This window comes from Neolamprologus multifasciatus, chromosome 9 (assembly GCF_963576455.1).
Source record: "Neolamprologus multifasciatus chromosome 9, fNeoMul1.2, whole genome shotgun sequence".
NCBI lineage: Eukaryota > Metazoa > Chordata > Actinopteri > Cichliformes > Cichlidae > Neolamprologus > Neolamprologus multifasciatus.
Window position 1 is genome coordinate 27,241,024 of NC_140447.1, and position 121,896 is coordinate 27,362,919.

The window sequence follows — 121,896 nt, forward strand, 5'->3', positions numbered from 1 at the left end:
ATTTATTTAAAATAACTTCTCATCCTGCTTACAAAATTTAAATGAAACCACACAGTCAAGTTGTGTGCACTAGAGGTTCTCTTACTGTACTAACGACTGTAAAGCAGCAGCTATGCAAACTATGTGTGTTTAAATTCAACCCACTCAATAAACAGGTCACCATGAATAAAAGATGGTTTTGCAAAATCCCAGATTACATCCACTCCAGTAGTTATTTACTGTATTTATCTGTGAATAAAGTACACAATATACAGCTACAGTGAAACTACATGGTCACAGTCAGGCCCCAAACAACAATATGTGCCTTAAAATCTCTCGCACAAAAGTTTGAACATTTCTTCTCCTTGTGTGAATTTAGACGTGTAAATGAAAGTTATGCAAACAGCACTGATTAATGGACCATTGTGGCTGGAAAATGCTTAACTGCAAATGAGACACAAGTGTCATGGTCCGTGAGTGTCTTTGGTTTGATTTATTTTTCCACCATGACTCCTGTGTCTTGGTCCCACCTTTCATGTGACAGTGTGTAGTTGACGTGGGTTACATAGGATTTCTGAGGCCTCAAAACATCTCACCATGCTGGAAATCACAGGCCTCCTTGACCTGGGAAGAGCAGGTCAAGGAGGCCAACAAGTGGAAACGTGCAAAGTACCAGGAAGTAGTGCAGGGGAAGGGGCTGGAAGACTTTCTATAAGCCCATAGGAGTGGGTTGTAGGGGCTTTGCAGGGTGATCACTCTGCTGCAAAGCCCTGGGTTGGCTGGGTGTGGCTGGGGCAGCCAAGAAGAGGGCCATCCAGCGAAGCGGAAGAGAAAGCAACAAGGTGGCTGTGGATTAAGAGGGCTGATCCGTAGGTAGCTACTTGTACGCAAGTCGGGGCCTGATCACCCCCGGCTGGGTCGCCTGGGCGAGGGTGTATGATGTTGCGAGACCCAAAACACCTGATGACTCCAGGATACATCCCTGAAGAAGTTTCTTGCATAGAAATTTCTTAAGAAAATTGTTACTTATGTTAATTACTTTAAAAAAATTACCTTTACTTTGCAGAATTATGAATTGCTAAAGGGAAATAATTTCACAAGGTTTGAAATGTTTTGCTCTATTTTATACTTGAGACATTTTCCATTGATCCAAGCCCAGTTTCATGAAAATGTTGCCATCTGAAAAATGGCATTTGACATTTGAGTAATATTTGTCAAAATTCAGGGGTCAAAAATGATTTTACTCATTTCTGAATTTGATTCAGAACATTTGGTCTTAAAACTATCCTGGTAGCATATGAATAAAATTAGAGCCAACCGAGATTTTTTTTAGCACTATCATCTCCAGTTATTAAACTTGGACTTTTAAATTTTTTTAAACATTTTTTGGCTTCATAAAACTGTACACCAATTTTACAAAGTTAAATGCAGTTAGGTGTGACCAAATCATGTCTAGATTTGAAAGCCTCTTCCAGAGATTTTAACAATTCTTTTAAAAAGCAAAGGCTTTACTGGTAAACCATGTTTATTAAATACATGGATGTGTAAATAACCATAATGAAGACACAAGCTGCAATGAGTTAACACATTGAATATTCTGTAGGGCATTTGGCAGCCATAATTTTGGAAACAACATTTCCTGTTACCTCTAGAAGTTACAAAAAAAGCTTTTTGGTGTCCAGATGTAATAAAAGTAGTGTATCTTGGCAATGTTATCATGCCTCAAAAATAATAAAAAGTAAAAAGCAATTACTGTTCCTGAATGGTTCTTACCATTTTTGGCTTAGAACCCCTGGAAACCAAAGGTCACTAGAGGAAAATGCTCATTCCTTAAGCTATTGGCACATAGTTGCTGCCAGTCATTAGGTGAAATTTGTTGCAAAGAGGTGCACAGTGACACACTGAAAAAATCATTGCTATTGCTATTGCTTTGGTTGCAAGGAGTCAGCTGTGATCGCCCTGTGGTTGCATGGTAAACAGTTGTCTGCAAATAGTCTGCAACTGGTTACAAAGCAGTAGTGAAAATGTAAAAATATGAGGCCTTTTTCTAGCGTTGTCTAGACAGTCTTCTGAACTATATATGTGTCTTCCACACATCTCTTTTTACATTAGACCAAGTAAAATTGCAGAACATGGTGAGAGCGATGGAGCTGTGTAGCTGCTTTGAAAAAAAAAAAAACTAAGGCTATGTCCACACGTACCTGGGTACTTTTGAAAACGCAGATTTTTCTATGCGTTTGCACCTTTCGTCCACACGTAAACGGCGTTTTCGGTCACTGAAAACAGAGATTTCTAAAAACGCCTGCCAGGGTGGATAATTTCGAAAACTTTCAAAAAGTTTTTGCCTTTACGTGTGGACGAGAAAAACGGAGAAAACGCAGCATCAAAGGTGTGCGCCTTTTTTGACGTCACACTGTGCGCCACGTTATTGTTTCGGTGAAATGAATTTCTACAATTCTGTTACTGTTAATTGTTCTGTCTGCAGTGTTTAAATGCTTACATATACACACACAGTTACTGTCCCTCCACACATACGACTCGGTTCTGCTTCTATGCCCCAGCTTTGTTTACTATTTCCCACCGAGGCTTCTAGACTTCTGATTGGCCAACATTTCTGCAAGGTTAGGAATATAGCACCACCTGCTGCTTTGGCCTAGCAGCGTTTTCCTTCATTTCTGCCTTTACGTGTGGACGGGATTATTTTTTAAAACGAAAACAGAAAATCTCCGTTTTCAAAAATACCCGTGTACGTGTGGACATAGCCTAAGAAGCAAATATTTTTTCACCCCATTGAGCATGTGGACATTTCAGTCACTTCTGAGTGCTTTGGATGTTATGGCACTATGTGAAGTTAGTAACTAAAAAAATGTTTAAATTCTAAAACATCTGCAATATTTTTACATTTTAGAGCCAATGTGGCATGTTCCAGCGCCTAAGAAGACAGTCTTACCCTGCCGTTTTGGCATGCTGTCTAAAGGTCACTATTGCACTGGCACTTTATGTTGACATTATACCGCATGCCCCCCACATAATCACCCACTGTGATCTCATATTTCTTGGAGGACTATGGTTGTTTGTGTCAGAAAGCAGCAGTAAGGAGAAAATTGCTACAGATATTATAGAAGAAAACTTTCAAGTGCTATTTGATTAAACGATACTTTACTGTAGTAAAAGACAGGAAGACAAAAGAGGAGGAATGGTTTGACTGTACTGTTCAAGCATGTGCAATTAGACTGAAGATGATGCCTTTTTCTACCCGTATCCTAATGACAGACTGTGGAAAACATAGAATAACTGCAAAGGACCCAGAAAATGGCAGAGAAGAGAAAAAAGACAGCACCGGAGAAAATCTGAGAGGCTTGTTGAGAAAAGAGGCTTGAAGACAACATTTTGAGGCACTGACATTGGCACTTTGAAGCAGAGGAGGGAAGGATTGATATAAACTCGATGTGCTGTGGCAGAGAAGATCGAAAATATCAGGGCAAAGAAATCGAAGGGAGAAATTAGAATAGGTTATTGTGAGATTATATGTAATCAAGTTAACATTTGGGCTCAATGAAAACAAATAGATAATTGGTGTAGAAATGTTTTCAGCAATATACCCCTGCTTTCAGTGTAGCCTTTATAATGCTGCAAGGACAGGCCAGGCCAGTCAGTTCCAGTGGCATTCATGCAAATGAAAACTGCTGCAGCTTATTCAATTTCAAGGCCTTGTTTTGCCCTACATTCTCAAATGTTGCAGTCAATCTGAAGCCTGAGAGAAATTTTAAACTTGTATCAGAAAACTCTTGGGTAGTCTGTGGTGAAATATATTTCTATATGTAGCAGAAGACTCTCTGGTAAACAGTGTGGGTTTATGCGGGCAGCGCTCTGGGTTTATCATGATCTATTAATCAATATTCTGCGCCGCCGTGAACAAAAAACGTCAGATTTTCATTGTACAGAGATGACACACTCAATAGGAACGGTGCTTTATAAATGTAAAGTGGAATATATCTATTTCAGTGCTGTGTTTTAGGCAGGATAATGAATCAAGTGACATAGCATCCCTTACCCGCCACCTGTCAGCGATTTATTGCCAAACCAAACCAATGGTTTCTGTCATCTCTTTTATTATCTTGTCTGCCAGCGAAGTCGCTGCATTGTTAAAATATATTCTAATCTTCGTGCAGTGTGGCTTATTGTCGAAGTAAAGGTTCCCCAGCGAGGATGACAGCGACGGCATCAACTCTGAGCGCTGACCCTGCTCCAATTTCCTCTTCATCTAATTTCTACATGGCTGCACTCAACCACAGAGAGGAGGAGGAGAAGAAGAAGAGGGGAGTCATCCTCAGAATGGAAATAGCCACTTTGAAAGAGGCCCTAGAAAATGGGCCGCCCCCCAGTGCAGTTTCACTGGAGACAGGGGCATCAAAAGTGCTACAGCAATGGATGCTAATGATCCCATGACACTTGGAAAGGGGGTGCCAGAGCGTTAACCTCGCTCTAGACGACCCATCCTATGTAGGTCAAAATGAATAGGTTCTGCATCAACACCCCGCTACCTGAAAATGACAGATTCTGTCCTCCTTTTTTTCCCTCTGCTTTACCTCAAAATGACAAAGAAGGGCCTTTTGTGACACATCTCTGCTGCAGCTGATGCCACATTGCAAAAGCCTTTCCATCTGAAAGCATTATATTTTTTTGCTTTGATTTAATACAGACATCTTCAAATTAGCTAATCAAGCAATTTGACTTGCTTCAAGATAATTTGGCAATTTTCACATGCAATTTCAAATCCAAAAACAAAATTAAAATTAGATTTGTTGGTGCTGCTGAAGAATTATGTTCATATACAAGTAATTCTGTCCTGAAGGAAGTGAAACACTACTATGGTTAACAGAATTCAAAGGTGAAAAGATAGCAGCAATTCTTCATGCTCATCAACTTGGCAAGGGTTATAAGGCCATTACTCTACAGTGATAAAGGTTGTGGGAAACATTCAAGACAGTTGCCAAGCTTCCTAGGAGTTGATGTCCCAGCAAATTCATCCCAAGGTCAGAGAAACTTCAAAAAACCCAGATCTACATCTCAGACTCTACAGGCCTTAATTAGCATGTTAAAAGACTATTTTGGTATTGATATTTGGGCATAATACACAGCGCCACATTTAATAAAAACCACAGCATATCAGAACAAAGACCTGATGACAGCTGAGATAGGCTCCAGGCCCCCCCATCAAGCATGGTGGAAGAGGTGTGATGATTTGGGCTTGTTTTCCAGCCCTAGAATGTGGGCACCTTGTAGTCACTGAGTTGACTCTTCTGTATATCAAACAATTCTTGAGTCAAATGTGAGGTCATCTGCCCAACAGCTAAAGCTTGGCCTAACTTGGGTCATACAACCGGACAATGATGTTGGAACCTTATAAGAGCTATGTCTAAATTAATGTTCGCAAAGCACGATCTGATATCGTCGTGTTGGTGTTGTTCCAAGAGCATCATACTAAATGTTGTTCCAGGATCAACATTGCAAGTGACCAATCAGAATGTTGTGACGTCATTCTTTGGCGACTTCGGGAAAAACCGCCATAAAACAAAAAACTGTACTTAAGCTGCGAGAAACCGCCTCTATCCGCCGATCAACGGACCCTGACCCTAACCCTTTAATAAACGGTAAGCAGAACTGATATTGTCCTTGCAACATTGGAATTTCATAAATGCACGAATGGCTTGGCGTGCAAAAGAATAACGTCACAACAGTGCGATTGGTCACATGCAATGTTGAACTTGGAACAACATTTTCATGATGATCTGGGAACAACACCAACACGACGATATCAGATCATCCTTCGCAAACCTCAATTAACTGAAGCAACGTTGTTAAGAAGAATGGTTCTAACCTCTTATATCTGCACTTTCACTCTGGACTACAGTCGTGGAAATGTCAGCCTCTATGTCAAAATGACCTAACCTCGTGTCAAGAATTATCACTGGTGATGACAGCTGGGTCTCACAGCCCCCGGAAACCAAACAGTAGTCCTCAGTGGTAGAACCCACAGTGCCCAAGCATGAGAGCAGCACACATGAGGTCATCAGCGCAACCTTGAACATGCTTTTTCAGTCACAGGGTTTTGCACACTAAATTCATCCCCCAGGATTCAACTTTTAATGAGGAGTTTGACTGTAGCGTTCTAAGGCACAAAAGACCTCAGCTGTGATGCCAGGCAGCATGCTAATACGCTCAAACTCACCACTGAAAAGCTTTTTGGCCACCAACACAATCTTTGCTTAATACCTGCAGTGCTCGCATTTTATTTAGCTGCAACTTCCTTGGCTTAAATGAAATTCAAGTTGACGGATGGAAGAGACGACTCACACGCATGCAATAGAAGTCAAAGTAGGGCGTTCGCTAACAATTGCAGCAGTGCTGAAATTGGACCTTGGATCGTAAAGGAAAAACTGGGAATGGGAAAAGGCTTGGATCATCCAACTGCACTCAAATAGCCTTCATAATTGCCAGATCTCAATCCAAAAGAGCATCTTGAAATGTGGTAGAACCGGAGATTTGTATCATGATGTGCAGTCAATAATTCTGCAGCAACTTGTGATGTTAAAATGCAAAATGTCTGAAGAATGTTTTCAGCACCTTGTTGAATCTAATTAAGGTAGTGAAAATGGGTACTCAAACCAAGGTGTACCTAATAAAGTTAGCAGTGAGGATAAATTTGTTAGTTTTTTTAGGAGATTAGTAATATTAGTAGTAATTAGCAGTACAAAAAAGCCTGTATTTAATGGTCATCAGTTAAACAAAACTCAAATGAGAAGTGCAACTGATGACTGAACCAAAAAACAAATCATAAGAAATAATTAAACCTTTAACGCAAGGCAAAATGACTCATTAACATTTCTTGTTAGTGGATCATGTTTTATTCATTTGACATACATTTCAAGGCCTTGTGTGCCACGACGATTTCGTGTGAATAGCAACACATAATGCAAGCATGGATGTGCTATTGATTCAGTCACACATGTTCCCGTGCAACAGCAGAATAAAAGACATTTGTGATAATTAATGAACTGATTGGATTATGATGCAGTGTAAATTCCCTCATTCAGTTCCCTTATGAGGTAATAATGACAGAATTTATTCATACAGACATGTTGCCAGATTAATTTTCCACCAATTTTGAACAATTATGATTATTGGGGTGGTGGTGGAGAGGGGTGGGTATTCAGGATAAATGAGGTGAAGAAAAGTTTTGTTGGCCTCAGTCCTGATGAATACACAGAAACAGCTTCCATATTAAGCACCACTTCTAATTCAAAAAGCTCTCTCATTCATCATTCATAAACATTTGTTTTGCGATGCTATTCTATTTGAGGTTTTTGTTGTTTTGTTTTAGCTTTGCTTTCTCGAGCCCATGGCTTCTTTTCACGCAGCAAGACTGGAGAGCTGCGTCTCTCCCTTTAGACTCTTTAAGGGTGTTTAAAATGCATTTGAAACGTACGTGAACGTACGCACTCGTGCTAATGCCCCTGGATGTACTACGCACTCAGAAGGAATCAGACTCCTCATCTCTCTTTATGCTGTATACACATTTACATAATGCACACATGACCACGCGTTCAGCCCTATGCGACAAGAACCCAATTTAATTTGTCAAAGAATTATCCCGTCCATGCTGATATTTCCCATTAAGCATGGCTTCTGCTGCTTTATCGGTTGCCATGCTAACTCTCGTGTTAACTAGGAAGCTAATTAGCAGTGTGTCTTGTTTCCTACTAGCTGTTATTCTCGTGAGTTTCACATAAATTGGTACACTGCCTGTCAAAGGTTCTTAGTTTTGCCTTGTTTTTTCCTTTTTGCATTCTTATGTGAATTCTCTGTGTTGTTGCTAATTTTGAACATAGAGTATGAATAAGGAGTAATTTGATTATTTCAGCAAACGGGGTAAACATAAGAAGAAATTGTACATTGGATTCAAAATGATAAATCAGTCCACAATAACCTTCTCCGCCCTTCAGCAGTCCACTGTTTATATATCGTAGCCCAACGGAGGCTCTTAACCCTGTTTTGATGGCTTAATAAAGGTTTCTGAGCTGTGACGTGACCCAGCAGCCCTGCCTCTTAAGTCTTCGCAGCCCCGTTGATTTTCTCGCGCTGACTCTCATTGAGCTGTGCCTTGATGTCGGCTGCAGCCGGCTTTGTGTTACGCCAGCTAGGGCAACTTATGAACTCGTTTGATTTTGTTGTCGATCTAGGTCTTCCAGCCCTTTTCATTTATTTATTTATTTTTTTATCATAGTCCTTCATTTCTTGATGCTTCTGAAATCAAAGAAAGACACATCGCTCAGAGATACTTTAAGATTTTCGTGGGGCTATGTCTCTTCAAGACAGTCTTTCATTCCTCAGAGTAATAACAGCTTGCCTTTCCTGCCGTGAGCTGTCATTTTGCTCCCATGATGACTGCTGAGTGCCTCAGAGTGTTCTACCAGAGACGTCAATCGTTGTATTTAAGAACCTACTAATTGGCAACCTCTCAGATCCTAATGGATCTCTAAAAGTCATATTTTTCTATTCACGTTTACTTATTTCGAGTGTTTACTACACTTCTTGAAATTTAACTAAGAGAGTAAAATATGGGGCTTTTAAAATTAGATGCGCAAACTACAATGTGCCGTTCTCTGTGCACGGGAAAAAGATATAAAATTAGATATAGTGTCCAAGTATCTTGTGTACCCAACAGAACTGTTGTGTATCTTGTGCATCTTGTTCTCTGTTGCGTACAGCCCAATAGCAGTGTCTGTGATTGTATCTCTGTGCTGTATGCAGGAATTCCTATACGCTGCTCCAGAAGCAATTCTGTGATGCACCAGGCTATAGAGTGAAGAGATGTCTGCACTCCAACTCCTTTTCTACTGCACTACAAGACGTTTCCTATCAGTGCAGATAATTCCCAGCCAGGCCTATAGCTTTCATGTAAATGTCAGTGGCAAAGGCGTGCCAGAGAGATAAAAGCTCAGATAGTAGACCCTCGTCAAGACACATTCAACAATGCAGGGGTAGAGAATTGTATACGTGTCAGTGGAAGGTATTGACGGATGCTGTGCAATGAGGCTCCAGCCTCTCTTTGTTCGATTGCTAGTTTATCTGAAAACAGTGGTCTTCAGATTTAAAAGTACGGGAAAGTTTTGATGACTTCCTCGTCATCAATGAATGAAAACCTGCTATCATGATGCACCTTAGTCTCATCCCCGTGAGCATTACAGTATGGCTAATGAAGAAGGAATCGTGGTAACTAGGTAACTGTCCTACAGAGTCCAAACCAATACAGTTTAAACAAGCTCGCTTTGGGAAGTGAAAAACGCTTATTTGTGTTTTCCTCTGCGGCACGCACCTCCCACTTGATCAAATTAAAGCCACATGCTGCGTCAATGCCACAGGCGCCTGAGAGCTCCCCCAAGTATTCCAGTTTTGTTTGACCCAGACAATCCTTTTACCAGTGATGCACATGATGCGGTCCACAGTGGGGGCGCCACACTGGCAAGTTTCCCTTTCACTCTGAACTCGGGGATGGGGTCGTAACCTCGCTCTCCAGGGGGGTCAGGACCACAGATGGGGCCTGGCGTCCACTGCTGTGTTTGATTTCAGCGCTGCAGTCCCAGGGAGGCAGGCGTGCGGCCGAATCGGAATCTTTAAAAACGGGTCTGTGTTTACATTAACTCACAATGATTGGTTTCACTGAGTGCCAAGGATAATTACCAAGGGTTTTCCTTTATTGAATGGTAATTACAAAAGACAAATAGACTTCAAGCAACTGACTTCCTGAGTAAAACAGCTCTCTCCCAGTGCAGCTGTGGGTGGTGATGCCGCCAAGAGTCAGCGTGTTTGTTGGTGTTGCTAACCACTCAGAACAGTGAAATAAATAGACAAAGGTAGCTGATTAAAAAAATGAATGTATGAGTGAATAATTATACACTTTGCGGTGTTATTTGACTAGCTTTCTTTATTTTTACAGATTGCTCTCAGCTTAAGTGAGGGTAATAAATCAAAAACCTTTAGCGCTGAGTGTTCTTGCCTTTTGCTGTACTCTACAGTCTCATAATGTGACCAGAGAATCCACTCTTGCACACTTGATTTCAAACTTTTTCTTCAGCCTGACCTTCATGTTATTATTATAACGACCTTTGACAATCTGCCATTTCAAAATTCAGCCTATTCAAAAGGTATACAGCCAGATATGAAGATAGCACATCATCACTGTAATTGACTTCTGTCCAGGTCTTGACTTGAAGGTCACGCAGGCAGCCAGACAGATGAGTAATTAAAATCTCTTCTGCTCTTTAAGACACTCATTGAAGTCCACCCTTCATTTGGAACATCATTAGTCATGCTACAACTGACTCAAGCTTTATATCATGGAACTTCTTGGCACGCATTTGCATTCGCACACAATGTATAATCATTAGGAATATCCCAAGTAATTGAAGGTGGCACTTGGGAAATGGTTACCTGACACTGACAAGTGGAGGATGGAGGGTGCTGTCAAGGAGGTGCCAGACTTGTTACCTTTTGCGGTTCATCAGTCAGAATCTGTCAAAGTGTGATGAACTGGAGGTTAAACTGTTCCTTTCAACTTGGACTGGACTCTTGTTTCTATGCTCCGAAAAAGGATTCGAATAAACTCATAGCACAAAATGTAAATATCTAATCATCCTCAGTTAAACAGAATGGGGCTGTGCAAACTCAGCTCAGCGTGCTTGCTGTAGGTGAGCCCACAGTTAATAAAATTAGTTTAGTGCTTTGATTGGTTTGAAAAAAAGAAAAGTTTCTGTCTGCCTTTTCTACACGATAAGAGGACGAATATCTCCAGTCCTCCGTTGGAATATAAGCCATGGAAAAGTCAACAGTTTAACAACGGGAAGAGCTTAGATCTGAGCTCTAATAATAATCAGAGTTTACAAAGGATCACAAACTGCTAAACGAGTACACGAGAAGAGATATAAATTAATTGATGCCTATTTATCCCTAAATATGTCAGATGAGTTATAGGGGTGCCCAATATGTAATTTTTTTATACATATTTTACCTGACCGTGTCCACTTTTATACATATTTTACCTGACCGTGTCCACTTTTATACATATTTTACCTGACCGTGTCCACTTTTATACAGATTTTATACATGCTTTCTCAGTAAATATGTATCATGTAGAAAGCAGATGTCTAACTGGATTTAATATACCATCCATCCATCCTTTGCCACTTATTCAGGTCCGTAACATGGACCTGACAACAAGCAGCGCTCTCCGAAGAGATGCCCGGACTGTCCTTTACCTAAACACCTTCTCTGGCTCTTTCAAGAGCACACTCAGGGGTTCTCAATCCAGCTGTGAGATGCGATGTCTCCAGTGTGTCCTGGCTCTGCCCTGAGGCCTCTTTTCAGTTGGACATGCACAAAATACCTCACCTAGAGGCACTTAAGAAGCATGCTGGTCAGATGCCTGAATCATCTTAACTGGCTCCTTTCATTGTAGAGGAGTAGCAACTTAACTCTTAGTCCACCTCCTTAGCTTATCTCTAAGGAAGAGCCTAGACACCTTTAGGAGGAAATTCATTCCTCTGTTTGTATTCGTGATCTTATTTTTTCAGTCACTAACTAGAGCTCATAACCATAGGTGAGGGTAGGGATGTAGACCGAATAGGAAACTGACATCTTCACCTTTACACTTTTCTCTATTTTCACCACAGCAAATAGATGCAGCATTCATATCCCTGCTACTCCCCACCAGTCCATCTGTCTTTCTCCCACTCCGCTCTCCCCAAAAATTGAGATGGTAAAATTCCTCCAGTTGGTGCAGTAACTCATTCCCAACTTGAAGTGGGCAATCCACCCTTTTCCAGGGTGGAAAAGGGTGGATTGTGCCTTAGAACCCTTTTCCAGCAAACATGGCTTCCAACTAATTCTCATTCCAGTTGATTCACACTTGGCTGCAAACCACCCTGCGAGGTAGAGGTTACCATCTGATGAAGCCAAAAGAACCACACAATCCAAATAAGCAGAGAGATGATCCTGAGGCACCAAAGTGGAAATCCCCACCACCACTTGGCTACTTAGAAATTTTATGCATTGTTTTCTTTTTTCTTTCTCAACAGGTGATCCAGGTGATCGATATATGTATTTTTTTTTTCTGCTTATTCTGTTGGTTTTTGTTTTTTGCCCTTCTCCCCCGTCCCTCTTCTCAACTGTTTTTCTTTCCCTCTTTCTTTCTCCCTTTTCTTTCCCCCAGTCAAGTCTGTCCCGTATTCAGCAAGTGAAAATAAAATAAAGAATAAAAGGTGAATCAAATGGACCATTACGGCAAAGCTGGGATGGTCAATTTGGTAAAGAAAATCCGTTGGGCATCTTTCTTCGCCTTTAGACAATAATTCTGATGGCAAAAGAGCCAAACGGGACAGGCAAAAAAAAAAAAAAAAAAGAAATTTTATGCATAAAAGCTGTGAACAGAATCGGTGACAAAGGGAAGGCCTGGTGGAGTTTGACCTACTAATAACTTACTTGTAATGATCATATAAAAATACTGATTCAATATAGGGATTCCAACAGCATCAAACCTGCAGTGGTATATTTAGATTCCTCACTGTTTTGGGGAGCCTTGAAAAACTTCAGGCCCAGTGGAGCACACTGGCCTGTCTTGACTGTCTTCTGTTTGTCGCAGTTTGTTTTGCCTCGATGAAAGGCCTCAAGGACAGCCTAGCTCTTAGTGTAGAAGCTTGCTGTGTTCTCTTATCCCCACGAGGGTCTAGGAAAACACTCTAAGGAAGAATATACTTCAAAACACATCTGCTCATTTCTCTTTTCCTTAATATCAAGTATTTCCCAGGCGGCAACCTCTGGGGCCAACGCAGAAGTGGCAAAAAATTGCAGTTCCTCAAGTGGTCACTTGAGGCTAGTTCCAAAACCAAGTCAGTCCCCACAGACTCCCATAATAAAATACACAACTTTACAGCATTATCATGCATGATATGAAAAATGTTTGATTATGTTTTTGTATGTTTTGGGTGATTTTATTTTATATATTTTATTTCATTATGTTGATGCTTAAAGTTATGGCTGGACATCGCGCTCTGCTGGACATCGCGCTGTTACCTTGAGTCACTGACCCAGACCCCATATCTATATTTGTGGTGCTTTGCTTTTTTGAGCTTTTTTAATTTAATTATGTAACACATAACATGGCTACTCTAAGGTACAGATCATCATAAAATGTGCCAAAGAGTTGCTGTGTGAAGTTCTAGTATTTGATTAGTCTGTTACTGAGTGTGTGGTTGTGCGTGGCTTCCATACAGCTGATGAATGCAGCTTGCTAGCATTACGTTGACAGCTTGATGCTCTAACCTCCAATCGAGATATGCTTACTCCTGGTTCCAAAACTCTTACATTGAGGGTTTTAATGCAGACTTCAGTACACAGTGAGTGGTTTATATATGGTTATGATATTTGCATAATATATTTTATACTTTATATCCGTGTCTCCTGAAACATTGCTGCTGCATGAAGCTAAATCTGATCTCATCATAAATTCTATAATAAAAACAGTACCAGGTAAATCAATTATCATTCAGCTAATTCTGGGAATAATTCAGTTATTTAAGGTTCAGATTAAGGTACAGATTCAGTTATTCTCCTTTCTTTAAGCAAACTGTTCCACAGTCCAGGAGCTTTTGTTGTGACTAATTGTCAGGCCTTTCTATTATCTTGTTCAAGCCCCGAATGTGAATGTGCAAGCATTTGTAAACAGAAACTGTATGCAGACAGTTGTACACAAACGTAGGCTGAAATAACCCTGAACGTCTACCAACAGAAACACACATGCACACACACGCACGCACACGCACACACAGTGATGAACGCTCACGCAACCAGCTGCTGTGTCCCTGTGATCTCGTTTCCAGTGTTAGCTGTCGACGCGGTTCTGCAACAGCAAAGCCAAGACAAACTTCTACCTTTATTGTACTTGGCAAATAAAGTGATTGTGGTTCTGATTTTGAAACAACACACCCATAACTGGGAAAGAGACAACAAAACACAGCCTCCCATACACGCAATCACAGAGACAGCTTTGGTCTAGTCGGCCGTGGTGAGTGATGGGAGAATGGACACATCACAGCAGCCTGCGGTGCTGATGGAGCCTGGCCCATCCGTGGCCTTGCCAATCTGTCATCCACTGTGTGTCCTGCAGGGCACAGACACATGCGCACACACATAGGCGCACATGTCCACACTCAGCCTGCTAGGCAAGGCAACCCACGAATCAGTCATCTCTTGCTCTTCCACGACCGCCACTCACCACCGTTCGTTGCCTGACTGACAAAAGCAGCAGGCCGGCGTGCCACAGCTCGGCTCCCCCCTCCTCTCCACAGGAACCTGTTTCGAAAAGCCACTCTTTGCTTCCTGTGTGACCTACAGGTGCGTTTCAGGCTTCAGGTCTGTGGCAGAGTCACCGCCAGGTCTAACCAGTTGCAGGAGGACTTTTTTAGTTGCATTCTCACTTAGTTTACTTGAGCAGGTGTGCACAAGGTTTTTTAAACCTGGGTGGCATGAAATAACTGCCCTGGAAAATGCAGGTTGCAGTCTCCTTTTAGAGGAACAGTGGCGGGGCTTTTGGGGAGAAAAATGATATCCAGGCAGCAAAACAACCTCAAACACAAGACTGTCACTAAAAAGAGGTAGATTTTTGCATCTGTTGGAAAGCTAAGGGTGAAATCCACATTAAGCTCCTTCTTTATGTGACGTTAGCCGGTATTAACACCCAAACAGGCGAAACGCTTAACAACACATTCAGTAAAGAATTTAATAATGATCAGCGACAGGGGTTCCGCGTGGAGTCAAATCAGAGTTATTTACCCGACCACCCGCCTCTACCCCCCGCTGCACCCACCAAATCTCAAACCTGGCAGAATGACAGGTTACCAAAACTTTGTCCAATTAACCAGCCACATGTGAGTCCATGTGACTTTTGTTTACAAGCCCTGGTTGGCTTATAATTGGGCTTTGCCGACTTAAATGAGCCAAATGCAAAAATGCACCACGGTAAACTACTGCTGCGGTTGACAGAGAAGGAAAACAAACTGCCGCGCACCGTTGCTTAAAATACTGACGGAGCATTCGATTAAATACTGCACGGCAAATCTGCAGCCATTTGTGAAACTTTGATCAACAATGTAAAATGGATAAACAGGAAGAAAGGGGGTGTGATTCAGAAGGGACTGATTACGAGCGAGTATTTTATCCAAAAGTTTCCAAATTGACCGTGATGACAGAGCGAATGTTTGTGCAGAGGCGGTAGCAGTAAATTTAACCATCCTCCCTTGTTTTATACCTGAAATGATGCCAGTTGCTGTGGTGTAACAGTTGCTACTCACTCTGTATTATGTTGTCTGACAGGCTTGTTTTGCCAGCAAATCAGAAGCAGAGGTAAGCAGCATCCAAACCCCATCCGATGAATAAAACATTTCCAAAAGACAATCAAACTCGCTTTGACATATACAGTCAAATCACACGGCTGGCTCTCTGATGGCTGTCGGCTAGAAATCGCCGGCCCTGTCTTTGTTGAGAGTGTCAGGGGGGAAGTGAGGGAGAAGGAGGGAGAGAAGCTCCAAGTCCATTATCTGTTCTCTCTCACTTAAACAACGTGGCTTCCCCTCGTTCTCCCCACCATCACCTATGGACTTTCTCCCATGGTTCAGCAGCAGGGAAGTCTGATAATTGGTTAGACTGCTGCACAGTCAGAGAAACACTGTTCTTTTTTACCTCATTAGAGACACCCATACAGCTGCATTGAAATTTCAATAAGCTGTTTGATTCGAGCCGCGTTGACATTTGCAGATATCTTATTGACTGAATACATTCTATTTTACACTCAGGGACATGACAGTATTTCTATTTGATTTGCATGGCTCCTATGACAATGAGCAAATACACACACGCACACCTGAAAGCAAAGATCAAGCATGTCGAGAATCTTTAGTTGATATAAATCCACACGCCTGCATGAAAGACATTCCGATAATGTCAGATCTGAACGTTATTTTTAATCTTTTCTTTCTTTATTTTCTTTATTTGGAGACTTTGATTGTGTTAACCGTATTGGACTGAGTGCTTTTATCAACCTACGCCTTGTTTTCGCCAGCCAGTCTTGATCGAAACTGCTGTTAATAGGTCCGTAAGGCATTATATCCTCCATACTTTCTTTGCACTTTAACAGTTGTTTCTTGCTACAGAAAGTCACAGTGCTTTTCACACAAAGCCTGACAATGCGGCAGCTAAATGTTATGTTTGTTTAAAGGCTGAAGAGATTTGCATCCTACTGTTTTAATGAAAGCGGAGCTCCATTATCTTCGCAGGATTATCGCGGCAGAAGAGTGTAGCAAAAATTAAAACAGTGACAAAATGCAAGCTTGATTGTCCAACGGGAAGGTGGAGGAAGTGTTATTGTCTTTTATGTGAAGCAAATAAAATCAATGTTTAATGAGAGTGTTTCAAATGATGATGTGAAAAGAATACAAGAGGTGTAGCTGGTGGAGATAAATTCGCAGAAAACTTACACTTCAATCTGCAGCTTAACTCAGCTTTACAGGGCTGTATAATTAATTCCAAACCTCTCTTTTATTTTTTATTGTTGTTATCTGTGAAGGGAAATTCCAACAGTATATTGGTACCATTTTAATTATAGATTGTTCTCATTGATTCCTGAACAATTTTCTGTGTAGAGGGAACAAAGTAAGCCTTCCTTGGCTCATCATTTCCCTTCTTGGTGCCACAAGCGTGAAACGGTTTTGCAGGCTGGGAGATGATGAGCTACCTGTAGCAACACTATGTCTGAATTAGATGGAAGTTAAACAATATGAGCACGGTGTTCATTTTCATTTAGGTTGCTTTAGTCAAATCAAAACTCAGCTCACCCTTACTCCTGTGTAGCACTATTGTTGTTAGGACGTTGGACATTTACTGGTTTTTTTGCAGTATAAGGCGCACTTAAAATCCTTTAATTTTCACAAAAATTGACAGCGCGCCTTATGTATGAATTCTGGTTGTGCTTAATGACCTCGAACCAATTTTGTGGTACATGGTGCGCAAAAATCTGTCAAAAAAATGTTTTAGTATGACTTTAAGCCGCACTGCTTGATGGATTGTCAGCGACTTACGCCTACCCAGTGTTGCCAACTTAGCGACTTTGTCGCTATATTTAGCGAGTTTTCAGACCCCCTAGCGAGTTTTTTTCTAAAAAAAGTCACTAAAAAAAGACGTGAAAGACATTACAAAAAACAATAATTGCTAAAAGAAATTTAATTTGTAGTTCTAAATAAATTCTAAATGCATTTAGGACGTTTTTTTGCTCACTTTATGTCTCATCCACGATGTTATTTCTCTCTCCAGCAGCGTAGGTTACAATTACATTAGCATGACCAATTATGCAAATTAGGTGATGCGACTAGCGACTTTTAGGACAACCAATAGCGATTTTCCTTACTGAGGAGTTGGCAACACTGCGCCTACCGTAGTCAGGAGCCTCGCGGAATAATCTGGGTCCAAAACTCCGTCCGCTTCAGGTCCCAAAGTCAAACACTGCGGCATCACTGAGAGTTAAAAACCATCTAAATTCTTTCATCTTTAATAAAATAATCAGCGTTGCTGCTTTACCAGGTGTAACTATTAAGTTTAACATCCAGGCATCTTTGAAAACAGAATTTATTAAAATTAACAGAGTTAGAAGTTAGCAGGAAGTTAGCTTGCTAGTTTCCACCTAAACATAATATAGCATGTCCTGACTGAGAGATTTCTGAAATAGTTAAAACGTACATCTCTGCTATTACTTCCAACATAAATGAAGAGAGAAAAATAAACAGCAGTGACGTTTGTAGGGTTACTGAAGTTTAGCTAGCTGGTATATAATGATGTGCTACGTGATCGCTAGCAACACAGCTATGTTAGCATAACATAAACATAGAGAAGCTGAAGGATGGACGCTAACTTTTTTTCACTCGATAAAAGTTAGCGTGAGGGTTTCTGATGGTTTGGGACAAATGCAATTGCATGGCAGGATGCTGTAAACGGACCAAACTTCAGTCAGGGGAACAACTGAGATAATCCATCCACAATACGAGGTTAGTCATTAATATACTGCAACAACATGGGAATAGAGCAGTTGTGAGAGAATTCAACATCAGTGAATTAATGGTACGGAGGTGGAGGAAGCAAGAAGAATGAGAAGAGTAAAGTTTGACTTATCTGACTGTTTTGTTTTGCTTGATGCACCTTATAATCCGCTGTGCCTTATGGTCCGAAAAATACAGTACCTTCTGTAGTGAATGTGCTGCAGCTGCACCTGTGCACAGAGTGTCAAATCCATGGCATTCATGTTCAATATATTGCTGTTTTCTCCACCTTTATTTGAAATTGTGTTCTTGCAGTCATTACAACAGCCAATGGCGTCATCTTTCTTTCAGCCTTACTGCACCATGACTCCTTGTTGTTGTAAGTTTCCATCAGCGTAGAGGCACGAGTTTGACATCAAGCTCCAGACCAAATTCTTTTATTTTTTCCTTATGCAGCCCACAACCTTATTTGGATTCCCCTCGTTGCTCTTTAAGTATTGTTTTTAGTCCCCCTCCCCTCAAAAAAGATAAGAAATTTAAAAACCTCATGTAGAAAGCAGGCAACAAACAAGCTGGTGAACACAATGAAGCAGATAGCCACTGAAGAGCTAAACATTTCCTCCAGTAGCTGGTAAGAGACCCAAAACAGCTTAAAGAGAAGGGAATATTGGTCTTTCATTGCCAGGTTGCCAGAAGCACAGCTCCCAATGAATAATAATGTTGCTCTGCAGCTAGTGGATGTGCACTAAATGAGCAATCTGCTAAGAAGTTAGCCATATTGACTTTTGAGGCAAAGATATGTCAGTGCTGTGCTCACCATTTTACAGCTCCCCTCAAATAGCAAAAAATAATCGTATTAGTTAACTGCATTAAATCTTTAATCTCTAGACTTTAAACTTGATCTTGCTTTGCAGAAAGTGACTGATACTATCCAATCAGTGCCAGGAAAGTAACAAATAGGGATTGCACCCCTTACACCCCATACAGGTAAACTCATCCCTACTGCAAAGCTCGTTCAAGTGAAATCAACAAGCTACACGTTCCTATGTGTTAATCAGTCATAAGGGACAGTCTTCAACAGCTGTGCTGCATGTGCTATGAATGTTTCTACATGTGATGTCTTCCTGTTTTGCATTGAATTCTCATAGATAGACAGATAGATGTGTGATGGCTCCAATAAACTGCGAGGTGCATTTTCCATAATGAATTCACATACATACTTTTTCAGTCTTATTTCTCTGGAGCTGTAATTTGTGCAAAGGTACATTGGATATAATTAGGAAAGAAGTTGTTACCTCCATCCAAGCAGCACCTGTCCATTTTACACCGAGGACCTGATTCAGCAGCACTTCCCTTCTGTTTTTTCACTAGATCTGCATTATGTTTAGATGCTTCCCGCTGAAGGTACTGTGTTTTAGTAGGTGTATATGTACCTTGTGAAAATTGACCTCAAGGGTAAATGGAATATATATATATGTGTGTGTATATATATATATATATATATATATATATGTGCCAACTGATAGTGGTAAAGAAAAATTATCCCTCTTGTTCTGTATCTACATTGTATCATACACAGCTTCTCATTATGATCCAAGCTAATAGACAGATTTTGCTTCTGTGTGCCGGTGATTATATGGGCAAAATGAGCCCCCAGCATGCCCCTGTTTTTGTCCTGCCATTTGCAAAGCCTTGTGGGATATGACTAATGGAGTGTTGTGCTTAAAGGATTGTGGTGTCTAGTGCGAGTGTTCCCTGGGTCGTGGTGAAGTTAATTACCTGGGATTGAACAGTTACTTTGTCCCTCTCGGGGGAGGCAGTCAGCAGGCAGGAGAGGAAAGCGATGCGTCTTGAACTGGCTGCATATCCAGGTCACTGAGGGAAAAAAACAACACCTTTTTTAATATTTTTCCTCCCCTGCTTTAACCCTCCTGTGTGTCTCTGTGATCTTAGCATATGGCTCAGGAGCCAGACTCATTCCATCAGAGCCAAAGGACACCAATATCACCCCATGTGGAGATATTGGGAAAGTAATGGCTATTCTTTTTGTCCTCTGTTTACCATGTACAGGAGAGAAAAAATAATATGGCAAAGCTATATACCCAAAAATACTTTAGAAAGACAATTTACCACATTCTTCACTATGTGCTGCTTTCAAAAGTCCATTCATAGTGTCCTTATGAAAAAGTTATTAATAACTTTTAGATTTTATTATACACATTGAGCATATAAAAAGAAGAAATGTGTCTTTGTGTACAAAAAAGTAGTCCTCAATGATCTCCAGCCCACGCATGTCTGCGGCATTAGTTACTACTGATTTTTTAAAGCCACTGGTGAGGCTAGTTCACACACAAAGTGACCTTTGGCATGTGTGCTAGGATGCCCTGGATCATGGCATTAGTAGGAGTGATTGGTCGCTGATTGTCAGTTAGCAGAGCGTGTTTTATTCCAAACAATTAACCTTCAAGTAGTTTGCATTACCATCAAGTAAATTGTACAATCGAACATTAACCAACAAGTGGACAGTAAAGTGAAAAAGTAAAGGGAAGGAGGTAAGTGCAAAATGTGAAAAGGGTCTTAAGGTTGTTTACCTTGGAAAGTGCACTACCGCGACCCAACCAACCCTGAGGACTTTGTACTTTTGTTAAACAGAGCTGTTACCTCTCACTTGCCAATTTAGCTGTGACCAGAGTTCCATAGCATTGATGCTAACGGGGGACATGTAGAAGACACCTAGCACCTTCAGGCTGTGTAGCCTAAAGCTAGCCACCACCAAACAATGTTTAGCAAGCAGGAGACAGAAACGTCATTAACCCTATTTCTGTGCTAATGTTAGCTAGCCAGATTACAGCAGAAGATATTTTCCAGACATTTCAGATAAAAGTACATATTAGATACACACATTATGGCATTATTTGGTGTTTTTACTTGTTAAACTGGCCTCTTCAGTGTAGAAGAATTACGCGTAAAAGAATTTAGCACTAATTATATTATAAGTGCTCACAAACTGTCATAGTTAGCAACAAAGTTGTGGTGAGCGTAAAACCCAACTGTGGAAAAAACAGTGTAGAAAGACTGTAAAAATACTATACAAGTACGCACTCTAAAAAATGTACTACTTGAAAATGAAGAAAGTATTGTATTTTGACAATTAAGGTAACCTAGCTACATGAGTTTCTTGCAAAAACTGGTTAGAGTATCTTTTAATACTCCCAACTGACTTTATAATGATTAGAATATCAAATGATGGATGCCAACCTATCAGCACCTTCACCACATGAATGAAACAACAGCATTGTTCTTGAGTTACACCTATAACAAACATAACATTAGGACACCCTGTTTTCTTTTCCAAACTAGTCTCACAGTATCATGCAAGACACAACCAAAACTTTACTGAGTTAAAACAACCTATGTTCACATATGTGAACAAGTGCACAGAGAAAATTGCTACATTTTCTGCAGCAGAACTCATCACCCTGGGAACTCAGGTAATGGAGGAGAAGCTTGCTGATTTACCTGGTGCCAGCACATAATTTAAAGACATTATATAGTGTTGCAAAAACTGTCTGCCTGTCCACACTTAAGTAACACCTCTGAAAGGTACCGCACACTACAGTAGTGTAAGGCTAATTAGTCACATGCGATTTAACAGGCATACCGACAATTATCTTACCTTCAGTTATATCTATGTGTTTGTCCATCCTTTGCTTGTGAAGACTTCGTGACTTTGGGTATCAAAACTGGAAGCCACGCGTTCTCATTCCATCCCATAAGTATCTAGTGGCATGACTTAGCCGAGACAGCTGGAAATGATGCAACAGATGACCAGCAGTGTCTTGATTGTGCTTCATAGCACTTTGCTGGAGCTGCCTATTTTCCCACCATCATTCCTCAATTTGTGTAGTCCACTAGAGTTGAGGTTTTGCATGCACAGAAAAACAAACCCAAGCTCACTGAATGTTTTAGACCCGTCAGCTAACCTCCACCTGGTCAAAACAACCTATTAAAGCTATTGTCAGGGATGTGGCCACTGCTGCATGCATAAAGGTACAAGAAGCCACAAGTTAAAGCAGGACCAAAGAAAAGAAACTAGTCTGGAGGGCAGAAGAGGTACTACAACCTGTATATATTACAGTTCTTTGAATGTAGGCTTGTTTGCAACCTGTTTCATAATGTTGCAATTTCTTTGTTAAGCACAGTGTTTGCATAAAGATAAGAATAATAGAGATGATGGTTAAAATTTAAGTTGCCAAAACTTAGAATTGCATTGTAATTTCTGTGAACACCTGAGAGGATTTTAACGTGACTGCAGAAAAAAAGAACTTATTAAGTTTTCCTTTTGGAGTCACCTGGATAAAGTATTAAATGACTTCTGTGCTGCCTCGGATAGCAAAGTAGCATCAGAAAGGTTGAAAAACATCAAAAAAGGAGCCCCTCAGCCTTCCTTCCAAAAATTGCCAGGTCTTCAACACACAACCTTGCCCTGAAAAACAACCCGCACATCCAGTACGCTGCAAAAATATAAAAGCCGGTCTGAAAAAATATTTTTAAAATAGTTGAATGCAGAGGGTGAAGAAATAAAAAATAAAATTAAAAAAAGATGAAGAAATCCCTATGAGCGTTGGAGCGTTTATCAGGGGATATATATCCCCGACTAGTTGGCAAGTGTGCAATGAAGCCTGCCACAGTGTCACGCCGCACTGTGGCTTTTAATAGGAACACGGCTTAAGAGGCCCTTACATCTTTCGTTTCACTTGAAGTTGTCACTCAGTAATCCCTCGGTAAAGTGTAATGCCGCTGGATTAGCGCCGCAACCCCAGATTTCCAAATTATCATCTGAAAAAACCCACTGAATGATGTTGCTAATAGGAACCAAATTATGCAAAAGAAGAAGAAGGCCATTTTTTCGTCTCTCTCTCTACCCTCTTTCAATTTGTCACGTCATATTTTTTTCTCTCCTTCTCTCCGTAACTTTTATAACAGGCAGATTAGCATGCCGCTGTGCTCATGTCCACTAGCTACTTGGAACGCGGGGAAGAAAAAAAAAATGTCCAGATGAATATACAGCATCACAGGAGGATTTATTAATAGGGGGCAGTCTAAGTCCATGTGTAGTTGAGCTCAGGACTAATCCTTTCCCCCAACTGAATGAGACTGTACAAATTCCCCATGATGGCCCACGTCAACAGCTGCTGGAGTGGGTGGGGGAATGAGAAGTGAAAGGAAAAGGAAAGCATCCAAGGCCTCCTCCCACTGTCCACACTCCCTGGAGTCATCTTAACCAAAGCCGGAACCCAAGCTGGCCATGTTTGTTGTGATCACTAAGCCCGGAGACTTCCACTTTCAGGATAAAGATGATTTTGACCAGCCCTTCTCCAAACCCACACACCAAGGCTGACTTAGATTCTTTTTTTGGCAAACTCTCACTGTCTGCCTTTTCTTTCCTCTGCCTCTCGCTCACTCTTACAGCGCTTTCATGTTCCGTTTCTCTCTAAGTTAAAACACTGGGAAGACTTCCTCCCAGCGTGCATTTCAGTGCATTTCAACCATGCTAAATCACACGCACTCGGGGATCATGTGCTGTTTTTGCTCCGACTTTGTAAATTCCGTATCAAACTGCCGCAGAGTCACAGTGTTGTGACTACACCGTGACTGTCGCCGCTCACCCCGCCCACTGAGATATCAATGCTGATAGAAAAAGGAGACGGAGAGAGCAGACATGTTTTCGCCGTTCCACTTCTTTCTTCAGACACAGCCAGGGGACTCGGGAGGAGGGATGATGGTAGCTTCAACCTGCCCTCACAGCACAATTGGGCTGCCTGCCATGAGCCCCATGATTTATGATGCCGTCAAAATGTACACAGTTTTTTCTGTTGCTTCACCAAGGGTCACCGTGTTGTCTTAGATGCCTCTATCTCCCGGTGTGCTGCTATGCTTTCACTTCCAAAAAAGAACAACTAATCTCCAGCAGTCAGTGTCCATTTATCTGCTGTCTCCGAATATAATGTTAAAATGCTAATGCTGCATTTTAATATTCTTTTTCATTCCCCGATGCTGTGATAGAATTTATTCTCTGCCGTTGTTGCAGTAAAGGAGGTGTATCTTCGACGCTATATGCCTACATAGTCTTCAGATGTTAGCACCAATTACTGGGGAAACCTGCAGAGCTGCATATATCCATAGTAGAGACTATTAAGCTTTGAATATCACCTTAAATTGCAAACTGCAAAATTTATGCCTCTACATATGCATGAAGCTATGCTACTCTGTAGAGAGGAGAGGAGAAAGGACTTCCACACACCTTGCAAAATTCTGGGAGCAGCCGAATTATAATCATTTGAGGGGAAACTTGTTCCTGCCAACTCTGAAAGAATGATTGTGACACAACAAATACTGATCCATAACTCCAACCCCCTCTGGAGTCACAGCACCACAAGTTCATCTGCAGCAGCGCTCCAACAGGAAGCAGGATTTCTCTCCGTCAAAGGACATGGCTCAGCTTGGCTGATTAGCTACGCTCGCTGAGCGTGCCCAAACAGCAAGGCCCGCCGTCAAAGTGGTGGAAAGGATTCAGTTCCAGGAGGGGAGGGGTGGGGTAAGGGGTTTGCGGGGCGGTGGGCTTGGGGTGGAGGGGTTGCCGATGCAAAAATGCAAAAGCTGAGGTTGCATGCTAATAAACAAGACCGCCACAGTGTCATGCAAATGTGAACTCCCCTTGGCAATTTCACTGCATGTTTGATACAGTCCTTGTGTGCCACTTTCCCTCACTATTGTTAAGGTGGCCTGAAGTACGGTTTCAAATTCTGCTTTTTAGTTTCCGCGGAGCATGAGGTCCTCAAATCCAGGTCCAAATGCCATTCAAAATCCTTTTCAAATGCTTCTCTGTGATTTATTTAACGGCATAACTGAATTGCCTCAAAGTGCCGGCCCCCTTTAAGACTGGCACTCCTGGTGTGCTTTAGTTGCAGAGAGACTGTGAAAACTTCTGAGGAGCAGAGTCAAGCATTTTTGATGCTTTTATATTAGCTTTTCAGTAAACACAACAATTGGGACCAGATGATTTGCCTCGGTGAATGACTCATCTCACAAGAAAAGTCACATCTTTGCAATACGTCTTTGTTAGAATATAAATATATGGCAGTAAAGAGTTCATGATCTGGGATAAATTAGTATTTTGGTGCTCTGAGCTGCAGAGAAGCCTTTAAAATATTCCTATTGACTAATCTGCTGATCAGCATTAGGTGTGGCTGCTTTTCTGTCAGCAAAGAATTATGTTGATTATTGCACAATGTCAGAAAATCTTCACCGAGTTGGAGGGGGTAGTTGCAGAAACAGTTATTGCTCTGCTTTCCTCTGCATAACACCAATCTCTACTCAGTGGAGAGTAATCAGAATATTTTGGTGTGGGAATTGAAAAGAGATGGCTAAAGACAGATCATAATCCCCCGCTTTGCGAGTTTTTCTCTTAGGGAAAAATTGCAACACTAATAATTTCCTGCCAAAGCTGAAAAGGGTATTTTGGAAACTGGAAAAGGTCATCTCATTATTGGGAATTACCAGAGGAAGCTATGTCATCATGTTCAGTATGTACACATAGAGGCCAAACACCAGAGCAAAGACCTTATCAGTTTTCCAAATTAGTAATATGTGCAAAGAGGAAACAGCACTAAGTCTGTCTCTATGTTAGCATTCAGGTTCACACTTTAATTGGCTTCAGTGTATGCTTAGGTGCCCATGCCAGTGTCCTATTAAAACATGTTAACCACTTTACATATGGAGGCACTGTACCATACTATAAGTTAAATGAAACACTAACAACTCCTTGGTCATTAGAAAAAGTGGATAATTTAGTTGATAAACAAAATACCATAATTTAAACTTTGCCTCAGCACTGCTCATCTGTTTGATTTTAACATGATGTTACACACAACCAGAAACTATGCGCAATGTAAACAATATGAAAGGCGGAGGGGAAGAAATATGTTGTGTTGAAAATATTTTGAATTCTTGTTTATATATTGTAAACAGCAAAGCTTACGTTGTCCTTTCATGGTTACTTCTTTGGCTTTGTTGAACAACTGAAGGTAATGTAGCATGTTGAATGGGAGGAAGATAGAAGCTGCTGACCGTATTTGGACAAAAATACAGTCAACAACCTTACAATATTTGCCCAATATCTTTGGGCTGCTATTCAAATGTATTTTGACTAAAACAGCAGTTCCTCTTGTAGCGACTTCTTGTAGCTACCACATTTTCTGCACTAAAAGGCGCACTTAAAATCCTTTAATTTTCTCAAAAATCAACAGTGCACCTAATCTGGTGCATCTTATGTATGAATTCTGGTTGTGCTTACTGGCCTCAATACAAAAATGTTTTTGTACAACTTTGGTAAGCTCCGAAGCCACACTGCTTGATGGATTGTTGGAGCATTATGGCTACCGTAGTCAAGAGCCTCGCAGAGTAATCTGGGTCCAAAACTCCGTCCGCTTCAGGTCCCAAAGTCAAACACTGCATCATCACTGAGAGTTTAAAAAAACATCTAAATTCTTTCATCTTTAATAAAATGATCAGTGTTGCTGCTTTACCAGGTGTAAAAGTTAAGTTTAATATCCAGGCATCCATGAAAACAGAATTTATAAAATTCTTTTTTAATGGAGTTAGAAGTTAGCAGGAAGTTAGCTTGCTAGCTCGCATCTAAACATGATAGGCCATGTTCTGACTGAGAGATTTCTGAAAATTTAAAACGTACAGCTCTGCTATCACTTCCAGCATAAATGAAGACAGAAAACTAAACAGCAGTGACATTTGTAGGGTAACTGAAGTTGGACTAGCTGGTATATAATGATGTGCTACGTGATCGCTAGCAACACAGCTATGTTAGCATAACATAAACACAGTGAAGCTGGATAAAAGCTAACTTTTTCCACTCAATAAGAATTCAACATTAATGAATTAATGGTACAGAAGTGAAGGAAGCAAGAAGAATGAGAAGAGTAAAATTTGACCCCTTTTTACTGTTTTGTTTCGTTTAATGCGCCTTATAATCTGGTGCGCCTTATGGTCCGAAAAATACGGTACTCCCAAAATTTAGTACCCACAGACTCCCATGTTAAGAGCTGAATTAAATCTGTTCACAGTCTATTCAATATACTGTGAATAGTATACAGTCTATCTATAGATACTATTCCTCTTTATGTCTAAGTTGCCCTTTTAATAGCAATTGTATAGGAGTGTTCTATTCATATGTGTATGATTATATCCATATTACTGTAGGATCTTTACCTTGAGGCAACTGTTGTTACGATTTGATGCTATACAAATAAAATTGAATTGAACTGAACACAAAGTTGTTATTAAGGCTTAAAATTTACGTTGTTGGTGCCAATTTCTTTTTGATTCGAACAAAAACAACACAACAACATCAACACATCAGACGATGATGTTGTTGTGTTGTTGTTTCTAAACCAGGAAAGGAAAGGAAAAGTCTGAAATTCTGGGTCCATCACAACTGTTTTCATGCATATTTCAGGATGTCCGTGGGACAGTTTGAGCTCTAATTGGCAGAGTTGGTGCCAGGCGGAGGAGGAACAGAAATCATTTTAGAGAACTGATTGACTTGGAGCAGTGTCTAGCTGTGTGTCTGAGGTAAAATAGTATTATTTTATGAAAAGATTATTGCATCCGGTGTGTAGAAGCCTTTAGGCAATGCAGGTATTGGCCACTTTATCCAATGGCTGTAGCTCATTGCTCATTAGGGCTGGGTATCATCACTGATTTCTAGAATCAGTTCGATTCCAATTCACAAGGTCCCGAATCGATTCGATCCACGATTCGATTAAATTTGATTCGATTCGATTCAATTCGATTTAAATCTGGGAAATTTTGCCTCAGACAGTCAGAAATATTATAATTCAGATCAGTACATTTACATATTTTTGTATCTATAAAAAGGAAGCTGACACTCAAAGCTGTAAGCATCACAGCAGATGTCTTTGTGTCAAAGCAGCTGAAGATAAAACACAGAAAAACACAAAGGTGATTTTCCTGGCATGGGATTTTATAAAAATATTTTGCAGTACATCAAAAACGAAAGAAAACCATTAATCAACATATGAACATTACCTCTGAAGTTACAGCGGTTTTATTAGAGACACGGCTGAGCGTTTTGCATTTTGCATAATTTTAAAAAGTTTAAATTTGTTCAGTAGCCTATTGAACAGCAGAAATTAGGTTTTCTTTTCGGAAGTAAAAGGAAAAAAAAACAGTGACAGCTCTGTAAACTACGATAGTCTTGTGCGTAAAAAGCAAACAAATAATGCAGAAAACAGATTTTTAGACGGGAAACTGTTCTTGAAGTGTACAGTGTGTGTGTGTGTGAGAGAGAGAGCTGTGCATGATTTTATCGTGGTAGAAGCAAAACAGCAAAAGTCAGAGGGAATCCATGACGATGTTTATGTGAAGCGTAGTTTGGATCTTCTTTTGCTGCGGGTTCGGTCAATATTGTTTGGAGAGAGATAAAACTAACAGCTTTAGAATCAGCAAAAAAACGACGTAAACACAAAGCGCGGAGTCGCCGAAACATCAGAATAGCGAGCTGTCGGCTTTCGGCCCCGACCGCGTCCATGTCGTCGGGTGAGAAAGGCGACATCTCTCTGATTCTGATGCGTCGGCGGGTCCGTGCTTTGTGTTTACGTCTTTGTGCAGAATCCGTGTTCGTGCTCTTATTTACTGTTTTAGCTGTTTGGTGGTTGTTGAAATTTTGTGAGGTTTCACCTGAGATTCTGGCATTTCGGGCAAAATAAATTTATATTAAAAAATCGATTCAGGATTTTAATCAATCAATATCATGTTATCCAAGCCAGAATCGATTGTAATTGATAAATCGATTACCAAAACCCACCCTTGTTGCTCATATTCAACAAGGTGCTGAAAATGTTCCTCAGACACTTTGGTCCATATTGATAAGCTAAAATCACACAGTTACTGCAGATTTGTCAGCTGCACATTCATGATATGAATCGCCTGTTCCACTGCATACCAAAGAGTGCACTATTGGATTGCAATCTGGTGAAATTTGAGTACAGTGAACTCATCGTCATGTTCAAAAACAGTTTGAGATGATCTGAGCTTTGTGACATGTCACATTATTCTCCTGGAATGAGCTGTCAGATGATGTTACCCTGTGGTCCCAAAGACATGGACATAGTCAGCAGCAACACTCGGATACGCTGTGGCATTTAAAAGAGCTTGGTTGGTATTAAAGGGTTCAAATTGTAGACATAGACATATAATTTCTTATAATACTGACCATCCAAATGATGCAACAGAATTCGAGACTCATTAGACCTGGCAACATCTTTCCAAACTTCTCTTGTCCAGTTTTGGTGAACCAGTGCAAACTGTAGCCTGTGGCCTCAGTATGGAGTGGCACCCAGTGTGGTCTAATGCTGCTGAAGCTCATGTGTGTTCAGAGATACTCTTCTGCATATCCTGGTTGCAATGAGTGGTTGCGTGATTGAATGTTCCCCTCCAAGGAGCTTGAAGCTGGCCATTCTCCTCTGACCTGTGACTTCAACAAGACGTTGTCTCCCAGAGAATTTACTGGATATTTTGTCTTTTTCTGACCATTCTCAGTAAACCCTGGAGATGTTTGTGTGGGGAAATCCCAGTAGATTAGGAGATTCTGAAATACTCAGACCAACACCAACAAACCCAACAAACAAGTCACATTCACCAGCACTTAAATCACCCTTCTCCACCAGTCTGATGCTCAAGTTTGGTCACCTTGACTGTATCTGAACATATCTATGTGATTGGCTGATTCTAACTAGTTAGCTAGTCTATAATTTTGACTAACTAGTCTACAAAGATCACCACTTCTACCCATAATAGCGTTGGCTCTTCATAACTCTGCATTTAACAGGCGCGCACTGGATTGCTCGTGAAATAATTTTTTTATATGTGAAAGAGTTCTCCTTTCAGAAGTTACACAGTTTTGCTTTGAGCAATATTCAGGGAGTCAAAAGCTTTTAAAAACATCTCTTTATCATTTGGATGTTTTGCTGACCACGGTTTATCTCTGGAAGTTTTTGAAACCTTTAACACTGACTATTTCCCTGCAACCAAATGTTATCAGCAGAGTGTCATTATTGCTATAGTACACTCTGTCCTCTCCCAGATCAGCTCTATTGCAGAATTCGAAATGAAGGGATACACACTATGTACGAGCTCTTAATTGCACTCTATGGAGAGTTATGCACAGCTCCTCACAGCAGTTCTCCTTATCCTGTCGCGTGTACTAAAGATAATGCCCCGTGTTTCACCGTCATTAGAGGAGCAGAGAGACATTCTAAGTGTGAACAGCCCTCTGACATTTAGCTCAGGCCTAATTTTCAGCTCGGCACTGGCGAGAAAAGGTGGGCTGATTGTTTGAAAAAATTCTTTCGGTGGTTTTTGAGAGACAAAAGAATACTTTGTGACTTCATTTTGAGCCGCTTTGGTTTATCTCGCCTTAATCGACCATTTAGTGCAGCGTTCGCCTTCTCGGCGCTTGCAAAATTAAAGCATTTCCATCTTGCCTGTCCGATTAGCCTACCTCACATTTTTTTCATACTCAGGAGCACTTCCACAGAAAGGCAGCTTGGTCAGCAGTCAAAGTAAATGTGCATCATGAAGGCGTGTCAAACTGATATTAAGGTCAAACCCCTAAGCACTACAGAAAACAATCTGCCATGCAGTGGAAAACTTGTGACCATCAGCTGTTTTAAGTGTGATTCATTCGAAACAATGCACCGATTCAAGAAATGCCCCTAAAGATCATTTTTGCAACGTACTGTATATGTGCTGTAAACAAGCCTGGACCCGAGTTGCTTCCTTGTGTTAAGCATCTCTTTATCGCAGCTGAAAGTGACAGAAGAAATACGGTCGACTGCAGCCCGAGTTCCAGTTTTTTGCAGGAGACACAGCATTATTTGCGACATAGTGAATATTTATACCACGGAGTTTGCAGTTTTTTTATTTCTCTCTGGAGTTGGGAAACTGTGTTGATAAAAACTTATCTTAGCCCCACAGAACAACATGGTATCTGATATTCTTTAAAGAAGACTATGATATCTGTGATACGAGGTGCTTGGGTGCCTGACTCCTCTGTGCTCCCTTGTTCACTTTCCTGTAGCGTATCGATCTTTTTCTGGGATTGTTTATAGGACTCTGTGTGTCTAAAAGGAGACCTATTGATTTCCTTTTCTAGGGTTCTGCCACAGCAGAGCTCAAAGTCTCACCCTTAAAATAAAAATTAAAAAAGCACAATAAAATTAGTCAGCTTAATCATACATAATGAGTCCCCAAAGTGAATAAAACACATTTACGATAGCAATCTCTAACATGTGTAGAACTCTTCTTTGTTTTCTTATGAAAGTCATTTGTGGACTGAACTTTTTTCCCGCTCTGATAGCATCACTGTTCATGCTAACTAACTAGGTCCCAGGTCTTCTTTTAGTTCAGAGAAACGTTCATTGCTGCTCTGCTAATGTAGATTTCATCACTTAAACACACAAACACGAGGTAGCAAACTCAGAGGGAGGGAAGTGAGAAGCTGAGCCTGTGCTGTAATGTTGGAAATTGTTAATTACTAGCTTATTTTAGCCTCTAAACTACACATCTCTTTAAAAGAGATTACACCAGGATTTGGTTGAATCACATCATATTTTCTAGTTTACTTAACTTACATAAGGTTTGCATCTTTAGTTAAACCTAAAATGTCTTATTCTTGTTTTCACACTGCTTATATTTTTTGAGTTCTAACGTCAGATGAGGACTTCAAATTTACCTCTACCAAGGATATCATGTTTTTGGCATCATTTGCATGTATGTCTTTATCCCTCAGCCATAAAGGGCTGATTGACTTATTGTCGTCATCCTGCCAGGCAGGCGGACTCAGCTCAACAACAAAGCAGCGTAAGAGTTTCAAAAGGATATCAAAGGTGTATCTCCTAAAAATCTCAGACATGTTCGAATCACAGTAACCTCAAGGTCAAGGTCAAGGCCAGAGGTCAAGTCTTGTGAATGCAATAACTCAAGAAAGAAGTCACCATAGGTGCATCTACTAAAAACCTTAGTTCAAATCTCATTGACCTTGACCTCAAGGTCAGAGGTCAATTTTTCTGAAAGGTTTGTGAATGCAATAACTTGACAACAAGGCGACATAAGATTTTGAAATTGATAGTGTAGGTGTATACTAGGGGGCTGAGGGGTACCTCTTCCCGCGTCAGTATCTTCTATCTGTAACACAATAGAAAAATACATTTTGAATTCATTCTGATAAAAACTTGGGATGTAGATTGAGGTCATATAAACAATCCTCCACGGTCAACCTCAAGCTTTATTGGTCACAAACCGACAAAAAAGCCTTATAACTTAGAAACTCCATTTCTTTCATGTGTGGTGGGCACTGTCAGAATCTAAAGTACGCTCTAAAGATTTTAAATATCATGTCACATTTGATCTCAAAGATCTTGATGTCAAAGTGATAATAATGCTATATAGAGCTATTTAAAACTAGGTTTCTTACTGCTGTTGCTTGTATTGATAATATACAAGCACATAAGGAACAAAATACATAATGATCTGAATACATTTGTACAATATTCCTGAATGAGGAAAAATTTTCATTTAATTTCTTTTACAAAAATTGAAATAAACAATGAAATTTATGTTACAAATCTACTATACATCTACTCAAAATTATTTAAAATATATTAAAATGGGTTTGCACTCCCAATATCTTAAAGTGTGTTTACAAAGAACAAAGAAAACACGATAAATACATTACTATTCTCTTAGAATTAAATAGTGCCCAGAGAGTGAGCTGCCAGTCAGTGCAGTCAGGTTTAAGTAAATTAAAAAATTAATAGCTTAATATATTAAGTCAAATGTACTCTTCACTTAGTAAAAACTACTCCCATTTTTTTAACAATTATCAAACAAATGGGTAAGCGGAAGAACATGAATGTATGGATGGATATTTATGATTAACAGGGTCAATGTAAGTTAATAAACATTTATCTACCAGAGTTAGACACAGGCTAATTTTCCATCGTTGTCCCTGGCCAGAATAAAAAACAACCTAAAAGCAATGTGAGAGTTCTTGCAACATGATTTCTTAGTTGTGTTTACTTGAATGGAAAACCATGCCCTAACCATGCAAACCAACTGTCTTAAAAAAAACACATGGTTTGAGTAGTGATGGGAATACTTTTTTTTAGTAACAAGTAATCTAACTAATTACTATTTCTATTGTTACAACGCCGTTAGCATTACAGGAAAATGCGGTGCGGTCGCGTTACTATTTTTCAGACGGTTGAAGCTGTGTTCAGCTTAATGCATCTTATATCAGTTGCACGGAAGTAGCTGGAAGTAATCTGGACGCTACAGCTTTAAGCAGCTGCGTGCTCCCACGGACGGCAATCACTTTCTGTCCGACGATCACTTTTTGGCACAACACCTGGAGCTAAGGGGGCAAAACAATCGCATGAGTGCTGCTGTTTGACTGAGGAAGAGTAAAGTAGTCGTGGTAAGCCAATCACATGACCACTTAAAGAGGACAAAGCAACAAGGTGATATATACCAGTTTTTAAATTGTCTGTGAAGGTTCTCAGTCATCCAGGTCATCGTAGTCAAAGGAGCTTGCAAAGAAAAGCATCTGGACTTCTTTAAGTTACTTGAAGACGTTTCACCTCTCATCCGAGAAACTGAAGAAGCTTCTCGGATGAGAGGTGAAACGTCTTCAAGTAACTTAAAGAAGTCCAGACGCTTTTCTTTGCAAGCTGCTTTGACAAGGTGATATATACCAGTTTTTAAATTGTGTTGAAAGGCCACGTAAAACCAGAGTCGTGATAAACGATATATACGCAGCGTTTTTTCCTCAGTAGTTTCGTCATGTTTACTGTCTAAGGACAGCACAGCGAGACCTCTCTGCTTATGAGCAAAAAAACCAAACAAAAAAAACAGCCCTTTCGTGTTGGTGGAAAAATGCACCACGTCGACCAATCAAAAGATGATATGGCAACATGACATTTGGTTGTTTAGGAAGAAGCAGAAAAAGAGAGAGAGCGAGTTTTGAGATGTGAGAGATTTGTGACGTTTAGCGTGTTTGGAGTGTGTAGTTAATGTGTTGTCTTGTGTAGTTAGTGTGTAGTGTTGTGGATAGTTTTATGTTGTGTGTCCGAACAATGAGGTGACTGCTGTCTCCAGGTAGAAACAGGAGTGATACACCTGCTGCTGTCAGACCTGCAGGTATCAGGCTGTGATGTTTCCTTCATAGTGGACAGAAATTATTTTTTTGGAGTGGCACAAATAATTTGTGTGGCATCTTATTGAATGCAGAACAACTGATTGTTCTGTAGATAGTTTGAAATAAATGGTAAATGGTCTGTATTTGTATAGCGCTTTTACTAGTCCCCCCCTAGGGACCCCAAAGTGCTTTACACACCCAGTCATCCACCCATTCACACACACATTCACACACTGGTGGAGGCAAGCTACAGTTGTAGCCACAGCTGCCCTGGGGCAGACTGACAGAAGCGAGGCTGTCATATCGCGCCATCGCGTGAGTTTGTGCTGAAAAGGATGATACCAAACAAACAAAGTAAATCGTTTTTAAAGGTGAAATGTGGAGTGAAAATCAAAAGTAGTTAAAAATGACCAATTCTACCCTGGAGCCCAGAGGGTTAAACGTTTTTTTCAAAGTAACGCAATAGTTACTTTTCAAGTAATTAATTGTTTTTAGAATCTTGTAACTTAGTTACTTTTTTTGAAGAAGTAACTAGTAACTATAATTAATTACTTTTTCAAAGTACACTGGGTTTGAGTGCCTTAGTGCATAAGAATGAATGAGAAACAGGTTTTGTTTTCACACACTTATAATAAAGGTAAAAAAAAACACTCTTCAAATCAGTTATATGCATATTTTATTTTCTTCTTTCTAAAATAACTGACGCTGCTCATCTTAAACTGTAATTAATGCTGGTGAAGGCAGAAGGCAGAAGGATAGCAAGTGGGACATCTTTGGCAGCATGATTTTTTTTAGAAGAGACCAACATGGCAGAGAGTAGGTTTAGCCTGCACACGTTGGCACCATCACAAAGCATAAATAATGTTCACGTGTAATAGTTTAAAACCACATGCTCATCAAAAGCTTGCAGATTTGGTGGAACTCCCTTGTTTTCTGCCTCAAGCCAAGCATCCATCGTTGATTTGAAGTGTAAAGCATTAACAGTCCAAACAGGAGGCAAAGTACTTGAGGTAACCTCTTGAGACAATCCATGAAAACCTCCCTCAGAAATGACGTCAGTAGACGCTGGGTCGAGGTGGAGAGGATGTGGAACGTTAAACGTTAGTGTCAAAAGCCTTTTTAAAAGCAAACAAAACATTATAGCAGATGATCAGTTATTAAACAGCTTCCACAGTAACCATGTTTATACTTTAAAAAAAAAACAGCTTGAAACAAACTACAAGGAAGATTTTTTTAAATTGAAAGAGTGATTCAATACTGTTTTTCCTGTTTAGCTGTTATCCATCCACTTGAGTCCAGTAACCGAGGGAGGCTAAATCATTTATTGCTGGAGATGAACAAAGTCAACTGTGATTTGGAGCATTCCCACATCCTCTTCGCGTTGGTAATTGGACAAATCCTCCCTGGTGGCTGCCTCCCGCTCCTCCTGGTGGAAACCCTGAAGTGCTTTACGAAAAATAAAAGATATAAAAGAGGAGTAATTACTATACCGTCGCTGTCTACTTTTGTGTTGAACTCGTGTTTATATCAATCTCTTTGTCTAACTCTTAATAACACACCTGCAAATACAAAGTAAACTTGTATATAACTGAGGCCTTGTAGTACAACGGTACACATTCCTGTCACATCTGGTTTGTAGAACTGAACAATGAACAAGCAGAGCACAAGTTTATGACACACTCAAAAGCTACGGGGGGAAAAAAGGCTTGCAAAGACAATACAAAACACCACAGTGTGACAGTGAAGCTAACAGTTAGTAACTGGAAAATCCCCTGGTTTGATGCTATAAACAGCAATTAACAACAACTCCTCAGATTAACAAAAAGAACAAGAAAAGGGAAATACTTTATTTGCCCCATATTTGGAAAATTCAACAGCTTAAATGATAATATAAATATCCTAAAGAGTTACTGCATATAATAGGAAAGATTTCCTGTATCTGTCCTTGTTCAGTGCTCTGCTGCCTGCTCAGTAAGTATTAAAGAAGAGAGTCAGGACTGGCTACAGGCTGAGGATAACGTCTCCTCTACCACAGCTTCAAAGATGTCCATTTTGCAACCAATGATAGAGCCGGCCTTCCTAATCAGTGCATTCAGTCTGTCTGTGTCACCGGCTCTGATGTCACTCTCTCAGCAGACCATAGCAAAGTACACTATGGCTACGTTCACACTGCAGGCGAAAGCGCATCAAATCCGATTTTTTTGACCCTATGCGACCCATATCCGATCATGGTGTGACAGTGTGAACGGCACAAATCCGATATTTTCAAATCCGATCTGGGTCACTTTCGTATGTGGTACTGAATCCGATACATATCCGATGTTTCAGAAAGCGACTGCTGTGTGAACGGTCATGTCGCATTAAATCCGTCTTTTACGTCACTGACACAAGACAGACGCCAATTATCAGCGCTTGAGAAGCGCCCGATAAGACATCGCGAACGCTTCCTGGCCATCCGGTGAAACTGCTGGGAAGACAACGTTGGAGAAACATGAACATTTTATTTGTACTGTATAATCTGCAGATTCTGACAGAAATCTGCAACTATCCTTTGAAGCACCGCTCCTCTAAAACAGCAATAAGGATCATTATTAGGTTATTTACATTTTTATGTAAATAACAAAATAACTTAAAGCAAAAATTGGGGAACATGAAGTCCGAAGTCTTTATATTAAGGGCCATCAGTCAAACAATACTGTTTGGTCTGGGTCTAAACAGAGCGCGTTGTGTGTGACATCTTCTTTTGCGCATGCGGGCCGCTTTGAGCGTTCACACTAGAGCGCGTTTGCTATCGCATTTTATTTGTAGTGTGAACACGCAGACAAAAAAATCAGATTTGATCAAAAAATCGTAATAGAGCATTAAGACCTGCAGTGTGAACGTAGCCTATGTTTGCTACAAAGAAGCAATGGAAAATCTCCATTTTGCTGCAGAACAGGTGAACAGAAATGGAGACAGCACAGTCCCCTGTGAAAGTCCTGTAGAGCCCATCACCAAATCAGAAAAGCACTGATTTTTTTTAGATTTTAATCTGCTAAGATGCTTAAATTACCCCCACTCTCTCCGCTCCCTCCTCCCCAACCAATCGACAAATTAGATACAATATTGAAGCCATATTGGTCCAATGACTGATCCCAGGTTTGATCTTCAGTCCTCAGTCATGCCTACCTGAGTGTAATGAAGCAGTAGCAAAGTCACAGATACCACAGATAAAATGAAATTTGATTATTATAATTATTCACAATTACAAACTAAATTACTTAAGATGTAGATTAAAAATACATTACATTTATACCCTTTTATTATAGTCTGAAATCCCTTTAGTCAGATTTATATTTCTGTTTTTCTATTTAGCAATAGCTAGCTAGATGTGCAATAGCATGTGTAAGGTTTGTTCCAAAAGCCCAGAGGGACTGTTAAACCAGAGCAAGAACAGACGCGGCTATTGGAGACCGCATGGAGAGCGCCAATCTGCCGGCGCTGCTTTGGGCTTCAGTGCCTCAGCTGTCCGAGCTGGACCTGCAGTGGGACTACACTGGTATGCAGTGGTCCAACATGCAGCTGCACTCCACTCAACTGGGACTCCTGGACAGCCAGCGGACAGCAGCAGGGCCTGTTCAGTTCACTACTATTAATACAGCATAATGTAACAATGTAACAATCCAAATGATATATTTTAAGACAGTTCCACATACTGTATGTCCTCCTTTGGCAATAAATGTCCACCTAATATTTCTGATCTGTCCGTAACGAATACGTTTCTCCTACTATTTTAATAAAAACTACAACTACACTTCTTTACTACAATTCCCAGTTGTTTACTTATTTCAAAATCAAACTACAGACTTCTACTTGCGACTCCTTTTTTAATGATTTGTGTCTTTGTCGGGAGCCTGTGGACACACTGTTGATTTCATTCTTTTAATTATCTGGGTTGCCTCTTTATTTTTACAGATCTGAATCCATTGCTAACCCTTCAAGAGCTCAGATGTGTAAATGAATACACAGAAGGCTTAAATCTAACCAACAACCAAACAACCACAGCCAGCCAAATCGCCAACTGTAATGAGTTTACAAAAACAAGATAAGAACTCATGCTGAAAGGAGAAGGGGGGGAGCCTGTGCTGGCGTGACGGCCTGGAGGACTGAGGATGGATTGGTTCACTGCTCGTAGATTGGCGGTATAACCATAGCTCACTGTGTCCTCGTTTTTTTCTGTCACTTTCAGATAGACCCTGGCAAAGCCAGACACAGATTAATGAAGTATGGGTGTCTATAAACACAGAAGCAAAGAGTCCTGGCAATAATTTTTTTTCCTGACCAATCCTAAAGTATCTCTGCTGTCAGGTATAATAGGAGCACAAATTTCTACCGAGGCTGTCCTCCACATGCCTCGTCTAACTCCATGCCCTATAAATGTCATTTTCCTGTAAAATAACACACAAGGATGAATATCTAGGCTTTCTATTCTAATCTATTCTGTCCTTTACAAGGCAGCTGTTGCACACATTTTCACAGCAGTATGTTTCTTATTTGCTCATTTATATTAAATGCAAGGAGCACTAACGCAAGGCAAAAAAAAACCCATTTCCACATATTAATATAACAAGTGAAGATTTGTCAGAATCGGTGTTTGCAGACAGCTTCTTGCTGTTGTGATGTGTTTATGGAGGCCGGCTGTTAAATAATCTGCACAAAATACAGAGGCAATGGTGCAGTCAAGGGCAGCGGTTATTCATCTCAGGCTGATCTCCTGATAGAACATGATGCCAAATGCAGACATCCCTTTGGCTCACTGCATTTTGCGCTATAGGCAAGAGTTTGATGTTTGGTTGAGAGGACAGGACAGCAGCAAAGTGGATGCTTGGAGCACTTCCAGGGATTAAACTCATGAATCTAGCAGCAGCCAGTGGTCATCGTGACACAAACACTGCATGGGTGGTAACGTGTGCACAGCGTGGGGTCTTTGGCTTGGAACATAAAAGAGAGAGGAAGAGGGAGAAATTTGAAACCATAAAACCATAAACGCCTGCAGACTTTTCTCCCATCTCCCACATTTTTATTATAAATGGCATATGCTTTGTGGCGCTTGTCTTGCTAAAGCTTCATTAAGTGTTGTGAAAATTATGAGACACAAATGATAAATAAAAGAACGGGCTGTGCATCTCTGGGCTCTCTTCTTGATGTATTTTCACCCCTTGAAGCCTCGTTTGTGAAGTCTTATAAACGTCTTGAATATATCTACTAATTTTTACTTTACTCCTGTTACCTCATAACTTAATTATCCTGTTATGTCAAAAATCATACTTTGTTTACTTGTAAATCTGATTTCATTATCTCGTCATCACAGCACTGCTTTCATGACTTCGTCGCTTAATTATGGGACTGATTATAGTTGGAGTGTCTGCTTTTGTTGCACCTTTATGACAATGAAATCTTCCACAAATATTCAAATTCATCACTTTATTTCAGTGGAAAGTCTACACTTTAATTAAACTGCATTTATGTTATGTAGCAGCTGAAGAGTTGCACATAGTTACAGCATAATTAGATTGTGTTTAAATATATTTTATGTTGTTTTTTTTATTGCATTCAGTGCACATACCAGCATTTTACATGTACCTCAAAGCCTTTGGAATATAATAACATATTCTTCACAACATCAGCCTTTGCATTGCCATTTGGTTTGTTCCTGTTGAGGTATTGCAGACATGTGACAACTAACCATGTGACTTCACCATTTTCAAGACGCGACAGTCATGCTGTTAATGTAGGATTGAGTATAGAAGGTCAGAAAGGCCTAGAGAGTGGAAGCATGTGTTTCCCAATCAACTAATATTATATAAACCTTCTCATGATTGCTTTCGTCACTAGCAGGTAAGTAGTTAGCACATGTTTTGCTGAGAAACATAAAAAACTGCAGCCAACCTTGACAGTCCACTAACAACCAAAGCAATCAGCAGCAGCAGCTTCTTTGCAACTGATTCCATCCAGTGAGAGCCAGAAACCTCCTGGAACCACTGCCAGCCAGCAGGGAATGCAGTTTTTTCATAGCCAAAACTGATTGTAACATGTCCAATGTGATAGTGAACTCTCGAGCAGTGTGTCTATGGCGTCACATGAGAAACCTCAGTAGACAGTAAAACAGATGAATGCTTCTGAGTCTGAAAATCTGAGCCTGCAGGGGGCGATATCTGTGGCTACAATAAGGCTTCCAGTCCCATTGAAGTCTATGGGAAAACAGCTCTTTGCTTTTAACTCTGTAAACACCTTCCTGGTGGGTTTTGGGTTTCATACTGTACAACAGCGGTCCCCAACCTTTTTTGCACCACGGGCCGGTTTATGCCCGACAATATTTTCACGGACCGGCCTTTAAGGTGTCGCGGATATATACAACAAAATAAAACTAGTACAGGTACTGAAAAAAAGAAGATTTATTCATAACACACGTGAAAAGACCAAGGAAAACCGAGTTAACGATAAAAACGATAACAAAATAACGCTGAAAACCGATAAAAACCCTGAAAACCATACATTTAACACCTGAGCCTCAACTCTCGCGGCCCGGTACCAAACGACTCACGGACTAGTACCAGTCCGAGGCCCGGGGGTTGGGGACCGCTGCTGTACAAGACAATTATTTTGTTATTTTATTGACTCTAAGGTTCAGACAAAATGACTGCATGTTTTTTTTTTTGTTTTTTTAGTCAGATGTGCCCCTTGCTCAACACTAAGATGGTGAGAATACTACACAGCGGCTTCATAATGGGACTTCCTGTGGGTGACATCATGGTAGCTACATTCATCTTTTACACACTCTATATTAAAACAAAATCAGAATCAGCTGACTTAAAATCCTAAATTTAACATTTAGAGAGAGTTTTAAAAAATATTGTCTAGAAGTGTTTTTACAAAGAAGAAATTACAGCTAGAAGATGAATCAGGTATTACACAAGGAAGTCATTCACTGGCTAGAACAAGGACCTACTTTACACCCATAAAACGTCACTGAATTTTTCTGCATTTTTTGAAGTTTTCTCCAATGAAATACTAGAAGCTTATTTCTGCTACTCTATGTCCTAGACACTAAACTTGTGCAAACTTTCCACTGAAGCTTTGATATAGTCCATGACTGTGACTCTTGGGGTGGTTATAAAAAGGATTTGGTTGCATTTTGTAAGAGATCGCTTGTGTTTTTCAACCCTGAAAAATTTGCATGCAAAAAGAAGTTATAAGAGCTCAAAAACAGTGGATAAATAAAAGCACCCAATTCTTTGATTCACTTTGAGGGTCTGTAACTTGGAAGTTTTAAAAGCGTGAAAGTTACATTTTGCATGGATTCTTCAAGTAGACTGAAGTTATTGTACAAAATAAGCAATAGATTCTGATGGGGTTCGATTTGACTGACTTTATATGCCACATATGTTATAACAAGTGCCATTATGTACTATATGTAGTCACAATATGACAAATAAGTGTACTATAGTCACCAAAAAACAAGGGTCAGTTAATCTGGTTGGTAGATTTGGTTACCCATTTAGATTTTTCCTATGTGATTCCCAGATTTGTTGAGAAATCTCCCTTCTCTTAAATACAATGGGACTAAATGGCAATTGGCTTGTGGTGTTCACATGTGCCAAAACATACAACTGAAAAACTCAATCATTACAGATTTTTTTTGAAAGAAATCCCTGATAAATGTTTTTTGGTAGGAACCATTTCTCCACTCACTGGATAGGTACTACAGACAGAACATTTTCTCCTACCTTATAGGAGTTTGTGTTTTTCCTTACTGAGCTGCTTATTGTGTTATATTCAGCTCTACACGTGTTCTATTTTATTCAGATTTGTATTTATCGAGCTCATTTTAAGCATTAAAGCATTAAATTGTGCCCCTTCTTTGTGTGTCTTTTTAAACCTGTTGAGCCTATTGTGCTTTTTTATGGCTCTTCTTTGTTGCTATTTTGTTATAGGCCGTGCTTAATATTTTGGCTGCTGTCATACAGGATACCCACCAGAACCATCGCCACCATTACAGCCACTTTTTTTTTGTTTTAGGTATAAAAATATCCCATTTTATCTCTGTTGTATCTTACGCTAGACAACCAAAAGAAGTGAAGCTAGTTTCAGCTTAGCCAAGCGCGACGCCATTAATATTTACATCCTGTCACGCTCTCCTGAGCACGAGCCACTCATCACGAGCAGAGGTGTGCTCCCTGCTGCGGAGTGATAAGATTGAAGGGTGTTGCTAGAAAGAAAATAGTTCCTAAATGAAACCGCTTACTGCAAGGTTTGTGGATATTTTGGAGTAAAAGGGTCATGATTTTTTAAAATGTATTTTTGTGACGATTTGAGCGCCACAAGGTGAGTGCCATTTACTTCCATTATATTCAAGAGAAGGCCGACATCCCTAGCAGCGGAAATCTTCAAAATTGGGCAACTCGCGCCAAAACAGTCTAAATCAATAAATAGCACCGCAGACCAGGGGGGAAATATACGTGTGATTTAATAAATGTATTTATTTATTTCTGTAATTTATTTTTTGTAGTGAAGTGGCCTTACAAAAAACGGCTTAATGGAAAACTGTACATCCTGCAAAGTTGTTTTGTCAAGCGAAATGTATTTTTTAAAGCATCTATTGAGCTGCAAAAGCTCAGTTTAGCCCATTTTTCTATTTGCAGTAGTGCTCTTATGATTGAGCACTTCCCACTTGATTGTGCTCTTAATTGAGATATATTTAGAAATGCTAAAATCGTGTCTTGGCCGGTGAACACATAAACCTCCCAAATATAAGTCTGACATGATTAGCAGCAGAGCAGCGGACCACACAGATGAAGTTTTCTTTTCAAGATAGGAGAGGCTCTCGCAATGTTTGTGCCCACCAGCAAAACAGTTACTCTGAGAAAGTTTAGTTACAGGCTGATATATTTTTCCCCCTCCCAAATATCGCTATAGCTGACATTTGGGGAGGTCATAGTGTTTTAAACTGGATTACAGACTCTGAAATGACCACTGAGTTGAAGTGTCAAAAATGAAAATAATAACCTTTATAAAGGTAGGGTTCATAGCAGGGATGCTGTATTAGATTGAGGTTTTAATATTAGAAGCCTCGACTAATAATAATAATAATAATGAGGATAGTCCTGTGGTAGCATTTAATCGTGAGGTATTAGTGGTAGAAACAGTAGGATGTAATAGAAGCAGTAAAGTCAGGCTGCTATTAACAGAAGTGCCTTAATAGTAAGTGTATGGTGATTGTTGCAGCAGCATTATTCAGTACATAGAGTTGATTCATAGCCACACTTTAAGTACATTTACATTTGCAGCTCTGTTGGACGCACAAAAGAAAATACATGCATATTATTGAATTTATCATAAGCATAGTAGCTGTAGGCTTAATAGGGACATATTAAGACACATGCTAATTTGCCCTGGCATGACACTTGAGTTCACACAGTTACTCACATTTAATTAGCTATTGTAATAAGCCGTGATCTGTGGTTTACACGGTTTTAAAGGAAGCAGCGAGCCTAACTGGATGCTTTCGCAAATATAAAGATTTATTGATTGACTCCCAACCCGCAGTCAACCTATGACTTTGCAGCTGTTAATCACGGGGATTATGCAGATGCACAAATAAAACATCAAGCTTATTAATAAACTTGAACGCGCTCGCCCCACCGGAGCTCCTAATCTCCCCCTTTCTGCCATCTTCCTTTTGTTTAGTTTTTTTGTCGGAGTGTGGCACTGTTTTTTTCTTTCTTTCGTTCGTTCTTTCTTTCTTTCCTCCCCTTCTCCCTTTCTGCTGGGGACTTGTGAATGGCAGCCAATGGGAGGGTTGAGTCCCCTCAGCCTCTCAGCCTCCCTGACATCCACAGCGAGAAGTGATGCAGCGCGACTGAGACGCGCAGTTGAGGTGGAACAACGGGCAACAAAAAAGCTGCAGCGAACGGATACACACTTGGCTCCGACGTGCGCCTTCAACACCCCGGGAACATTTCCTCCCTAGAATAAACTTCATTATCAGGTGAGCTTTGCTTGCAACTTCTCTCCGCCGGTGGGAAATTGTCTAATTTGTGCCCGATTCGCCGCTCGAACAGTTACTTCTTGTCTTTGCGGCGCGCTGTATTGTCCGAGTCGGGGTTAATTTAAGCGAATTAGTCGTGTCGCCTTTATAAGACGGTTTACTCTTGTATGGATTGTAATGAAATCGCAAGTGGGGCAAAAAAAAAAGAAAGAGAGAAAGAAAGAAAATCCATATTTGGAGGAGACTAATTAGTGGGGTAACTTCGGGCTTTGAATTGGAAATGAGTTTGAATCGAAGTTATTTGTATGCACGTCCAGAGCATGCTCATTCAACTTATATCGGGGGTCAATCGGTGGCCAGTGGGTTCTTTAACTTTTCTGTTTCGTGAAAGGGCTCTGTGCGCAATTCTCATTCATTTCTGTGGATGTAGAAAGGAAGCGTGCTCCTCCCGGTACAGAGGTCCTCTGCGACGCATTTTCCCTTCTTTTTTGCCCTGTGATGCGATCATGCAGGCCTGGGCTCTCAACGCACCTTTGCCTTTTATTCTGTCGCGTATGAAACTTCACCCCAACCCAACCCAACCCCCCACCCCGACGCTCGCGTGAATCTATCTGTGAAGATTCCCTTTTTTTCCGCCCCTCTCCACCGATGATCGCGCTGAAGCCAGTGGCAAATCCACGGGATGCGAATCGATGCAGGTGGGACAGCATGCTCTGATAAAGGCGGATGACTGTCTATCTGCGGCCGCCTGCAGTCGCACTGTGATGCTCTGCTGCCTCTTCTCTTTTCTTTTTTTTTTTGCTCTGCTGTTAGAGATCAGCTCAAAGGCCTTGCTTTCTTTTCCTCTTTCTGGGGGAGGGCACTCCTGGAGTTGACTCAAGTTTTCTAAAAACAACATGTCCTCCAGCGTTATTGACAACAAGATGATATCAGTGATGTGGCTGTAAATATTTAATGGATTCGCTGAATAATGCAGGCGGGCTATAAAGGGATTAACTTGGCTGTTTTACTCCAAACTTGCAGGTATCGACAGGGTGATGGGGTAGAGGTGTGGTGAATCCAGCAGCCCCTGCACAATCCTGAAAATTGAATTCTGTGCTTGGAAAAGTTTCGCCATCCTTTCCTGTTTGTCTGCAGATTGCTCCATGTTAGTTATTGCTCTGGCTTAAAGTAAGCCTGAGGTAATATGCCTGAAGGCAGCCAAGAAGTTGTTTGGGGGAGTTGTCAAACTACCCGGGGAATATTCTGCAATAAGCACGCCTCTTCACACATGCTTTTAAAATTACAAACAAGAGCTCCTCTTATCCGAAGATAAGGGAGAAATGAAAGAAAAAAGCTTTACATCTGAAAATAGTGGGTTAACTTCGCTGCTTGCCTTTTTACAGGAACAACTTCCCACCTGTTTCTATATCGCACAAAGCAGCGTGGTGAAAGGAGATTGTCTTAACCAGAATAGCTTCTGTGGTCCAGGTTTTTCATTCGCTGGTTTGAAGTTTTGAGATGAAAGGGACAGAGTCGAATCTGTGGCTGATCAAAGTCAAACAGAAAACATGGCAGGTACTGAATATTTAAAGGCTCTGCAAACAGAGTCTGCATGTGTGTGGGGATCATACCGTACATCATGTATGTGTTTATCGCGCCGGCTGCGCTGGAGCTTCGCATGAAGACATTTTTAAGAGATATTGCTGAACTGGTTTGACAGGCGGAGGGGGGATAGACATATTCCAGCCATCAGCATTTTCTAAAGCAGAGCTCAGATTACAATAGACAGCCCCTCACATTTCATCTCCCACATATATCTCTCCTCTGTGGGGCATGTGCAGCAGCTCAGGGGCTATTCCAAAAAGCTCCAGTCTCACTCTGCCGGCCGGCTCCTGTCTGTCCCTGTGAGCGCTGACGTCACCGGATGGTGGGTTTACCCGATGGCCAGACGACGATGACCGGTGACCCGAGCTGATTACATTATTTGTGCTCCAGATGGGCAGCATCATTTTGATGTGTCCTGCTCGTAATATTGAACGGTTCTAGCCCTCTCTGCAGTGGCATCTGGAGCTAATAAAATCACATCCCAGCGGTCTGTGCTGAAGCACCCTCCGATCCCCTATGGTGATCTCTGCAGCCCTCTTTTCCTCTCCTGTGAGCGTGTTTGGATACTTGTGGGCATTTGTTGAGCCTGCGCGCACGGCGAGTGGCTCTAATGTGTGTGTGTGTGTGTGTGTCCGTCTGTGTGTGTGTGTGCCTCGCTTACGAATGTTTGAAGTCAGAGGCAGAGAGCACCCCTGGGCATTGTAGTTCAGTAGATGCACCTTGATTGTTTGAGTGCATTAGTCACGGTCTGTATGATGTGATAATAAATCATGACGTTGTTTGTTCTGCGAGTGCTCCGGGATTCCTCCTAAGATTTTCTTGTGCCAAATATTTATCTGGAGTTGCTTCTTTCAGTGCCAGCCAACTAGGTCTCTCTGTTTTTCTTCTCTTTTTCTCTTCCTTTCAAATCTGAAGTCCCCCCCCCTTCCACTAAATACGTGACGCTGTCTTTTATTTCTCCAGGCTTCTTGTGACCATTAGAGCAAATTTTCTGCTGCCACAATGGTGACTTCTTAACTTGCTCCTTTACTAATGAGACAGATTCCCTTCAGAGACGCCTATTTATGGAGCCGTCAGATCCGTAATTGCATGGAAACCAAAATAAGGCGAGACGCGCGTTTCTCACCCACAGACTCGCAGAGAAGGCAGGGATTTGTGACGTCTGCTTCTGGTTATTAGATTCGTATTGTCAGGGTCCGCCCTCACCTTGCCTCTGAAGGTCAACCTGAGTCTCAGAGTGAATTTGCTATGACTAAAAAAGACACAAGAATTAGATGGGATACAGTTAAGCCACGCGAAGGCTGCTTCTCGACAGGTTTCAGCTGAAGGGATTTGCGAGCTGGACGATGGCCAGGAGGGTTGAACATCCCCATAGAGTCTGTATAAATCCCTCCGAAAAAGGCCTATTCTCCACTCTGTGTGCTGAGAAGATAAATCCACACAGATCTGACAATTTATACCTCACTTAACAATGACTAATTATCACTTCCTGCTTCGTGTAGGAGAACACCAATTACACAGAAATATACTCCTAAATCTGTTTTCAAAGTGGTTGGACAGAGATGTGGTGTGTGTGTGTGTGTGTAATGCACATTGCTGGATGAAGCTGATAGTACAGAGCGCATGAACTTGTGATAAAAGACGAGTGCAGCTTTTTACAGTATGGCACAGTAGGACGGATGTGACTATGAAATCACTTAGATTCGTGTCTTTGGGGTGGGAGACGGAGTAAATCACTGCCAATGTTGAATAACGCAGTCTGCCAACAGTTTTTTCATTTTTTTCCTTTTTTTTTGGTCCCTCTTCCCCCTCAAACTGTGGCTTGGCTCCACAGCTTTTCTAATTATGAAGTGGCTGAGAGATAGCTTCACAGCTCCGACACTATGTGGTGGTTGAGCTAACCGAATGGCAATCTAACTGAATTACCAACAAAGCCTGACAGACTTGTGGAGTTTAGCGAACGTATTTTGCAAAAAGTAACATCCTCACCTTCCTGTTCAGCCACGAAATGTAGACACAGATGCACAGGCGCAGGCTCACACACATATGGAAAGAGGCGCGCGCACACACACAAGCACAAATGCTAGCAAACAAACACAGTACAAAGAGCGAAGGTGTACAGTTCTCCGCACGCTTCTCAGCACAATTTAACAAGATATATTAGTCACCCAGGAGGCAGCAGAAAGCCCGGCATCCACAGTGTGCAGCAGACTGCAGTCTGACAGTGGGAGATAGTGATTTACAACAAAGCCCCGTAGACCATGGCACAATTTCAGAGTTGCGGAAATGACACTGGTAAAGCAGGGGCATGAAAGTCTATCCACCAGCCACGTCTCATTTCTTACACCATTTGCCCTGGGATGGGGAGGGCGGAGAACGACGGGGCAGATGACAAATCCACTATTGTAGGTACCACACAATGAGTCGAGCCCAGGAGTTGAATTCTTTCCTGGATGTCATCGAAAATATGAGCGGAAACTGGATGGAGCCCACCTTCAAGGACACTGAACATTCCTTGGTTCTTAAATTTGAGGTGAAATCGATTTTTTGACCCAGCGAGCATACCGTTAGACTGCGGATTGGATTTTGAATTAAATCTCTATATCCAGTATGTGGGTGGGTGGGGGTGGAAAACAATAATCATCTAATAGTGGAAATCACAGATCCAGATCACTATCAAAATCTAATCAACCCTTCTCAGGCTTGAGGCTGATCTCTCTGGCAAATTTCATGGAAATTTGTTCGTGGGGGTTTCAGACACCACACATGACAGAGGTGAAACTGTAGCTTCCTAGAGAGGTGAAAATTCACCCACACATTTAAACCCCAAAATGAGTGCTATTTAGTCAAAACTATCTTGAGAGGATCTTGCGTTCTGCAATTACTAAAAACTATGTCATTTAAGAAAACTTGGTTAATCACAAGTAATTGTTCCATCCCTGGATGAATTCGTAGATTCTGTAATCTAGCTCCTTTGTATGTATAATATTTAATTTTAAAAAAGCCATCGTGTAGGTAACGTCTTGTATGATGTGTGTGTTTCATCGCTGCCTTTGAGGTACCTGAGTGCGAGTGAGTGCAGTAGACAGATCGTGTCCGCAGGTCCTGCCTTTCCCTTCTAGTTGGATTCCTGTCTGAGCAAAGCCCAGAGGCTTAACTCTGACTGCAGTAAGAGGACTGAGGAACGCTAAACACTGTCTGGGGGAAGGCTGCTGAACATGACAGCTAGTTAATAAGTGTATGGAAGACGAGCTTGGAGGGGTGGAAGGGGTGGGTGGAGAGGGGCAAAATTGTCTGTCTGACTTTTGAGACTTTTGTGAAAGCAAAGGGAGGAAGAGGGGAGGATTGGTCAGGAGGTGGGTGGGTTTGGGGGGTGGGAGTTGGTAATATTGACTGTTGGATGACGAGAGGGTAATAGGAGATCAGAGAGTCCAGCCACAGGACAAGGAGCATTAGCGCCTGACTGGAGTACAATGAAGACAGAGGAGGCAGTGAAGGGAAAGGGTCGAGTGGTGGATGAAATCAGGGAGAGTTGTAAAAGAGGGAAGTGCAGAGGTATGGTGAGAGAAGGCAATAATGATGCTTACTTTACCCCTGCAAGGCAGCAGCAGCGAGAGCTGTCAGCTTCAGGCAACGCTGGCTGGTGGGACGCTGTTGGGATGCCTTGGTATGTTAACCCCCCCGACACCACTGACAGTACGTGATAGATCGCGGCTGCGTAATTACGCGTATGTGTCTGTTTGCGAGAGAGGGCGATGCCGAGGTTGTTTGTGGGCCTTCGTGCGTGCGTGTGCATATCGAGGTGTGTCTTTGTATGACTTTTAGCGTGTCAATTTTTCTTGGCAGCGGCGAAAGCAGAATGATGTGATTTTCCCCTTTAACAGCCTCCAGGAGTAATGATCCAGGTTATTGCAGATGACGTGTAACACCTCAACCCAGCGGGCATTGGCGCAGTAAAACCTGTCCTTATAGGTTAGGCTTCAGGGATGCTGTTGTCTTGGTGGCAGCACTGAGCGCACAATTCCTCTGTCTCCCAAACCTGTCACCTTCACACGGGCCCCTCCTTCTGTGGATAATGGTCTCCTGTCTATGTTGTGAATGATATCTGGACTCCATTGTGCGCCTGTTTCCTTCGCTGTGCTATTGTCCTGCAGAATGCCTTTGTGAGGTTTGTTTTTTTCTTCTTCTTTTTCTTCCCGGAGAGCTACAATGTGCAGGCTGTATTCTGAGGTGCTGTAAATGAACAGGCAAACACATCAGCAAAGGTCCTATTTACTTTCAGTCTCAGGAGTGAAAAAGAGAGGTTTCTGCCATTGTTCTCCTACCTCTCAAAACATTAGGATGGTTCATTGTGAGCGAGAGAAATAGAAAGACCTCCGCACAAGCTACCTGTCGAATCAAAGTGTGTGCGCCGCCGTGGGACTGTATATTCCTCGGGGAAGGACACAATAGCAGCTTTCTGCTGCGACATGGGACACACCAATAACAGAACGCTGCTGTTTCAAGCTAAATAATACCCTGAGCGTCCCTCAGACATAAGGGGGAAACCTGTCCCCTTTGAGAAAAGGTCATTGTTTAAGACCCCCAGCAGCTGAACACTGCGCTCTGACATGAATAACTGACAAACAGATGTGTCACAGGCGCCCAATTACTGTTTGACGCCGCTGTCCGTCAAAGACAAATGGGCCAAGGACCTGCCGGAGGACTTTCACGTTGCTGGAGCAGCCTCAGAGTCCAGCCTTGTGCTGGAAGAGCTTTAAGCGCTCTGCAATAATTGAGTTTGATCTAATGGGAGGCAATGCCAAACGTGGGTTATAGTTTGCCCGAGGACAATGCAACAGAGTTGAATTCATTGTTGGGAAAGATGCCGGGGGAATTTCTTTGAAATGGAAAAATTGCATTAAACATTCCATTTGTATTAATTATATTGTGCCTCTCATTAACATTGGCGCTGTTAGGAGCAGGAGCAGCAGAACCGCCGGTGGTATTGGGCTTAAAGCGGCACTCCGAGCAATAATATTAGAGGCAACCATCCATGCCTCAGGCACGCCGAAGCTGGCTGTGATGTCACTGACTGAATGAATATAGCTTTACTGTGAAGCATTGTGTCTGGACCTTTGGTCCTACGAGACATCAGTCATTCAAGTTACTCACCACTAGATTCAATTAATCATAGCCTTAATTCAATCCGATGGTCAGGCCTCCCAGCTGTAAGCCTTTAAGTGGGTTTTAAGAGAGCCGGAGCCTGCTGGTGTACGGTCCTCCGTGCTTGAGTTGATGGGCTGCCTGCCTACCGGGGATATAGTGACACTCCAGAGGTCAAGGGTTAGACTCACATAGGCAGGTGGAGTGGTTACTTAGGTCTGGCGTTCACTAGAGTGAATGTGCAAACAAGAGTACCTAAGCACACATTGGCGTGCTTGAGCTAATGTGCAAAAAAGTGGATATGATACCTTGAGCTACCGGTTCATCAGCCTTTGCACACAAACATGAGGCAGCAGATGCGCGCACACACATACGCACACACACAGAGTACAATGTCAGAACTCGACCTACAGTAGCAGAAGCAGACACTTGTGAAATGCAGTGCGGATCTCCTCAGTCTCATAAATAATGGACGTCGGTGAAGCATCTGTCAACTTTTCTGTCAACTCTGTTCCAGATGGGAGTCAGACAGGCCAGGCCGGAGCAGCGTGTTACATACACAGAACAAACCTCCATCCAGGGTGCCTCCTGCACAGGCGCCCTGTTTACATCAGCACACTGACACCCGCGCTCACCTACATGCCTCAGCCTATCCACTGATTGTTTAGGTCCTGCACCCGGCTTCCTTCGCCGTCTCTTTCTTGGCACACACGCACTCACAAATTCAATCACGGCAAGAAAAAGAGCAAGTGTGCTCTGAAGACCTCCCCTTGGTTCAATAAATAAAACTTTTTTAAAAAAAGCCATACCGCTCTCTATCTAAATACACACATATCCCCCGAAGGCTCTTCGAGTAAACGCATCAGTAGCACCTCCTCACTTGGTGGCAGGGAAGCAGTAAACACACGCCTCCAATGGCCTACGTGTTTGTTGACTTAAATATGGCAGCGCTCACGTAACATTAAACACTCGCTGTGAGTTCCTTCCAGACGTAGCCGCAGAGCTTCGCGTCCGCTAAGTCACACTTCCTTGGCATCTGGCTCGGAGATACCGGGGTGTGTTGTCCACGGGCAAGCGGCCAGGAAGGGGACAAGCGAGCAAGCTCGGGATTTGCGCGCTGGAACAAGTTTCGGCAGCGACTTGGGCTCTGCCTCGCTTCCCTTCCCCCTGGCAGCTGGGGCGGGAGGATGAGTGGGTCGGGTGCTGCCGGGTGGCGGTTACTGTACGGTTGCTTTATGGACTAAAGCACTGTCTTCCCGGCCTTGTCGTAATAGAGGATTCAGCTCATAAAGCAGCATCATGATTTGCAATAAGCAGAGTTAGGGGAGAGTAATGAAGGTGTAAATCAACTGAGCTGTGTTTTTTCTTCTTCTTCTTCTACTTCTTTTAATCTGACGTTGGCAGTCTCTCTCTCCCTCTCGCTTTATTCCATGCTGCCCGCTCCCTCCTCCTGCTTCTTCCTCCTTTTCTCTCTCTCCCTTCGCAGTAATGGAAAGCCTGGCGCTCTGTAATAAAGCAGAGTGAGCAGCAGTATTAGTAAACAGTCGCCGCACTCATTCAGCCAAGTCCAACTCCTTTATTTTGTGTGTGCGAAGTATTTCATAGCCCCGTATGGTGTTAAGGTTGTGGGCGTGGGGGCTTAATGAATGAGGATGGAATGAAGAGTATTTAATTCCAGTCTGGGAGAGGGAGGGACTATTAAGGCTTCCTCATAAGAAAGCCTTTGTTTTCATTTTTTCCACAGAAGTTCTGAACCAAGAAAAGAAAAGCCTTCATTTTTTTCAGCTGCACTGGAATGTTGATGCAAATGTGCCGCACAGAAGCTTTGCAAAGAGGAAGAGGACCACACAGCCATCAGCGAGGCACCAGGGCTCGCCTCGCTCGCTGCCCTTTCCCCAAATAAAGACGTCGTCAGAATTTTGAAATGGAAGTCGGATTGGAAGCAATCATCAAAAGAGAGGGTCCAGTACTCCCCAAGTTAAAATGCCTGGCTGGGAATCATGTTAAAATTTCCATTCCTCGCTCCAAATCGATCGTATGGGTCCCTGCTCTCCAATATCCATGGTCACCTTTGCTATAAAGTGGGGTATTACTTCTTTAATGCAGTGGAGTTTTATTCTGTGACCAGTGAGGAGAGGAAGGAAAAGAAATGTATCCACTGACCTCAAACACAAAGAAATGATGGCTGGGGATAATGAAAGAAAGTAGCTTGAGTTTTATATACACCGTACGTGTATATATGTGAGCAATGCTTGAAGTCCACGAGACATTGGCTTGAGTTATTTTCCCCGTCTGCCTGGTTAACGCCGGCTAGCCTCCGCGGACACGCTAATGCAGTATTGATTGTTTATCTGTAATAACACCATGCTGTTGCTGCTTGGGTGACAACAGACGAGGGAAGGGAGGAGGTGCTGCGGGTGGTAAGGTGGTGATAGATAACGCACTATACCCTCTTTTGACTGGTGGCTGGTGATTGTGAATCTGGGGTAAAACGAGGTGCCTGAACATATCCTATCTGGCAATAGTCCAGGTGTGAAATGGGAAATAGAAACTGGGGTGAAAACGTCAGTGCAATGTGGCCGCTGCTCGATAAGGCTGTCTCCTGTCTCTGAATAATTCAATCTCCTGCTCTGACCATTCTGGTAACTTCCCGGTGCCAATGCCGGCCGTCCACCCACTCTCTGCCCCAAGGCCCCGGAGCCCATATGGCTAGCTACAGTGTCTCTCAGTGACCTATGGCCGGGCCTGTTGTTGAGCCAACCCCTTCCCCCCCTTGAGCTCGGTAATTACAAATAAGCTGGAAGTCACACCAGCCACGGAAAAGGTGAGTGTGATTAAAGATGTGTGTACAGCAAAGTTCAAGGGGTGCTCTGCTGGCAGGCCTGCATATTGAAGCGTGGGCCTCGGCAGCGCCGGGGAATCAAACGCTAACTCGGATCAATCGGGCTTCTTTGTTCATTAGAGTCATCCATTCCCGGGAGTGGAATTGAAAAGAAAAAACAAAAAAAAAACAAGCCATCTCAGCGCTCATTTTAGTGATGAGGCCGCCGTCCCTCAGGGGTAATGAGCAGAGGTAAATAAACATGAGCAACAGTTAAGGTCAGAGGAGATCATGGCCGTCTGTTCTGCATCTGAGACGACGCCTGAATCTTTTTTTTGACGTGGTCGGATTGAAAGACCCTTATTTACCAGCCGGATCTGTTGAAAAAGGAGAAGGCAGCAAATACCCTCCTTTCATTTCTTAAGGAGCATTGCTACCAAAATATGTATTTATATGCGCCATTTAAATTCAGAAGCCTTCACAAAGTCTGCGGCTTATTCTTGAGTGGTATTCATACAATTTATACTGTTTTCATTTGCGGTGCTTTTTTCTATCCCAAGGCTAGGCTGATATCCTTGCAGGAGTCTTGCCCGTGACAAATGGCTTTCTTGACACTCGGCTGCCTCGCTGGTTTTAGTCGGGTGCGGTTTGAGAGGAATTTTGTCCAATTTACGAAGAGTCAAAAGCCATGCATGTCTCTAGCTTGTGAACATGTGTAAAGCCTCAACTGTTAATAATACAAAAACAGGTGCTCCTTACTGTCTCTGTGTGATTTTTATGGTGGGCTTCTGTGGGAAGGTCATTACTCTTACTCAAAGGGGGGGACACATTTTCTCTGTGCAGCCTTTTATTGGGGTCATATTTTAAGTTGTTGATGTCTTTGTTTTAGCTCCATGTATTATTTAGGGTTTTGTGATGATTGTGTTTGTAGCTGCCTTGCTGCTGACCTGCTGTTACAGTCAATATACGGCTGAATGGAAATGTGCTTCCACGTCGCTCCCTTTCGTGTAATTGTCACAACAGGGAGGCTGAGATGAACGTGGGAACACAACTCCTCCACTGATTTTCAATTCACTGCACCGAGTTTGACCTTTGTGTAGCCCAATCAATGCATCTGCTTCATGAGACGTACCAGCATTTAAAAGTAATTGCTCCGTCTTAATCTAATATCTTGGAAGGCTAGTATTATAACGGAGGATAAACAATGTCATTGATACAGAAATAACAGCCTTTTAATTGCCTGGTTTACTGTGAATATTATCCCTACACCTTTGCATGCTCTCTGGCCTTTTGGCCTCCAGACTGTGCAAGGCTAAATGTACAGAAAAGCCAGACTCTTGCGCTTGACTTCACATGAGCCATGCAAACACTTGGGAAGCAAACACTGATTTGCATAGAGACGGAGGCTCCCATAACCACCAGTGTATTACCACAAAGGCCGCAGTGGGAAATGCAGGAAGCCGGCAGACCCTCCATTGAGCCTCTTCCCTCCTCCCGTCCCTAACCCCCCTCTGCCATTGTCAGTCCTTCAGAAGAGGGCTGTGTTAGACCACACGGCCGCTGGTGACAAAACATGTGCTCCGGTGAACACATAGGAAAGCAAACAACTCAGGCTGTCTCATCTGCTAACGTGTCACAGGATGAATGCCATTAAGCTATTATTTCTTTGCTCTTTATGCACGAGGACATCTCATGCCCATTTGTTCTGCAGAGGACAACCACATCTGTTTGCCACCAGGGTACTAGACATTATTAATCTTTTCACGAGGACATTTAGCAAAATCAGGCCTCCATTTATTAGCCCCTAGCACAGAACTGAAGAACTGGCGAGGGGAGATAATGATTTTAAGCTCCCATTTAGTCAATTAATTCTCGGAATGTGGAATCAGAAGCTGCTCGCTCAAATGTGAGAGTCTCTGTTGTTTATGATGTCATAGTCTGAAATCGTATTTTTTCAGGGCTTAAAGTAATTATTTGGACCTAGATCTGTCACACACTCATGCCACCTTAATACAGTAATGCTTAACTAGAGTAGTTGTTTGATCTAAGCAGTAGAGACAAACAAAATAGTCTGGTGTATAGTTAGGTAACAGCCAATAAGTGAAGCTCACTAAAAGTATAGATAACATCTGAACAGCCAGTAGTTTGGAAACGCTTTGAACTGTTTATAAAAAGGTTATTTATAAAACTAATACACATTGCTTGTGTATTAGCTAAGAATCAATGCAAATATTTTAAAGGTTTGTTAAAAATATGAATAAAATGTTAAATGATCAAACTAAAAATGATCAAACTAAAAACGTGGATACAAATTAAAACTTTGTAACTGTTAAAAAATATATAAGTAAAGCTGTAAATAAAAAGTTTGAAATAACTAGAGATAGGGCTTGCAGTCAAAAATGTTCATAAACAGCATCGACAGTAAAAAAAAAGATTTGCCTTAAACATACATTATTTTTAATGGCCACCAGGGGGCGATAACTGCAGTTATCTTCTATAGAACTATATGGATTGTTTACCAAACGTCTACATGGCTTTCCAATCATATATAAGTGTTTGGAAGACAAAGTGTTTCTTGGTGAGTTTACAAGTTTCAACGACATCAAAGTAGCTACTTTTAGTCTGTCAATCATAAGCAGTTGAGACAAGTGCTTAACAATAGAATAGAATAGAACAGAATAGAATAATCCTTTAATTGTCCCACAGTATGGCTGGCCATTGAAATTTCCCAAAAGGTAAATTCATCTTCAAATTGTTAATGTTAAAAAAGTAATTGATGAATAAAATTGTTTGGTAAAACACACATAATGGGTAAGTGGTTGAAGCTGTTTGCTAACATGTTTGCTAACATGTTTGCTAAATGTAAGTAAGCAGTGGACAAATGGCTGAGGTAGTCAGGCAGTATTTATGAGTAAATGTTATGACAGCTTGCTAAGAAGTGTAACTGATTAAAAGATAAGCTGAATTTAATCACTAAGCGTAAATACTTAGCTTAGAGTAATCCAGTAAAATGGACTCAAATTAGCTGATTTGAACCTGAGGGGAGTATGAAAAGGTTCATCTGAAAGGACTCAGTGGGATAAACGAAAGTTTGGGAATCACTTCATCTCCCACTAGGGCAGTGGTTCCCAAACTTTTTTTGCTGGGCCCCCCTTATTTTACAAGAAAAATGTTCGCGCCCCCCCCCCCTTCTCGCGCGTGCACGCGCTCACGCACACGCACCGCACAAACACATCCTCCAACCACGCACACCCATATTTTGCTCCATTGCGGTTTATTTCACACCTCAAACATTTAGTAAACAATTAAGCAAATACAAGTAATCTGCAATAAATGACAGGTAGTAATAAAATAAACTACTAACTCTTTTACGCTGCGTCCACACCTACACGGGTATTTTTGAAAACGCAGTTGTTTCGTCCACACGTAAACGGCGTTTCGAATCACCGAGAACGGAGATTTTTTAAAACTCCTTTTTTGCGTTTACGTGTTCATCACGCAATGTCAAAGGTATGTGCCTTTTTTCACGTTATTGTTTACATGAGATGAATTGCAGAATGGCAGATAGAGACAAAATACTGTTAATCTTCAGGTTTTACACGCTTACACGTACACAATTACTGTCCCTCCATTTAGAAAGGCAGAGGCCTCACGTGTAGTTTTTTTTCATGTGTAATAATGTTCAACATTGCATCAATACATTTTTCAAAAAAATGCCTCTCTGTGCAAAATGGGTTTAAAAACATAAACAACTGTGGGATCCTGTTTGTCCGTAATTTAAACAGCCCAGCGCTGCTCCCTACGAAGGTAAAACCAATTCTGCAGGGAGACCTACCTCGGCACTTGTGCAGGTGAAGCCAAAGGGAAGATATGCTTCACCATATTTTCTAGTCTTTGGCTTAGAATGAAGTTGGTTTGGAAACATATTCAGCGATGCTTCATCTCCTGCTTTGCGTTTCTGTGGGCGCCCCGTGCTAGCAGTGTCCAAGTGTTTTGTGTTTTTTTCCCCCCCTTTTCATTCCGCGCCCCCCCTGCAATGGCTCTGCGCCCCCCCTAGGGGGCGGGCCCCACACTTTGGGAAGGTCTGCACTAGGGGAAGGAACTGAGAGGATACTCTTCTGCTGCTCTGTCACTTGCCATAAACACAGTTGTAAGTTCAAAGGTGCCCATCTCTGTTTCTGTGACGAGAGGAAGAAGGAATAGGGAGTGAGCTGAAAGACCAAGCAGTGTGTGGAGAGCTGGCAACCCACAATTTAGTCCAGACTGAAGAGACATATAAAATCAAGTGTGCTGGAGGAATGGTTACTTCAGGAGCCCTCTGTGGGTTTTAAACTGGGCCACTCCAGCTTTGGTTGTGAGAGCCTCGGTCTGAGTGATGCGGGCTCTGCTGAATGATGGCACAGTGGAAATAACTAGAAAAACAGGCAAAATAGCTCTCATTGACTTGGCCCAGATTGTATGATTTATATGGGTTATTTGGTATGCATTTGGGCAGCGAGGCAAGGTAATGTGTTTGCAGTGAGCTCTGGAGCGGTGCACTGGGATGAATGTTGTGGTCTCCCCCTATCTGTGTGTGCATGTGTGTGTGTGTGTGTGTGACAGGGATAGTTTGAGCTAATTTGTTTCGATTACTGTCGTCCATTCAAAAGCACAGCCTCACATCCCCGACACGTATGATCCGGAAATTGGTTAATCACATAGTCTACAATTTGTCGGATTGACGCGCAGCGCATCCCGTTTCTTTCTAAATATTTCCTCAGATATGTTATTAGTCTGTGGATAAACATCTAATAACATCCTTTCCCTGAGAATATATCGGTAGGGGTAATTGTTGGTAGCACATCTTTGCTGAAAACTTAATGTGCTATTTAGAAGCAGATAGGGGACTTAGAGCAACTTTAACTAAATCTTGGTGCTATTCCAATGTTGCAGGTTGAATCCTAATTTCGACTAGAGGACTCTGGTGTTTTGCAGGCATTCAGCGAGGAATTTCAGTTCAGCTTTGCATTCTGATTTGACGGGGGATTTTCAGCTGTTGATTCTGCAGCGTTTTAAGATGATGATTTTGGCCTCCTCAATCTGTGGAGATTTTTTTTAATATATATTTTCTTTTGCGGTAATATCCCCCATCTGTCTGGAATCTCCTTTTAGTGTTCAATTTCCTTGCATTAATCTGCGAGGCAGTGGGCACGTCTGTACATCGGATTGGAGTGGGGTGAAGTTATTTTCAAGACAATGTGACAGTGTGTCTAGACAGAGTTTCTCAGCTAAACAAAAGATCAATATATATTGACAGGGTTGTGAAGACATTGCTTTTTCTCCCCTCTTGGTTTCCATTTTGCTGCAAAAACGGGAAAAGGGAGCAAAAGTTCACCCAGATGCTCAGTTTTTTTTTTTTTCATAATTGGCTTCAGGGAAGTCGGTTGTGAACCACTAACCCACATGGGCAATAAGACAAATGGAGACTCCCACATTTGGGTCGAGTGTTTTCCTATTCACGCTTGCAATTTAGGCTGTAGGTTTCTCCAGCGAGCGGAATAACATGGATTGTGACATCCGCTCCGAGTTGGACTTAACAAACCGAGTCTGAGATGAAGCAAGGACGAGGAAACAGGGAGGCCAAAGAGAACAACCTGCTGCTGACACCTCCTCACATTAGCAGCCTTATAAGGGCCTCCTCTGTGGATTGTAACATGACCAGGTTACCTGTGGCACCAGTTCCCAACCCTCCTCCTCCTCCTTTCCGTCTCCCTTGCTCAGCCACTCGGCTGACATTCTCCTCTCTCACTTTTAATTGCACCCCCGGGGTTTTTTCTGGGTTGCTGTGCAAGTCTTCGGCTCAACGGGTGCGATAGGGTGCTTTGCCGTGTCGCTCATATCCCTCGTTAGGGAAAAATAAAAAAAACAAGAAGAGAAGAGAAGGTGGGAGAAGTAGAGGAGGAGTAATCTACTCTAGATTAGGCTAAAATGCCACCCAGGCCCACTGTTTGTAACAGGCCATGTTCACAGAAAAGGCCATTAGCTGGCCAGATCCAATATGTATTGATGAATGCATTTGTGCAGCTCACGTTGTCCCTGTCTCTATCCTCACGGTCCTGTGTTCGATAAACCCGATAGATGCATTTAATAACTAATTGCTCTGATTCAAAATGTTATCCCAGGCAATTCTTTGAGCGTAGAATCACGGGGCATTCTAAAATTGGCAGCAGACACATTAATCTTGCTTACCCAGCACCCACCACAAAGCACAAGTCTTATTGCTCTATGGTGACTCCACACAATCTGTGACAGGCAATTTAAAGCAATTTACTTTTTTCATTTTTTCATCAAGCATTTTTTTTTAATGCAATTAAATGGCACATGATATGAAGTGAAGACGGGGCAGGCGAGGCAGCCAGTGTGTGTGTGTGTGTGTGTGCAAGGAGGGAGAAAATAAAGGCAGCCTTGTGCTTGTTGTAAACACTGCCTCTTAACTGGGAGAATATAATTATGGTGTCATGTTCTATTACACACCTTCATTATGACGATGGTGCTCCCTGAGAAAGCAAACAGGGAAAGACGAGACCTCTGTTTCAAAATTCACCTACAGCAACGGGCGTTCGAGGGAGATGGCTCGAACAAGAGCAGACTCATTTTTATTCTTCGGTTACACGTTTTTGCTCCGGTTCTTCTTTCTTTAACAGAAAATTAGGGTTAATTACGGCTTGTGTTTAGCCTGTAGTCCTCCACCGTAATTTCTCAGTTTTCTCAGTTTTAATCACATTGTACTCACCGTAAGTGTGATCTAGAAACACAGAGGAAGTAGCAGAACCTTTAGATGAACTTTATTTGGATTTAAAATCCTAAACTGCATAATAATGGTGCAGCATCGCTAATTGGTTTTGTTTGTTTTGTTTGTGGCGTTCTGGCCACTGCCATGTTGTTTTTCTGCACACAGAAGTGACCACAGTCTATGCATATTGTCTATGGTCGTGTCCAAATTCATGGGCTGCATCCTCCTGAGGACCCGGCCTTCACGGTCTACGTGGGCCGGGTAGGCCAGAAGTAAACGGCTGGGGAAATTGGACGGTCTAGCCTTCTGATTTGCGTCACCGCTGTCTCGGTGGAGTTTAGTACTCAGCCGTCTGCTCCTTGCTATCTAAAATATAACAGGACACTGGCGTAAATTCTCGATCGTCTCACACTTCTTTTTATTCAGTTTTCTGTTTGACGTTTAGTCAGCTGTGTAAAAACCAAGGAGGAACCCACCCGGGGGATTAATAAAGTTTTATTTTATCTAATCTAATCTAATAACTTTAATCTCAGCCAAACCGATTTACTCACGAACAAACAAGACACTGAATAAAGCCCAACAATAACATTTTTAGGTTGTCTAAGTGACTTGTATATTACGTTTAACCCGAGTAGCGAAAGTCCGCGGTGATCTGAAAATGATGTACCGCGAGTTGTGCCGTTCTCGGCTTCAGTGACCCTCGAGTTCCCGGCTTGCTATCGAGCTGGTGGGTAACAGACGTCTCCGAAAACGTCGAAGCACTTTTGCAAATATGCGATATCTTGATAAACCGAGCAGATATTTGATGTTTACACAGCTACTTTCTCGCCTGAAAATATGTTAAAAGTTTATTTTGTGACCCAGAAAGATTAGTATGAGTAATTTTAAAACTTAGTAGCGGCCGCCATTGTTGGAAACTGGAGTTTGGCTGGGCCGCGCTATGAATTCTGTGATATGGTAGGCCACGAAGGACACACCCAACCCATCCTTCAAATTCGGGGAAAAGGAGGACGCATTTGTCGGCTGCATTCGGAGGAGTCTACGAATTTGGACAGCCTTCGACGCGTCGCTGTGACGTAATCGGTCTACAAATGCAGCCTCAGGAGGATGCTGCCCATGAATTTGGACACGACCTATGTATGCCTTTTATCTGGATGTATGCATAGACCAAATGAGTGCATGGCACAAACATAAATACCTGCTATTTAGTCCTAAGTAAAATACAAATAGGATACTTCAATGTGGATTTCTTGAATGTATAATTATAGATAGTTGGTAGAGAAAGTTGTATTATTTATCTAATAATTGCATCAAGTATGCTTAATGGAATAGCAGACAGCTAGCTGAAACAGGAGCCTGTCCATCAAAGTGGCCACACCACAATAATCCATGATTTGGTCTCAGTGCAATTAAAATAGGAAGATTAACCAAAAACTATTGTTGTTACAAATCGGGAACTTCGCTATAGATACCAAAATCACTTTTGTACCATACATAAATATATTTAGCTCTTTGATATTTATACAACAGTTTGGCAGTTTTTCAGTTAGTTTTGGCACCAGTGACTTCAATTTTGAGCATCAGAGGCTGCTGCTTAAGTCACAAAGGCCTGCACCCTCAGCAACCACCGGCCGTGAGTGACCTAGCTGGTTGGCAAGCCATCGCCGACAGCTGCTGGGTGAAATTGGTTGCAAAGAGGTATGCAGCACTGCACCAAAACCCTCCTTGCAATTGCTTTGATCACCAGCAGATTCCCACCGGTGCCTATAGTTTGCACAGACCGTGTTGTTGCGTCTCCAAACACTCACCATCTACTCATGCAGTAATAAAAGTGTGAAAAGCGAGTAAAAGTTGCACTTTTTGAAACATGTTGGTTGCGGCGGTGAGGCACAAATTTTACTTTGCAGATGAACGTTCTTCATTTTACGTTTGGATCATCCTTTTTTATGTTTTGCTACCACTTGACGAGTAGTTGGCGAGCGGTTGCATGCTAAAAACTGTAACCATAGCAATCATAAGGCGGTTTTTGATGCAGCACCCAGCAGCGCACAGGAATCACTTTCCAGCCAGTCATGGAATGCACATTTTTCCGTAGTCCTGTGGTTCCCATGGGGTCTCCGACTGCGCTGTTGGCCTGTTTGAGAGGCGTTGGGTAAACACACAAAATGTGAACACCCAAGTTTTGTTTTTCATAGTATAATACAGTCAGTCTGCATACTGTGATGGATGCAGTAGACCCTTGGAGTGATATCTTTCTCTCTTCTTCTTTGTTTTTTCTGCCAACTAAGTTGACCTCAGTTGGGTTTGGTGTATCTAGTTTAAGGTTTGTGTTCTCTTGATCTCTCAGACTTCTTTAAGGAAGGCAAATACAAATGATGTATTTTAGTACTGAAAATAAGATCCAAGTTGAAAGAAACCAGAAATTCCCATAAATCTCCATCCTTTCTTTCTTTCAACGTCAGCCTCATAGAGTATAAATGTAAAGAGGCAAGCATTTTTGTCGTAGCCACTGGGCTCCACGTGGCACCGCAGCATTCTTAACCAGCCGTGACATTTTTTGACGTAGCAAAAATCAAGCTTTAGCTGACTTACTCCTGGTCGTGGTCCCTTGTCAAGAGAATTATCAGAGCAGGGGACTGTACAATATGGCTTCTAGGGTATGACAAATGTGGTCATGGGGCGAGCGCTCTTTAGGGACAGTGGAGCCCTCTATGTAGTGAAAGCATTAGCTTTCCACAGTGACATTATGAAGAAATCCATTGAAAAGGCCGGCTTCCCAGTGCTGAGGGACTGGAGGTAGAAAGCTTCATGAGTCCACCCCAGAGACAGGCTGGTATTTCCAACCATGCTGAAGCCTACAGCAAATCAATAGCACAAAGTCCCACATGCTCCTCTCCAGCGTCAATTAAGTAAATTCATAAAGTCGAGAGAGCAGGGAGTTGGGGGAGGGAAATGAAAAAGTGAAAAAACTAGAGAGAGAGAGCAGGGGAAAAAAATCATCCAGTCATCTTACAAATTTGGATAGAAAACAGATCGTCTGGCCTGCGAGTTGCAGTAGAAAGCCGAGGGTGGTGGTCTGAGAGACTATTTCTCTACGGGCATTATTAAGAAGCCTGACAGTCCATCTCACTTTCACCTGCCTCCATCAGCGCACGCACTGTTGACCTGGAAGTCTCCCCCCCACCCCCACCCTCCCCACCCCGTGCTGAGCCAGGCAGAGGACACATGCAAAGTGACTGGCTTTCAGCGAAAAAGCCCAGCGATAATGCATATCAGCTTAGGCCTATGCAAGCAAAGCAGGCATACGCCAGGGGATGGGGATGGAGATGTGAGAGGGGGGAGGAGGGGGGGGGACTGCTATAAACTGCAACGCATGAGGGAAAAGAGAAAGAGGGGACCTAACCCCCAGTTTCAATTTGCCTCATAAGGGGAAAACAGGGCATGCCTTGGCTGCCTCTAGAAGACAGGTAGCGTAATGGATGGGCCAGTCTCCTAGCCTGACTGCTGACGCTGCTCTGACAGGACGTTTCTACCTCTCCTTCACTCCCCACCCCTTTTGCCCCTTAGTGTTGTCACAGTAAGTACCTGATATCCAACTTTAGGCACGTGTGTCCTGCATGCAGAAGTTCGGCGTCTCATCTAGGCGACATAAACAAACACTCGGTTTGACATTTGTTTAACAGATCACAGAATCTGGTTTTCTTTGAAGTCGTGCCACAATGCAGTCCACAAGACACGCCATCATTCACGCTTATGAATACAAAGAACAAATAAACAGCAGCAGCTCTACTGATATTTTTCTTTTGTCATAAACAACTTAACACTTGTGAAACTGAAGAGATGGTTAGTTTTTAAGACCAGTCTGATCAGTCCTCTTTTGAAATGTGTACAAACGGTAACTTATTCCTTAAAAGGACAATGGAAACTCATCAGCATGTCTTTTTAATAAGGTTCTAATATATATCAAGTTAAATATGGGTACTGTTTCTTACATATGGATTCTCTTGGATGCAAGTCTAAACTAAATATCTCTACGTTTTGGCCTTTAAATTAAATGCAATATTGTGCAAAAGTCTTGAGTCACTCAAATGTCTTTGCAATTTGCCTCATTTTTTAAAGTTGTGTTGACCAGTAGCTCTCAAGGCTTTCTGAAGACAATCACCTCTTCCTTGCAAATCACCATTTACAGTGTTTTTTGTGTTTGTTAAGGACTGTTGTGTCAACACATAACAGGCAACTTACCAAAGAACCAATTTGAAATTGTATTTTTGTTATTAGCAGCCTGTGGCGATGACACATACTTTTTTCCCTTTTCTTTAGTTCAATTTATGAAAAATGCAAAAGAAAACACAGTTTGACTTGCATAAAATAGTATTTTTATACCAGCAAGGTGATTTGCAGAAGACCAATTAGCTAAAAACTTGGTATATCTCAGCATGGTGTCCTTAAATTACTAAACAAGTGGCGAACAAAAGAAGAAGCGGCATAAAAGAGAAACTTGAACAATATGAGGAATGCCGAATTACACCAGAGCTAGACTTAAAATCAGCAGCAATAGAACAGTAAGAGTCTGCAGTAAAACACGCTGGAGGCTTTGTTATGGTTGGGCTTCATTTTGTAAAACTGATGGAACGATGAAGACAAAAAAGTACCAACAGATGTTGATCCACCATGTAATACCATCTGGAAAGCATCTGATTGGCAACAGCTTTGTTTTTTAGACCAATCAGTCATGGATTGGCCTCCTCAGAGCCCAGACGTCAACCTTATTGAAGCAGTGTGGCATCATCTTCACAGAGGATGGAACAAAAACCAGGCAAGATTCAAAGAAGAGCTCTGAAGAAGCCTGGGCAACTATTGTATTATTGTGTATATACTAAATATTCAAGGATTGTACAAATTCTTTTTGCCTTATATGTTTCATTAAATTACTATTAACACATCTATTTCCCATTTTCCTAGAAAGATATAATAATGAGGGGTAATTCAAGCCTTTTGCACAATATTGTACTTGTGTGAAAATATTGCACACCTACACATGTGTCTGAAAATCCTCTGGTTTTAGAAGTGCTACATGTAATATAAAGGTTTGGGCATAAAAATGTTTTAAAGCATGTTTTTCATTAAAAACAATGTAAAGACAACATTTAACTAATTACCAACAACAGTAAAATTATTGGGTGTAAAATAGTAAAATCACATCTATTTCAGAAGTAAACGGGCTCACCACTGTGAAAGACTTATTAGCATTAATCTGGGGAAATTATCAACTATGCTGCATAACATTAGTAAGAGATTCAGAGAATTTCAAAAATCTCTTTGTGTCAATATGAATTGCTTTGAGTTTTGGATGCTGAGGTATTAACCAGCAGTCCTAACCCTAGCCTTAACTCTAACACGTGGTAATCAGAAAACAGTCTTCCTCCAAGACACACATCAAAAAAATCATATTTCTTTTAGAAAATAATCAGTTTTGCTTTTCTGTAAAACATTGGGTTTGGGTAGTACTAGAGTCTTAAACCTCTGAAGCTTGAAATGCTGTTGCCCAATGTAAAAAGATACAAAAAAAGATGTATACACACATTTCTATCTGTGATATACAATGAAGTGCATGCTTTAAATCACTTCCCAGTCAGTATCCTGGTTTACATTTTGCACGGCATCTCAACATTTGTCAAAACAAGGTTGCAGATCAACTTTGTGATGATCTCCAGCTCACCAGGAGACGCTTTTCTTTTCATTGGGTATGTAAGGAAGGCAAACAAAAGCACGCTGCAGCATTGTTAATAAAAACAGTTCAGTCGACAAGCATCTTTACATGACGTCGGAGTCTGTGCCCTGGCTGATCTCTGGGATCGGCTTGTAGGAGTGAAAGTAAATAAGACATTCAAACTGTCTTCGTGAACCTCTGCCAATGCAGCAGACATTGCTAAATAAGCTGAAAACGCACAATTGCATCAAACTCTCCATTATGTTTTGAGCCGAATCTTTTTCACCGCAAACAGCTTGACAGACTGGCACAGTGGAGAAATCTGCAGCCGCTACAAAGACACCCAACCAACATCAAAATCCCTGTACAAAAGTTGCTGCAAAGCTGTCCCAGTCGATGTAGTGCGACATCTGTTTTGTATGAATCTCAGCGGTTGTTTGATGTGTGGGTTTTTTTTTCTTCTTTATTTCTGCAGCATCAGATTTTAAACTAAACTTAAGCTGTTGTATCTACAGCAAAAGCACAACACTACCGGCTCTGCTCCCATCAGCCGACACCTTTCCTCTCCTCGCTCTTCTCTCGCTCCATTTCTCTCACTCCCTTCAGTCTGTCTGGCTGCACTTCTGCATGCAGGTCAGGATACTTAATTCATGTCCAGAGACATCGTTTCCTCATTCTCTGATATAGTCTGCGCAGGGAAGCTGACCAAACCTGCCTTACACCGAGGCTACACTGCCCCTCTCCCCAGGCCCCTCATCCCTCTGCTCCCACCTTCTGAGAGCACGCGATATGGAGGAACGTTGCAGACGCTCCCCAGCGGACCCTCTGATAACCCTCCTACCAAACCTCATCGGAGGAACATTGGCGGCCTGGATATCGCCCAGCCGCTGAGGAATAATGAGAACAAAAGCATAATACATGGCCTTCTTTCTCTTTTTACCTTCTGCTCCTCCTCCACCTCCGTCCTGTTGCTGTTCTTCTTGTTCCGTTTCCCTCGTACGTTTGCCAGTGTTCACTGGCCTTTGGAGGACAGCGGACAGAAAAAGAGAATGGGTGGGAGCGCCAATATTCTGCCGCCCACGTAAGGCCCATTCTGTATGGTTTGCAAACAGTCATTTTGTTCAGTATCTTTACCCTGATCTTTAGGTAATAAACGGGCCTCGACATTGCCCAGGGTCTCCATTGGCATTCTGCTGGGTCAGATAAAGTGTGCAGAAGCAGATTGCTTAAAAAGATAGAACGGGCCGCTCCACATACAGCCGTGTACTCTATTAGATGTTGATTCAGAGGCTTAATTCAGATAAAGCTCTACAAATGCTGTACAAGATGTAAGCCTATACGTTGATGTGCAAACATACTAATCTTAAATTTAGCGTGTTAGGCAGCGCTCAGCCTGCCCATCAATCAGATGACTGACATTCAGCATATAGAAATGTGAGCGTGTCTGCCCTTCGCATTCCTGTTATCATTTTGGTCTTGTGCCCAGCTTTTCCTGTATTTGATTTTCACGAAATCTTTTGACGTGAGCATTTTGATTTCAACGTGTAACGTTTGATATGGGAATAAAAAATAAGGGTGATGTAGCTTTTTCTGGGTCACCTAGTTGGTTTTTAAATAATCCCAAAGTGATGCATTTAGATTGTTTCACTTCTATTATTCACAGAATGTAAAAAATGTTGAAATTATAATGATATACAACGTTTCCTAAACAATGCCCGGGGCATTTATTTATCTAAGCTGCACAGGCCAGCATTGCTATATTTGCAGCAGCCTTGTATTAGAGGCCAAATATTATTTGCAAGTCCTTCTGTTTGATTCGAATAAGTGGTCATGTTAACTCAACAAAGCCTTGCCCCGATATGTTTACATTTGCTCTTAATGGGTCACTGCCTTTAGCAAGCAATGACAAATGGATGATGATTTTCATTATTATTATTATTAAGTTTTTTATGTAAATTCTTTTCTGCTAAAATGGAGATGCAAACCAGTTACCCGCTGCACTCGTGTTGCCACAGCTTCGCTAATGCAACATGAAAATCAAGCATTGCATGACCAAATTAACTGTGAATATAATGCTGCAGTCACACTAGGGAAAACACTAGTTGGAGACTGCAGCACAACCCAAATTACTGCAGCTCTGTGCAATGGACTTGAAATATCTTTCCTTTGAAATAGTTGTTTAGTAGGTTTGCAGCTGCACACGGTCAGTTGCCACCTCAGAGCATCAAGACAGAAAGGAAATGGCAGCACAATGGAATCGGTCTGTGACGAGAAAGGGGTCAAGTAGCAATTAATTGCGATAGAATTCAGAGAAATGCAAACCCGTTGCTGTCTGCATGCATGAAGTTATTTATTGTCGTGGGTTTGAGCTCTTGATAGCAGTTCTCTTGGAGCTCTGGAGATGCACCTGACTTGGAAAACTTTGTGCAGCCGTTTTAATGATCAAAAAGTTCAAGCATTGGACTGCCTCCAAAATAACAAATAATCTTCATCTTTTGGGGGTTTTTTTTATAGGTTTGTCTCTGTGAAACTTTTTCAGCCTTTTATTTATTTTTGTTTTTCATTTGGAGTACAGCTTGTGTTTGTTCATATCAACCACACCCTTGGCTATTAACTGTCGAGACTACCGATGTTTATTTTAAGAAATGTGGTAAAGCACAGAGAAACTGCCAATCTTCACATTTGAGAAGCTGAACCTTGCTGAAGGTTTGGCTCATTACAAAATCTACAACTAATTAATTTCAGTTCACCTGCGAACGCAAACGAAAGCTCCCAGCAGCAGTAAACCACCTGTAGCGCGCAGGTTTTTTCCTGCTGATCAGTTCCATCTGGAGGGAAAGTGAAAGATCACTGAAGCGATTCAGCGGTGAGAAGTGAAGGGAAATGTAAAGGCGAGGATGTGGATGGAAATGTCTTTTGCATTCATAATATAAATTCCTTCTTTTCCTTATGTTTAAGATTGAGGTTTTGTGGCTATAAAATGACTTCATAGGTCGTCATATCAGTAGATTCTTAAGAAGTGTTTAAAGATATATGTTTGTTATTGTGCACTGAAGACTAAGCTGGTGTTAACGACAGGTTATGAAACAAAACGAGAGCTTGTGCAGTAACAAATTACTTCCTCTCCTCCCAATATTGACACTCTGCTTTGTCTTTGTAAATGTTCTAGATGCTGGTTGCCGCCCAATGTGAGTCTGAGGAGCCTTTCCTGCTTCAGTAGATTACAGCATGAGAACTGATCCGATACTCTGACCGAAAACAAACAAATAAAAAAAAACCCTGGACACAGACCACTGAGGAGTGGAAAGAAAACAGAAGGCTGTGGTGGCGTGGCCATGGATAGAAGGAAAGTTTGCATATTTATGGTGCTGTGGGCCATGGTCCACCTCAGCTCTCCAGGTCAAGGGCTCAGGGCCTTGAGAAGGACTACAGGGGGGCGGAGGGGGTCAGGACTGACAGGACAGGATGCCAACGGAGTGCCACTGAGACGCTCTAAGCGAGGTTGGATGTGGAACCAGTTCTTTTTGTTGGAGGAGTACACCGGGACCGATAAGCAGTACGTCGGAAAGGTAGTACAAGGCTCAACTTTCTTTCCTTTTTCTTTGTCAGATGCAGCAGAGCATCTGCACTACAGCCAGATGCAAACTGCAGCTGCTCTGTTATACCGAAACCTGCTGCTGATGAAACACAGCAGCTTCATGTCATGACTAAAGATGAGCCCACATCCGACCATCCACTCACGCACAAGTATTACACACAGGCGAAACATGTGATAAAAAAAACAACAAAACAGCGATTCGGTTTTTGTTCTGCTATGTCTAGGTACCAGTTTTAAGTGCATGCACAGACACCTCAATAAGCCCCGCAGATGAGTTTTCAGAGCTTTTTCAGTGAGTGCACATAAATCAGACACATCAATGGAAATAAAACAAAATGGCCATAATATAATATGCTAATTAAGGCAGGAAATTGAACCTTAAAACTTTTTGTGGACACTAAAGCGTATCCATTGCATACAGAAAGCATGTCAGGTATAAAAACGCACTAAGTGACAAAAGTAGGTGCTGAATGCCTCCTCAGATTTACTATCTCGACTTATAGATAGTTGCTAATTCAAATTCAGATAGTGCTGGTGTTCATCTATTAAAGTAAATCCCCGTAGAAAAGCCGTCGGTACTTAATATTTATGAAGATAGGATGCTTTAAGTAAAAATCGGAAGGAAAGATTTACAAGAAAAATACCAGAGTGCACTACTCTCGGGGTGCTTTTACTTGGATAAAATAAATGGCAGAGGTCAGGCTAGTGAGAGCTGGACCTGATTCTCTCACATTTGAACAATTTAACATGGGAAAAGTCTATTGATGCAAAATATAGTATGTTTATAGCAAAACCTGTGTAAAAACGGTCAGAATTTCCATTTTATGTAGTATAATCATTTTTATTACTAACAACGAGCAAGTCGTGTTTTCGTAGTTTTATACACATGCACATATAGCTCTCAATTTGGGCCCAAGTGTCATTTGGTGTGGCTTAAACTGCACCCATATATTTCTTTTTTCAATTTCCATCTTCAATTTGTTCACGGGGAATGAAAGGAAGTAGTTGGTGAGAGCAGCCGTAACAGCATTATAGTTTGGAAAAGAAAATAGCAGCACATACAGAGTCTCCAACGTCATTACGAAAACTGTCTGGATTGTAAATTGATAAGTGATCACCAGAAAGTGCCAACAGCAATGACTGCTGTAGTAATGAAGATGTTTGCAGCAAAGTAGATTCTGGAGATTGGTTGTATATGTCTGCTATCAGGGCGTCTTTGAGAATTCAGATTTGTAAACAGGGTGTCTGCAGGTAAACGAGTTACATTTAAGACCTTTCAGGACCTTTTGCATACTACTTCAAGTCAAATTTAAGATCAAACTTTCACAGCAGAAGTTAAAGTTTACTCTTTTCAGTTGGCGTCAGTTTAAAATGAGCAATAAGGTTAAATAGAAAGTATTGATGAATGTTCTCCAAATCTTGAACTGAAACCATGGGCTTGTGTGTGATCTGAATGTGTAAAGCAGTGAAATTGTCACAGTGACTGGTCTTGAACTTGTGGCTCCAGACCTACATTTGGCTCTTTTTTCCCCTCCAGTGGTTAAGTGTGACTTTGACAAACAACTAGATGAATATAATTATTTAAATGAATAATGCCAAGGCTGTCAGTCTCCTTGATCTGCAGCTGGATTTTGTCAAAATTAAACTGAAACTTTTTCTTTTGTTTTGTGTTTTTAAAGTAGGATTTTTTAAATTTGATTCAGTTGCACAAGCACAGGTACTGTAGGACTGCTGTTTTATGTAGGCCTACATATGGTAGTGGATACTTTGGGACTGGCTTGTTACTTTGGTTCTAGTCTGTACTTTTGCTCATTTTGTGGCAATTTTTGCTCATTTTTTTTTTCAAGAAACACTCCAACACTGTTGGCCTTGGACCCAAACAAAATAAATTTTAAATAGTTTTCTACTTTTAATTGTACATTTGTATTCAAGACATTTTAACACAGTGAGGTCTAAGTTATCGTTCCAAACTCCAAAACTAACCCTAAACCTGACGCGAAGATATCAGAATAGGCCATTTTTGGTTTTAGTTCATGGGTTTCATGCTGTGAGAAGACGTCGCCTCTTTCTCTGTCCACAATTTGCAAAAATCATTATTCTGCAATTTGATCCAAATTGCACAGAATGCTCACCTACTGGATCTTTACTCATATTATGCAAGGTCACACTTGCATCAAGGTCAAGGGCACACTTGTCACTTTACGTGCAATAACCTGAGACTTATGACGACTCACTCTAAATGACGCACATGAAAAATATTTTATAATTTTTTTTGGAAAACGTTCTTTTGCCTTTTTCCAAAATATAGAAAATATATTAATCCCCTGAAATCGTTATTGGGAACGACCCTAACCCCAATCCTATGTTTTTTAAGAAAAGCTGAAAAGACTTGAAAAACATCATCCCTAAAAGGTTATTTTATATTCATTTTTTATACATTGTTTCAACAAGCCCTTCCATAATGCTGTTTGCTGTAAGTAAAATAATGGGACTGCGGCTTTCCCCACGCCTGAAACTGGCCAGATGGAAAAATCAAACGCATCACCCACCAGTGCAAAAGAAGAGAAAGTAATGAACTGCTTCTTGCAAATTAGAACTTGCAGTCCCTAGATTCTCTGTTTAGTGTCTTTTTTCTTAATGCTTTTTAGTTGTTTACCTTTTTGTTTTTCAGTTTGCATGAAGACGCCATCTACGCAACACAACATGAACTTTCAGTACTGAGGCAGTGCTATTTATGTCCATCTAAAAATGCCTCATTATGTGCTGTCTTGTCAATACATATTTATGAAGACAGCGATCTGTTATTTATCAGTCCAAATTAATGCACATTTCACCAAATATTGCTTTGTTTACATGCTACAGTCACACACATAGAAAATTTTGATTTTTTGATACAGAAATTTTGATATTCATTTCCTATAATAGCACTGATAGGCAGAGCCTAACTACCTGTCTCGGTAACATAATATATACACTATATAACTGTTCTCTGCAAACTACACTCAGTGGCAACGATCGCCGCTTAATGACATCCTTCGCAACAAATAAAGTCCTGTATACGAATGTATCATTCTGTCCCCGCGAATGCGAGAATCAACCCGTCATCTATTAGTCGACGTGACGTGATACTCCGATCGGGTAATGCTCACATATCGGACTTCCATCCATCCATCCCCGGGCTTTGTTTGCTGTCGGCTGTCCAATATATTTTGTGCTTACTGTCAGCTCTGTAGCTGCTTGCACAATGTCCATTCCACTCACATCAAACCATCCTAAAGCGGCTGTCTTGCCCTACAGTGAAATATGACTTCCGCCGAAGGTATTATTTGTTCAACAAAATGAAAACACAGTGTCGACCCAGATAACATTGGGAGGGGGCGTACAAGAAGATGGGCCAAATAATGCTTGCTTTACATGCAGCGAAGCGGAAGTCAAGATATCAGTCTCCTCTTCCAACCTACTGTAATTGAGGAGATTGTGAAGCGTTGTGGCAAGGTCAGGATGTCTGAGTCGGAAGAAAGGCTGTTTTGTGCGAGGGGCTGAATGGGGCTAGTGCTTTGCATTCCTATCGTGCGTCCGCGGAGGATGGAGTCATCCAACCAAATGAGATTCTGCAACATACGTCCTCCCCGAGTGAGGGTTGACTTTCAGTTCTTGCCTAAAAGGATTACAACATTTGCGGGCGAGCAAATACAAGAAAGAACAAAAAAAAAAAAAGTTGAAAAGAAAACCCCAGAATGAATGAAGATCAAAAGTAAATACAGAGCTTGATCAAACCACTTTGTCTTTGGAGAGTGGTGATTGATGTCCCACTTGTCCTTTTAGCTTGTAAAGGGACTAATAGCATAAGAAGAATGGATTATCTGAGTGAGGTATATACTTAGAGAGTAGGAGGCCGCGACCTAAGAGCCCATATCCCGAAGACACCATTAAAGCATCAACCTTCGAGCAGCGCACTTAATCATGACTGTGAGCACTTGTTGTTTCCCCTCCTAAGTACGTGCAGCTGGGTGCTTTTCCTCATTGTCAGCTCACTAGCCAGTTGTCACATAGGATTGCAGTATGTAGATCTTATCTGATTGCAATTACTGTTTGGTAATTGCCAGATAAAGTACAAGTGATGAATGAAGCCCTAAAGGGAATGAATAGCTTTTGAGTTGAACACATGGCCCAACATAGAGCGCAAGCATCTGCATCTGTATCCTCAGGTGGAGGCCATATTTCTTGCCATGTAGAGGCTCCGAATGGGTGAAAAACTACAAGAAACACAAAAGAGAAGGCTTTTGTCACTGCGAATGACATCGTGGCAGCCGGCGAGCACAGCGTGGAACAAAACCGCTTTTGTTTGTGATGGGGAAAAAAAAACCAACTGGAAATAACACAATGACAGGTTATTATAAACAAGGGAGCGGCGCTTGACACACAGTAAAAGATAGAATGATGAAACTGCACTTGAATTACAACATCGCGTCTGCAGTTATTTGGTAAACTCAATCTCCCTCGGCTTAGTTTTTTTAATTTATTTATTTTTTGCTCTTTACAACAGCTTTATCGAGGTGCGAAGTACTAACAAATGAAATTGCAATTTTTTCCAGAGCGAGCGTAACAAAAGCAGCTGGAACAGGAAGAAATTAAGAGAAGCGATCAAGATGTGATGGAAAAGACTCTGGCAGTGGCTTGTTGGGGAGCTGGTTGGCTGCTAATCTCGCTGTATTGGCCAATGATTTTCTTTTTCCTGCAGAAAGGGAAGCCTTGCACTGCCTCTCATTAGCAGGCGAGCTGCATACAGGCCTCAGAGGGCCTGGGCTGTCACTGGGGGAAGAGAATGTTTGTTTATTTCATTATTTCTTACTTTACCAAAGGGCACATATCCACTGAAAATGGTTAATGGCCTGTGGTTGAGGAGTGTTTGTGCTGCACTATCATATCTCATAAAGTATTTACAGCCCCTGATAGGCCCCAGTGGTTCTGGGCCTGGTGGGTAGAGTCTTCAGCGTAGTGAACAAACACCCCAGCGTACATGCAAACACACACATGCACGCACGCACCTGCAAATACTAGCCTCCAGTAATAGGCTAGAACTCACAGAAAAGACAAAAAAAGGCTGATGAATACAGACATAATACGCTCCACAGCCCTGTATGACTCAGCGGTTGAGGCATCCTGGGGAAAGGACTCGCGAGTCTTATGGCAGTGGAAAGGTGCAGGGATTTGTGTGTTTTGTTTTTGTGTGTGGGGGGGCTGGTGGTGGTGGTTTTTGGTCTCCGTTCATACTCCCCCCCCTATTACCAGCTGCTCACCTTGGCACAGAGGCAAGGAGTTTGCAATATGGCGCAGGCCTGGCTGTACTCTAGACATGGCAGCCCCTGCAGGTCTCCAGTGGCGACCTGGAGCATGCATTGGCAGTGTTTATTGATTGGGCGATAAGTTCCCTGTTGTGTTCTGGGAAGTGTGGGCACGAGGGGGGGGGCGGCACTTTTGCGCGTGAGCTTCGGAGGAAACGGGCGCGATGAGGTCTTGCGGCGATGACACCCGGTAAACATCTGTCTGACAACGTTGCAGGGGCGAAGCGATGTCTGAGAGAGATACGCCAACATGTCTAGGGCACATGCAATTATCTCCATGCTATCACCTGCCTACCAGTGTTTAAAACACCCACTGGTTCTGTCAGATTAATTAATCTTCTCTCGTCGACATCACAAGTATTTCGTTGGCCCGGCATTATTCGGCTGAGTGAAAGCAGCCCCACCTGCTCAAGAAAGTTCGACACAAAGGAAACAAAAATGTCAACTTATTAAAGAATTTAACTGAGCCAAGCGATGGTCTCAGTGAGGAATCGAAGCCTTTAGAGTCTCATTTTAATGTCATTTAATTTTTTATACTGTAAAAAAGAAATGTAACGTTGCCAAGTATGTTGATGCCAAAACGGATCCCCTTCTTCCTCAAGACAAACTAAAAAATCTTACGGTTTAGAAATATAAAATATGGAATATTGCATCAATTTATTCTTGAATTCAGTACAAACACACAGATATATTTAAGCTTTTAAACAATGTTGTTTACTGAAGTAGAGCAAAGAATAGTTAGACTTTAACAGTAGAGCCGCCAACATGTTAAAACCTTTGACACATCTGCAGTCAAAAAAGATGTAAATGTTCATCTATTCAAGTCTTGACACTTGACAAAATGACTGTTTAACATTTATTATATTACGCTTCTTAATTATACAGTTGCTTCAGGCTCTTTCCTCACAGATTAAAAAGATAAAGTATGTTTTGGATTGCATTTACTGAAAATGCCACAAAGAACGGATTAAAGGGCATTTAAATATTTCTTGTAGAAGAATTGTGTTGCTTTTGCGTGGCTGTAACAACTGCAACAAGAGTTTATTAATTTTGCAGTTCCAGATAGAATAGGTCAAGTAGTGTATCTTTTTAGAATTCAACACTTGACTATAACAACTCTCTAGTTATTGTAGAGGAACAACAGCATTTTGACCGCTTTTGAACCAGCTGGAGCTGCTACCATTGCTAATCCCAACCTGAGGTTTCCAGTTTAGTTCAGTTTTATTTGCTTGGCAACAATCACAACAGTTTTATCAAGGTAACCTTAAAGCATTAAAGAGAAAACCCCCATTAATCAGATGAGCTTCTATAGGCAGGAACTTGGTGAGAGTGGGGAGGAAGAACTCCCTGTTAATAGGAAGTGACCCACAGAGGAACCGGACTCAGGGACAAACAGAAGAAAACGCAAACTAGTGGTGATAAAAGGTAAACAAAGGCATGGGAATACATCACAGGAAGTCCCCCAGCAGCCTGGTCCTATGACTAAAGTTTGGTTCATGGTCACCTGATCCAGCCCTGACTGTAAGCTTCATGAAAAGGAACATTTGAAGAATAATCTTTAATAGCCTGCAATCTAAGTGCTGCATTTGGGATAATATGGAGGTCTTTAAGACGTGATGGGCACTGATCATTGGGAACTTTGTAAGGATCTGAGTATAGCTGAGAACCAATGAATAGAAGCTAATATAGGAGCAATGCAGTCTCTCTTTTCAGTCTCTTTCTTTGCTTTCTTTGCAACAGAACTCCTTCCTTAGCTGGTTAGGGTTTCCTACTTTCCACCCACCTGAGGAAAGTTACCAATACCTACTGCTTTGTGTTGGCTGCACTGTCGATTTCGTACCTGGAGGCAGGGAGAATTGGATGGTGAAAGCAGGGTTTATAGGCAGCCAATCCAAATGTAGATGGTATCAACATTCATTCATTTAATTTCTTTTTTTCCTATTTAAATATAACTTAAATTATTTTTATTTTCTTGCAAAGAGGTTGCATTATTCTTTCTGCTCAAGCAACACTCAAAGACAAAAGCAACACTTCTTAGTAATGTCATGCAGTGCAAACGTATCTAAATTTGAACCTACTGTGATACAAAGAGCAAAAATGACCATTTAAAAAAAGCACTAAACGTGTATTTATGACTGTTTAGTAGCTGAAGTGATACAAAAAAGTTCAACTGTTGACAACTGCCTGTGATTAGAATACAACATGCTGAAAATTATGCACAAAACAAGAGATGTCAGATGTCCGCAAGTGAGGATTGTAAGTTAAGTGACATTTCACCTTCGTGTCGCAGCCGCTCTCACTGCATATCTCAAGTTTACACATCAACAGACATTTGATAGGCTATTTTTGTACACAGTCTGAGGCTACCATCTGGCTACATAGAAGGCAGCCAGTTCTCGACAAGCCAGGACACAAGGCCTTAAAGGCTAACTGGCTAATTGCCCTAAGCAGCCTGTTTCCAGTGCCATCTTTCTGGCCTAACTCGAGTGAAGCACAAATGGCGACCAGATCGAGTCAGCGCTAACATTTGCTCCTCTTGAAGCTGATTAATTTCACAAACAAAGACAGCTCGCTTATAAGTTATCACGCACAGATGTCTGATGAGTGCCACTTCACCTCTCAGCCCACTTCAAACTGCAAGATGAAGCATGTAGGAACAGAAATATGTTTGTTTTTCATTGTTGGGGGGAAATTACAAGCTTTTAGAAATATTATCGTGTCACTTAACAAAGTGGGATAATTGAATGAAGGGTTTTTGATATATATATAGGCCATTATTGATGATATAAGGCTTGAAGCAAATGCTTTATAGTTTGTTTCGCAGACAATTCACAAGGAATTCTTCCTCACGAGTCATTTTTCTCTGTGATTGAGTCCTTGAACTCCAATTTTGTTGAAAAGTGAGAACATTTCAGGCTGTTTCCCATGCAAATCGACTCATTTCAAGTATTCTCTGAAATCAAGTTTCATTTTTTTCTTGATGAGAGTGTAACTACTCTCCACATTCTTTCCATATTCTTTTATCCCTCCAGACACAGACACTAATTTTAGAAACATTATTACAAACTGTTTTGACACAGTTAAATGTGTTAAAGGAGGATTTCGACCAAATCCTAGCCAGTTAATGAGATTTTAATCTCATTTGCAAAGTTCTGTAACTGCATAATGTTTAACGTTTAAGTAAATGTATAATCCTGTTAAATAAGTACAAAACTGACCAAAAGAATCAGAACTGTTAGTTTTACATTTCTGATCATTTACTTACTTTCAATTCAAATCTGTATGACGAATAACATGCTTAATTAGCTGGTTAGCGCAACGTTAAAGTAATATTTCTAAAGGTTGCAAAATCTACACCTCAGTAACTTGACCATGGCTCTCAAACTTGCGGCCCGGGGATCACTTGTGGCCCACGTCACCCTTATTTGCAGCCCATATATTGACGTGAAGACATATAAAGCAGTTTGGCCATTGAAGTTACTTTTCTTGTTAAGCAGGATTTGTTTGTTGTTGAGTGCAATGTTAAAATAAGTTCTTTAAAAAGCAAAAAAAATGATTTAATATGAAGGCAGTATGAGCAGAGTGAACAAACATGCTGCTAGTTCAGTGAGAGACTCAAAAACTAATGTGGACACTTTTTATTTGTTAAATATGAATAAAATTATAGCAGAAGTGCTGCCACAATCTGGTTATTTGGTTCAATGAAAGGCTTCAGTTTGTTAAGAGTGAGAAAAAAAATGTTGGTTCACGTTTGCAGTTTTGTCTTGTTATAAAATATTTGAAATTTTTAAAAAACAAACAAATTTTTTTTTTTCAGAAATATCTATTTGTTTGTTTGTTTTGTTCTACTTGAACACTTAAATGAGCATTGATGGCGCTGCCATCTCATTGGACGGCCACTTAAGTTTGAGACTGAACTAGACTTTTGTGTGTCATTTATTCAAATGAATAGCAACTTCATGCTGTGCTAAGCTAACCAAGTACGCTACCCCGATAGTTTACTCATAATGGCTAAAAGTTTAAATTTGGAAAAGGTTGCTATCTAGTCCACCAACAATTTTTTAGCCAGTTAGAGAAAAAACCCAAAACATAACATTTGGAGTAATTAATCAAGTAATTAAGTAAAATAAAATAAAAATATACAGCAAAGTTTTTAGTTTTAGTTTAGTTTAAGTTGTTCTGCCAGTTTTGTCATCACAAGGAGACTACATGAAAAGTCCTCCTGGCGTGTGTTTAGTGACAGTGTGACGTGTACTTGATGCTGCGTCAGATAATTTTGTAGTTGTACATTTTAATGAAGCTAATAAAACCTACAATCAAATTAGTTTTCACAGGCATTAAAGCATTTAAATCAAACTAAAGCAAAACTGAAGCTAAATTGAAACCCAGGCAAATCCTCCATAAATCAATTAAAAATATAGAGCTATGGTAACTCTAATAGGATGAGGACAATGTCACACAAGGCAATGCTAGCTACCTAGCTAAAAGTGATAGATTGTACCAGGCACATAGACAGTATAAAACATGGACTTAATGGGGAAAACCTTCAATTTCAGAATAAAAGTCTTATACTGCTGCAACCAACACGTTTGAAAATTATACAAACTGCAGGTAACCATATCAACCTGCTAGGGACCAAAGTCCGTACTGCTTTGCAACCAATTTCACCTCATGATAGCCAGCAACCACTCGTCAACTGGCCATGGAATATAAATCATTCCCTACCAACTGATAGTTGCCAGGAAGTTCTTCTGGAGGTTTCTTCCTGTTAAAAGGGAGTTTTTCCTTCCCACTGTCACCAAAGTGCTTGCTCATAGGGGGTCATATGATTGTTGGGTTTTTCTCTGTATGTATCATTGTAGGGTCTACCTTTATAAATAAAATTGAATTGAATTGAAGTCTTTGACCAGTACTAGAACTGTGTAACTGAGGTCTAACTTTACTTACTAGAGAGCGCCTGTCCGGTTTAGCTCTGATGTGTTTTTTACCGTTTGTAAAAGAAAAAAGTGTGTTTGTTTTTTTTCTTCAGTTCTTCCGTTTAATTTAAAAGTCAGTATTTGCGGTAGTACTTCACCCAAACCATCCAACCCTGCCACACAGTTTAAATGTTGTACACAGCGGGGTCGTACGCTAACAGAAATGAGACGTTGTGATGTGACTGCCTTTAGGAAAGCAATGGCTCTGTTGAAGTTTTTTTTTGCAGAGTTTTTTTCTGTTTTTTAAAAGACCAGAAGTCCAAGTGTTAATGGATATAGCATCATGCTCCCTGCCTTTTTTTACGATTTGGTGCCACAGGAGGGCAGAGGAGAAAAGGCAAGCTATTGATGTGCCCGGGCTTCTTGGTGACCAAACTGAATGCACATGTGGCTTTCTTTTCTCCCCCTGTGACAGTTTAATTGTATTTTCGATATAAATTGATCAAAGGGCTGTTGTGAATGCACGTTGGGCTGCCACATTGATTTCCGAGAGAGTCTTTTTTTTTTTTCTTCTTACCACCCCCCTCCTTAATTTGAGTAGAAGGGCAGCAGTAAATTTTCCTCACCGGCAAGGTGGGCAACTGGGAGGGACAGGGTCGCTGCAGCAAGTGCTGGAGTTCGATACTCCGAGCTTCCTTGTAATATCCTTCAGTGTAGCAAGGAGGAAGTCTTCAAAACCACGAGAGCTCTCTGTTTCCATAGAAATGACAGCCGACACAGCATATGTCACACTGTCTATCTCACATCTCAGCCGAAAGAGAGGACTCAACAGTTATTAACTGAATTGTCGTGCCGGCAGAGATAGGCAGCTTGATAGACAATCATAGAGAAGGACATTGCAGCTATAACAGCGGGGGAAAGATAATAATGTTGAAGTGGATTGTTTTCAGCCAACTGAGTCTCTGTTTGGGAGCACGTACTGTAAAGCAGAACAGAAAACAAATACAATTCTGCAGAATATTCTCCTGGCTTGGTTAGGCAGAGCGGAAAAAAAAGCAACCCCAAAACAAAACAGGAAAGTTGTTTTGACCAGAATTCAAAGTGGGTGAATGAAACACTCGAGATCCTAATCCGAGGATAGTCAAAATTTTGCAACACACTTGACTGGCTTGGTTAGACAGACAGAGAAAGGAATGAAAACAGTCTTTTTTTTTTTACCAGCATTCAAGCAGTCGAACAAAACAGTGTTAAAGATGCTAATCCACAAAGCTGTTCATCTCACATGTGCCAGCTTTGCCCTGATAAAACAGCATGAATTAGTAAAGCTTCCGAGCACCTGCGATGAAAAGCTTTTTAATATATGATGAGAAGGGAGACTTTGCAATGTGGTCCCACGTGACCCGGCTGCGACGCACAATATCCCCCCCTCAGTCTGTCCACCGGCTGAGCCAAGAACCTTTATAGACACAACAGAAACTACCGGCGCAAAAGGGAGGAAAAAAAATAAGCATTCAAGCCGGCTCACTTGAGTTAATGAGGTGTCAATAACGGACCTCGGAATTACATCCCGGCATCCACTTGCGCGGGTAAACATTCGGATGGCGTTTGCCTCGGTTTATGCTTGACATGTTTGCCCGTGTCTGCAAACATGTGCGCTCCTTTTTTGCCCTCTACCTCCCCCGCCACCCCACCCTGCAATTATTACTGTGTCCTTGGTTATTAAAAAAGGGGAAAGGGAAGTAGGAAGGGAAGTAGTGGGAGGGGAGAAAAGACTGGACAAGCTTTTGATGAGTTCTCGGAGATAAATATGTTGTGTGTGTGTGTGTGTGTGTGTGTGTGGTTGGGGTGGGGGAGATTTGGCTGTGGAATTAAAATGTCAGAGCATGCTAAGCTGCTGTTCATGCAGAAAAAAATTAAACAGGAGATAGGGAGGAACAGAGCAAATAATAATAACGAGGAGCTCTACACACAAGTGGGCTCTCGTGGTCTTCTGGCATGTTGGTCCTGCTGCTGATCCATCAGGGACTGGCAGGCTGCGGGGCGTGTGCTCACTCATGCTGGTAACCCCACAGACATGCGTATGTGTGTGTCCCCTCCCTCACCCTCCCTTTCAGCGAAAAGTAAAAAAGTAACAGTAGCAGTGAACGCGACATTTTACACGCTCCGGCTGCTGGCTTTCTTCTCGGCAGGACGCGAGCTTCACAGAGGCGAGGTGAATGTGTATCGTCACAACACGATGACAGTTTACCAGAGATGATATGAATCTGTTAAATAACACCAAACACACTTATCAAAAGCTGTCAGCGTTTATTTGCCAGGGCCCAGATTGGTCAGATCAGCGATGTGCACGCAGTCGATCAGAAATGCCGCGATTCGCCTTTGAAATGTGATTTTTGCTGACATCTTTGCTGCAAAGCGCTCGTCGCCGGGATGTGTTTTTGCAGCCGTCAATCAAGCGGTGCAGCTTGGACTGCAGCAGATGAAGATTTTTGTTCACTGTCACCATTTCTGCTCAGGCTAACAAGGAGATCTTTTTTTCTTTTTTTTTAAATGTGGAAGGGTAGCTGACATTCGCTGTTCATAAGAGGAAATTAATCAAATGTGAAAGCTTTCATAAAGCCGAGTTTGAATCTCTGTTGTGCTGTAACAATTAGCAGTAGAAATCAGCAAAATGGAAATTCATTAAAGTGAAAATGCCACAAACTGTTGCCTGAAATGGGTGTTTTGTGTTGTAGCAGATCCAAATCATATTTTCTCCTTTTTCCCCCTCTTTCTTTCCACACAGCTTCACTCGGATTCTGACAGAGGCGATGGCAGCGTGAAGTATGTCCTGACAGGGGAAGGAGCCGGGACCCTCTTCAAGATAGATGAAAAGTCAGGGGACATCCATGCCACCAAGAGGCTGGACAGAGAGGAGAAGGCCTTCTACATCCTCCACGCCAAAGCTGTCAACCGCTTCACCAACGAAGCGCTCGAGGGCGAGTCCGAGTTCATCATCAAGATCCACGACATCAACGACAACGAGCCGCGCTTCACCAAGGACCCGTACATGGCCAGAGTCCCTGAAATGTCTGACATCGGTACGTCCCAGCCGTAAATATTAGACTCTTAAAAAGAGCTATTTATCAGACAATTAAACGTTGACACAAATGAACGTTTGCGCCTGTGCGTGCAAGAGGAGCCGAATTAAAAGGATTATGATTCAAACAGGATAGAGATGTTATAAAATGCCAGCCTTACCGGATCAATGGGACTTTATCAATCATAATAATGATGCCGACGCAACAAAGAAGGCCCAACTAATTAAACGAGAAAGACTAGGAGCTGTTTTATGACCGGAGAATAAACAAGGTAGAAGCGTCTCGACAGCGCCGGTGCAGATAATCTTTTAAATACAGTATTGTATCTTGTTAAAGCGACATTTAATTTAATTACCGACATTGTCAGCTGTGTCATCACAGTGAATAATTGTGGATTCTGCGCTGCCACTTCCTTAGACGCCGCACGGCACCATTCGCTGCTTTTGCGGCGTCCTTCCTGCTTGTTATTCAAACAGCAAATGAAATAATTCACGGTGCACTTTGGCTCCAGCCTAAAAGCACACAGCAGCCTCATGAATATAGATAAACAATAGGAAAAAAAAAAGTCATCAATACTTGCACGCAAACACGGGGTGAACTATATGTTGTGCTGCTGCTGCTGCCGTGCTTCTGGGACTGAGGGACGTTGGTCCTGCAGCCCAGACATGTGACAGAGTTGTCACTTGGTTCAGCAACCCCAGGAGAGAGGCCGGCACTTATCTAAGGGCAGCACGGGTGCCCATGGCAACAACCGAGGTGTGATGTCACCGCTTGGCAGAGCATGTGTTCACGAGTGACTGCCTTGAGACACTGCCCCTTTAAATGTGACACTTTGAGTTTTATTATAGTCTCACGGCTCTGACATCCTTCGCTCGGACTCTCAAGATTTTGACGCGCTCCTCCCTTTGACAAGTGAATGATTGCAGTTGGGGGTAATTTACTCCCCCTGCACAAAGAACCGTGATTATTCTTGAGTTGTTTGTCAGAAAATTCTTGTCTCGAAAGCTTAAAGTTGCCGATGAGATGGCTGATGTGGATCAGTGATATTTTCTAAAAGCCGCCATGTCAGAAAAGCCTCTTTGAGTCTAATTCCCTAGTTAAAGGTATTAGCGATCAAGGTTCGGTGAACTTGCTCAAGAATCCTCCCGAACTGTCACTTACAGCAAATCAGACAGCCGTGGTCTTTCTCTGTCTGCCTTCTTTTTTTTTTTATTTCTACAACATCCTTCATCCATACAAATCACATGGGTTTTAAAGGAGGGAAACTCTGGTCTCACCCCACACTGATCTCCGCTGACATCAAATTACAGAAGTTTCATGAGGTCGTTATCCCATTGTATTGCACAATTCTATATTTATACCACTTTGCCATTAAATATTTCTACTCAATTAATTTTCTTCTGCATTTAATGAGGCAACACTTGGCCCCGCAAGGCGCCATTTGGGAGGTAGCACTTGGCTAACCGTTTGCCTTTGTTCTACTGAAATAGGGCCTCAGCCTTTCTGGAAGAGAAAATGGATCACAGTCGTTCGCCTGCTATCAGATATTTGGCTTCTCAGACACTCCAGATCTGTGGATACGCTAATAGGCTTCTCGGGGCTTGCAGAGAGCCAGTATAGGTGCTGCTGGCATGCTTAGAGAGATATACTTAGAAAAATACATTAGGAGTTATTGATTACCTGCAAAAATCAATCATGTATAAGGGTATAAGTGGCCGAGGAATAAAGATTGGTTTGGGTAACGCAAAGGGACAGAAATGATCCGTCACATTCTGCATGGGCGTGATTAGAAGAGGATCCGACACCTCATCAGAAGGTGCATCAGCTTAACCAATTATCCAGCAGGCAATTTTCAGCAGTATTGAAGAGTTGATCTAAATCATTGTCATGAATCTTCCTACCCGCAGGCACCTCAGTAATTCAGGTGACAGCCACAGACGCCGATGACGCAACGTACGGAAACAGCGCCAAAGTGGTCTACAGCATCCTGGAGGGCCAGCCGTACTTCTCCGTGGATCCAGAAACAGGTCAGTGTTTAGTAAAATGCAAAAAAAAGAAACCTCAACTGAAAATAATCCCAATGCCTCCAGGAGATAGATAAAGACGTCTTTGTGTCTCTATCTCTTTTAGACAAAGACATTATTAAACCCAGTTCACAGCAGACAACTCAGGTCATTTCAAGCAATCAGTCTAAAGATTTTCATAAAAGAGAAACATTCTGATATTTTTATCCATTTTTTTCCACCTACTTATTTTGTTATATTCAGTGACCAGTAGGGGGCGACTCTTAACCCTTTAAAGCCGGTCAGAGTGGGCACGCTCCGTTTTGCGTAACTATTTTTAAATCCCGGTAGATCTGCAACCACATAAGCTAGCGCAATAATTTTTTTTGCATATGAAACCGGAGGAGTTGTACTTACATCTTATGCCATCAGCTTGTCCTCGGTCACAGTTTCCTTCCACATACAGCTTTGCAAAAACTGCATAAAAAGCACTTGTAGCAACAAAAACATAATATTCCAGAAACACGCTTTGCCGATCCGATCAGCTGTTCATAACACTTCCTACGTCCATCAGCGCGAACTATCGCATGTCCGCCATGACCTGCCCGAAACCGGAAGTGACGTCATTTTGCGGAAATGTAGTTTTTTGCCTTCAGGGCCTCATGAGCCTATACTGGTGTTTTTAAAAGTTATGTTTGACTTTATGACTTTCTGTGTCGTTTCTGGGATGCTTAGGACTCATATTGCACTGCTGGAAATAGTTTATTTTGATGCATATGCTGCTTTTTTGCAAATTTGCATTATAATATTTATTTTCGTTTTTCCTGCAGTGTATAAAAATTGGTGTATTTCAAAAATAAAACTATAAAGACACTTAAAATAAATTTCCTGTGGTGGGAAACTATTTTGTGCAACTTTTTTGTATTTGCAGTTTTGAGGGATAAGCCTCTTAAATTTCTCTAACTAGAAATGTTAAAAAGACAAAACGATTTTCAAATTTTTTGTAGTTTATTGCACTTTTTTGAAATTTATGTAATTACTATGCACTTAATGCATACATATTATTAAAATTTGGGCTATAATGGTTGTATTGATATATATCAACTTGAAATGCTTCCAAAAATGGCACTATAACATGTAAAAATATAATATAAGCTCTAGCAGACTTGGTTCTATGGTAGGTCTTAAAGGGTTAAGGATTCAGAGCATCATTCCCACATCATCTCAGTACAGACGCCTGAACACAAATGTTTGATGGATCTTGACATTGACATGTTATTGGGGAGCCTCATAAATTCACCATCACAAAACTTTGCTAAAAGCCATTTATTTATTTATTTTTTTAAAGTAGGCGGAGCTTTTCCTTATTATGTCCTTCATAAACTTAAATATGTAAAATGTTAGGGGGGGAAAGTGTGGTGATACCCACTGCTGCCTCTCTTTGTGACAAGTTATGCCCACAAATAGAGCAGCACCATGCACATATGTTTTCAAACAGCAAACATTTCAATGGCAAAAATGCTCAGCATAAGGTTTAAGGGGCTCAAACTAACTAAAAGTTTACTATATCTGTTTTATATACAGCTTTTGGTCAGAATGAGTCTTTCCTATGCGTTCAAACTGTTTTTTGTTTTTTTTTTAGATTCATTTTAGACCTCCTTTTAGCCTTTATTTTTCACAGGGCTGTAGAGTAGACAGGAAAGCAGCATGTGGTCCAGGTCAGGCTCTAACCCAGGCCCCCCCTGCACTAGCCTTTCGGCATGTGGGTCACCTGCTCAATCTAGTAAGCTCTACTGGTGCCACAGCCAGTTATTTTTATCCCAGCTGATGTCAGATAGTTGGTAAATCGACTAGCAACACCACTGTGCTTGTTCATTGCATGTTGGATCTTATTTAAACACACTCCTCCAACCACGTCATGGAATCAAAAAGTGGTCAAATTGTAGCAATCTCCTTTTCCCCCTGACTCTGCTTCTTGGTGCCGAGTTCTTTTAAATAACTTTGGAAAGAAGTTTTTAATTAGGTTTATGTCATATAACCTTTTTAAAATGTTACTGCCTTGTCACGGGTGACCTAGAAAGCTGACCATGGCGACCCTGAAACTATAGACTGATGGATCAAAGTTAGGTAGCTACCAAATATTAGCTAATTAACTGTCACCTTTGCTTTGACAGGGAAGAATTTCTTGTCCTTCATCTCTGAAAATCTAGCCTTTTTATACTTTTACCTGAAATATAAGATTCAACACTGACACTTTCTCACACGCAGCAGGGACTGAATTCAAGGGTTTTTAACAAATGTGTGGAGTGTTGAGATTTGGGATGTTGCATTATCCTGCGGCAGCTGCAACGGCAGGGGTGCAATATTGATTTTAATGCTTGTTGTTATACCAGCCAATTTAATCCAGTTAAATTCAGTTCAGGTTTATTTATATTCACAACAACAGTAATTTGAAGATGTTTTATCTTCCCTTCCATTATCATCATATATTATGATATCCACTGCCACAGTGTCGTCATTCATTTATTTGATTGTGATCACTGTGTAGTGAAAATGATGACAGTTGGGAGTCTGGTTTAGATATAGTTTGGCGCTAAAAAAACAAAAAGCAAACAATTAAACAGATTTGTGGCTGTGAAAATTGTCCCACTGAGGGTTTCGTGTTCTGACCCTGCAGACGGTCTGTGAAAGACAGACATGTAACCAGACTGATGTCACTTTTTGTATTGACAAGCTCTTGGGATGCCATGTTGTTTTTTTGTAATCAAAGGGTTTTTTCTAACCTTATGCAAAAAGGACTTCTTCCTGTTCATTCCTTTCACAATAGAAGTCTTTGACATATATAAAAATTATATTCATTGCATAAAGTAATTATTTAAAAATCATAATAAATCTTTTCTTTTTTTCTAACAAGTTTCATAAACATATAGATTCCAGTGTGTATGTACACTTTGCTAGTTCCAAGTTTGCCTTCTACTCCAAATCTTTGTGGCACAGACTCAACAAGTTGCTGGAAACATTCCTCAGAGATTTTGAGCCATATTGACGCGACAGCATCACACAGTTGCTGCAGATTTGTTGAAGCTCCCATTGTATTGAGAGCCGGTTACTGTAGGTTGTTTGAGTACAGGGAACTCATTGTCATGTTCCAGAAACCAGTTTGAGATGAGCTTTGTGACATGGCGTGCACCACAAACCAAGACTCATCTGGCCAGGCAGCATTTTTCTGATCTTCTATTGTCCAGCTTTGGTGACCCCGTGGGAACTGTAGCCTCAATTTCCTGTTTGTAAGTGAAGGGAGTGGCACACCGGTGTGGTCTTCTGCTGCTGTAGCCCATCTGCTTCACAGTTCAGTGCACTATGGATTCTGGTTATTTGAGCTACTTCCTGTCAGCCCAAAGCAGTCTGGTCACTCTCCTTTGACCTCCAGCAAATCTTCGCGCCCCCCCCAGCCACTCACTGGATTTTTTTTTCTTTTTCAGACCATTCCCTGTAAATCCACGGGATGGTTGTGTGGGAAAATACCAGTAGATCTTAAATTAAAGTTTGGCTTTAATTCAAGCTTTCCTTTATAAATTTAAGCGTTAATAAAAAAAAACACACAAAGAGAGAAGAGAGTGTAACTTTAATAAAAGAAATCAACTTTAAAAGTTAGATGAAAGGAAAGCTTTTCATAGAAATAAGCAAAAAGTATAGTGTAGTCTTTTTTTTTTGTTTTAAACAAAAAGAGTTTGAAGGAGAAATCTGTCACACAAAAAGCAAATTTCTCCTCAGTGAGAGCAGCTTTAGTAGAGCGGCGTGCACAGCAGCCCCGAAGGACGCTGCTTTTTGACTGATGTGCACAGCTCCTCGCTCTTTCTTGAGCAGAAAGCCTCTCATCCTGCTGCTCTAACAATGCTGCAGCCACTGCACTCTCCACCTACGTGTGTAACCCACGGCTCAGTGCAACAAGTTCACACCTTTCTTTCCGTTGGTGGCCATTGTGGGAAAGATAACGAATGGCTAACGAAACAGAAACGGCGCAGGCATGCCGAGGGAACGCTGCTTCAGCGGGAAGGTGAATTAAAAACAATTTATCAGAGGATAAATCCTAAAATAAATGCAGTGAATTTCCCTTTAACCAGCAGCCTTCTCCTCGTAGGCTGACGTGTGGCGAGGGATTTGTAGACAGAGAGAATGGCAAATAACCAACCCCTAAAATGTAACCGCTTGCTACTTTTAATCATTAATGTGCGCTTTGGAACTCATCCCGCTCGTGTCCTTTTTTCCCCGCTTAAACAAAAGGAGAATGACAAAAAAAGCCATTTGCAGATTAGCAGAAGGATTAACAGTAATATGGTTTATCCCACATGTGGTATGTAAGCTGACATCCCCTCTTACACAAAGACATGCCTGGACATCACATTATAAGCAGGATTTGTTTCTCCTCTCCTCCTCTTCTGTGTGCATTGTAGTCATTAAACAATAACAAAGGTAGCCAGAGGTGCAGAGCGAGCGAGATGCTGCTTTTCTAAAGATGCTATACCTTTGCTTGCTTCCCCGCAACGCCGTCAAAACGATCGCTGTTTCCTTGCGTCTGAGATAAATTGTACATTGTTAGAAGTTGGGGAGGGGGGGAGTTATTGTATGGGAGGAACAAAAGGAGCAAGTTGGAGGGCCTTCTGAACAGCGTAGGCCACTCTGATCTGAGCGTGAGCGATGCGCCACATCAGCTGCTCCTTCTTCCTCATTGTTTGATATGCAGTGAATCATCAGTTCTGCCGAAAAGTGCTGAAGTTTGTCAGAACAGTTTATTTAGGGTGAAATTTATTTTTTCATCTTCATTCTCCCGTTCCGCTATGTCTGTCTGCGTCTCCCCTTGCCGCCTCCCCCCCCTCCACCTGCTCCTCTTTTATGATGCTTCAAATTCAAACGTGTAATAGCAGACAGGATTTAAGGCTGACTCTGATGGGAGATGGAGCACACCTTTTGAATATGCTGCCAATTACCGCTTCACTCGCTCTCTGTCCTGACTCCAAACTAGAGATCTGAGGTGTCAGAGCCGAGAAGTAAGCAACTGCACGGCACTTGAAAGGCTGAACATTAACAGAGTGTTAATTCAGAAAAAAGAGCAGATAAATGGTGCCGAATGCATTTGGAGGCAAATGCTACACTTAGGAAATTAAAGGAATACGCCGTGGTTTTGGTATGTTGGCTCTTTGGTCCACTTACCAGTTAAATCATGAGAACACAGACACTAAAATGTGCTCCTGGGTGGCCGCTGAGCTCCGTGCTGCTGAGCAAGAGCACTGACCTTTGAGTAATAAAATGTTCTTAGTGGTTTAATTATCTGGCCTGTAGATGCATGAATCTAAGAGATGAAATATCATTAATTCAATACAGCTGATTCAGGCTGTTATTTTTAGATATGTTTCAGGTGAGAACTGTACTTTATTTAAAGATATATATTTATAGATATACCCAGTTCACCCGTGGACGCATTATTTTCTGTCATGTGAGAGCAAATGTACTCCTTAGAAAGTATTTATTGCTCATGTTCATACTGTATCTATTACTCATGTTGTACATTTACCACATTAAATCACACTGAGTTATTTGAAAGGCCAAAGGCAGTCAGAAAAAATTAGTTTTTAAGTCTGTTCATCCGGCGTTTTGGCAGGATGTGTCTCAAGTGGCCACTCGAGACTGGCTGCAAAAGTGAGCCATTCTCCATGGACTTTTATGTTAAAATTCCCAACTCTGTTAAAAGCATCTTCGTAGAAGCCTGATTTTGGCTTCTGTAGGAAAGGTGCACCTTCATAACAGCTGTACAGGGGGGATTTCCTTTATAAGTCACTGGCTGGAACTTTAGTGAAGCATAATGTTTGCATATTTCGAGTTGTGGGTGCTTTACAGTTAGCTCTGTAGCTGCTAGCTGTAAGCTAGCATCCACGATTTCAAGTCATAGAACAAGTGTTTTGGGAGTTTATGTTTTCGGTGCATTTTTAACGCAACTGTCTTCACTTCTTGTTCTTTTCTTCTTTTGGCTGCTAATTATCATTCACAGTTGATTCTAAAAAAAAACAACGTAGCATAGCTGCTAAAATGCTAACACTTAGGCATTGAGGCATTGCCATGTGTTCATTAGTTTGTAAATGCTGCACTGCTATGTTGTTGCCAGAAGTGACCACATCTAAGTTCCAAGTTATCAGCCCACAGTAGCAAGCTTGTTTAACAAGGTGCATTCATAGACTTTATGGGTTCATTGCACAGACAGAGATATCTTGTCATTTGTGATAGTAGCATACAGCTAAAATACTACAGTTGTACTCATTTACAGACTTCTTGCCATGTGGTTTTGCAGATAATTACTTCAATAGGCACCTACACCTCAATTAAAATGAAGAGGTCCAGTTCTGAGACTTGACGGAGAGCTCAAAGCTAGGTGAAACATTCCTAACTTAAAGCAGTAATTAAATGGAAATGGGAGAAATATTAAAGAAAATCTAACAGTGCACCTGTCACAAAGGGAGGTATTATCTGTTGGGATGTAAAAAGGATTTTGTAGCAGGGTAGACATGATCATTTCTGCTGTAAAGTTGGGCATTTTAACATGGGAGTCTATGGGGATTGACTCACTTTAGAAAGCATCCTCAAGTGGCCACTAGAGGAACTGCAGTTTCTGGCAATTTAGCATTCTTTAATGATATTTTGCTTAGCGTAGAAAAAAACGAATTTTGCAATCACAACTAAGTAGCTGCAGCTGGTGGTTTGGGGCTATTTAATGTAGCTATTTTTCAGTTTTGTGACTGATTAATCAATTTACTAACTGCTTATTATTTTTGCTTCAGTGTTCATATTCTACACTTTAGAGTCCAGGCATGCTTTTATCTTTTCATACTTTTTTTCTTTTCTCTCTGTGCCAGCGTGTACGATTACCTGGAATACTGCATGAATAGACCATGTCAATTTATGTATTTTTGCAGATTTTCTCACACAAAAAAACCCTGTCATTAAAAAGAAGCAGGTTTAAATTGCTTTTCGCTCTGATGTTATGTTCCCACTCTGTCAAAAGTTTGCTATAAAAGCCGTAAAAGTGAGTAGTGACCGGAGTTGAAGGGTGAACGATGTCACCGGGTCCTCTTGTACCGAGCGCACCTCAGAAAATGCTTTCAGTTATAGACGGTGAAGAGGAAAATGGGCAAACGAGCTGCTGATTATGCAGCAGCGACTCGTTTCTCTCTAAGCAAATAAACATAAGTGGGTAAACTTTTCAGAGTTTGGAGCATTTTTAAAACTCTGATTTCCATCCAGATTTTTGCGTTGTTATTGTCTTCCTGATTCCCCCTAGTTTTTTAAAATCAAAGCTGGACTGATTTTAATGTCATAAAATAACAGATAATCAGAGGAAAACAGAAAATAATGAGTTGGATGAAGCTACAGATTGCCTGCTCTGATCAAATGCACGCTATTCTCTTTGTAAATCTCCATTTTTCATTTTTTGGTTGTTTACTTTTATTTTTTTTGCTCTCCTCAGGCCTGATCAAGACAGCCCTGCCTGGCATGGACAGGGAAGTCAAAGAAAACTACCAGGTTGTGATCCAGGCTAAAGACATGGCCGGACAGATGGGCGGGCTCTCAGGAACCACAACGGTCAGCATCACCCTCTCAGACGTGAACGACAACCCACCACGCTTCACCAAGAGTGAGTACAGCCCTTCTGGTGGACTTGTGCGTGCACACACACACTGACCAATCCTCAGCTCATGAGAACCACTTGTCAGTGTGAGCCGATGCCAGGCAGGCAGCCCCCATCTGGTGTCAGTTTCAAAATGAATTTGGATTATTGCAGGGAGCTCTGGGTTTTGTGCGACTAAGGCGGGCCTCTTAAAGGCAGCGAATAATTAAATATAGAGCCATATGACAGAGCGAAGGGTCCTGCAAAGTGCATCAGATCAGCCCTGTAATCCCTATTAAATGAAGAGAGTACATTCGCTGGGTTTTATCTCCTCTGCTCTTCCTCTCTCTTTGTCTATCTCTTGCTATTAAGTCTTCTGCTGCCTTTTTACTCCATAAAACCACTGTTCTCAATTTAGTGCTCAAACTGTCCTTGGTGCATTTTTCTCCTCTTTTTTCTTACACTCGCACTCATCAATCACTCACTCCTCTTTACTCCTTACGTACTCTCTTTTCACATACTCTCTCCCGTTCTTCCTCTCCCTCCCTCTTTGCTCTCGTTGCATCTGGCAAATAAATGGCGAAGGGAGCCAGATCAGATTGACAGATTACCGATGTTGTCGTGTCCCTCGCTTCCCCCCACGCGTTTCACTGTACGGTGGGTGACGCGTGCGCACAGCCGCGAAACGCAAGGCAAGCACGCGCCTGCGGAACTCCCACCAGCTCCGGGGGGTGGTGGGAGTGGTGGTGGGGTGGCAGCTGCTGTCATTTCAAACCCCTCCACCAATGAATGAAGAGCGAGAGGAGGGAGACGGATACGACGGGGACGGCGAAGGTGACAGGAGGGGGGAAGAAAGGGGAAGAAAGAGGAAGAGTGAAGCGGACGGCAGAAAGACAGCCTGTGATAGAGGCGAGGGGGGGGGGGGTGGAGGGGTGGGGGTCGCGGGTAGATTGAAAGAGGAAGAAAGAGGAAGAGATATTGTAATGGGACACCCAGAGGAGGTAGAGTGTCAGGAAGCGATATCATTGTTGTCTGCCGGAGTGATGCCTCTTCTTTTCCACCCAATGCTAAATACCTGTTAGCCCAGGGAAACCTTCTAGTGGTGCAGTGTGTGTGTGTGTTTGGAGGCAAGTGTCAGCGTCACAGAGACCTGCCGACTCAGGCGTTGCCAAAACACTGTCAGCATGTTTTATTAGTGTGTCACTGCTGTTTGTCTCCGCAGGCTGTGTGTATATCACCCTCGCTCCCCTCCCGCAGTCCAGCTATTTATTTAAGCATACGAGATGCAACCGAGGCCGCCGCGGCCGACAGGCACCCATCAATTTATCCCCTCTCAAACCCAGAAATCATCTCAGAAAATGAGTGTGGGTGGGGGGAGGGAGAAGAAGAAGAAGCAATTAATTTATGTTGAGCAAATTGGCCCAGAATTTATGTTACATCCTAAACTTGAAGTGGCGAGTCAATACGGCTTGTAGCAACCTACGTGAAAGGCCAAACGTCTGTTTTGGAGCTGAAATATGTTTCGGCACATATGAGATGTCTTTCAGCTAATCTACAAATGTAGCAGCACTAAATCCAACACTCCTTCTGACACGCTCTCCCTCCTCGGCTGGCTCTTACACTGCTGCTCTCTGATTGGCTCTGACTCACTTTCTCCCTGACCTGCTCTCTTGTATTCCTGCTCTCTGACTCACCCACTTACACTCTTTCTTTTTTCACTAACAAGGCCATAAAAAATGCTCACGTTATGACGCTCGTCGGGCTGTCAGGGGTGGCGCTTGCTTCTTTTGTGTCCGGCGCGTCGTGTGTGACTGTGTGTGTGTGCGCGGTTTGTTTTAAATCGATCCCGGGGTGCGTTTTAGGGGTGTTGTAATTGCTTTTCGATTAGACTTGAGGAGATCTTAAAAAAGAGCCGCTAATTCACCACTTATATGAATTGCATCTTTGTGTGGGAAAAAAATTGAAATCTGGCATGAAAAGAAGCACCAAGGGCATGGCCTTGGTTTTTGCAGTCCTACTGCCACACACACACTTTCAAGCTTTCTCTTTTTTTTTTCTGAACAGCTTCAGCGTTGCTCCGATTAACCAAATCTTCTCGTCTCATAAACTCTTTGCAGCCCTCTATGAGTTCAGGGTACCCGAGTCCATTGATGTTGGGTCTGCGGTGGGAGTGATCCGAGCCATGGACGCGGATATCGGCCAGAATGCGGAGATGGACTACCGGATTATTGGGAGCGATGGGCCTGGGATGTTTGAGATCACCACCAATAGGAGCACACAGGAGGGTGTCATTTTGCTGAGGAAGGTCAGGCACTCTCTAAGGGGAGGTTTTATGGGATCACATGAGCAGTTTTAACACTTTCACTTTGATTTATTCGCCAAAAGAATCCAAATTGTGTCTTCAAGATTATGAAAGCAGCTTGATAGAAATACTGACATGGTTATTATGTTGCAGCTTTTACAGCAGCAAGAATCATAAGCAACAGGCGCTGCTTTGTTATCTTTTTGCCCTGGGTTTCGCCTGTCAGGCTGCAATGACTCTGTGATTGGTGGAGAACTATATGAGCCTCAGGCTTCCTCAGAGGCAGCCCCGCAGACGCAAACCAGGAAAAAATTCTGGGAAATATTTCTGTCTTCTGCATATTTTCCACTAGAGAAATGCTTTAAAATACATGTTTATTTACAGTAAAATCTTGTTGACACGAGAGACGTGCATGCACAGGCTGCACAACGACTTCACTCATGCTATATGCATTACTTCATGTGTGCACAAGACTAGCGATATCTCTGCCAACGTGCAGCTGTGACTATGCGCTGTGCAAACATTGTGTAAATGTTCTCCGAAAAGTGCCCTAAAACTAAAAAAGATGAGATATTAATACAGTTCAACTTATAACCTTTACTTTTTATCTTTTGTAATACATTACACAAGCACAACAGGCAAATCAAACATAATATAACAAATAAAACACATTCATAAAATTCAGCTTACATACTCAACAGCATTATGATTTCTTATGATTGCGAGCTTTCACTGTTATTGGCATCACCTAATTAAAAGCCTTACGGTTCATGTTGTGGTGAAGCAGTGCTGTAGAAATAAACTGAAGTAAAGCTGAATTATAATGAATAGAATTATCACCTTAAAATCATAAATGACATTTTTTTTACACAATTTATAACCTTGACATCTCTAATAGAATTTGTTCTTGTTGGAGACTTTTTAAGGATTTTATTCATTTTGTTTAGCAGGAACTTTTAAAAAAAATCTTTGGTTAAAAAACCTTTAAAGAATTGGCTAAAAACTTTTCAAATTCAAGAATTTACTTAGAAGTGTTTTGTACTTTTTCTTTAACCTCCTAGGACCTGGCAACCCAAAATCACATTTTGGGTTGTCTAGACTAAAATACTACATTTTGCTCTACAAGGGCCTGATATCCACTTAAGCTGGGCAAACACTGCGATTTTTTTCAGTCGTGTTACTCAGCTTCTGATCAAACTGCACGATTGACTCGCAGGGGTTAGAAGTTCGCAGGTCACGATGCAGGGTCTCACACTATGCGGCCCGATGCTCTGATGCGACCTGAGTGCTCACACTGTGCGTCCATAACATGAAGGTTATAACGGAAAATCAGACACGCACCACCATCAACTTTGCTAAAATGCTAATGAAAAACATTGATCAGGCAGCTGTGATTGAGCAGCAGTGTCCATCCAATTATTTTCACGGATGTTGTGGTCGTGATAATTTTGTGAGGCCACATCGAAAAGGCTCGGATGAGCTTTCCAAAGTTCTACAAGTTGTGCCTCCATCGCTTGTGTCCAGATCACACGCTGCTCCGTCTTTTCACTTTCATTTCTGTGTTTGCGCGTGCGCAGCGTGAGAGGCCGCGGTGACCCCCTGATGACGGCCGACAGGATTTCAAACAGGTTTGATTTTCTTACGGCCAAGCGATTGATGATCGGGAGCTGGTCGTGAGGTGTTAATCGCTTCTCATTACCCCACGTATACTACACGATGCACGACACACGATGAAGGCGATCACCAAAACGGTCGCACGACTGAAAAATCGTCTCAAAATGAGCCAAAAATCACAGTGTAAGCCCAGCATTACGAGGACATTATACTGCCACTGTTCTATTGAAATTTTAAACAAATATGCTCATATGTGGATCTCATGTTTCTCAGAAACAAAAATTAGCTAAAAAAAAGCCCAAATATCAAAGAGGAATTAAAAATGCATGACATGGAAGAGTTTGGGTCTTAGGAGGTTAAAGAACATGCACGGTGAATTTAGAGAAATAAGTTAAAAAAACACACTTTGCAAACGTATCTTACATTCTGTTCATGCTTTTTTGAGTATTTTTTTGATAGTTTTCTGAGTGTGGCTAACATTAGAGCCCAACATCAGACTCGTGACTGTGGCTCTAGCTCTGAATTGGATAAAGGTTAAGAATAAGGATCAACTAATGTTAGCAGTGCTTACACCAATAACTTTCTTTCGTTCAAAGCTAGCATTCTTGCACCTGTACATAAGGTGATCAGATCTCACTGTCCTCTAACACAGCAAACACATCACCTTTCACCTTGTTTGTTTATAACTTCCCGTCACAGACGGAGGGATGCTGCTGGCTGGTGACGGGTCGCTACATAGAACCAGCTGAGTAATTAATGTTTTTGACTGGACTCGACTTGACTAGCGAGGACGGCAACATCTGGTTGACTAATCGAACACAGGTTCACAATAAAAGCCAATTAAATGCTTTTACTGTGGAACAGGGAAGAGTTAGGCTGAGTTAGGCCATTGAAGCTGGGTTGATGTCTTGTGTGGAATTGCAATATACTGAATGCAACTGAAGTGGACTTATTGTTTTCATGGATGTATAAGATATATGTAAGACATTAGTTTCAAGTAAGGAGGTCAGTGAATGGCGAGTAACCCCTGTGAAGCTGATCTAAACACTCAGTTTCATAGTTTTTAACCTTAGCCATTAAAAGCCGATGGGGTTTTTAATGACTCCATTGGGTCTGCGCGCAGGAGGTGGACAGCATGAACATTCAACTTTGTGAAAACGATAACTCGAAAAATTATGTGAAGATTGACACCATCGCTGAGTTTGAATCTTGGTGACGTTGACCTCCTTCCTGTGAGTACAGGGTACAGAAGGTTAAACTGTCTGGCAGCCAATCAGAAGAAAGTCCACCTACTGTAACAAGAGGAGTTAAAACAGCTTGTTGCAGCCTGAGAATTAATTTAGAGTCTGTGTGTAAGATACTGTTTTCAACTGTGAATGCAAAGCTCCTCTAGTAGTGACCAAGGACAAACCGACGGAGCTAGAAATGATCGAAACACACACTTTCAGTTCTTTCACCACATGCAGGACTCACTCCCTCAGTGTAACCGAAAGGATAGACAACACAATAAGCAGCGCTCGATAAAGCGAAAAAAACAAACAAACTTTATTTCCATACGCAGCTAGGAGACGGACAGCAGAGTTATTAGATATCCACTTCCACTTCCCCACACTTCCACTACATATGTTTTCAGTGAGATTCATTCTTCCCCTCAGCTGAGACCAAAGCAGAAATATTGATGCCGAGTATGGATTGCAGCATTCTGCTTGTGGTGTGTTTGATGTATTCAACAGTATCTGGCAGTTGCCTTATCAAGCACCCTCTCTGCAGCCTTCGATCGATCGCTTCCATCATGCCATCATTAAGTGCTGGATGACATAATTGCCCTTTGTAGTGGATGTGGTGTGCAGGCACACTGTGTGTGGGGACTAAGCATGCCCTAATTTTGAACATACTAATTAAATGGGCTTGTCATCCCGTCTCTGATTGTACCGGCCCTTCAGAGGAACATATTCCTCCAGTGGACATGCGGTCCCCCTCCCCGGCTTGGCACCAAACAGTGAAAATCAATGACTCATAATATGTTACTATTCACAGATTCAGAAAACAGCTCGTTCCATCTGGATTCTTTTTTCCAAGCTTTCACTGGCTGTTCCCAACAATCGCAGACCCGGCGTCCTTTTATATGTACAGTAGGCAGCCGGTGAGAGAGCTCACTCTGATCCAGCTGCTCCAGCTCAGCACTGGGCGCACACTCATTAAAATGCACCGCTCCCCAATTATTTCCATCAATGAGGGGATACCTTTGCTGGCTACAACTTCAAAAATAAAAAGTTCAGACAGGGAACCTAAAAGAGAAAAGCTAACAGCGGGAAAAAAAACATTAGAACCGCAAAGGTATCAGGCTCCTAATCATCATGCACAGTCCATAAATTATAGGCTGCAACAGCAGTGTACAGTAGATGCAAGAAGATCAGGGTTTGTGCGTAAAGTTGTGTTCTTTTATGTGTACAAATAGATAGAAATGAAAGTATGGCAACAGGAAAAAAAGATGTAGTGCGAGTATAGTATAGGGAAAAAGTGCAACGACAAACTGAAGCTCATCATCTGTGTTCTTCAATAGAATGGCTATGATGAAAGGACTTTATGCCCCTGTTTCAGTTGATTTTAATCTTTTTATAATCATCCCTATTAACCTTTTAACCTTAACACTCCCTCATAAAGTCTGGGATTAAAGCCGGGAGGAGGGGCATGCTTGAAATTGGAGATGAAGCGGAATAATTTTGACAAACGAGTGATTTTTTTTGCATCAGTATCTGCCTTTTTTTCCCCCTTCGTTCTTTGGCCACATATTCCAGCAGTGATTATTTCCCATTTTGAGCTAGTTTGCAGTAATCATGCCTTCAGCTGTGTCCCAGAAGCTTTTTTACCTTAACTTACCTTATTACCTTAACATCACCGAGTGGCTGACAGCTTTCTTGTGGAGACGTTCCAGTAAAAGTCCTCCTCATCGTCCTTTGTTTCTCTTCTGTTATTAACCTGCCTGCTTGCTCAAGGCTCCAGATAAGAGTAGGAGATGCTACTGCACTAACATTAAGTGAACGGATTCCTTCCGATCCATATTCACATATAGGAGTTGATTAAAAAAAAAAGACCAGAGGCATTGTCATATTTTTAAAAGGTTATAGCGGGTTTTCAAAATGCATTTTACCTGGGGGAGAAATGCTTGTGTTGTAACTACTGAGACAGGTGCACTTTGCAGGTATACAAGGCTGAAAACATCAAAACTTTTACAGTTTGATCCAAATACACTGAATCTGTCTTCCAAGTGACTCTGTTGGCATCAGGATGGTGATAAAATGGCAATAAGACAACCAGTCTGCGATTGAATGGGGTCAGGTTGCCAATTATATGCCTACATCTTTTTCTGATAACACAGCAATTAACTGATAAATTGCAAATCTGTTGTTGTCTACAGACAAAAAATGTACATTAGAAACATTAACTACTTACTGTTCGAGCCACAGATTTGAAACAGAAATTCCTCCACAAAGAACAATGTAGTTTCTGCAGGATGCAAAATAACATAGACACTTAGCAACTTGCTTTAAGATTGTATTACAACCAGAATATTACCAATTCAGTATGACTCTACTACGAGTTGCACTCATCAGTGTAGACTGACTTATAGATGGATCGCCAGGTGTTGTCAATCTGTCTGCATTTGTCAATTAAACAGCAACCATTTGCAAAGCTTCACCAATCGACAAGACGGAACACAGTTGTTTGGAGACAGGTCTCGAAATCAAAAGTGGTTGCACAGGAGTTAAGCATGCAACACCCCCAGCTAGTCGCAACAAGGACTCCAACAGCAAAAAAAGTTCAGTGTAATAACAGCCATTGATTTTTCTCCTACTTGTAAGGAGGTTGCTGTCTGATTTTTACTCTAGTGTGACTGAGCCGTTATATAGACAGCTAAGTCACTGATAACCAGCTCACCCTGGTTTCACATTGCGTGAAGGCTCGGCTGAGGCAGCCCGGTCAGCTGGCAGGAGCCAGTTTCTCTAGGAAGTCTCTTTGCTTGTGGTTGATCAAACTCTATCCCTGCTCTCTGGGACTTAAGATTGTGACATTGGTTCTTACTGTGCACTGAGATCAACTCTAAGTTGGAAGACCACATAAATCAGAACCTGAATCAGGTGGAAAACTGGTCACAACAGGATAAAGGATAAAAGTCGCCCGCTGCTTTTGGACTCTACGTTTTGAATCTTTAACATTGGTCTTTTGGCTGGTATGACTTTTGGTTTTTGGAGTTATGGATGATAAATAGAATGCTAGCCTAATGCTAGCTAGCTTGGTTACCAAACAGCATTCACTTTCATAAACTGTACAGGTGCAGTGCCCGGGCACATATAATGTGTAGATATTGCCATGTAAATAAAATACGATTTCAATCAGCAAACTTGAAGCACAGATTCCTGGGATGTGTGGAACCATAGGACAACACACCTGTTAGTCTGTGTAGCCATGCTACGGCCATGGATGAGTTAAAGAAAAACCCACTTAGGCTTGTTATGAAGGAGCAAATCTTTCGTAACAGGGAATTAACGTCCTTTTACCAACAAGGACAAGGATGTGTATTCAGGAAGGTGGAATTGGAGTATCTGTCCTCCCACTGGAGACCCAGTCGTTTATTCGTCTGTTATTTATAGTATGTCGTATTTAATTTAAGAATGTAGGGGTGAAGTACGACCACGACGACCATTATTAAAATCAAATTCTTAGGGAAACTTTGGTTGTCAAGTCTGAGCACAACTTCCAAGTCTCTCAAGAATATCCAGCATGCCTGTCTTTGAAACGTGTAAAATGGCTTTTAAAGAGTTCAAACATTAATGTTGGGCCATTAGTCTAGAAGATCATACTATATGATACTATATTAAAACTAACCCTGATCTGAAACCTATACATTAGAAACGTAGATGTTTCTCTGCATTTAAATTATTTTTCACCAAATTCCTACCATTCACTATCACTGTGATAATCTTGATCTGAGAAACGGCATCAAAATGAACAGATGTCAGCCAGCAAAGATCTGTGCACAGCTGTGATTGATTGTTTCATAGAGCCGCGCTGTGCCGAGCATCAGGAAATCAAACTGAAAAGCAAAGCGCAAACATGTAAGAAGTTGATAATAAAAATTTTTTTAAAAACTTTGTTCTTGTTTGTGTTATAAGGCAGGCTGTAATCAGATTTCCAGTCTTAAAACATGAATCCTGTCATTAGCCAGACCGTGTTGTTGTCATGTTTGTTTTCCACCGAAATGCCACATCAGTCATATTATGCAGCAGCGCTTAGGCAGACGTCCACGAGAGCGCGGCTGTGATGTGTGCAGCAGCCCGTGTTTGTCCATCAACAATCTTGTTAGTGTCCTTGAATGTGACACTAAGACCCTTTACATGCCCTCATTAGATACTCTGGAAAAGCTGTTTTATATTCATTAAGCTGGCAGTCGCACCTAAAATAAAATGTGACAAATTACAGAACCTGTTCATGCACACAAATGTAAAGCAAATATTAGCACTTTAAGCTGCAATTAGTGGAATTGGTGCTTCTTCTTCTTCTTCTTCTTCTTCACGCCTCTTCTGTCTCTGTTTTGCAGCCTTTGGATTATGAAAGGAAGCGGCAGTACAGTCTGCGTGTCCAGGTGGAAAACGTCCACATCAACCCCCGCTTCTACTCGAAGGGCCCCTTCAGGGACGAGGCCACCATCAAGATTATCGTCGAGGACGTGGATGAGCCGCCTGTGTTTGAGCGCGCCAGCTACGTAATGGAGGTGAAAGAAGACGCGCCCAAGAACACCGCCATCGGCTCCGTCAGCGCGTCTGATCCGGATGACAAAAACAGCCTCGTCAGGTAAGTGAACCAAGCTGCATCTCCAGTTTTCTTTTTATATCACAGCTTAGCTCTTTTTCAAAACTTGCTGCTGTGTGATCTTTCCGAACGCACTTCAAGGCAGCTATTGATTTCTATTCAAAAGCCAATAAAAAGGCTGAGCATGATAGCTCATTCAAGCACCACTTAATTGCTTTTGCTGGAGGTTTCAGTAACATCTGAGCAAGTTGAGGACCACTCGTCAGTCTTAGTTAACAGTACAACTACTGGGAGTTGGAGAACTGACAAAATTAGCTTTTAAGATTCGGTTTGGGGATTGTGTTGGCTTTACAAGTCATTTAGATGATTTAATTACAGATTGTAAAGGCAAAACATATTTTAAAATATACAACTAAACAAAGGGTACAATAACTAACCCATCTAAATAATTTAATTAATAATCAAGAAGAACATTAGGGAAACATTAAAAACAATTTTTGGATAACCAGCGAGCCACCCAGCTCTCCCTAGCTCTCGATCGAGCAGATGTCATATCCAAATGTGTGTAAACATTATGTGTTTCTAATATTTTATATGGATTTGTATGTCATTTTAGGAGATGTGATCAAAGTCTTTTATTTTAGCAATGCTAAATGATTGAAAATGTGTCAAAAAGCCTTCCCTGAGCCAAGTTTCTTCCTGTTACAAGGGAGTTTTTCCTCCCCACTTTAACTGATTCTTGGGGTTTTCGCCAGAATGCTAATAATAAGTCTTTACCTTACAGTGTAAAGCACCTTGAGGAGAACTATTGTGATTTGGTGTTATATAAATAAACCTGAAGTGAAATGAATAAGTTAATAAATGAAGTGCATAAAATTTAATTTCTGTTTGTGCAAACATGAATCAAAGTTAATGCATCCAGAAAACTGAAACTACAGCATGCGTGGGCTCTAAATGAGCATAACTGCTGCTGAAAGAAGTAAAAATTTGGATTCTGTTTTATCTCATATACAATGACAAAATGTTAGCAAAAGAAGAAAAAAGAAGTCGTATGCCCTTAGATTGGATTTTCAGGTCCCAATTATCTTTAAGACTGTTTGAAAAATCAATGAACACAACTCATTTAACAAAGTTGTATACCCCAGTGGTTAGATCACAGCTTCAATTTGTGGTTTGAATAAACATACATTTACTGTGATATTGACCTGTTCTCACCCACTTACATTATAAACCATCAGTCACTGTCAACATGCAGTGTAAAATCCACTATACAAATCTGACTACAGAGGCTCACATGCTGTGATAACATAGTCTAAACTCAAGGCTGAGCTTTTCGCCCTTTAACCTTTTAAAGCCGGTTGGAGCGGGCACGCTCCGTTTTGCGTAACTATTTTTAAATCCCTGTAGAACCGGAACCGCGTAAGCTAGCGCAATAATTTTTTTTGCATATGAAACCGGAGGAGTTGTACTTACATCTTATGCCATCAGCTTGTTCTAGGTCACGGTTTCCTTCCACATAAAGCTTTGCAAATATTGCATAAAAAAGTGCTTGCAGGAACAAAAACATAATATTCCAGAAACACGCTTTGCCGATCCGATCAGCTGTTTGTAACACTTCCCACATTAAAACAGACATCAGCGCGAACCATCGCATGTCCGCCATTACCTGCCGAAACCGGAAGTGACGTCATTTTCGCGGAAAATTTGCTTGTTTGCCTTTATGTCTGTGAAGGTTCTCAGTCATCCAGGTCATCGTAGTCAAAGGAGCTTGCAAAGAAAAGCGTTTTGAGAATCTCAAAACTGGGAAGTTTTGAGATCCCTTCCCAGACGCCTTAACGCCCACTCACATCCTGGGCCATCTGACCTCAGGAATTCGCATGATAAGGTGGGGCCAGGTTTCACAATGAACTCACCCGAAACTCTGGCTGATTGGGACCCACACCCAGTTCCACACCTTGGCTCAGGCGATTAGAGGATCATCAGGGGGTCCTTTTGTTCCTCTGTGGGGGGATACTCCCACCAGGTTTATATCTGGGACTCTCCACCATTTGACCTTAGAACTGAAGAAGCTTCTCGGATGAGAGGTGAAACGTCTTCAAGTAACTTAAAGAAGTCCAGACGCTTTTCTTTGCAAGCTCCTTTGACTGTTTGCCTTTATGCTTTTCTGAATAGTTGGGAGCTTAGAACTCAAATTGCACTGCTGGAAATAGTTTATTTTGATGCACATGTTGTTTTATTTGCAAATTTGCAACATAGGATTGTTTTTCATTTTTCCTACAGTATATAAAAATTGGTGTATCTCAAAAATAAAACTATGAAGACACTCAAAATAAATTTCCTGTTGTTGTAAACTATTTTTTGCAACTTTTTTGTATTAAAAGTTTTGAGGGATAAACCTCTTAAATTTCTCCAAGCAGAAATATATGTAAAAAAAAGTAGTTTATTGCACTTTTTTGTAATTTATGTAGTTACTATGGACTTAATGCATACATATTATTAAAATATGGGCTATAACAGTTGTATTGATGTATAGCAACTTGAAATGCTCCCAAAAATGGCACTACAGCATGTAAAAATATAAATTAAGCTCTGGACTTGGTTCTATGGTAGGTCTTAAAGAGTTAAGCAGCTTCACACAATAAGAAAACAAGACAAAACTCAAGTAAAAACCACCATGTGAACCTTGAGTTAAGCATATAATATCTCACTAACCGATTTCTACACAGAGTCAATATTTGGAGCTCCCATTAAGTGAATTATTCATCTTTAATGCGAGATGTTGTTTAAAGTTCTGAAGGTTGTAAATGGATCTTTGTGCTCTTGTTTTCTTCACCATTAACATAAACAGCGCTAAAATAATGAGGCCTGCGCAGGGAGACACTTTGTTCTGCTACACATACAAAATGCAGCGAAATAATGTAAAGTGCCAAAAGTTTGCTTACACAACTTAGCTCATGGAGATACAAAATTATGCGAGCGTTGTATAAAATGGGAATAATGGCAGTGGGGTGTGAGGCTGCGCCTGGACTCCGCTTCAGACTTTTTCATTTTTATGATGCACTAAGGGAGTTGGCTCTCAAGGTTGAAGTTCCACCACTTTATTGCAGGTGTCAAATATGATATCATTCTCTTTTATCGCCCATCATCAAGGAGGTAGCTACCCTGTGGCATTTAAAGCCGTGCAGAGGAGGAGGAGGAGGAGGGAGGAGGGTTGGGAAGCCCGGGGGCTGCCTGGCATGAGGAAGTCACTGAGACGGTTATCTTTATTAGCTCGCTGCGACTTGCGGACACGTGCACGTGTGTGGCAGGGATGCATAGGCAAATCCTTAAGTAATCCATAAGTGCAGTATATAGACTCATGCAGACACATGCATGTTTCATCCTACAGTTTTCCTTCTGATTGAAGATTTCAGGTCAGCTCTTTACATGAGATTTGATTTACCGCAGTCTGCAGCTTACATGCTTTTAAACACAACACTGTGGCCTGAACAAATACGAATAAGATGTGATGAACATGTCATGCATTTCCCTCACTGAATGCCTCTTTGGCAAGCGTGTCACTGGCTCTGTGAATGTGGAGAGCTATCGTGTTTTCAGTGCTGTGCTGTCCGTGTTAAGAGCTTTTATTAAAAACCAGATTCTCTACAGAAGGAGAGTTGCTTGGATGCTGACATTTCTGGAGCAGTGTACTTACATATACACTCATCAGCCATTTTTGGGGGGTATACTTGACTACTCATCTGGCAGAAACTCATTTAGGCATACAGACATGGTCAAGATGACCTGCTGAAGTTAAAGCTGAGCACCAGAATGGAGAAGAAAGGTGACTAAAACGACTTTGAATGTGGCATGGTTGTTGGTGCCAGACAGGCTGGTCTGAATGTGTCAGAAAATGCTGATGTACTGAGATTTCCCTACTCGAGCATCTCTAGGGTTTAGAGAATGGTCCAAAAAAGAGAATACATCCAGTGAGCAGCAGTCCACTGGGAGAAAATGGATTGTTGATACCAGAAGTCAGAGGATCAGGTCAAACTGCTTCGAGTTTATAGGAAAGTGAAAATAATCCCCATTATAACCAAAGATAGCAAAACATTTCTGAATGCAAAACACATTGAACCTGGTAGCAGGTGTGCTGCAGCAGCAGAAGACAACACTGATAAGAACAGGAAACTGAGGCTACAGTTTGCATGGGCTCACTAAAATTGGGCCATAGGAAATTTTAATATTGATTTCTTGATTCTTGATTTCTACATTTCTATAGGGTCAGAATTTAGCGTAAACAACATGACTGTGTGGATCCATGCTTGTGGGAGATATTTTCTTGCACACTTTGGACCTCTTAGAACCAGCTGAGCATTGTTTAAACCAGGGTTTTAATAGTTTTGCAATTTTCATTAGTTTTTATTTTTATTTAGTTTTGACTTCAGATTTTCAATTTTATATCAGTTTTAATTAGTTTTTACCAATTGTTTGCTAGTTTAGTTTAGTTTTTATTTTTTTGAAAATCCTTAGTTTCAGTTTAGTTTTGATTAGTTTCAGTTATAGTTTTAGTTGTGTTTGCAATAATTAAGTGTAACAAAATCCCAGTTTCATCATATCAGTCATTCTCTTCTGCTCATCCTTGGGTATGTTGCTATTCCAGCTACCATACTGCACCCTGGACAGGTCGCCTGTCTGTCGCAGGGCTAACACGCAGAGACAGACAACTCACATTCCCACCTATGGGTTCTTTAAATAAATAAATAAATAAAGGCAGATGAACAACCGTTGATACCAGGCAACTATAAAATGTATATCTTGGCCCCAATGACACTATTAACTCTTGCAGCACCGGGTGTTTGTAATTTTGGTTCAAGTGAATTGATAAACTTTTTGAAGGTAATTGACTCACACAGTTGTGTAGATATCCCCGTCCTGTTGTCTCGGGATGCATCACGCTGCCTTGCCTGGGGTTAGCTTCTGTTTTCTGGGGATGAGGGTTGAGTGTGCTCCCTTACCTTCTCAAGGTAAGCTAGGTTAGCCTTCTTGTGTGAGCTTTTCAAGTGCACTTTAAGGTTTGTGGGATTTTTTTCCCTTTAGAAATGTCCCTCATAATTTGTCTCTTTCCACTACAAGACACTTGCTTTATCCAAAACACAGTCATATTCAAAGTAATCCCAAATTGGACTCTGGCGCTTTCTTCCGACTTTTCCTGACATGATTCTGCGCGTGGATGGAGCAGCAACACAGACGACTCGACTAACGTAGTGGGCTCAACAGTCACCAAAGCTCACAGAGCCAGTCCAATAGAGCATCTTTGGGATCTAATGGAACAGATGGAAAACATGGATGAAATCTGCAGCATGATATGAGGCTGTCATGTCAATATGACCAAAATTCCTAAGGAATATTTTCATAATTAAGGCAGCTCTGGAGGCAAAAAGCGATCCAACTTAGTAATAACAATGTGTATAATAGTAAAATGGCCAGTGAGTGTATGTTAAGATAGAGGACGTACAATAAAGATAATAGAGATGGGCTCATGAAAATGTTTATTTCACTCCTGTGAAGCCCGTGTGTTTAATCTGATGTGGGTGTTTATATGGAGCATTTCTATTCTGCTTTATTATTGAAGAACTGCTGTAGAGCCAGTATGCATGTAGCTGATGGCTGTCCATCCGACTGTGATGGGATCTCTTTAGTGATGTTCAGACCTTTAAAGCACGAACAATATTCAAGGTTATTAGAGAACATTTCATTTAACCGGGGTTCAGATTTGCCATAGTGGAGCTTTCGAACACTTTTTTATTAGCCGTCTATATTGGCCAGCTTGGATGAGAAGCCCTCAAAGACCATCGAGTGCTGTGAAAAGTGGCTATTTGAACATCTAAATGTGAATGTGAACCCTGATGTTCATCTGGGCTAAATATGGTTAAAGAGTGAGTCATTTTTTTAGTCTTTTAGGTGCCATATAACAGCATTTCAGTTACTATTTTTCATAGTGTCGTTAGCACTGCTTTGCATGGACATGTAGCCGAGCTGGTGCTTGATACTAAGGGTAGCTAACCTCTCCAAAATATAACAACTGGAATGATTTTGAAACAAAGATCATTTTGATACAGATTTTTTGACCTCGTGTTGAAGAAAACATTCTCAAAATACTGTGTCAAGTCGGTCGGTCACTTCAGAAGGGAGACAAGAAGCAATAATGTAGGTCCCAACCCCCTGATCACTAACATTTCTGTAACCCTCCTCGTCCTTCTGCCTGGCCTTCCAACCAGCCAGCTGTGTGCCTGCTGAGAGCAGCACTTTGGTTGTCCGGTCAGGACGAGGAGCGCCGTTATCTCTGCACCATTAATCAAGGGAAGGGTTAGACCCAGGCAGCTGAATTATTGGGAATATTAGAAAAGCAATTAGTAAAGCCCACGGCTGACGCGCATCTAACAAGGTTAGAGTTACTGTCGGGCCTGCGAGGTGGTAGAAAAATAGCTGGGAGTGTTTAGATAAAGACACCAACATGTTTGTGTGGGGGAAGCAGGAGCAGCAGCAGAAGCAGCAGGGAGGGGCTGAGGAGGTAGGGGTGACACCCATGGGGAGGGGGAAGATCGGTGAAGGGAGGAGAGGGATGCGGCGATGCATTGAGAGCCGCGGTTCATAGTCTCCCCTCGGGGGTCTCCTTCCTCTTACGCCGGCCCTCCTGATGCCTGCTACTCCATTAATCACACTGATGCATCACAGAGTAGTCTGGGAGGCAGAGAAAAACAACACAACTGGATAACCTGTTGGCTCTAATGTGTGTATCAACACAGGGCAGACTATTCAAGACTGCTAGTGCCAGACAAGACAGTTTATTATTATATGTCACAGGTTCAGTTCCCCCCAAATAACCAAAAATAGATCATTTTATTAAACTCCTGCTGGATGTATCTGGTCCAGCAGATGGGTTTACTTTTACAGTATGTGCTCAGGTCTTTCTCAGGCTCCACGTCTCCCACTGTGAATACAGCTCAATTACACCCACTGCTTGCTCCTCTGTGGTGTTTTAGTTGCAGCAGATGTTTCAAGGTGTAGTCAGACAGCTCTAGGCCTAATAACAATAAAAACATACCCGATGTAAATGTGGGCCACCTTCCCTTCAAGTTTCCTTTTTGTGCACGTCTGGGCTGCTCCTAGTGCGACTACCATTTGTAGGTCACTCCCTTTGTGACTTCTTGCACGTGCATGTTTGTGATACCAGAGTCGGCAAACATGTGTGCCAAACGGATCCAACAAAGATGGTTCATCTCACCAGGAGAAGGACCAGCAGCTATATGTTGCCTCTGACATTTACAGGCTTTTAATAGTGATTAACATTTTGTGCAGAAATACTATTGGATTAGACACATTCATTGTCTGAAGATCACCTGCCAGTGCAAAACGCTTGTTGTTGTTTATTTTTTTCAGAGTTTTCAGAAAGAGTATTTTTGGATGGCTGCTTGCTACTCTTTTACTTTACTGGCCCCATTACCTTAAAGTTGCCCACTACCATTTTCTGCTGGAAGTAGCTTATTTCACATTGGTGCTGTCAGCGTTAATCTCGTTAATAATAATAATAATGGATTGGATTTATATAGCGCTTTTCAAGGCACCCAAAGCGCTTTACAATGCCACTATTCATTCACTCTCACATTCACACACTGGTGGAGGCAAGCTATGGTTGTAGCCACAGCTGCCCTGGGGCAGACTGACAGAAGCGAGGCTGCCATATCGCGCCATCGGCCCCTCTGGCCCAGTGTTGCCAACTCCTTAGTAAGGAAAATCGCTATTGGTTGTCCTAAAAGTCGCTAGAAGTCGCCAAATGACGTCATTACCTAATTTGCATAATTTGTCATGCTAATGTAATTGTAACCTACGTTGTTGGAGAGAGAAATAACGTCGTGGAAGAGACATAAAGTGAGCGAAAAACGTCCTAAATGCATTTAGAGTTTGTTTAGAACTCTGTGAAGATCACCTGCCCTCATAGCAGCTGGGGGAGGACTATCCTCTGCCCGTGAGCGCTTTGGCACGGGTGAGGCGCCCACGGCAGCACCGCTGCTTGTTGAGAGTAAGAGCGATACGCGTTTTCACGTCAAAAAGTCGTCATAAATAAGTCTCCAATAACACCAGAAAAAGTCGCCAGATTTGTCGCTAGTCGCTTTTTAGAAAAAGAGTCGCTAAAGGGGTCTGAAAACTCGCTAAATATAGCGACAAAGTCGCTAAGTTGGCAACACTGCTCTGGCCAACACCAGTAGGCGGTAGGGTAAAGTGTCTTGCCCAAGGACACAACGACCAGGACAGAGAGCCCAGGGATCGAACCGGCGACCTTCCGACTCCATACTCCAACTCCATAACCGCATTAACGCTGCAAATCTCTGTTAGCGGGTTAGCCTGGATTGCCCCCTGCGTGGGGCTGCATGGCGTCCAGGCATTAGCGCCGTTAGCTAGTTAACACGTTAGCGCCGTGCAGCCCCATGCATGGGGCGATCCAGGCTAACGGAGATCCCTCCCCTTAAAAAAGTAAAAAAAAAAAAAAAAATACACTCTAAAAAGTTTAGGGACCGCCTTTCAGTGTTGCCAACTTAGCGACTTTGTCGCTATATTTAGCGAGTTTTCAGACCCCCTAGCGACCTTTTTTGGGGAAAAAAAGTCGCTAAAAAAAGACGTGAAAGCGCATATCGCTTTTACTCTCAACAAGCAGGGTGCTGTAACGCAGTCAGTTCTTCTTTTACTCTTATGCTGTTTTGTGGATCAGGTTTAAAACTACTTATAAACACACACACACAAAGTAACTCCACCAGAGTGCCTATTTCGGGTCACTTTTGCCGGTCCAAGCCCGGATTAAGGAGCAGGGTTGGAATTGTGACATTAAAAAACACAATAATTGCTAAAAGAAATTTAATTTGTAGTTCTAAATAAATTCTAACTGCATTTAGGACGTTTTTTGCTCACTTTATGTCACGTCCACTATGCTATTTCTCTCTCCAGCAGCGTAGGTTACAATTACATTAGCATGACCAATTATGCAAATTAGGTGATGACGTCATTTAGCGACTTCTAGCGACTTTTAGGACAACCAATAGCGATTTTCCTTAGTGAGGAGTTGGCAACACTGCCGCCTTTAGCTTTGATGATGGCACCGTTCACCGTGGCATTGTTTCAATAAGCTTATGCAATGTCACAACATTTATTTCCAGTCAGATTTCTAATAATTTTTGGCCAAGATCTCCCCGCGTACTGTAGCACAGTCCAAAGATTGTGCTGGAAATGACTGCACTGCTCTTTCACAGTTTGAACCCAGTGATTCCTGGCATTGTCATCTCGGAATGTCCCGGTGCCATCGGGAAAGAAAAAAAACATCTATTGATAGCAAAACATGGTCATTCAGTATATTCAGCTGACTTCAATAGAAAGCTATTACTTACACCGTCACCAACTGGTGAATCTTTTTTAGCCGGGTGGTGTATATTTTATGGCAAAAACAGACATGCTGTATTTTTTTCTTTTTAATGACTTAAGTGCTATTAAAATATTCAAGAGTCATGACCGTCCCTCGTTTCTATGCCACGGATTTGTTCTCCAGGGTCAGACTAACTATGCTACTCTGGCCCCGGTGTGTCTGTAGGAGAAGAATCTAAATGTAGCTTATGCTGTGCTACTGTGTGTGCGCCCATTTTCTTTGGCCTCACCAACACAGTCTTCACTTGGCATTTCCCAGATTTTGATCACTACAACTTTATCCTCTTCCACAAAAAGAAAATTAAAGTAAAAGACTCACTGTCCTGATACAGTGGAGGACATTTAGCCTGATTTGCAGATGGTCAAGTCTTTCAGGAAGTGGTTTTAAAAGTAGATGCAGTCCTGGAAGTGATCCAGAGAGCAGCCAAAATTAAATCAATATGAGTCTTGCTTTTTGATGCTTTTTTTCCCAGATACCATACAAATGAATAGAGAAAAGCTTTGTAAATTCAAATTAACTCATATTTTTCTTATTTGTGCATATAAAATATATATATATATATATATATAAAGATAATTGTGTTCCTTAGCAAAGTAGACTTTTCTTCTTCACTGTGTCCACCACACAGAATGTCAATTCGACCAAGACACACCTGAGACGCTCTGTCAATGTGACTGTACCCTGTGTCTGTCGCTCTGGGAAAACAACACATTTCCACTCAGCATGAGTGCACAAGTTTACACGCCAATCGTTGTCTGTGTGTTTTGTGCAGGTACACTATTGATCGGCGCACAGACATGGACAGAGTGTTCAACATCCATGCAGGCAACGGGTCAGTGTTCATCCTCAGGGAGCTGGACAGAGAGGAAAACGCTTGGCACAACATCACCGTCATCGCCACCGAGTTCAGTAAGTGCAGCAGCCGGACCAGAAAGAGACATTTCGGTTCACGTACTTCCTCCAATTCTGTCAGCCAAATTGGATTTTTGGGACCCAAGTATTGGCTGGTAGCTGCTGTTTGTTTCCCCAGCCCATAGTTTACATTCTCTAAAAATAGCATGGGTGCCCATTTATCTGTTTTCCCACTAATTTTAAATATAAAAATCAGCATTGTTAGTTCAGTGCTGCCGCAAACTGCAATTTCCCTTCATCTTTGCCAGTTGTCTTAAAAAAAAAAAGATCCTAATAATTTCCACATCCAAAGACCTTATTTTACCTTATTATACTTTCCTTTATTTTGTCAGTGAAAACTAGAACTTTGTGCAGAGTCTGCGCATAAATATAACTGTGGAAACAAAGAAATCAGCAAAACTTAGAGCATCTGATTTGTGTTTTTAACCAGCTATTATTTATTTATATGCACAATACTGATAATGAGTTTGCTTGGAAACTAAAGCAGATCTGCTGTTAATGAAATGTAATAATTACTCATGTAAATTCACCGTGTCCACCTTTGTGTTTCCCAGCCAACCCGCGACAGATCAGCCGGGTACCTGTATACGTCAGAGTCCTGGACGTCAACGACAACGCTCCAACATTCGCCACCAATTATGAGACGTTTGTGTGTGAGAACGCTAAGGCTAATCAGGTTGGTTATTACCCAACACAAAGCCGTAGTCATGGTTTCATCTCGACTTCCCCGTTTAGGATTATGCACCCGCTCCCAGCACAGCATGTAATTAGCGGGCCTCAGAGAGAATTTATAAATCTGTCACGTGTGTTTTAAGCTACTAGATAGTGGGACCGCTTCTGGGGACCAGACTTTCACATCTCAGGTTGATAAAGAGCAGTTTTCTTCCTCAAAATAGATGAAAGAAGTCGAGAACAGATCCACAGTGAAAAGAGATGTCTAGAGGTTCTGAAAAGACAGAGCTGCATTGTAGACCTTTTAATGTAAGACTCCCACAGCTGGGTTTGGATTTGCAGCTCTTCTTGGGTGGAAAAACCCAAGTCTGTGATACCTCAGAGATAAATGTGGATTGTTGTTCTTCAGTGTTAGGATCACTAGTAAAGTCCGAATAACGCCGTTTTACTAACAAAATGTGGTCCAAGCTGCAGTTTGCAAGACTTCTTTGTAGTCTTTACAGATAAAAAGTCTATTCACAGCGTTAGCCTGTGATAATGTAGATGTTTTTCCTCTGGCCTTGTAGTATTGTGCGATTTGTCCTTCTACATCAGGGCTCCTCAATGTCAAATTAGAGCCAGCATATGAAAAAAACAACCGATTTTGTAATGTGTGTAATCACAGGATGTCAGTTTCGGGTTTTTTTTGTGTGCTTCATAGTTTCTTTTAAGCATGAGTGATGTGGCTGTTACATTTCTTGTCGCAGCACGTCTCCTAGTGCCAGTCCTAAACCCAGATAAATGGGGAGGGTTGCATCAGGAGGGGAATCTGGTGTAAAATCTTTGCCAAATCAAATGTGGATCATCAATAAGATTTTCACATGATTGGCCGACACCTGGCTTAACGACGACTGCCACCGGTGCTGTTGACAAGCAGGGTGCCCGGGGAAACTGTGCTGCTGTGTATGCTAAGGACAGAGTGAGATGGAGGTAGATGAGTCGCCTTGACAACCCCTAAAGGGAGCAGCCGAAAGAATATGAAGAAGCCTAGAAGCTTCTGTCTGGCTACAGCTGACTGTTGAGACACCTGCCAATCAAAGGAGCCGTCACCCCCCCATACAGTTGTTATGGGGTTTGCAGGTGTTCATTTATGCACGACTCTCCAAAGGTCCAGCCACAGCATTGCAATCAGGGTTTTGTGTCATTGCAGCAACTTGATTCTTGTTTTTTCCATCTGTTCTGTTGTGGATTTCCTGTAATCACGGTCGTGTTAATCAGCACTTGGCTGCTGCTTGCCCCCTTAATTCTCTGTACTTAGCTTAGCTTTTAAAAAAATATATCTTCATGAGTGTAGAGCCACTCTTCCTTGTGCATAGTAATTATATTTTCAGGTGTCGTTCACTAGAAAGAACACAGTTATTACTTAGGGTAGGACAAGGCAGGGATCCTCACAATTCATCTCTCCAAAACTGAGCAATTTACAGTAAAATGATCTACTTGAATACAAACCACTAAGCCAGAGGATAAACACCTATTTTTGAATTTGAGGCGAACTGTCCCATTAAGTAAATACAGCATCATTATATTAAACTCATACTGTGTTTCTAAGGGAGCAAAATGATCCTTTATGCAGAATCAGCCTGGTGCCTTCATGTTACATCAGATACAGATGAGGCTGCTTTAAACTACTTTGTATCCTGCTAGGTAGCTTAATTCAATGTGACACTTTGCTGATAATATCCTTGCACAAGTTTACCATCAGAAAACCTCTTGAGGTTTATTCCTTGTTTGCGCGCCCTATGAGAACTATTTGTCTTTACGAATTCCCAGAAGAACAAACCATCCCTTTAATCTTAATAAACAGCTCGGTTATTCATCACAGCAGCTGATGTTAACATGCAACTACCAGATGCTAACGAGCATGCAGTGGAGTTATCTTTAATTAGACGCATTACAGCTAGCGAGACAGCATCACAAAAGCATGTATGAATTAGATTTGTTGGTTGTTTTATTCTTTGTTTGAAATTTAACAGCTGTGTTCTTGCTCAGCTTCCACTTCCTCTTCATAGCTCTGCCAACCCATTAGCTAGCTAAAACACTAGCACCCGCACAAACAGCAGTTTAGCTGTGGTTAAATGTTCACGGCTGGGGTTGGGTTGCCCCGTCACTCACCTGTGTGCTTCTCACTTCAGGTGATACAAACCGTGGGCGCCACAGATCCTGATGCCCCGCTCGGTGGACACCGGTTCTTCTTCAATCTTGCTCAGGAAGCTGCTGGAAAGGCAAACTTCTCTGTCCACGACAACAAAAGTAAGACACTGCGTGTGCCCTACATTCATTACCTGTTGTTAATGTGCTGCATGTGTGATTGATTGGTTGACGTTTTACAGTAAATAACCAGATTTTCCCTCATCAGACAACACAGCGTCAATCCTCACAAGGAGAAACAGCTACAGCACCCTGCAAAAGAGCGTCCACCATGTGCCGGTGGTCATTTCTGATGGGGAGTTCCCAATGCAAAGCAGCACCAACACGCTGACCATCAGAGTCTGCACCTGCGACCGCAAGGGCAACATGAAGGCGTGCAACGCAGAGGCGCTCACAGCGAGGGCGGGGCTCAGCACCGGCGCCCTGGTGGCCATTTTGCTTTGCGTCGTCATCCTGCTCAGTGAGTACAGCCTTACGTTCTTTCTTGCATAAATTTTTTTGGGGCTTTTCACTACAGAGCTTCTCCAGCAAAGCAATCCATAGGAGGTGTTAAACATTCAGTTTCGTATTTCACTGCTTAATTTGATTCATCACTTCCTGTGGGCGGATAATTCTGCCAGTGACCGCAGCTGTCACCTTAATTTGATTTTAACCGCGAAGCAGCGAAGATCTACAGCGTCTCGACTGACTTGAACAGGATGCTTTTCTTCATTGCATTAGGATGGTGAGATAGGAGCATTTTTATTTAAAACTACAGCCTGGCGAAGGTTTCAAAAGCCAAGTAATTATTGCTGCCATACCTTGAAGCACCTTTACTTCACAGTCTTAACTCAGTCTTAACTCAGTAAGTATAAAAACTTCAGCTATAGTATTAATGCCTCTCATACAATATCGCGGGTTTACTGGAAATTCATTTTTTTACTGGGCATTAATATCGAGTTTCATAAAATAACATGACTTAAAGTAAAAAAAGAAAAACTTGGATCCTTTCTTAGCATACATTTAAGAAAAAATACATTTCAGTTTTCACAGTGAACAGAGTTAGTATTAACATCTGAGTCAGGACACGTCAGCATAAAAAGTGTGTGGATGCTGTCATTAGATTTGTACAGATGATACAATGTAGCTGTTCGTGTACGACTACCAAACTGTCCACCGTCAAGGGCCTGTTGTCGAAGAAAGAGCTGATGATGTAGCAGCAGCAGACAACAGGACATTTGTACTTACCCTATAGCCCAAACAAGTCATGGTACAATAGATGGCTATGGCCTCTTGGTTCTACAACCTGGTCACTTCCTGTTGAAGGGAGTTTATCCTCCCCACCTTTGCCAAAATCTTTTCATTGTCCAACTTTTGGGGTTTTCTTTCTAATATTGTAATGTTTACCTTGAGGCTATTGTTGTGAATTGGAACCTGGAGTATCTTTCATCTTGCAACATCTAGCAGATCGCCAGAATTCCGGTTAATTTTAAACCAAAGAATTGAAGTTCCAACACATAAAGGACAGTTTTATTACTTGACCAACATGTTTTGACCTGTTTGTAACTTTCTGGATGAAAGCCTGCAGATAGTGAAATCAAGATGAAAAAGACAGGAAATATTGAAGGTCTGGCTGTTCTTGGCTGCATTGCTTTGCTGTTTTTGTGCACAGCTAGAACTTTATTGTAGTCTGATATAGCCATAGACAGTATAAAAGATGGATGTAGCTTCCAGGTCCAAAAAGCAAAGCCATCATGCTTTAAACATGCATTCTTTTTAAATGGCCACCAACGAGTTTTACCTGTGGTTGCCAAAAAAAACCCTTTCCAGTCCTAGAGAAGTCTATTAAAATTGTCCCACTGCCTCAAACTCAGTGAACACTTCACTGATGAGTTTATGAGCTAGTCACTCATTTCAGGTTGCACGAATACAACATCGACTACATTTTTTAAACTTTGGTCATTCCATGTTTCAAAAAGGAGGATTTTACAGGGTATGGGCTTGTCTGTCACAAGTTGTTAGCCAATAAGGGTGCAGCCTCACAGTCTGATCCTTGCTCATGATATAAATTTTAAAACAACAAGAAAGCAAGAGTGAAAACGCTCATTTGCAGTTTCAAAAGAAGATCGTCACAAAAATATAGGGGTTGTCACAGTAGCTTTTCTAAGACCTTATGGTTAGAGCGTATGTCACCAAGTACGTAAGACAAATCCAAGGAAAACATAAAATATATAAAATGATAACGAATATAGTTTTAGACTGTCTCAACTTGCTGAAATTTGAACTTCTTTCAAAAATAACGCTTAAACAACCCTGAGTTGTTTAACACCAATTGAATACTTAAAGATTAAAAGTAACCCTCACACCATCCCTTGAATGTCATAATGCTTAATGGTACAGAGGTTGCATTTTTAGCGCGTAATGTATTCTGCTATGTTCTTAAAGGGGGTTCCTTTATGTTCTTAAGCAGCAGCGGCCCTGAGGAGCGAGAGATGCATAATGCATCCTTGTGGTAGCAGTGCCTGCTCTACAAAGTCAGACAAAGTCCCTGAACATCAGTGCACACTCACACAACATCAACAATTCCCCCAGGACAGTCACTGGCCTTCAGAACAAGGAGAGAGAGCACAGAAACAACAGCAAAAGTCACCAAACTCTCATATTTGTTCTCTTTGTTTTTGTTCTCCACACAGTGATCGTGGTACTGTTTGCTGCCCTGAGGAGGCAGAGGAAGAAGGAGCCTCTGATCATCTCCAAAGAGGATGTCAGGGACAACGTCGTCAGCTACAATGACGAAGGGGGCGGAGAGGAGGACACCCAGGCCTTTGATATCGGCACACTGCGCAACCCGGAGGCCATCGAGGAGAGCAAACAGAGGAGAGACATCGTCCCCGAGGCCTTCTACCCTCCGATCCGACGGCCTGTGCTGCCCCCAACTCGGGACAATAACGGGGACGTGAGAGACTTCATCAACCAGAGGCTCCAGGACAACGACAGCGACCCGACGGCGCCGCCTTACGATTCCCTGGCCACCTACGCATACGAGGGGAACGGCTCTGTAGCGGAGTCCCTCAGCTCGCTCGAGTCAGTGACCACTGAGAGTGACCAGGACTACAACTACCTGAGCGAGTGGGGACCCCGGTTTAAGAAACTAGCGGACCTGTACGGGGGCGACGACAGCGACAGGGATTCCTAACGAGAACCTGGCACACAGACAAGGAGAAAAAACAAAAATCCCAAACACATGTTGAAAACATCCGGAGGGTTCTGGTGCACGTGTGGCGAGTGAAATGTCGAAAGGACGGAGAAACGAGCGCCGTCTGTCCGAGTGCTCTTTCACCGCCTTCGATCACCGTTCAGTTGTCCCCTCCGGTGACCAGACGTAGGCTTTGTGTGTCCAGTCAGTGTTAGTTGCGTTTTTGCGAGGGCACAGTTAAAACAGACTTTGTGTCAAGACTTTTTGGTTTTTGTGTGTGTATATGGGGTGTACATGAGGCCCAAATATATCTATACCGATATTTTTTTGTTTCTTTGTTTCTTTTTTCTCCAAAGCTGCCTGTGACGGACACTTCAACAAGCAGTTTTGTAAACCAACAGATATGCCTATGTATTTTTCAGTGTTTCTGGGACAAAAACATGCTGCATATTGTGAGTTCTATCTTAGCTTGTGTATGTACGGTAATATGATACAATACGCTGTACAGTTGTTTTGTTTTTCTAGGGATTTCTATCTTCCAAACAATCCCCTCTTTCAGCAATGGCTGCCTCACTTTAAACACTTAGCCACAGTTTGAGTTTGAGCCACAAGAAAATGAAAAATATGGTTCCACACAAGGTGGGGGAGATATACAACATCAAATTTTGAGTTAGTTGTGGCAGGTGTTGAAAAGTGGTGGTTGTTCTTTAATGCTTATATAAAGCGGTGGTAAAGGACTGCTACTACAAACACCTGCAAACACACTGGTTTATCATTTTTACAGTATTTGATTTTCATCACCACACGGCTTAAAGCATTTGCTGTGAGGTGGGCTGAAATACCAAATATTTCCTTATTGAGCTGAATGTTGTCAGCAGTCTTTTTTTTCTCTGTGCAGGGTGAAATATGAAGTGCACAGAATAGTGTTATTTTCTATGCTGCAATGAAAATCCACAAGTCTAACATGTGTCGGGCTCAGTTAGGGGGAAAATACTGGTCTTGTTGGACCTTTTTGCTCACTTCACTTCAGTAACACAGAGTTGGAAGATGCTGAGAGGATGCCACCGAGCCTGAAATTACAGCATTAAATTAGATTAGGTTAAACATCTTGTGAACAGTTACCATTAAAATTCATTATGCAATTTTATTTTCTTCCCTTAAATGGCTCGTTTTATCTGTTCAAGAGATAGAGTGAAAGGAAAGGTAGCACTTGAATCAATGTAAGCAGCAAAAACAATAGGGACATATTGACTGGAGCCTAAAGAAATAAGTCTGCATTAATGTGAAGCTTTACATCTTCATGCAAAGCGTCATAGCTCATGAAACGAATCAAGAAAGTTGCCTTAAATTTAAAGAAAAAGAGCAAAAAAAAACCCTGCAAAATAAACACAGACACACAAAGAAAACAGCAAAATGCTTCCACAGACTTCATTCTCTTCTCACTAAGGAAAAATAAAAGGCTAAATCAGTGGTTTTCATCCTTTTTCATTTGACATATCCCCAGTCTTCTGTCTTTTTGCTAACTGTTGTTAGCTAATAATTTAACTGTTAACTGTACTTAAGCGAAAATGCATCATATTAATACCTAATTTCAGCCAACTATCCTTTAAGCTAACAACTTTCTTTGTACTGTTAGCTAACACTTGATGGTTTTCCAGTCTTTCACCTTGCTACTATGCTAATTCATAGTGCTAGCTGACAACATAGCTACTAACTACACTTCAACCAAAAAAAGCCCACTGTGCTTTGTCCATAATTTCAACTAGCTACTGTTTTCTGTATTTCTATTATGTTGTGCTATCAGTTGTTTTGTACTGTTAACAGACCATACAAAAAAAATCAGCACTGCTGTATTTATAATTTTAGCTAGCTGTTCATCCATTCTGTTTAGCTAATAGCATTTTTTGCTCTATTAACAAACAGTTGCTAGCTCTACTCTTTACTGAGACTTTTAGTAACTATTTAAATGTCACTTTTGATTTTAGCCAGACAATAACTTTTTTCCCGTTAAGTGTTGCTAACAATTGTAAAGAGGTGATGGCAGTCAGGATGAAACATCGATAACTAGGCTTTACTTTAGTACACACACAAAACACAAGCAACCAGTATATTCAAAAATGTTATTATACAACACTGTATTAACAAAAACAATTAAATTTGATAATTTTTGTAGTGATCTTTCCCCCCATTTTTATTTATTATAATTCTTTTTTTCTCCAAATCAAATGTTTTTATGTTCATGGTACACTTTACTGGCTGACTGGTTAGGTTCAAGGCTTAAATTTTTTTATCGTGTATTAATTTTATGAAAGATCATTGAAGAAGATGAATGGGAAACATACGTCCAGAGCCCTTAAAAAAATAGGGCGGTCACTCTTTTGCAAAAGAGTGATAAATGTGTCACACTACCTACCTTAAACACTATTTAGCTAAGATTTCGTGTCCTGAGAAGGGCTCCGTCCTGCACTGTAGAATGTATAATAATGTAACATAGCAGTACAGTAATAGAAATGTGCCAAAAAGCAAAGAACACCAGTATTTTCCTTTAAAAAAAACCCTTCCATTATTTTAGTCTCTTCCTTTGCCCTTCATTACGTGTACTGTATGTAGTGCTGAACATGAAGCTGGTTCAAATGTTCAGGCTTTACCCAACTGATTTCCTGTGGGACTAACAGCCCTTTCCATAAACATGCTT

General features: G+C 41.6%; 1 protein-coding gene across 2 annotated transcripts; it reads left to right on the top strand.

Annotated features, from left to right (window-relative positions):
* Positions 1–44,015: 44,015 nt before the first annotated feature.
* Positions 44,016–120,598, top strand: LOC146511693 (cadherin-10-like). 2 transcript variants are annotated; one of them, XM_085171603.1, is made up of 12 exons: positions 44,016–45,138; positions 69,645–70,044; positions 83,120–83,414; positions 85,322–85,441; positions 92,934–93,101; positions 95,192–95,379; positions 102,590–102,843; positions 113,028–113,164; positions 113,722–113,843; positions 116,011–116,128; positions 116,235–116,486; positions 118,699–120,598. In XM_085171603.1, the coding sequence occupies exons 2-12, from the start codon at positions 69,811–69,813 to the stop codon at positions 119,199–119,201; spliced, it is 2,391 nt and encodes a 796-aa protein (XP_085027729.1). In that variant the 5' UTR covers positions 44,016–45,138; positions 69,645–69,810; the 3' UTR covers positions 119,202–120,598. The 2 variants fall into 2 exon arrangements, with proteins under 2 accessions (XP_085027729.1, XP_085027728.1); XM_085171602.1 differs by having other exon boundaries at positions 44,016–44,440.
* Positions 120,599–121,896: the final 1,298 nt, after the last annotated feature.

Bases quoted from the DNA above. Each gene is read 5' to 3' on its own strand.
- LOC146511693 (XM_085171603.1), top strand. From the start codon at position 69,811: ATGGATAGAAGGAAAGTTTGCATATTTATGGTGCTGTGGGCCATGGTC. The intron at 102,844-113,027 runs GTAAGTGAACCA...TGTTTTGTGCAG, and splicing joins GACAAAAACAGCCTCGTCAG to GTACACTATTGATCGGCGCA. The intron at 116,487-118,698 runs GTGAGTACAGCC...TTCTCCACACAG, and splicing joins TTGCGTCGTCATCCTGCTCA to TGATCGTGGTACTGTTTGCT.